This window comes from Rutidosis leptorrhynchoides, chromosome 2 (genome assembly GCF_046630445.1).
Source record: "Rutidosis leptorrhynchoides isolate AG116_Rl617_1_P2 chromosome 2, CSIRO_AGI_Rlap_v1, whole genome shotgun sequence".
NCBI classification, from domain to species: domain Eukaryota; kingdom Viridiplantae; phylum Streptophyta; class Magnoliopsida; order Asterales; family Asteraceae; genus Rutidosis; species Rutidosis leptorrhynchoides.
The window spans coordinates 427,125,839-427,270,017 of NC_092334.1; positions in this window are offsets into that span (position 1 = coordinate 427,125,839).

The following is a 144,179-nucleotide window of genomic DNA, read 5'->3' on the forward strand; positions in this document are numbered from 1 at the left end:
AATCATGATGTTTGACGTGTTGATTTTATTTTATTCCCATGGGTTAATTGTTCTTTGTCCTGGATTATTCAATATGTCCGTCTGGTTTTTGTCCATAACAGTCCATCAGTCATAAATATAAAGTGCGAGTGTCCTCGTCAAATTATCCTTATACCCGAAGTCAAATATTCCAACTAATTGGGGACTTAAACTGTAACAAGGTCTTAATACTTTGTTTAATAATTACACCAGGATATCGACTGCGTGTAACCCAAGGTTTTAATACTTTGTTATCAATTGCCAAGTGTCCTTGTACATAATTTCACCCATGTTTTAATAATTCCATAGACTATTAATCCATTCCCGTGTCCGGTTAAATGAACGATTATTCGTACATATAAATATCCCGCCCATAGTGTCCGATCGAGTGTATATGGTTATTTATAGGTATGTCCAATTGTAAATATTTATATTAAAATTAACAAACTATCATTTAGTTAAACAAATATAAAGCCCATTAATAGCCCATAGTCTAATTTCCACAAATGTCGTTCTTTTGTCCAAACCCCAATTATGGTAAAAAGCCCAATTACCCAATTTTAATTATTTTTAGTCCAACATCATGATTACTTCATCTTAAATAAGCATAATAATAACTTAAGTACGAGACATCAATTTAAAAAGGAGAACATAGCTTACATTGATTATTTATCGCGTAGTGTTACACGGACAGAGCTTCGACTTTAAAACCCGTAAAATAACCTTTACATAACCCAAACTAATCTAATATAAAACTACCCTATACTATAATATATATATATATATATATATATATATATATATATATATATATATATATATATTATTAGAGGAGTATTATTATTATTATTATGTTTAAAACTCGTCGAATAAGCTGGCTATTTATAGGACCTGACCAACTTTTTCGGGCCATGCGATCGCATGGGATATGTGCCTTCTGGCCATGCGATCGCATGGTGTCTGGCACCAGCTCACATTCATTTGTTTTTTAGTCTGCCGACACTATTTAATATAATATAAAATATATAAATAATTTATATAATTATTTAAATATTATATTATATTCTTGTGCATAGTAGACTTGTAATTTTTGGTCCGTTGCGTCGGGCGTTGATAGTTGGCTCAGGTTCCGGTTTCGGATTTTTGAACGTCCTTTCGTATAATTTAATATCTTGTACTTTGCGTTCCGCAACTTGTACTTTTGTCATTTTTAGACGTTTCTCATCAATAAATTGAACCACTTGGATTGTATCTTGTACATTTGAGCTTTTGGTCATTTGCGTCTTCAAATCGTTGTTTTTGCCTTTTGTCTTCGCACTTATTTAATATAAACGATTACAACTTAAAATAGGACAATTACAACTAAATAATTTACATATTGGGAGGATATTGCTACTAAATATATGTTCATTTGGAGCACTATCAATATCGCTCCAAATAAACATACTATATATCGCGATATCAGTTCCATATTGTTATTCATGAAGATTTAAAGACTTTTGCGGGTATTTGAGAGGAAATGAGGATTTGTGCTCAAGAAGTTGTTGGTTTAATGTTTTGGTTGGTTTCAATAAAGTTTTAGCTTCATAAAAGCTCAAGAAAAGATAAAACGCGAAGAAAATTGAAGATTTGCTGTTACTGGGTTAATCACGGTCGCAATGCCTTTAATTGCGGTCGCGATAAATAGATAAAAGGTAGAGTTTTTCGAAAACAGTTGATCGCGGTCGCAACTACCCTAATCCCGGTGGCGATTCAAGAAGCTCATCGCGGTAGCGATCCCCTAATTCCGGTCGCGATACGGGGTCGGTCAGACACCTAAATTTCCATATTTAAACTCCCCTATTTAAACCCAAGTTTAGGACAATTTTTGGGGACGAATTCTGGAGCAAAAAGAGGTCGTTTTGGAGGTTTGGAGGCCACTCTTCATTAATTTTAAAGATCTTAAACATTAAAGATCAAGGATTGATCATTTATAATCATTGGTACATTTGTTTTCTTGATTTGTAGTGATATTATCATGAACACTTTTGTTATCAATTATTTAATTGGTTTTTCTAGCATGTCAGGCTAAATCTTCTAGTGTTTGCTCAGATGTAATAACTTTTAATCGTTGGATTGTTCTTATTTTCATGGATTTAATGTTTGATTGATTTAGTTTTATTAGGTTTGGTCAAAGACCCATTGATATGCATGCTTTTTGCTTTAATTCAATTATATAAGTTATCAATTAGTTATTGTGAGATAAATGATGGTAGATAATGTGTACTTCAACACATTGAGTGGTCTAGACGATTACGGCTTTGATTTCAAGTGATTGTATTAAGGAACTAATAGGTAATTAAATGGTTTCTGGCATCATAATAGTGTGATTACATTGAGTGATCTTTGTAGTTAGGATTTTAAGTGATTTTAATCCGGACGAAATCTTAATAGCTGAATCTTATTGATTAATGATTATTGTGTTCAACTAAAAGATCCATTATTGTGTGAATCGATTACTTTACTTTAATTACATAATTTGTTACCTAGTTTACGTGAGTTTATTAGTGATAAACAGATTATGCTTCAGCTCTTAGGAGATCTAGACATTTACATGTGAGTGTGAATGGTGATTAATTGGTAATTTGATAGCACAGTCATGTAGTTGCTCTGAGTGATCGGTGTAATTAAGGTTTTATGTGAGTTTAACCTAGATTGAATCATAATAGTTTCATCCTTTATGATTTAATTATTTGAATGAGATTAAAGTGAGTTAGTCAAGTTTGAATAATTAAATTATAACTTATCAGACATTTAATCGGTTTTAATTGAAAGAACAATCCACGTCACTAGTGAATTATCTGAGTGAACTCTGCTTCATCCATCTGGTTATTTGTTTTATTTATTTTCTCATTATTAGTTTACTCAAACCCTCGTTTTACAACATAAATCTTCAGAATAATTATCAGTTTTAAAATCTTAAACGCTGCTCCCTGTGAACAAATTCATAATTTTATTACAATAAGATTAGGTGTGTCTCAAGCATATCAAATTTTTGACGCCGCTGCCGGGGAGCGGTGTGTCTTAGGATTTTAAAAGCTTTTAGTTATTCGATCCTTTCGTGGAAACTTGTTTTCATGAAAGTTACTTTTCTGTTATTTTATTTTCAGTTTTACGCGTTGGTTTTTGTTGTGGTGTGATCCCAGGTTAGGTACTAATTACTCTAGAACCGTTTAGAGTTTACCATACACGCAGCAAAGCTAAAGAAGAACAGGAAATCGCCAAGGTTTCTCTGAATTTTATATTCCGGATTTTGAGTATATTAAGGGAGAGGTTAAAATGGGTGAACCAGCGAGAGGTCAATCCATAGAGGCGATGATGGAAGCCACGAGGGCTGGTAATGGACATGTCATTACCCAACCGATAGTCGATAAAGATTTTGAGGTTAAGGGGCAGATTTTAAATATGATCACTCATCAGTGCCAGTTCAGGGGTACACCGAAAGAGTATGCATTCGAGCATCTTCGATCTTTCAAGAGTATATGTAATTTGTTCAAGATTGCCCAAGTTGTGGATACTGTTATCTATTTGAGGGTTTTCCTTGGTCTTTGAAAGACAATGCCAAGGACTGGTTAGAATTACTGTCCGAAGGTGAAATTGACAGTTGGACTACCATGGAGGATAGATTTTTGCAGCGTTTCTTTTCCGCTTCAAAGGCTGCGAAACTATAGAGTGACATTAATCACTTTGTTCAGAACTCAAATGAGACACTCTATGATGCTTGGACTCGTTTCGGTAAAATGCTTCAAAATTATCCTCAACACGGGATGAACAATTTTAATAAGGTCCACATTTTCTATAAGGGTGTTAATGTGCCGACAAGGAAAGAAATTGACATTGTTGCAGGTGGTTCTTTGATGAAAAAGACTCCGGATGAAGCTTACAACATCATCTCCGAAACAGCTATGCACTCATATGATTGGCATCAAGAGATGGATGTTTCTCAATCTTCTCATGTTGCTAGTACCGAAACTAGTGGTAAACTCGCTTCAGTTAAAGCACAACTAGCAACTGTTAAATGACAGATGTAATCTATGACTAAAGAGATGCATGCTATGAAATTTGGTTGTGAGTTATGTTAGGGACCACATCTTACAAAGAATTGTAATCAAGCAACTATGGAAGAGCAGGTGATCAACTTGGGTAATCAATAATAATCAGTATTCAGGAGGTAGTTCGGGTTATCAGAGGAACGGACCACCAGGGTTCATTAATCGAAATCAAAATCAGTCGTATGTGGATAAGGTTCCATCATTAGAGGAGCTATTATGGGGTTTCATAATAAAGACTGATGAAAGTATATCAGCTTTGAGGCAATATAGTGATTCAAAAAAACAGCAAATGAGAAGTCAACAGGCCTCGATACAGAATTTGGAACGGGATGTGGGGCGTATAGATCAATCGCTAATGGGGAGACCACCGAGGTCTCTCCTTTCGAGTACGCAAGCTAATCCAAATGTCAATGAGCCACCCCGAACAATCTTGACTAATAACAACCGAAGTGATGTGAAGAATAAAGATCTTCAGGTTTCTACTTATTCACATGTGAATGCTATTTCTAGCTTTGAGGGTTATGGTTTCGATGAGGTTATTCCGACTTATACTCATAATGGTGAAGACAGTTGGATTCGAGTTAGTGATATTACTACCGCTTATGGTAATTACTTGATGAGTTTGATGACGGGGAGTTCTTCTAGTTCGGGTAATCAAGAGTCGGAAGTGAAGAGTGTTGAGACTACCGAGTCTCCTGAGTTTAGCGTTGATGAAAGTGAAGTGGAAGAAGATGTGAAACCTTCACCTAAATTGAAATTATACAAGCCGCCTATTCCATATCCGAGAGCTATTCTATCCGAGCAACCAAGGGACTCTGTTTGTAAGTCTATTATTACTAACGATAATATTTGTGTGCATGTATCTTTGGTTGATGTTCTTGCAGGTATGCCCAATTATGGGAAATTTTTAAAAGAGTTAATGGCAAAGAAAGGTGAGCATGAGCAGGCATCCTCCTTGTTTCTTGAAGTGGAATGTGCTGCTATTTTGGAGAAGAGTGATATGCCACCAGAGTTAGGTGATCCCGGGCCATTCATAGTGCCCTGTAAGATTGATGACTCAGAACTTTTTAGATGTTTAACTGATTCAGATGCGAGTATCAATCTTATGCCTTCGTCTGTTTATTCATGTTTGGGTTTAAAAGAACTTAAGTCGACTAATACTGGAGTTAGATTGGTTAACCAGTCGATTAGTAAACCCATAGGGATTGCTGAAAATTTGGTGGTTAAGGTAGGTGAATTAGAGTTTCCAGCTGACTTTGTGGTTATTGATATGCCGGAGGATAAGGTTGTACCCATTATTTTAGGTAGACCCTTTTTAGCAACTGCAGGTGCATTAACTGACTGGAGAACTTATAAATTGATTTGAAGGGATGGAGGTAAAACCTTAAGCTTTCAGACTAAGTTTAGTGTTAAACCACCACCCACACCTATAGATTCTGTAAATGTAATTGCTAGTGTTGAAACTGAAGCTTGCAAACCGAATAAGTGTGGGGGAATGGTAGATGAAAAATTTGTTGATAAACCGCCCGAGAATAGTGTTATTGATAAATCCATGAGGAAGTTGTATAATCGGGTTAGGAATTCAATGTCTGAGAAAGATGAGCTTGTTAGGAACAGATTGGTGTCAAATCTTTCTAGAAAAGGAAGAGGAAAAGCTTAGGGAGTTGACCAAGGAGTCAAAGATGGAGGATGTTTGGTTATTAAATGCAATTAGGTATAGAGATTCAATTAAAGGTTCCGGTGGGTTGAAGGATGGAACCACATACCATCCGGGCATCCGTTGAGAAGGGGAAGGAGTCTAGTGCAAGACTCGTTAATAACCTTGCACAATGTAAAACTTGTATAATGCGTGTGTTTTAAAACTAAAATCCTAAAAATTTGAGAAACCTAAAAAAAAAAAAATCCAAATATATTTTTCTTTTTGTGTTTTATTCTTTTGTAATCACTGTAGGTGCTATAATGTGATGACAATCAAGGAATGGCCGACAGTTCAGAGCCGTCTGTCACTCCATTTCGCGATTATGTTGCTCTACATCCGGATATATTTTTCCCATTCTCTCTATTGTCCTCTCGAATTTATATTTATTTTATCTGATTTCATGTAAATGAGGGCATTACATGATCTTAAGTATGGGGGGAGAGATATAAATTCTCGCGGATGTATTATACTTGCCTTTATGTCTTGTTTTTGAGTCATTGTTTGGAAATTTGAGATTTTTTTTTTTTAATTTTTGAAGATTTCAAAAGCCAAGTGTAGTTGTTCTATTGAGCAAATTTTATCACTATTGTGAGTTAAATTGTGCAGGTACCTCAATGATTTTGTCGTTTTATATTTTCTTTGCATGTGTGTGTGTGTGTAATAAGGAAGCAAAGTCTTACAGGGTTCTAAAAAACTCAAATTGTAGGATGATTCAAGTCCTCTATAAAGGAAATTAAGTCTTCCAAATGCATGTCTTACTTGGTGTGGGAGACTTCCTAATCCGCATCATTTCATACTAACATTGGTTAATGCATCATTTCACGATGTATTATACCGATGTATCGTACTGAGGGAAGAGGAGCCTTGAGCTTCACAATGTGATGTCTTCTTTAGGAAGAGCAATGGCTTCGTGTTAGTGTTGCTTAGACAACACATGCCATGGTCAAAAGCCATGGTACCCTTTTCAAATACGGAAATGTAGTATCTGCTTCCTGCATTTTCTTAAAACTAGCATAAAACCTAGATGCATGAAAAATGGGGCCCAAGGACCTTAAATAAAATAAACTAACTGTTTAAACACTTTCGGGAGAATCGAGTCCTCCCATGTTGTTTTTAGGAAGTAAAGTCTTTCGAAGCTTGGAAGTAAAATCTTCCAAGTTAAGTCGAGATTCAAAGAGACCATTGCTTGAAAATAAAGTCTTTCAGGTGTCGTGCACTAGACCCCCCAAAAAATTTACACGCAAGTAGTTGCTTTCCCATCTCTATTGATACCGAATAGTATGTTTATGGGGGAAGTAACGACCCATGCGGTTATCCCAAAATCAGGATAGCTTTGAAAGCACATAGCTTTTAAACTTAAAAGTTTTGGAAAACTTGTTTTGTGTAAAACTTAACTAGTTTTCCCATTCTTAAAATGCAAAAATGGTTTTATTAAGATCTTGTTTTCCCTAAGGCAAAATTTTTCTTGGTTCCGCACGTGGTTTTCTTGATTCGGGGTATTGAAGCTTTTGGGTAATCACGAGTTTGTTTGTGGAAGATTGATCTTGGTTGAAGGCATGAACCTTGCACTTGTTTTTGAAGACTACACGATATGAATTTCTTGATTATGAAGATGATATCGGTATGTTTTGTTTCTCTGATTATTGAAGACTTGTTCGAGTATGTTTATCTCTACATTAGCTCATATTGAAGATAGACTTTCTTGAGGACAAGCAAGGTTCAAGTGTGGGGGATTTTGATATCGCTCCAATTATACATACTTTATATCGCGATAACGGTTCCTTATTGTTATTTATTCACAAAGATTTAAAGACTTTTGCGGGTATTTGAGAGGAAATGAGGATTTATGCTCAAGAAGTTGTTGGTTTAATGTTTTGGTTGGTTTCGGCAAAGTTTTAGCTTCATATAAGCTCAAGACAAGATAAAACGCGAAGAAAATTGAAATTTTGCTGTTACTGGGTTAATAGCGGTCGTGATGCCTTTGATTGCGGCCGTGATAAATAGACTTAAGGTGGAGTTTTTCGAAAACTGTTGATCACGGTCGCAACTATCCTAATCCCGGTCGCGATTCAAGAAGCTCATCGCGATCGCTATCTCCTAATTCTGGCCGCAATACGGGGTTGGTCAGACACCCAAATTTCCATATTTAAACTCCCCTATTTAATCCCAACTTTAGGGCAGTTATTGGGGACGAATTTTGGAGCAAAAAGAGGCCGTTTTGGAGGTTTGGAGGCCACTCTTCATCAATTTTGAAGATCTTAAACATCTAAGATCAAGGATTGATCATCTATAATCATTGGTACATTTTTTTTCTTGATTCTTAGTGATATTATCATGAACACTTTTGTTATCAATTATTTAATTGGTTTTTCTAGCATGTCAGGCTAAATCTTCTAGTGTTTGCTCAGATGTACTAACTTTGATCGTTGGATTGTTCTTATTTTCATGGATTTAATGTTTGATTGTTTTAGTTTTATTAAGTTTGGTCAAACACCAATTGTTATGCATGCTTTTTTACTTTAATTCAATTATATATGTTATCAGTTAGTTATTGTGAGATAATTAATAGTAGATAACGTATACTTCAACACATTGAGTGGTCTAGACGATTAGGGCTTTGATTTCAAGTGGTTGTATGGAACTAATCGGTAATTGAATGGTTTCTGGCATCATAATCGTGTAATTACATTGAGTGATCTTTGTAGTTAGGATTTTAAGTGATTTTAATCGGACCAAATCTTGATAGCTGAATCTTATTGATTAATGATTATTGTGTTCAACCAAAAGATCCATTATTGTGTGAATCGATTACTTTACTTTAATTACATAGTTTGTTACCTAGTTTATATGAGTTTATTAGTGATAAACGGATTATGCTTCAACTCTTAGGAGATCTAGACATTTACATGTGAGTGTGAATGGTGATTAATTGGTAATTTGATAGCACAGTCATGTAGTTGCTCCGAGTGATCGGTGTAATTAAAGTTGTATGTGAGTTTAACCTAGATTGAATCACAATAGTTAATCCTTTATAATTTGATTGTTTGAATGAGATTAATGTGAGTTAGTCAAGTTTGAATAATTAAATTATAACTTATCAGACATTTAATCGGTTTTAATTGAAAGAACAATTCACGTCACTAGTGAATCATCTGAGTGAACGCTACTTCGTCTATCTGGTTATTTTTTTATTTATTTCGCATTATTAGTTTACTCAAACCCTCGTTTTACAACATAAATCTTCAGAATAATTATCAGTTTTAAAATCTTAAACGCTGCTCCTTGTGAACGAATACATAAATTTATTACAATAAGATTAGGTGTGTCTCAAGCATATCAATTGTTAACTGTATTTATTAAAGCTTCAATATCGTTAATTCGGTTAGTAACAATAATTTTCTTGGTGGTATTGGATAACCTCTTGTTCATCGCCCATCCTTTGATTGCTGCTTTTATGTGCTTCATTTTCTCGTGAAAAGACAGCTCAGAATTAACCATAGCTTCGACCACTTTATCTTTAACTATAGCATCAAAATCATCATGTCTTAGCCAAGAATTAAAAAATTTAAAAGGTAACTGACCAATATCCCTCTTCTTATTGTGAAACAATAATGGTAAATGATCGAAAAAACCATAGGGTAGTCCAACCAGTTTGTGATCATCAAAATAATTCCCAGATTAGATGAAAACATTACACGATCTAACCAACTCATTTTTGTGATCGTTTTGTTAATCCATGCAAATCACCTCCCCTCAAGAGGAACATTAATTAACCCATGTTCACTAATAAAAGAATTAAAAAACAGTTCCCTCATCACGATTAAGATTTGAACCAACTCTCTCTGAATCGTCCCTTACCTCATTGAAATCTCTGAACAAAATAACACACCCACATGAGCTATCATAAACTGCCGATGTCTATGCCTCATCCTAGCTTTATCCAGCTATAAGTGAGGATCATAAACATTGATCATAAAAAATAATGCATTCGATTTCACCCATCTTTCTTTAGCAATCACAGAGTTCTCATCACACCATATATCATCTTTAATGGAATAATTCGGATCACATATAGATATTATACCACACGACATTCCTCTAGATAGACTACATGCATAATCAAGTGAATAATGACCCTACATGGTTTTAATATGAAAAAGTTCGAGTCGCCACAACTTAGATTCTTAGATACCCACAAATGAATCTTCTTGGCATTACACAACTCCTTTACCCAATTACTTTTCTTCCTTATCTTACTTCCTCTAATGTTTATAGAAAGTAATCTCATTGTTCCTTGGTCAAGACCCCAATTTGATCAATGAGTTTCGTAAGGAGTAATTTAACTTTGACCACGTCAAGTCCCATTTGAACTGCTGCATTGGCCACATCATTTATCCCATTTTCAAAACCAAAAGTGTAAACCAAAAATTTTTAGATCGAGGGCAATTGTTTACATTAACCTTGTCGACATCCTCATTGCATTTAACCCCCACAAAATCTCCGAGTTATCAACCTTTTCATTGTTTTGGTCAGTGACCACATGCGAACCACAAATATTTACTTCCTCGTTAGGTAGTTCGCCATCCTCTCTTTCCGACTCACATGGAATGGTTCAAATAAGGTCATCAGAGTTATAATCATCATCATCATCTTCCACATCAATCTTCGCATTCCATGTACCCAATTCGTTCACAAATACCTCATATTTCACCCCATTAATGTTAGGAATTCGGTAGTGGACCCTAACAAGAACATGTGATTTACAATAATTACATAACCCACATACAACAAACGAATAAGCGATACGATAAATAAAACATAGAAGACACGGGGATTTAACGTGGTTATATCCCAACTTCAAACACGGAGAAGAGTTTACTCCACGGGCGCAAACCAGAGATCTTTTTCTATATTTTTCGTGCAATAGGTTACAGATTACAATAGGTATATTTATAGTGCTAATCAAAATTAGGAAAAAAATCGAATAACTTGCTGGCTACGCACGCTGTCGTGTTTCGCGACACTTTATCGCGTTCCGCGACAGACTGAATCAAAACGTGACAAAGTGGTTCAGAACGTGACAACTTCTGACACCCACTTCTGCCATGTTTGTCTCGTTTCAGTGCAATCTATCACTTTCTAGTCTTGTCGCGTTTTGCGACAAACATCATCGTTTGTCGATAAACATCACCCGAACACGATAACTCAGCTCATTCGTTTTTGTGATGCCCCGTACAAAACCATCGTGTACGAATCATCAACAACAGGATCATTACAAGGTTAAGTACTATATGCTGTAATTAAAGATGTTGCATTCACGATAAAAAGGTGATGTCATAACCGACATCAAATGTTTTACATTTCAAAAGCATGCTTCACTAAGTAGAAGCAAATAATAAGTGTATGTGACCACAATGGTCGTTACAAGTCATAGTTCAAAAGTACGAATGTTTGAATGAAAAATAAAGTAGTTCTGTGATGACAACTCTAAGCAGCGGGTATCTACAGCACGACTAGTACACAGCGGAAGCTAACCTCAAGCACCTGAGAAAAACATGCTTAAAAACGTCAACACAAAGGTTGGTGAGCTATAGTTTAAGTATAACAGTAAGTAAGGTAGGCCACGAGATTTCAGTGCTACAAAGAGCGTTTCAAAACAGTATGATAAAGTATATGTTAACCGTGGGCACTTGGTAACTAACTTAACGTTTATACCCTCTGAAAGTACACTTGGCAAGTGCGTATGTCTATAAAGTATTAAACACTCGTTAAATGCTAGCGCTACTAGCCCGAGTGGGGATGTCAAACCCTATGGATCCATATCTAAGATTCGCGTTCATGGTTCAAAAACCAATGATTAAACGTTACCGATTTAAAGGGAATGTTTATGCCGTTGTATAACCCACACATATATAAGTTTAAGTACTCGTGCCAGTATGTAAAACATAAAATCCGCATGTATTCTCAGTTCCCAAAATAAGTTAAAGTAAAAAGGGAATGCTATAACTCACAATGATAATGTAGTCGTAAAGTCGGTTCGAAAAAGGTGTGCAAGTAATAGGTCCGAAAGTCCTCAACCTAAGTCAAATAGTACTAAGTCATTAAATCGTCTTAATAGGTTTAAAAGTATGTATTTAAGGTCATAAAGGTCATTATCATTCATCATCAAACAAAAGACGTAAAGTAGATTTCGTTTATGAAAGTAGTTTACAACAAAGGCTGACTTCAGTCAGTCACCACAGCCTCTACCCTTACTGAATTAAGGTGAGACCAGTGGCCATGGCTCCGTCTATGAGCCCTTTAAGTGTGGTAAAATTTACATAAGCAAACTCGTCTTCGTTTGACCGTGGCGACAGTCTAAGTGCGAGTAGGTCAGAAATTTCTGCACAACGTTAAAGGACATAGTAACCATCGGAGGGCCATAAATCCTAAACCGTAACTCGGATGAAGACGAGTCTTATATGAAAAATTATCTACTCGAAAAGTTCTATCTAAAAATCAAGGTTATAACAGTCCAGGTCTACTGGTATGTTCCAGAAACATCAGATCAGTAGGTATAGGACAGAAACAGTAAGTTTAAAGGGTTCCGGTGGTCTTGGTGTTTGATGTTCATCATGGTTCTCATCCTTGATGCATATAGCTTCAAGTGTACAACTCATGGATGTGTTTACATCATCTTAACCAAGTCTTGACCATCATAACACTAGTGCAAGTCTAAGACATGAAGCACAACTCACTTAAGAGTTGCATGTAGTTTGATGAACCAAAGTTACATCAAAGTCTTAGGTTTGACACTTACATGAACTATAAACTTGAAAATAAACTAACAACATGAAATAAAGTGCATAATATGAAGTAGTAAACTTAAATAAACAAGAAAAGGTTCATGGTTTGTTCATACTTTTAAAGATTCAACCAAGGTTTGATCTTTAAGTAAAGTAAACTTTAAGTTTACTTCAAGAACTACAAGTATGAGTTACAACACATGAACTTACAACTTTTGAAACAAGTATTAAGTATAGATCATAAACTAGAGAGTTTATGTCTTGTATGTTCTTGAAGATTCAAGATAAAAGAAGAATTAAACTAAGAAGTTTGATTCTTGAAATTAGTATGTAAGTAAAGAAAGATAACAACTAGTAACTACAAGTAATCAATCATTAAACAAGAACAAGTAACAAAGATGATGATGATTTTTGTGTTCTTGGTGGCGGTTTTAGAAAGAAAGAAAAGGAAGAACAAGTTAAAGTTACTTACAAAAAGATGAGAGAAATGTGAGAAAAGTTTGGAAGTAAAATGAGAAGTATGTGTGTGTGAGTTTGAATGAGAGAAACTAGTGAATGTAAGTAATGAAAAATGGAAAGCAAAACTCCCCATATGGGAGAGAGGGCCGATGGTTTGGAGGCCAAGTGAGGGAAGGGGAAAGTCCAAAAGATCAAGCAAGTAAAAGCCTACAAAAGTTGGTTAAAAGGGTGGTTTTCATGGGGATTAAGGCATAACTAGATTCCTTATGTAAATGACTAACTAGTTACACTATAATTTGATACTTACACTTTCAAGACATGGGCTAAAGGTCCATTAATAATGTAGGGTGGGCTTGTAAGCCCAAAGTCAAGTGTCCATTAACTTAAAACAAGCCCAAGTTCCAAAAATAACAAGTAAACCCAATTAAAGCCCAAGTAACTAACTAACAACCTTAGTTAATTAAAATGATTAATAAAACTAATCATGAATGTAAATAATACTTGAAAATATTATTCGTGCAAGTTCCGGGTGTCACAAAGACGTTTCGGGCAATTAAAGTCAAGTTCGGGCAATCATGGCAACATGTAAATGTAATAACGTACATCCGTTTTATCACACGTATTAATAATAATAATTATTAATAAATAAACGTTGGAAATTCCAGGGTCGTTACATTACCCACCTGTTAAAGAAAATTTCGTCCCGAAATTTAAGCTGAGGTAGATGGAGGAGTTGGGAAAAGGTGAGGATACTTCCGCATCATTTGATCCTCTCGCTCCCAAGTAAACTCAGGTCCTCGTTTGGAATTCCATCGCACTCGGACGATCGGAATCTTGTTGCGTTTCAAAGTTTTGATCTCACGATCCATAATTTCAACAGGTTCTTCCACAAAGTGAAGTTTGTCGTCAATCGTAAGTTCCTCAAGTGGTATGATAAGTTCCGGTGCAGCAAGACACTTCTTCAAGTTTGACACATGGAAGGTAGGATGAACTGAGCTCAATTGCGCTGGTAGATCCAAACGGTAAGCAACGGGTCCAACCCGTTCCAAGATTTCAAAAGGACCAATGTATCGTGGGTTCAACTTTCCAAATTTTCCAAAACGGATCACACCTTTCCAAGGTGCAACCTTTGACATTACATGATCACCAACGTTGAATTCAAAGTCCTTACGTTTAAGATCGGCATAACTCTTTTGATGATCACGGGCAGTTTTAAGTCTGGCTTGGATCTGAGCAATCTGCTCCGTGGTTTCGTGGACTACCTCGGGTCCGGTGATTTGCTTTTTGCCTACTTCGGCCCAACATATAGGAGATCAGTACTTACGGCCATACAATGCTTCAAAAGGTGCAGCATTAATGCTAGAGTGATAACAGTTGTTGTACGAGAATTCGGCGAGTGGCAAATGTTTTTCCCAGGCCTTTCCAAAATCAATGACACATGCACGCAGCATGTCCTCCAAGGTCTGAATCGTTCGTTCACTTTACCCGTCAGTCTGGGGATGATAAGCAGTGCTCATGTCGAGACGAGTTCCCATGGCTTCTTGCAAAGAACGCCAAAATCTAGAAGCAAAACGGGGATCGCGATCTGAGATGATCGATAAAGGTACACCATGACGAGATACAACCTCTTTGATGTATAACTGAGCAAGTCTCTCCAGTGTATCAGTTTCCTTCATCGCTAGAAAGTGTGCAGATTTGGTAAGGCGGTCAACAATAACCCAAATAGTATCGTATCCGCCCACCGTCTTTGGTAGCTTGGTGATGAAATCCATTGTTATCCGTTCCCACTTCCATTGTAGAATTTCTGGTTGTTGAAGTAAACCAGAAGGTCTCTGATGCTCGGCTTTAACCTTCGAGAAAGTCAAACACTTACCAACATAAGTCGCAACGTCCTTCTTAAGATTCCGCCACCAATACTGTTCTTTAAGGTCGTGGTACATTTTTCCCGCTCCAGGATGAATCGAATATCTCGATTTGTGTGCTTCATCAAGTATAAGGTTCCGTAGATCTCCATAAAGAGGTACCCAAATTCTTCCGGCATAACATCGGAGTCCAGACTCCCTAACCTCGAATCGAGAGACAAGTATGTTCAAATGTTCGTGAGATATATTCTCCTCCTTGAGAGCCTCAACTTGGGCTACTCTGATCTGGCTGTTGAGGTTCGAATGGATGGTGATGTTCACAACCCTAACACGAAGAGGTGCCGTCCTCTCCTTTCGGCTTAAAGCATCAGCTACAACATTGGCCTTGCCAGGGTGATAACGGAGTTCACAATCGTAGTCGTTGAGCATCTCGATCCATCGACGTTGTCTCATATTCAGTTGCTTCTGATCAAAGATGTGCTGGAGACTCTTGTGATCGGTAAAGATAGTGCTCTTAGTTCCATACAAATAGTGTCTCCACAATTTAAGCGCAAAGACAACGGCTCCAAGTTCAAGATCATGTGTAGTGTAGTTCCGCTCATGAATCTTCAATTAGCGGGAGGCATAGGCAATAACTTTTGATCGTTGCATCAGTACACAACCAAAACCACTCTTCGATGCATCACAATAAACAACAAAGTCGTCACTGCATTCAGGAAGTGATAGGATAGGTGCGGTGGTTAACTTCTTCTTCAAAGTTTGAAATGCTGATTCGTGTGCGGGTTCCCAAATGAACTTCTTGCCCTTGTGAGTCAGTGCGGTCAAAGGACGCGCAATCAGAGAAAATCCTTTGATGAATCTTCGGTAATAATCGGCGAGACCTAGGAATTGGCGAATATGAGTTGGAGTAGTGGGGGTCTCCCACTTGCTGATGGCTTCAATCTTGGCGGTATCAACTTTGATACCCTGGTCGCTTACAACATGACCCAAAAATTGTACTTCCTTCAACCAAAATTCACACTTGGAGAATTTGGCCTAAAGTTGCTCTTTTCTTAAGAGTTCAAGCACTAATCGGAGGTGTTGCTCATGTTCTTCTTCGCTCTTAGAGTAGATGAGGATATCATCTATGAAGACGATAACAAACTTGTCCAAGTAAGGCTTGCAGACACGATTCATGAGGTCCATGAACACGGCAGGTGCATTTGTCAATCCGAATGGCATCACGAGAAACTCATAATGACCATAACGGTTCCTGAATGCAGGTACATAACACTTTCCACGTCTCAAATTTGAAGAAATGTTTTGCTAAAGAAGATCTCACTATTCCGATAGATGAAATCTAAATCAACGAAAAACTTCAATTCATCGAAGAACCCGTCGAAATAATGGATCGTGAGGTTAAAAGACTTAAGCAAAACAAGATACCAATTGTTAAGGTTCGATGGAATGCTTGTAGAGGACCCGAGTTCACCTGGGAGCATGAAGATCAGATGAAGAAGAAATACCCGCATCTATTTCCAGAAGATTCGTCAACACCTTCAACAGCTTAAAATTTCGGGACGAAATTTATTTAACGGGTAGGTACTGTAGTGACCCGAACTTTTCCATGTTTATATATATTAATTGAGATTGATATTTACATGATTAAATGTTTCCAACATGTTAAGCAATCAAACTTGTTAAGACTTGATTAATTGAAATATGTTTCATATAGACGATTGACCACCCAAGTTGACCGGCGATTCACGAACGTTAAAACTTGTAAAAACGACATGACGATATATATATGGATATACATATGCTTAACATGAGATTATGATAAGTAAGTATCTCCATAAGTATATTAACAATGAGTTATATACATATAAACAAGACTACTAACTTAAGGATTTCGAAACGAGACATATATGTAACGATTATCGTTGTAACGATATTTAAATGTATATATATCATATTAAGATATATTAATATATCATAATATCATGATAATATAATAATTTAACATCTCATTTGTATTATAAACATTGGGTTAACAACATTTAACAATATCGTTAACCTAAAGGTTTCAAAACAACACTTACATGTAACGACTAACGATGACTTAACGACTCAGTTAAAATGTATATACATGTAGTGTTTTAATATATATTTATACACTTTTGAAAGACTTCAATACACTTATCAAAATACTTCTACTTAACAAAAATGCTTACAATTACATCCTCGTTCAGTTTCATCAACAATTCTACTCGTATGCACCCGTATTCGTACTCGTACAATACACAGCTTTTAGATGTATGTACCATTGGTATATACACTCCAATGATCAGCTCTTAGCAGCCCATGTGAGTCACCTAACACATGTGGGAACCATCATTTGGCAACTAGCATGAAATATCTCATAAAATTACAAAAATATGAGTAATCATTCATGACTTATTTACATGAAAACAAAATTACATATCCTTTATATCTAATCGATACACCAACGACCAAAAACACCTAAAAACACTTTCATTCTTCAATTTTATTCATCTAATTGATCTCTCTCAAGTTCTATCTTCAAGTTCTAAGTGTTCTTCATATATTCTACAAGTTCTAGTTACATAAAATCAAGAATACTTTCAAGTTTGCTAGCTCACTTCCAATCTTGTAAGGTGATCATCCAACCTCAAGAAATCTTTGTTTCTTAAAGTAGGTTATCATTCTAATACAAGGTAATAATCATATTCAAACTTTGGTTCAATTTCTATAACTATAACAATCTTATTTCAAGTGATGATCTTACTTGAACTTGTTTTCGTGTCATGATTCTGCTTCAAGAACTTCGAGCCATCCAAGGATCCGTTGAAGCTAGATCCACTTTTCACTTTTCCAGTAGGTTTATCCAAGGAACTTAAGGTAGTAATGATGTTCATAACATCATTCTATTCATACATATAAAGCTATCTTATTCGAAGGTTTAAACTTGTAATCACTAGAACATAGTTTAGTTAATTCTAAACTTGTTCGCAAACAAAAGTTAATCCTTCTAACTTGACTTTTAAAATCAACTAAACACATGTTCTATATCTATATGATATGCTAACTTAATGATTTAAAACCTGGAAACACGAAAAACACCGTAAAACCGGATTTACGCCGTCGTAGTAACACCGCGGGCTGTTTTGGGTTAGTTAATTAAAAACTATGATAAACTTTGATTTAAAAGTTGTTATTCTGAGAAAATGATTTTTATTATGAACATGAAACTATATCCAAAAATTATGGTTAAACTCAAAGTGGAAGTATGTTTTCTAAAATGGTCATCTAGACGTCGTTCTTTCGACTGAAATGACTACCTTTACAAAAATGACTTGTAACTTATTTTTCTGACTATAAACCTATAATTTTTCTGTTTAGATTCATAAAATAGAGTTCAATATGAAACCATAGCAATTTGATTCACTCAAAACGGATTTAAAATGAAGAAGTTATGGGTAAAACAAGATTGGATAATTTTTCTCATTTTAGCTACGTGAAAATTGGTAACAAATCTATTCCAACCATAACTTAATCAACTTGTATTGTATATTATGTAATCTTGAGATACCATAGACACGTATACAATGTTTTGACCTATCATGTCGACACATCTATATATATTTCGGAACAACCATAGACACTCTATATGTGAATGTTGGAGTTAGCTATAAAGGGTTGAGGTTGATTCCAAAATATATATAGTTTGAGTTGTGATCAATACTGAGATACGTATACACTGGGTCGTGGATTGATTCAAGATAATATTTATCAATTTATTTCTGTACATCTAACTGTGAACAACTAGTTGTAGGTTATTAACGAGGACAGCTGACTTAATAAACTTAAAACATCAAAATATATTAAAAGTGTTGTAAATATATTTTGAACATACTTTGATATATATGTATATATTGTTATAGGTTCGTGAATCAACCAGTGGCCAAGTCTTACTTCCCGACGAAGTAAAAATCTGTGAAAGTGAGTTATAGTCCCACTTTTAAAATCTAATATTTTTGGGATGAGAATACATGCAGGTTTTATAAATGATTTACAAAATAGACACAAGTACATGAAACTACATTCTATGGTTGAATTATCGAAATCGAATATGCCCCTTTTTATTAAGTCTGGTAATCTAAGAATTAGGGAACAGACACCCTAATTGACGCGAATCCTAAAGATAGATCTATTGGGCCTAACAAACCCCATCCAAAGTACCGGATGCTTTAGTACTTCAAAATTTATATCATATCCGAAGGGTGTCCCGGAATGATGGGGATATTCTTATATATATGCATCTTGTTAATGTCGGTTACCAGGTGTTCACCATATGAATGATTTTTATCTCTATGTATGGGATGTGTATTGAAATATGAAATCTTGTGGTCTATTGTTACGATTTGATATATATAGGTTAAACCTATAACTCACCAACATTTTTTTGACGTTTTAAGCATGTTTATTCTCAGGTGATTATTAAGAGCTTCCGCTGTCGCATACTTAAATAAGGACAGATTTGGAGTCCATGCTTGTATGATATTGTGTAAAAACTGCATTCAAGAAACTTATTTTGTTGTAACATATTTGTATTGTAAACCATTATGTAATGGTCGTGTGTAAACAGGATATTTTAGATTATCATTATTTGATAATCTACGTAAAGCTTTTTAAACCTTTATTGATGAAATAAAGGTTATGGTTTGTTTTAAAATGAATGCAGTCTTTGAAAAACGTCTCATATAGAGGTCAAAACCTCTCAACGAAATCAATTAATATGGAACGTTTTTAATCAATAAGAACGGGACATTTCAGTTGGTATCCGAGCGTTGGTCTTAGAGAACCAGAATTTTGCATTAGTGTGTCTTATAGAGTTTGTTAGGATGCATTAGTGAGTCTGGACTTCGACCGTGTTTACTTGAAAAATGATTGCTTAACAAATTTTGTTGGAAATTATATATTTTTAATATGTGAATATTATGTGATATATTAATCTCTTAACGCGTTTGATATTATGTGATAGATGTCTACCTCTAGAACAAGTCCCATTGACTCACCGAATAATAATGAAGAGTCAAATGTAAATTGGAATGATTCGTGGACTGATTCACAAGTTCCCGAAGAGGAACCGGAAGAAGAGTCGGAACCGGAAGAAGAATCAGAACCGGAAGAGGAGGAACCGGATGAAGAAATAGAACCGGTGGGGGAAATAATAAAACGGTTAAGTAAAAGAGAATCCTCAACCAACCGACCAAGGTTAATTATGGTCAATGGTGTTTCCGCCAAGGAAATAAAATATTGGGAGGATTACCAATTCTCCGATGAATCGGATTCCGACGAGAATTCCGATGATGTTATAGAAATTACCCCAACTGAATTTAAAAAGGCAAAAGAAAATAATAAGGGAAAGGGTATAAAAATAGAGAAATCTAATTCCAACCCCGATGAACTTTATATGTATCGTCAACCCCCGAAGTCCTTATGTTGTAATAATGACCCGGGAACCTCTAAACCACCAGGTTTTTCTAAACCAATGTGGATAACGACGGCTCGTATTAGGGGAACATCATATATCCCTAGAAACTTGGAAAAACGAACCAAAACCGAAGAAGAAGAAACGAGCGAGTCGGAATAAGATAGTTGTATTCGTGTGGTGTAATATATGTAATATAGTGTGCTTATGCTTTATGATATATGTAAAAATTGCTTGTATTAATAAGTATTTTTTTATGAATCTAACTCTTGTCTATTTTACAGTATAAAAACACAAAATGGATAGACAACCCAATATTTTAAGAGACCTACCCGGAGACATGATTGATGAAATCTTGTCTAGAGTCGGTCAGAATTCCTCGGCACAACTATTTAAGGCGAGATCAGTTTGTAAGACATTCGAAGAACGTTCCAAGAATGCCTTGGTTTATAAAAGGCTTTCGTTCGAAAGATGGGGTATATCACATTGGGAAATCCATAAGTTACGATGTGTTTACTTTGACGCATATATTGCGGGGAACCCAAATGCTATTTTACGCAATGGGTTAAGAAATTATTTTGACTCAATATATCCGAATATTGGACTTTGTGATTTAGAAAAAGCGGCTAACATGCAACATAAAGAAGCATGTTATGCTTACGGATTAGTAATGTTCGCTTCTCACCAAAGTGAGAACAAGAACATCGGGCTACAACTATTAAACAAAACGTTCCCACAAGTGACGGAGTCGGTAATTGGGGTAAGAAATGAGGTTTTTAGATTGTTACGGGACTGTTGGACATTACGTAACCCTCGTCCCTTTGACGACGTTACAACACGCTGTCTTATCAACGGCCATAACGCTTATGTTCCACAAGACCAAGGATGGGAAGTAATCCTAGTAAAACCAGAATGCATGACTTGTTTCTGGACGTATGAATTACGTGTCTTTATTGCCTTTGCTGAACGACTTGTGTACTAGCTAGAATTATCTTCACAACCATCTTGTATCAAATTTATTGTGTGCTATATTTCATGCTATATGTAAAATAAGCGGTATTGTAAGTTTGTAAAATATTGTGTAAAAGTTTGAACGCGAAATATTATTATAATCAGTTTTTCATATAGAATTGTAGTAGTTGAATTGTATATTAGCTACTAAGTATGAACTTAACGGGTAGGTACTACCCGAATTTAAACTTATAAAACGCTAATATGAAGAAAAAGCTTTTATAAATGAGTTCATATTATGCTACGAAATACTATTAACTACTCTTAATATTCTGTATGATTAACTTGTTCCATTTGACTATTTTGAAGGAAATGGCACCGACTACTCGACAAACCGTGAATATGAATGAAGAGGAATTCCGTACTTTTCTAGCTTCAAACATAGCCGCAGTACAGGCTGTGCTACATACCAACAATAACCTTGGATCTAGCAGTACAGGAAATCGTGTAGGATGCACCTACAAAGAATTCACTGCCTGCAAACCTTTGGAATTTGATGGAACCGAAGGACCGATCGGATTGAAACGGTGGACCGAGAAGGTCGAATCGGTGTTTGCCATAAGTAAGTGTACTGAAGAGGACAAAGTGAAGTACGCTACGCATACCTTCACAGGTTCTGCGTTAACATGGTGGAATACCTATCTAGAGCAAGTGGGACAAGATGATGCGTACGCACTACCGTGGTCAGCATTCAAGCACTTGATGAACGAGAAGTACCGTCCCAGAACCGAGGTCAATAAGCTCAAGACAGAACTTAGAGGGTTACGAACCCAAGGATTTGATATTACCACGTACGAAAGACGATTCACAGAATTGTGCCTATTGTGTCCGGGAGCATTTGAAGATGAGGAAGAGAAGATCGACGCGTTTGTGAAAGGATTACCGGAAAGAATCCAAGAAGATATAAGTTCACACGAGCCCGCCTCCATACAACAGGCATGTAGAATGGCTCACAAACTAGTGAACCAGATTGAAGAAAGAATTAAAGAACAGACTGTTGAAGAGGCCAATGTGAAGCAAGTCAAAAGAAAGTGGGAGGAAAACGGTTATAAGAATCACCAATACAACAACAACATCAATTACAACAATAATCGCAACAATTATCCCAACAATCGCAACATCAATCGCAACTACAACAAACGGCCCAACAACAACAACAACAACAACAACAACAACAACAACAACAACAACAACAACAACAACAACAACAACAACAACAACAACAACAACAACAACAACAACAACAACAACAACAACAAAAGCAACTACAACAATCATCCCAACAACAATAATAACCGCAACAACAACAACAATCAGAAGCAGCTATGCCAAAGGTGTGAAAAGTATCACTCGGGGTTCTGCACCAAATTTTGCAACAAGTGTAAAAGAAATGGTCATAGCGCGGCGAAGTGTGAGGTCTATGGACCAGGGGCTAATAGAACGAAAGGAACAAATGGTGTCGGAACGAGTAATGGCGGAGCAAGTAGTGTCGGAGCAAGTTATGCCAATGTTGTTTGTCATAAATGTGGAAAACTGGGCCACATTATTAGAAATTGCCCGAACCAAGAGAACACGAATGGACAAGGCCGCGGAAGAGTTTTCAATATTAATGCGGCAGAGGCACAGGAAGACCCGGAGCTTGTTACGGGTACGTTTCTTATTGACAATAAATCTGCTTACGTTTTATTTGATTCGGGTGCGGATAGAAGCTATATGAGTAGAGATTTTTGTGCTAAATTAAGTTGTCCATTGACGCCTTTGGATAGTAAATTTTTACTCGAATTAGCAAATGGTAAATTAATTTCAGCAGATAATATATGTCGGAATCGAGAAATTAAACTGGTTAGCGAAACATTTAAGATTGATTTGATACCAGTAGAGTTAGGGAGTTTTGATGTGATAATCGGTATGGACTGGTTGAAAGAAGTGAAAGCAGAGATCGTTTGTTACAAAAATGCAATTCGCATTATACGAGAAAAAGGAAAACCCTTAATGGTGTATGGAGAAAAGGGCAACACGAAGCTACATCTTATTAGTAATTTGAAGGCACAAAAACTAATAAGAAAAGGTTGCTATGCTGTTCTAGCACACGTCGAGAAAGTACAAACTGAAGAAAAGAACATCAATGATGTTCCCGTCGCAAAAGAATTTCCCGATGTATTTCCGAAAGAATTACCGGGATTACCCCCACATCGATCCGTTGAATTTCAAATAGATCTTGTACCAGGAGCTGCACCAATAGCTCGTGCTCCTTACAGACTCGCACCCAGCGAGATGAAAGAACTGCAAAGCCAATTACAAGAACTTTTAGAGCGTAGTTTCATTCGACCAAGCACATCACCGTGGGGAGCTCCTGTTTTGTTTGTCAAGAAGAAAGATGGTACATTCAGGTTGTGTATCGACTACCGAGAGTTGAACAAACTTACCATCAAGAACCGCTACCCACTACCGAGAATCGACGACTTATTTGATCAACTACAAGGCTCGTCTGTTTATTCAAAGATTGACTTACGTTCCGGGTATCATCAAATGCGGGTGAAAGAAGATGATATTCCAAAGACTGCTTTCAGAACACGTTACGGTCATTACGAGTTTATGGTCATGCCGTTTGGTTTAACTAATGCACCAGCTGTGTTCATGGACCTTATGAACCGAGTGTGTGGACCATACCTTGACAAGTTTGTCATTGTTTTCATTGATGACATACTTATTTACTCAAAGAATGACCAAGAACATGGTGAACATTTGAGAAAGGTGTTAGAATTATTTAGGAAGGAACAATTGTACGCTAAGTTTTCAAAGTGTGCATTTTGGTTGGAAGAAGTTCAATTTCTCGGTCACATAGTGAACAAAGAAGGTATTAAGGTGGATCCGGCAAAGATAGAAACTGTTGAAAAGTGGGAAACCCCAAAAACTCCGAAACACATACGCCAGTTTTTAGGACTAGCTGGTTACTACAGAAGGTTCATCCAAGACTTTTCCAGAATAGCAAAACCCTTGACTGCATTAACGCATAAAGGGAAGAAATTTGAATGGAATGATGAACAAGAGAAAGCGTTTCAGTTATTGAAGAAAAAGCTAACTACGGCACCAATACTGTTATTGCCTGAAGGGAATGATGATTTTGTGATTTATTGTGACGCATCAAAGCAAGGTCTCGGTTGTGTATTAATGCAAAGAACGAAGGTGATTGCTTATGCGTCTAGACACTTGAAGATTCACGAACAAAATTATACGACGCATGATTTGGAATTAGGAGCGGTTGTTTTTGCATTAAAGACTTGGAGGCACTACTTATATGGGGTCAAAAGTATTATATATACCGACCACAAAAGTCTTCAACACATATTTAATCAGAAACAACTGAATATGAGGCAGCGTAGGTGGATTGAATTATTGAATGATTACGACTTTGAGATTCGTTACCACCCGGGGAAGGCAAATGTGGTAGCCGATGCCTTGAGCAGGAAGGACAGAGAACCCATTCGAGTAAAATCTATGAATATAATGATTCATAATAACCTTACTACTCAAATAAAGGAGGCGCAACAAGGAGTTTTAAAAAAGGGAAATTTAAAGGATGAAATACCCAAAGGATCGGAGAAGCATCTTAATATTCGAGAAGACGGAACCCGGTATAGGGCTGAAAGGATTTGGGTACCAAAATTTGGAGATATGAGAGAAATGGTACTTAGAGAAGCTCATAAAACCAGATACTCAATACATCCTGAAACGGGGAAGATGTACAAGGATCTCAAGAAACATTTTTGGTGGCCGGGTATGAAAGCCGGTGTTGCTAAATACGTAGGAGAATGTTTGACGTGTTCTAAGGTCAAAGCTGAGCATCAGAAACCATCAGGTCTACTTCAACAACCCGAAATCCCGGAATGGAAATGGGAAAACATTACCATGGATTTCATCACTAAATTGCCAAGGACTGCAAGTGGTTTTGATACTATTTGGGTAATAGTTGATCGTCTCACCAAATCAGCACACTTCCTACCAATAAGAGAAGATGACAAGATGGAGAAGTTAGCATGACTGTATTTGAAGGAAGTCGTCTCCAGACATGGAATACCAATCTCTATTATCTCTGATAGGGATGGCAGATTTATTTCAAGATTTTGGCAGACATTACAGCAAGCATTAGGAACTCGTCTAGACATGAGTACTACCTATCATCCACAAACTGATGGGCAGAGCGAAAGGACGATACAAACGCTTGAAGACATGCTACGAGCATGTGTTATTGATTTCGGAAACAGTTGGGATCGACATCTACCGTTAACAGAATTTTCCTACAACAACAGCTACCATTCAAGCATTGAGATGGCGCCGTTTGAAGCACTTTATGGTAGAAAGTGCAGGTCTCCGATTTGTTGGAGTGAAGTGGGGGATAGACAGATTACGGGTCCGGAGATTATACAAGAAACTACCGAGAAGATCATCCAAATTCAACAACGGTTGAAAACCGCCCAAAGTCGACAAAAGAGCTACGCTGACATTAAAAGAAAAGATATAGAATTTGAAATTGGAGAGATGGTCATGCTTAAAGTTGCATCTTGGAAAGGCGTTGTTCGATTTGGTAAACGAGGGAAATTAAATCCAAGGTATATTGGACCATTCAAGATTATTGATCGTGTCGGACCAGTGAGTTACCTCAACAACTCGCGGCTGTACATAACACTTTCCACGTCTCAAATTTGAAGAAATGTTTTCCTAAAGAAGATCTCACTATTCCGATAGATGAAATCCAAATCAACGAAAAACTTCAATTCATCGAAGAACCCGTCGAAATAATGGATCGTGAGGTTAAAAGACTTAAGCAAAACAAGATACCAATTGTTAAGGTTTGATGGAATGCTCGTAGAGGACCCGAGTTCACCTGGGAGCATGAATATCAGATGAAGAAGAAATACCCGCATCTATTTCCAGAAGATTCGTCAACACCTTCAACAGCTTAAAATTTCGGGACGAAATTTATTTAACGGGTAGGTACTGTAGTGACCCGAACTTTTCCATGTTTATATATATTAATTGAGATTGATATTTACATGATTAAATGTTTCCAACATGTTAAGCAATCAAACTTGTTAAGACTTGATTAATAGAAATATGTTTCATATAGACGATTGACCACCCAAGTTGACCGGCGATTCACGAACGTTAAAACTTGTAAAAACGACATGACGATATATATATGGATATACATATGGTTAACATGAGATTATGATAAGTAAGTATCTCCATAAGTATATTAACAATGAGTTATATACATATAAACAAGACTACTAACTTAAGGATTTCGAAACGAGACATATATGTAACGATTATCGTTGTAACGACATTTAAATGTATATATATCATATTAAGATATATTAATATATCATAATATCATGATAATATAATAATTTAACATCTCATTTGATATTATAAACATTGGGTTAACAACATTTAACAATATCGTTAACCTAAAGGTTTCAAAACAACACTTACATGTAACGACTAATGATGACTTAACGACTCAGTTAAAATGTATATACATGTAGTGTTTTAATATGTATTTATACACTTTTGAAAGACTTCAATACACTTATCAAAATACTTCTACTTAACAAAAATGCTTACAATTACATCCTCGTTCAGTTTCATCAACAATTCTACTCGTATGCACCCGTATTCGTACTCGTACAATACACAGCTTTTAGATGTATGTACTATTGGTATATACACTCCAATTATCAGCTCTTAGCAGCCCATGTGAGTCACCTAACACATGTGGGAACCATAATTTGGCAACTAGCATGAAATATCTCATAAAATTACAAAAATATGAGTAATCATTCATGACTTATTTACATGAAAACAAAATTACATATCCTTTATATCTAATCCATACACCAACGACCAAAAACACCTAAAAACACTTTCATTCTTCAATTTTCTTCATCTAATTGATCTCTCTCAAGTTCTATCTTCAAGTTCTAAGTGTTCTTCATATATTCTACAAGTTCTAGTTACATAAAATCAAGAATACTTTCAAGTTTGCTAGCTCACTTCCAATCTTGTAAGGTGATCATCCACCCTCAAGAAATCTTTGTTTCTTAAAGTAGGTTATCATTCTAATACAAGGTAATAATCATATTCAAACTTTGGTTCAATTTCTATAACTATAACAATCTTATTTCAAGTGATGATCTTACTTGAACTTGTTTTCGTGTCATGATTCTGCTTCAAGAACTTCGAGCCATCCAAGGATCCGTTGAAGCTAGATCCATTTTTCACTTTTCCAGTAGGTTTATCCAAGGAACTTAAGGTAGTAATGATGTTCATAACATCATTCTATTCATACATATAAAGCTATCTTATTCGAAGGTTTAAACTTGTAATCACTAGAACATAGTTTAGTTAATTCTAAACTTGTTCGCAAACAAAAGTTAATCCTTCTAACTTGACTTTTAAAATCAACTAAACACATGTTCTATATCTATATGATATGCTAACTTAATGATTTAAAACCTGGAAACACGAAAAACACCGTAAAACCGGATTTACGCCGTCGTAGTAACACCGCGGGCTGTTTTGGGTTAGTTAATTAAAAACTATGATAAACTTTGATTTAAAAGTTGTTATTCTGAGAAAATGATTTTTATTATGAACATGAAACTATATCCAAAAATTATGGTTAAACTCAAAGTGGAAGTATGTTTTCTAAAATGGTCATCTAGACGTCGTTCTTTCGACTGAAATGACTACCTTTACAAAAATGACTTGTAACTTATTTTTCCGACTATAAACCTATAATTTTTCTATTTAGATTCATAAAATAGAGTTCAATATGAAACCATAGCAATTTGATTCACTCAAAACGGATTTAAAATGAAGAAGTTATGGGTAAAACAAGATTGGATAATTTCCAGAAGATTGAATATCAGATGAAGAAGAAATACCCGCATCTATTTCCAGAAGATTCGTCAACACCTTCAACAGCTTAAAATTTCGGGACGAAATTTATTTAACGGGTAGGTACTGTAGTGACCCGAACTTTTCCATGTTTATATATATTAATTGAGATTGATATTTACATGATTAAATGTTTCCAACATGTTAAGCAATCAAACTTGTTAAGACTTGATTAATAGAAATATGTTTCATATAGACGATTGACCACCCAAGTTGACCGGCGATTCACGAACGTTAAAACTTGTAAAAACGACATGACGATATATATATGGATATACATATGGTTAACATGAGATTATGATAAGTAAGTATCTCCATAAGTATATTAACAATGAGTTATATACATATAAACAAGACTACTAACTTAAGGATTTCGAAACGAGACATATATGTAACGATTATCGTTGTAACGACATTTAAATGTATATATATCATATTAAGATATATTAATATATCATAATATCATGATAATATAATAATTTAACATCTCATTTGATATTATAAACATTGGGTTAACAACATTTAACAATATCGTTAACCTAAAGGTTTCAAAACAACACTTACATGTAACGACTAATGATGACTTAACGACTCAGTTAAAATGTATATACATGTAGTGTTTTAATATGTATTTATACACTTTTGAAAGACTTCAATACACTTATCAAAATACTTCTACTTAACAAAAATGCTTACAATTACATCCTCGTTCAGTTTCATCAACAATTCTACTCGTATGCACCCGTATTCGTACTCGTACAATACACAGCTTTTAGATGTATGTACTATTGGTATATACACTCCAATTATCAGCTCTTAGCAGCCCATGTGAGTCACCTAACACATGTGGGAACCATAATTTGGTAACTAGCATGAAATATCTCATAAAATTACAAAAATATGAGTAATCATTCATGACTTATTTACATGAAAACAAAATTACATATCCTTTATATCTAATCCATACACCAACGACCAAAAACACCTAAAAACACTTTCATTCTTCAATTTTCTTCATCTAATTGATCTCTCTCAAGTTCTATCTTCAAGTTCTAAGTGTTCTTCATATATTCTACAAGTTCTAGTTACATAAAATCAAGAATACTTTCAAGTTTGCTAGCTCACTTCCAATCTTGTAAGGTGATCATCCACCCTCAAGAAATCTTTGTTTCTTAAAGTAGGTTATCATTCTAATACAAGGTAATAATCATATTCAAACTTTGGTTCAATTTCTATAACTATAACAATCTTATTTCAAGTGATGATCTTACTTGAACTTGTTTTCGTGTCATGATTCTGCTTCAAGAACTTCGAGCCATCCAAGGATCCGTTGAAGCTAGATCCATTTTTCACTTTTCCAGTAGGTTTATCCAAGGAACTTAAGGTAGTAATGATGTTCATAACATCATTCTATTCATACATATAAAGCTATCTTATTCGAAGGTTTAAACTTGTAATCACTAGAACATAGTTTAGTTAATTCTAAACTTGTTCGCAAACAAAAGTTAATCCTTCTAACTTGACTTTTAAAATCAACTAAACACATGTTCTATATCTATATGATATGCTAACTTAATGATTTAAAACCTGGAAACACGAAAAACACCGTAAAACCGGATTTACGCCGTCGTAGTAACACCGCGGGCTGTTTTGGGTTAGTTAATTAAAAACTATGATAAACTTTGATTTAAAAGTTGTTATTCTGAGAAAATGATTTTTATTATGAACATGAAACTATATCCAAAAATTATGGTTAAACTCAAAGTGGAAGTATGTTTTCTAAAATGGTCATCTAGACGTCGTTCTTTCGACTGAAATGACTACCTTTACAAAAATGACTTGTAACTTATTTTTCCGACTATAAACCTATAATTTTTCTATTTAGATTCATAAAATAGAGTTCAATATGAAACCATAGCAATTTGATTCACTCAAAACGGATTTAAAATGAAGAAGTTATGGGTAAAACAAGATTGGATAATTTTTCTCATTTTAGCTACGTGAAAATTGGTAACAAATCTATTCCAACCATAACTTAATCAACTTGTATTGTATATTATGTAATCTTGAGATACCATAGACACGTATACAATGTTTTGACCTATCATGTCGACACATCTATATATATTTCGGAACAACCATAGACACTCTATATGTGAATGTTGGAGCTAGCTATACAGGGTTGAGGTTGATTCCAAAATATATATAGTTTGAGTTGTGATCAATACTGAGATACGTATACACTGGGTCGTGGATTGATTCAAGATAATATTTATCAATTTATTTCTGTACATCTAACTGTGGACAACTAGTTGTAGGTTACTAACGAGGACAGCTGACTTAATAAACTTAAAACATCAAAATATATTAAAAGTGTTGTAAATATATTTTGAACATACTTTGATATATATGTATATATTGTTATAGGTTCGTGAATCAACCAGTGGCCAAGTCTTACTTCCCGACGAAGTAAAAATCTGTGAAAGTGAGTTATAGTCCCACTTTTAAAATCTAATATTTTTGGGATGAGAATACATGCAGGTTTTATAAATGATTTACAAAATAGACACAAGTACATGAAACTACATTCTATGGTTGAATTATCGAAATCGAATATGCCCCTTTTTATTAAGTCTGGTAATCTAAGAATTAGGGAACAGACACCCTAATTGACGCGAATCCTAAAGATAGATCTATTGGGCCTAACAAACCCCATCCAAAGTACCGGATGCTTTAGTACTTCGAAATTTATATCATATCCGAAGGGTGTCCCGGAATGATGGGGATATTCTTATATATATGCATCTTGTTAATGTCGGTTACCAGGTGTTCACCATATGAATGATTTTTATCTCTATGTATGGGATGTGTATTGAAATATGAAATCTTGTGGTCTATTGTTACGATTTGATATATATAGGTTAAACCTATAACTCACCAACATTTTTTTTGGCGTTTTAAGCATGTTTATTCTCAGGTGATTATTAAGAGCTTCCGCTGTCGCATACTTAAATAAGGACAGATTTGGAGTCTATGCTTGTATGATATTGTGTAAAAACTGCATTCAAGAAACTTATTTTGTTGTAACATATTTGTATTGTAAACCATTATGTAATGGTCGTGTGTAAACAGGATATTTTAGATTATCATTATTTGATAATCTACGTAAAGCTTTTTAAACATTTATTGATGAAATAAAGGTTATGGTTTGTTTTAAAATGAATGCAGTCTTTGAAAAACGTCTCATATAGAGGTCAAAACCTCGCAACGAAATCAATTAATATGGAACGTTTTTAATCAATAAGAACGGGACATTTCAGTGGTGGCGGTGGAACTTGAAGATTTCTTTCTGCTAGGGCTGCAGTGACCCGTTCGTTGATCATGTCCTCAATCTGGGCGGCGGTAGGTGTGGATCTTCCATTAGCCATGGTATTCTAAACAAAAATTTTGACTCAAGTCAAAATCCAGTATGCAAGTAGTAATAATACAGTATATAGTGACCAACATGGAATCAAAACATCACATGTTATTAAATAATGCATCTAGGTACAAATACCACAGAATCATCGTACAGCAATGTAAATAGAACATCGTGTAAGAATTAAATAATGCAAAGTTCCATTCATTAATAATAATAAGTTTCATACATCTGAATAAGTTCGTACAATACATATGAAATACATGAAACTATATCTAGATTACATCATGAAATCTAAATACAAGGTCCTACGGTGAAGGCGGGTGAACTGCTCCTCGAGCCAACTGCTCCTCGAGCTCAGTGACTCGAGCTCGGAGAGTCTCAATCTCCCTCATCAGTTCCTCGTTAGGGGGAGCTGGTGGAGCAGGCGGTGCAGGTGGGGCGGGTGGTGCGGGTGGTGCCGGTGGTGCTGATGTAGATGGTCCGGCTCCGGATGTAGACGGTACGTCCCTAGATGTAAGTGGTCCGTATCTAAATCTAGGTGGTACGGTTCCAGGAATAGTCAATACGTAACGGGGAACCTTACGTATCTGTGGGTCGGCAGGGTATGGCACAACTCGTTTACGAGAAGTAACCCTACGATGATGGCCAAATGCGTCAGTAAAAGCACGACCTCCATTCACCCCTGGAATGACGGTGCCGTCGAAACGGTGCCGCTTCTTCGGCGGGGTGCAGGGTGCCTGAATAGGTCTATCAGCAGGATACTCATCATCGCTGGAGTCGTCTGATGATGAAGAATCGGCGGATGATGAGTCATCTGAATCGTGTGGTGGTGACACTGGTGGCTGAGCTGGTAATCCGAAGCTTCCGAAGATGGCCAACATCTGTCTGTGTCTGCCTGGTGGAATCACGACTAAACGTCTGTCAGGAGTGCGTCGGCAAGGCGTGCGCATGTGGTTACGAAACGGCCCTTCCCCGAACTCCGCGGGGATCTCAATACCACCAATGCGGGGCTGTGACCTCGAGGGTCCGGGAGCAGACACTGGGGCAGGTGCACTAGTACCAGCTCCGGAAGTAGAAGCGCCGGGATCACTAGTGGGTGTCGGGGCCAGTGTATCGGCAGTAGCAGTAGCAGCAGCAGGTGTAGCAGTAGGTAGGGCGACGGGGTCTGAGTCTGTACTGCCCGAAATGCCAGTAGGTGGAACATCCGACATCTGAACAAGGAAAAATAAATTTTCCATGTCAGTATGTCATAAAGCATGCAATTAATAGGCCAACAGTTTAAATCATGTATAACAGTAACTAGCGTGGCAATAACAGCAATTCGTATGAAAGTAGCATGCAATCAAAAGCAAGTAGCATCATGCAGTAGTGATATCATGTAGTAGCATACGACATATAGCAGAAAAAGTAAGCATTAGCATGTAGTAAGCTCAGCGGAAACAAGTAAACTAGCAAGTTGTAGATTAGTCCTATTAGTGAATCCTACTCGGGTCGGTCTTAGACTCACTAATGCAACCTAATTCCCTACAACCAATGCTCTGATACAAATGTGATGCCCCGTACAAAACCATCGTGTACGAATCATCAACAACAGGATCATTACAAGGTTAAGTACTATATGCTGTAATTAAATATGTTGCATTCATGATAAAAAGGTGATGTCATAACCGACATCAAATGTTTTACATTTCAAAAGCATGCTTCACTAAGTAGAAGCAAATAATAAGTGTATGTGACCACAATGGTCGTTACAAGTCATAGTTCAAAAGTACGAATGTTTGAATGCAAAATAAAGTAGTTCATGTGATGACAACTCTAAGCAGCGGGTGTCTACAGCACGACTAGTACACAGCGGAAGCTAACCTCGAGCACCTTTGAAAAACATGCTTAAAAATGTCAACACAAAGGTTGGTGAGCTATAGTTTAAGTATAACAGTAAGTAAGGTAGGCCACGAGATTTCAGTGCTACAAAGAGCGTTTCAAAACAGTATGATAAAGTATATGTTAACCGTGAGCACTTGGTAACTAACTTAATGTTTATACCCCCTGAAAGTACACTTGGTAAGTGCGTATGGCTACGAAGTATTAAACACTCATTAAATGCTAGCGCTACTAGCCCGAGTGGAGATGTCAAACCCTATGGATCCATATCTAAGATTCGCGTTCATGGTTCAAAAACCAATGATTAAACGTTACCGAGCTAAAGGGAATGTTTATGCCGTTGTATAACCCACACATATATAAGTTTAAGTACTCGTGCCTAGTATGTAAAACATAAAATCCGCATGTATTCTCAGTTCCCAAAATAAGTTAAAGTAAAAAGGGAATGCTATAACTCACAATGATAATGTAGTCGTAAAGTCGGTTCGGAAAAGGTGTGCAAGTAATAGGTCCGAAAGTCCTCAACCTAAGTCAAATAGTACTAAGTCAGTAAATTGTCTTAATAGGTTTAAAAGTATGTATTTAAGGTCATAAATTTCATCATCATTCATCATCAAACAAAAGACGTAAAGTAGGTTTAATTTATGAAAGTAGTTTACAACAAAGGCTGATTTCAGTCAGTCACCACGGCCTCTACCCTTACTGAATAAAGGTAAGACCAGTGGCCATGGCTCCGTATATGAGTCCTTTAAGTGTGGTAAAATTTACAGAAGCAAACTCGTCTTCGTTTGACCGTGGCGACAGTCTAAGTGCGAGTAGGTCAGAAATTTCTGCACAACGTTAAAGGACATAGTAACCATCGGAGGGCCATAAATCCTAAACCGTAACTCGGATGAAGACGAGTCTTATATGAAAAATTATCTACTCAAAAATTTCTATCTAAAAATCAAGGTTAGAACAGTCCAGGTCTACTGGTATGTTCCAGAAACATCAGATCAGTAGGTATAGGACAGAAACAGTAAGTTTAAAGGGTTCCGGTGGTCTTGGTGCTTGATGTTCATCATGGTTCTCATCCTTGATGCATATAGCTTCAAGTGTACAACTCATGGATGTGTTTACATCATCTTAACCAAGTCTTGACCATCATAACACTAGTGCAAGTCTAAGACATGAAGCACAACTCACTTAAGAGTTGCATGTAGTTTGATGAACCAAAGTTACATCAAAGTCTTAGGTTTGACACTTACATGAACTATAAACTTGAAAATAAACTAACAACATGAAATAAAGTGCATAATATGAAGTAGTAAACTTAAATAAACAAGAAAAGGTTCATGGTTTGTTCATACTTTTAAAGATTCAACCAAGGTTTGATCTTTAAGTAAAGTAAACTTTAAGTTTACTTCAAGAACTACAAGTATGAGTTACAACACATGAACTTACAACTTTTGAAACAAGTATTAAGTATAGATCATAAACTAGAGAGTTTATGTCTTGTATGTTCTTGAAGATTCAAGATAAAAGAAGAATTAAACTAAGAAGTTTGATTCTTGAAATTAGTATGTAAGTAAAGAAAGATAACAACTAGTAACTACAAGTAATCAATCATTAAACAAGAACAAGTAACAAAGATAATGATGATTTTTGTGTTCTTGGTGGCGGTTTTAGAAAGAAAGAAAAGGAAGAACAAGTTAAAGTTACTTACAAAAAGATGAGAGAAATGAGAGAAAAGTTTGGAAGTAAAATGAGAAGTATGTGTGTGTGAGTTTGAATGAGAGAAACTAGTGAATGTAAGTAATGAAAAATGGAAAGCAAAACTCCCCATATGGGAGAGAGGGCCAACGGTTTGGAGGCCAAGAGAGGGAAGGGGAAAGTCCAAAAGATCAAGCAAGTAAAAGCCTACAAAAGTTGGTTAAAAGGGTGGTTTTCATGGAGATTAAGGCATAACTAGATTCCTTATGTAAATGACTAACTAGTTACACTATAATTTGATACTTACACTTTCAAGACATGGGCTAAAGGTCCATTAATAATGTAGGGTGGGCTTGTAAGCCCAAAGTCAAGTGTCCATTAACTTAAAACAAGCCCAAGTTCCAAAAATAACAAGTAAACCCAATTAAAGCCCAAGTAACTAACTAACAACCTTAGTTAATTAAAATGATTAATAAAACTAATCATGAATGTAAATAATACTTGAAAATATTATTCGTGCAAGTTCCGGGTGTCACAAAGACGTTTCGGGCAATTAAAGTCAAGTTCGGGCAATCATGGCAACATGTAAATGTAATAACGTACATCCGTTTTATCACACGTATTAATAATAATAATTATTAATAAATAAACGTTGGAAATTCCAGGGTCGTTACAGTTTTGATCTTCTTTGCACCCAACAATTAACGGTTACTGAACAACCTCAAAAATTAGAACTTTCTTATGTGTAACTATACATGAGTGCAGTGCCCAAGACTCATGGCATCCGATGAGTCAGAATCGAAAAAGGAAAATTTACCCATATTGGCAATCGCTTTCTTGAATGTTGATGGTTTCCAAGCACAAAGAGGCGCACCCGTTACCTCAACCCATACCATATTCTCATCCATAACGAAGTTTTTCGAAGTAGGTCTAATCACCGAGTATTAAGTTTTCAACATCTCGTTGATTATGATTGCCGAACAAGCATCTGTGACGACCCCGTCAAAACACTTAACGGATCCGTCAGTTGGTCCCACAGCTTGATCGGACTTAAATGAATTAAATAAACAAAGTTGCATTCTTTTATTTCAAAAGTTTCCCAAAAAGGAAACAAACCAAAATATGTAGTTTCAAAACAACCAACCATAGTAATAAACCAAAAGTTGACACAAAACCTTGCCAACAAACCCACAAGTTTAAATTATCCAAAAATAGAATGCAAGCTTAAGTTTCAAAAATTGTTTCATAAAATCTGCCCAAATGCATGCAGACTCTTCAAAACACAGCGGAAGCATCACAAAACTCAAGTACCTGTGAAAACATGCAAGTAAACTGTCAACACAAAGGTTGAGTGAATTATAGGTTTAAATAATAAGTAAACTTTAGACCACAAGATTTAAAAATGTTAGAAAACATTAAACATTATTCCATTATCAATGAGCCACCTGGTAACCACTTAACCCTTTATTTACCCTTGCCAAACACAATAAAAATATACACTTGGACAGTGTATCTACAACAAATTACGAAGTACTAAACATTCTGATTATAAATTGCTAGCGCGACTAGCTCGAAATGGGGTTGTCAAACCCGATAGATCTATCCGTAGGATTCGCGTTCACCGGTAGAAACCAATGATTACAGTTACCAGACTATGGAATATTTTTGTCCAACTCACAATGAATAATTAAATTTAACTGTTACTTGTGTCTAAACGTAAATAAAAATGCATGTAATCACATCCCAAAAATATACTTTGAAAAGTATGTAAAAACGGGACTATAACTCACCTTAAAAGCAACTGAAGAAACCACACAAACAAGCGAACAGGAAATAGAGTAAAGTGATCAGGAACGATCACAACGCCGACCTATAAATAAAGCAGGTCGATATAAATAACTAACTTAGGTCAAGTCTTAGTATGATAGCTATTGTACATGTTGTAAGTAGACATAGAACAATACTCGGCAAGCATTGGTTTGACTGGAACAGCGTACGGACACATACTTTCTATTTATAGAAAGTTTCTATTTTTAGCAGGTTTCCATTTTTGGAAAGTTTCTATTTTTGGAAAGTTTCTATTTTTGGAAAGTTTCTAAATTTAGAAAGTTCTATTTTTAGAAAGTTTTTAAGTTAGAAAAGTTTCTTTATTTTAGAAAGTCAACAAAAGTCAACTGAAAGTCAAAGTCAACCGAAAGTCAACTCGAAAGTCAACCTTGGTCAAACATAGTCAACATTAATTTGAAAAGTGTACATTATAATAATAACATAAGTTATAATGTTTATTAAAGTTAAAAGTGTATAATTAAGTCATAACATAAGTTTAATTAAATAAAATGAATTATTAAAGTTAATATAAGTTGAAGTGATATAATTAATATATCATAAGTATTTAATTAATTAATTAAATATTAATCATAATATAAGTATTATTAATTAATAATAAATTTTTAAATCATATCATAAGTATTATTAATTAATAATGAATTATTAACCATATCATAAGTTTCTAATTATAATTATTAACTCATAAGTATTTAATAATTAAATCCTAATTAAATAATAATTAAGTCTTATAATAATTAAATAATTATTTAATCTTTATTATAAGTCTTATAATAATATTCTCATAAAATAAATTTAATACTTATCATAAGTATTTTCCAATAATAATAAAAGTATTATTAATCGTAAGTTAAATTAAAATGTTAATTAAATCATAAATAATAATTAAATGATATAATAAATATTTATATCATAAGTCCTAAATAATAATAATTACTTCTTTTATCATAAGTAATTAATTAATAATGAAATTCATTATTTTTATCATAAGTTTTAGAATTAATCATAAGTTTTAATTCAAAAGTTCCTCGGGTCGTATCTTGAGCCCTGGGTGTCGATTTCTGGCGAGCCTTATATGCATCTCCGCCTATTCAAACCACCCGACACGATGGTGCACTCAAGAACACACCAAGAACAGTCCACAAGTCGTGGTAATCAGCCATGACACCACTTGGACCTTTAATTTACTCAAAACCGTGTTTTAGTCATAACGGGTGAACCGTGGCTCGGATTTAGGTGACCCGATCATGAAAGTTCGTCCCACCATCAGTCCTAACACACCATAAAGACTCCAAGAAAGGTCACAAAGTCGGACCAAACCTGGTTCATGTCAATATCACAATTCAATCTTAACAAAATAGTAATTTGATCATATCTAGGGCTCCGGGAATCGAAATGACATGAATCCGGAGTCTAAAATTAATGTCTTGATGAGAGGAACTCATCTAGATAGTTTATTTTAACTTTTATATCAGTCACAAACCCAGAATACACGAAATAGCTGCTGTCCAGAATTTTATAAACCGAAAACATGCAATTATGAGTACATCTATGCATATAAACATCATTACAATAATCCACAAACATCATACTACTAAATAATCATCAAAATACAGAAAATAAATGAAAAATTGAAAATTCTAGGGTTAGGGTTTATACCCTAGTCGAGAAACGTTTGATGTTATCGCGTAGAGAACGGAACGAGGAACGTGTTGGTGTTAATTAATTGATGATCCAAGCAAGCTTTTTGTTGAAGAATGATGATGATGGTGAGCTAGGCGACGGCCAAAGGAGAGGGGAGAGGGAGAGGAGAGCAAAAATAGAAGATTAGGTTTTGATAAATATTGGAATTGAAATAATGAACCAAAAATAAAAATCAAGGGAGTATTACTCCCTCCCCTTGGAGTTTTGGCCGAATAAGGGGTGGGGTGGGCCCCACTTGGCCCATCTCACTTAATTTTTAAGTTACTTATGGCCCGAAAGCCCGAACGAGTCCCGAAACGCGAAAACGCACTTACGCGATTAAAAATTCGGAAAGATAACAAACGCGCGACGAAAAATAAATATAAATACACTATATAATAATATGATCTTAAAATATCATATTTAAAATATTTAGGATTTAAATGTCCCAAAAACTCGACCGTTGGTTTAAAACCGAAAAGATTCGCCGAATGGAAATCCGCGAGACGTAGAAACGTATAAATTAAAATATGAATACAAATATTCGCATAACACATAATAATTAATATATATATTATTACAAAAATAATAATATAGGTCATAGAAATGACGTGGCACACTAACAGTTAACGGTCGTTAAATAATTAACTGAAAAAGATAACGGAAAAAGTAGGGTCGTGACAGTACCTTCCCGTTACGGAAATTTCGTCCCGAAATTTAAGCAGGCGCAGGGGTTGACTCGGCATCTGAGAACAAATGCGGGTATTTCTGCTTCATCTGGTCTTCACGCTCCCAAGTGAACTCGGGACTGCGTCTAGCGTTCCATCTGACCCGAACAATAGGAATTCTGCTCTGTTTAAGAGTCTTAACCTCTCGGTCCATGATTTCAACAGGCTCCTCAATAAAATGCAATTGCTTATCAACTTGAAGTTCCTCCAAAGTAATAGTCTAATCAAATTCAGCCAAGCACTTCTTTAAATTCGAAATATGGAAAACATCATGAACAACACTGAGTTCTTGTGGCAATTTCAAACGATAAGCCACCGATCCAACTCTTTCAGTGATCTCAAAAGGTCGAACGAAACGAGGACTTAACTTTCCCCTTTTACCAAAACAGATTACGCCTTTCCAAGGCGAAACCTTTAACATAACACGATCACCAACTTGAAATTCAACGTCTTTCCTTCCCTTATCGGCATAACTCTTTTGCCGACTTCTAGCAGTTCTGAACCTTTCTTTAATTTGTACAATCTTCTTAGTAGTCTCGTGAATAATCTCTGGACCTGTAAGTTGAGCATCCCCAACCTCATTCCAACAAATAGGAGACCTACATTTCCTACCTTACAAAGCTTCAAACGGTGCGGCTTTAATACTTGCGTGGTAACTGTTGTTATAAGAAAACTCAGCTAGCGGCAAATATTTATCCCACCCATTTCCAAAATCGATGACGCACGCTCGCAACATATCTTCTAATGTCTGAATGGTCCTTTCACTTTGATCATCCGTTTGAGGATGATAAGCGGTGCTCATATCTAACCTAGTACCCAAGGTTTCCTGTAAAGATCGCCAAAACCTCGACATAAATTGACTGTCTCGGTCGGAAATAATGGACACGGGGACACCATGCCTAGAAACAATCTCTTTCAAATAAAAACGGGTGAGTTTCTCCATCGAATCCGTTTCCCTAATCGGCAAAAAGTGAGCCGACTTAGTGAGTCGATCTACAATCACCCAAATCGCATCATAGCCACCCGAAACTCTTGGTAACTTAGTAATAAAATCTATAGTGATACCTTCCCACTTCCACTCGGGAATTTCTGGTTGCACCAAAAGTCCAGACGGTTTTTGATGTTCAGCTTTGACCTTAGCACAGGTCAAACACTTAGTCACATACTTAGCTACATCACCTTTCAAATTATGCCACCAATACAGCTCCTTAAGATCCTGATACATCTTTCCTGAACCAGGATGAATAGAGTATCTAGACTTATGAGCCTCATCCAAAACAAGTTGTCGAAGACCTCCAAATTTCGGAACCCATAGACATCCCGCTAAATACCTAGTACCATCAGCTCGTACTTCAAACTTCTTAGCTACCTTTTCTACATTCTCCTTCACGAAATTCTCCTCCTTTAAGGCTTCTTGTTGTGCCTCAAGAATCTGCCTAACGAGGTTTGATCTAACTGTCATATTCAAGGCCCTAAACCTGCGAGGTTCAGTCCTTTCTTTACGACTCAATGCATCAGCCACAACATTAGCCTTACCCGGGTGATACAAAAGGTCACAATTATAATCATTCAACGTCTCAATCCATCTTCGTTGTCTCATGTTCAACTGTTTCTGATCGAGGATATGTTGAAGACTCTTGTGATCGGTGTACACAGTACTCTTAACACCATAAAGATAGTGTCTCCAAATTTTAAGCGCAAAGACAACAGCCCCCAACTCTAAATCATGAGTTGTATAGTTCTGTTCGTGAATCTTCAACTGTCGTGACGCATACGCAATAACCTTCTTTCATTGCATCAAAACGCAACCATAGCCTTGTCGCGATGCATCACAATAAACAACAAAATCGTCATTACCCTCCGGTAGTGACAAAATCGGAGCGGTAGTCAACTTCTTCTTCAAAATCTGAAAAGCATCCTCTTGTTCATCCTTCCACTCATACTTCTTCCCCTTATGCGTTAAAGCAGTCAGAGGTTTCGCAATACGAGAGAAATCCTGAATGAACCTTCGATAGTAACCTGCCAACCCTAAGAACTGACGAATCTGAGTAGGAGTTTTCGGGGTTTCCCCCTTTTCAATCGCCTCAATTTTAGTAGGATCAACTTGTATTCCCTGTTTACTAACAGTATGACCAAGGAACTGAACTTCTCTTAACCAAAAAGCACACTTAGAGAACTTAGCGTACAACTCTTCTTTCTTTAACAAATCAAGCACTAACTTCAAGTGTTCTTCGTGCTCTTCATCACTCTTAGAATAGATAATGATGTCGTCGATGAAAACAATAACGAACTTGTCAAGATACGTTCTACACACACGGTTCATTAGGTCCATGAATACCGCAGGTGCATTTGTCAATCCGAACGGCATAACAAGAAATTCAAAGTGACCGTAACGGGTGCGAAAAGCAGTTTTTGAAACATCAGATTCTTTAACACGCAACTAATGATAGCCAGAACGAAGATCAATTTTTGAATAAACAGAAGAACCCTGAAGCTGATCGAACAGATCATCAATTCTCGGAAGAGGATAACGATTTTTAACAGTGAGCTTATTCAGTTCACGATAATCAATGCATAAACGAAAAGAACCATCCTTCTTCTTAACAAACAGAAAGGGAGCTCCCCAAGGGGACGAACTAGGACGAATAAAGCCTTTGTCTAACAACTCACGAAGTTGACTCGACAATTATTGAAGTTCGGAAGGCGCAAGACGATAAGGAGCACGTGCTACAGGAGCAGCGCCGGGAACAAGATCAATATGAAATTCTACCGCGCGTTGCGACGGAAGGCCAGGTAAGTCATCGGGAAACACCTCGGGAAAATCCCTAACAATGTGAATGTCATCAACGTTCTTCACTTCCTTACTAGGATCAACAACATGAGCAAGAATAGCATGACAGCCTTTGCGGAGATGTTTACGAACTTTCATACAGCTAATAAGATTTAACTGTGTGCATTTCTTATCTCCAAAGACCATCAGTGGCTCTCCAATCACATCAGTAATACAAATAGCCTTATCATAACACACGATCTCAGCACGGTTCGCAGATAACCAATCCATACCAATACCAATATCAAAACTACCAAGTTCAATCGGTATCAAGTCTATCTCAAAATCCCTACCACCCAGATTAATGTTACATTCACGATGTACAGTCTTAGCAGTAAGTTCTTTACCATTAGCTACTTCAACAACATAAGTATTGTCCAAGGGAGTTAACGGCGTTTTGATTCTCGGACTTAATTTACTCGACACGAAACTTAAATCAGCCCCTGAATCAAATAGTACATAAACTGATAAATCGTTGACTGAGAACGTACCAGTAACAAGCTTAGGATCTTCATCCGCATCCTTAGCATTAATGTTGAACGCTCGGCCGCGTGCAGTTTTAGCAGTCTTCTTGTTGGGACAAGCATCTCGGAAATGCCCCGGCTTCCCACACTCATAACAAACCCTTTGATTGCCTCCATTATTCGATTTCCCATTACCACTACCGTTACCACCTCTATTACCAACATTATTATTATTATCACCAGCCGCGGGAGTAGCAGAACCCGACAAAAGCACTGTACAATCTTTAGCAATGTGCCCTTGCTTGGAGCACCTCTTACAAGTAACTGTGCAGTAACCATCATGAGCTTTATAGCAACAAGGACACACACGCTGATTTCTGTTGTTAGCACCTGAGGTATCCTGTTTCTTCTACTGATTTTGGTTTTGATTGCGGTTGTTATCCCACTTTCGTTTCCCATTATCAGCCTTCTTGACAACCTCCTCACTAGTTTCAGCAACTGTAGTCTTGCTTCTTCTCAACACCTTGTCATTAAGTTTGTGGGCCATAGACATAGCCGCCTCAATAGTCTGGGGTTCACTAGACTCAACCCCGTGTTCAATCTTCTCGGACAAACCATCAATGTAAGCCTCAATTTTGCGGTCCTCATCTGCATAAACCCTAGGACACAGCAAAGTTAACTCGAAAAACCTTCGTTCATAGGCATCTAACTCGGTGCCATGCATTTTCAAATTCTTGAGCTCAACCTCTAGCTTCTTAAGCTCACCCCGAGGTCTATAGCGGGTGATCAATCTTTCCTTAAAATCATTCCAGGCCAAACCATAAGCTACATCTGAAAGGACCCGTCCTAATCCACCTGGACGAAGTCATCAACATTTGGTCCCATTGCAATGATCGGCTCCAAGTAATGTCCTTATATTGAGCAAATGCACAGCGGAAGACTTAATTCGTACCTGAGAATAAACATGCTTTAAAGTGTCAACCAAAAGGTTGGTGAGTTCATAGGTTTATCATAACAATTATTTCAATATGTTAATAGACCACAAGATTTCTTAATCATAAACATAATACACTCGCAAGTGTATGAAAAGCATTCTAAGTGGTTGAGCACTTGGTAACCATACTTAACATTTAATCAACATCGCATATTCCCTTTATTATGAAGTCTCACTACACCGTACCAAGTGTAGTCACCAAAATGAAGTACTGTGCAACCGTTGATTACTGGTCGTCCAGTCCGGTTGGGGTTGTCAGGCCCGATAGATCTATCAACAGGATTCGCATTTACAATACCCATGTAAATAGTAGTTACCAAGCTACAGGGAAATATGCCAGTGGTACAACTCAACGTAGAATATATTTTTAAGTACTTGTGTCTATTTTGTAAACATGTATAAAAGCAGCGCATGTATTCTCAGCCCAAAAATATATATTGCAAAAGCAATTAAAAAGGGAGCAAATGAAACTCACTTTTGCCTTGAAGGTATTTAATTCGACTTGGTCTCCCATAGATATCACGAACCTAACCATATATATAATATATCAACATATTTTCTTTTTAAGTAATCGTTACATATATATATACTTTTAATACTTTTAATATTTTCTTAGTCCGTAGTTAGCAGTCCGATGTTAGTGGTCCACAATTAGTTGCTTAAATAAAATAAATAAAGACCCCATCGTATTCGTATTGATCAGAATTAATCTCGACCCATGGTACCATGTTGTCAAATGACGTGTTGCGTACATAAAGTACCGTGTTGTCAAATGACGTGTTGCGTACAATCATGAGGTCTTATGATTAATCTTATCGTGTTGTTTACGGGTGGTCCTGAAATATATAAAATTAAATCATAAGTAATTATATATAAAATATCATATTAATTAGAAAAGATATGATTAATTTACTTTTTCTCCAAATATTTTCGTAGCTAAACTAGCTTCGGATACCCAATCGTGTTTTAGTCGTAGTTTCTTCATTACAACTCCGTTTTTGTTAGTTCAACTTGCCACTTCCTTGGATCGAGTCAAATTTTAAGAATATGAACTGAAAATAAATTAGTTTGTATTCAAAATCATAGGTTATAGGTCAAACTTTGGTGAAACTTATGAAAGTGATCATTTTCCATCATAAAAACAACATTTAATGATCATTTTTCTAAAAATACTTACACTTTGAGTTAAACCATGAAATTTTTATGTGTTAACATATTCATAAGAAATATCATTTTTCCAGAACATGAACTTCCAATTCAAAGTTCAAGATGGTTTTTAATTATCCAATCCAAAACAGCCCCCGGTTGCACTCCGATGACGTAGATTCAGTTTTTAAGATGTTCTTTGTAAAACCAAGTTATATCTTGTTAGGTTAGCATATCATTATGATATATTACAGGTCTTGAAGTGTTTTAAAAGTCAAGTTAGAAGGATCTATTTAGTTTACGAACAAGTTTGAAATCATTCAAACTATGTTCTTATTGTTAAAATTTTATACCACAAAATAAGATAGCTATATGAATATGAATTGAATAAGATTATGAACAAGGTTACTACCTCAAGTTACTTGGACAAATTTACTGCAAAAGATAAGAAATAATCTTGGAATCAAAGAGTGGTGGAGTTAGATCAAAAGGTTGGAAGTAAACTTCTTCAAATGGGTGGTTATTTTGATATGTTCTTGAAAGAGTTTTCTTATGGTGTTTAAGGCTTGTAATTGAAGCTAAATGATGGGAAAAATGCTTGGAGATGATCAAGTATGAAGTTAGGAGTATTTTAAGAGAGAAATGAGGGTGTAGGTATGAGAAAATGGAGTGAAGAAATGGTGTTCATTTATAAAAACGTTTTTAGTTTATAAAGAAAGAAAAGGATTCCTAATTTTGTTTTCTTACTAATAATTCATACTACTTGACAAATTCTAGTTACCTCATATCTAGGGCAGTAATAATGTTGATTAGGATGTTGATTTGATGTGTATATACCAATAGTAAATACGTATAGAAGCTGGGTATGATACGGGTACATATACCCTAGATATACGTATAGAAATCTTGAGGAAACGGAACGAGAATTCAAATATAGCTATCTTTTGTGAATATACTTATATTGTTTTATGTATTTAATTCCTTAAAAAGTGATTAAATACATTATATATACGATACATGTATAAGCATTATAGATTATAAGTATATATATCAAAGAATGTTACGTATAGTTATCGTTTTGAAAACTTAAGTTAGTAGTTTCAAAATATACTTATAACTCATTGTCATTAGTACACAATGAGATGTTAAACCATTCTTAGATCATGTTAAATATATATAAATACATATATATATATATACAAATGTATAATTATCGTATGTTATATAGTTCGTGATATCATCGGTCATATTGGACGGTCAAACGTTGTGTAAAACTCTTTTCAAAAACACAAGTCTCAACAATTTGGATTGCTTATCATGTTGGTATGGTTTAATTTATGTAAATATTAATCTCATAAGTATAATTTGGTCAAAAAATTCCGGGTCATTACAGTACCTACCCGTTAAAGAAATTTCGTCCCCGAAATTTGATAGAGGTTGTTATGGATAACAATAAGAAGGTTTTCATGACAAATATAAGGTGATAATGGAGTTTTATCATTATTGAGTAATGTAGATAAAACAATTTGATTATGCGAAGAATATAAATGAGACTATCGTAAAAGAGTGAGATGAGTAAAATATATTCGTCTTAACCGATGACGTAGTTATGATTGATTTCCGGGATTTAAGTGATTTAAAGAGAATCTTACATAATAAGATTTGGTTCTTTGGTGATTAAGGAAATCAGGATCTTCTTTGATTATATGCAATAATGTATTTCGATTGCTCTGTCGGATATTTCACTATAAATTCACCCCTTCGTTTCCTTATTTTCCATGACTCACACCTTCTATTCTTTCTCCCTTGATTCTTACATTAAAGCATTCATCAATATGCTCCATCCAGTCCTGATTCTTGATATACTCCTAACTTTTATATCTGTCATTCTTCTTTTTCATCTACCACCAGAAGAATCTATTTACTTCTACTATACTCTTGTGTTTATAGTGTTTCTAATTCTCCCGTGTCTCTATATGGCTATCTGCAACGATATACATGGTTTGTAATTTCAGGGTTATTATCGAAGTTTATATTCTTCATTATTTTTTGGAGCTTCATGCTTTCGTTTTCTCTTCCCGACTTCGAGTCAAGTGAGTAATGGTCCGAAATTCGTAGATATGAAATTCAGAATGAACATAGCTAATGCTCTAAGAAGAAAATGGTAATAGAACGATTTTGATATGTTAAATTACCAGAATACCCTAGAGAAGACCGAGTCATCCAGAAAAATATTCTCTTGATATGTTTAGAGATTAGATAGAATGTAAGAGTCGTGTAAATGGCACATGATGACGGTACTGTGAATCATCATGCTTCATTAGAAACTCAGCATGACTTATTGTAATATAATGACGTTGATCAAGTGTCATTATATTATACTAATCCATGCTTCAGTTCCCAACACTACTTCAAAACATTCATATTTTAAACTCGAAGGTTTCAGAATATAGAAACTAACACAGTTTCTTTTATGTTGCAGATATTACGGAGAGATAAATGATCTCAGATAAAAATAGTTGTGAAAATATCGCCAGAAATATGGAGGATATTTATAATAGAACATACGAGAATATCTTAGAATTTCTAATATCAATGGATGATGAAGAAGATTTGTCTGTGAAGGTTTAGAATGAGAAATAAGATGTTTGCTAACAATTTCAGCAGTCACAGAATCATTTGGATTCTTTGAAGGCAAACTTATTCTTTGTGATTTGTCCACGGCTTTCTTCATAGTTTCACATAATCCGCTTTTCAGTACTAAATTTTCTATCGAGCGTTCCTAACACTCCTTTCTTTATCATTAAACTTTTGGCCATTAAGATCATCTACAACATGCTGCTTCGTCAGCATTTTCAATGTTAACTGATCTGGGTCATCGGTTATCAAACCGAGGTAGTTTCAGGAGAATTGTGTTTTTAGAATGATTAATCGCTGATGGTAATATTGTGGAATATAAAAGGTTCCCCGGTAACAATAAAGAGTACGCATATATATCGCGGTTATAATAAAGTTGTTTCGGATGAAAAGTCGGAGTTGACTTGCTGGAGCTGTGACAAAATTAGCTACTTTGGAAAGGGATTGCAAAACGATCTTCGGTAATAACAATGTCAAAGGAACTAGAACAATACGTGTCAAACGTTTACTCAGTTTCTGAGGGTTTTTCAGGTGCATAACTATATGCATCAATCTTTTCTTTCGTAGATGAAGTGCGGTTGGTTTATCCTCTCGATTGAGATGTTTTTAAGAATCATGATAGATTTGAACGCTGATTGTAATCGTCGAGATACAATGAGGTTTAAGATGAAATCAAGTGGCAATCTTGAAGAAATGTTTAGTTTCATATGTTATAATCAATATTTTAATTCATTTTAATTGTCCAATGTCATTAGTCCACAGTGGATAGTCCACAGTAACCGTCCAATAATTCATATATAGTTTAATATATAATATACGAATTAATTAATACGTGTCGTGACCCGTATACCTCTCAGACTCGATCACAACTCAAACTATATATATTATTGTAGAATCAACCTCAACCCTGTATAGAGAACTCGATCATTACTGCATATAGAGTGTCTATGGTGATTCCAAATAATATATATAGATGCGTCGATATGATATGTCAAAACATTGTATACGTGTCCCGATATTTAAAGTGCATAAAATAATTACAGAAATTAAATGACGATAAATAAAAGTGCGATAATTAAATTGTGATAAATAAACTGCGATAAATAAAATGTAATCAGTTAGCTAGGAACAGTTAGCTGGAACAGTTAGCGTGGATTCTTAACAAAATTTTTCATAGTTAATTTGTTTGTTTCTAACAGATTTTATTTTGTCATATGTTTTCTTCATATGCCACTTGTTGGATTCTGGAAAGTCAAAATCCAAATATGAAATTGAATGAAAATGGTTATTCTGTGGTAAACAGATACGTATATCGGTGGTTGTAAGTAGGATAGTAAATGACTATTGAATCAGCTTCGACGAATGTACAATGTAACTTATTAAGATGAAATCTAATTATTCCTCGGGTATTACCTACCCGTTAGAAAAAAAAATTTCACCATTAATATTTTGTACAAAAGAACTTTTAATTACAATCTTTATGAAAACATATATACATATATATTTTCTTCAGATGAAATCATGAATTTAATGAGTTAATATGATATTAATCTCATTTGCTTTTCGGTTTGAGCTAGAATAAGAAATCTCTAAAACTTTTTGAAACCACATATTCTTAGCAGAATATCAATGAAGTTATGGATCAATACTTCATCGTTCATTATTGTTGGTACTCCTTGGTATCTATGGTGCGTATCATGTTGATGTTTGTGGGACAGATTATGATGTCGAGACGTGTGATGCGGATGTTGTTTGTTAGTGGTGATGATGGTATTGTTGATGTTATTGATGGTGGTGCTGATTATGCTGCTGGTGCTGCTGCTGGTGTTTACAACCTTCGCACCATGTTCTCCAAAGCCGTCACGCGAGCGCGAAGTTCGTTAACTTCTGCTAGTACACCGGGATGATTGGCGGTTGGAGCGAGCGAATGAACAAGATTTGTAATATGGGATAGTATATAATCGTGACGAGATACTCTAGAAATGAGAGAGAAAATGGTGTTTCGAATAGGTTCGCCGGTAAGTGCTTCAGGTTCATTGCCAAGAGGGCAATTTGGTGGATGGAATGGATCACCTTCTTCTTGTCTCCAGTGATTTAGTATATTACGAACCCATCCCCAATTCATCCAGAATAGATGATGAGAAATTGGTTGATCCATTCCGGTGATGCTGCTTTCGGAGCCTGAATGGAAATCCATATCGGCATAACTATCGGAATCTGAAGAATTCGAACTAGATGTGGAATCCATCTTGTATGATGGAGAAAATGAATTTTTGGTATGGAATAGATTATAGGAGTTAGATTTGGTACTCTTCAATACATAATTTACATATGTATATATAATACCAAAATCCCGTAAATTACAGAGAATCTTTGAAAAGATATAAGTCAAAGTTCGCAATAACAGATATGCTAAGATAAGAATTCGTCTATACACTATCAATGCAGTAAATGCAGTAAAACGTGTCTAGACTTATGAATGATAAGCAGGTAATTTCCTAAGGATGATAAGCAGATGATTTCCGACTAGAAATGATAAGCAAAACTTTTGACATGTAGACACGGTCGAAGTCCAGACTCATTAATGCATCCTAACACCTACGAGTTAGACACACTAATGCAAGACCTGGTTCGCTACGACCATCGCTCTGATACCAACTGAAAGGACCCGTCCTAATCCACCTGGACGAAGTCATCAACATTTGGTCCCATTGCGATGATCGTCTCCAAGTAATGTCCTTATATTGAGCAAATGCACAGCGGAAGACTTAATTCGTACCTGAGAAAAAACATGCTTTAAAGTGTCAACCAAAAGGTTGGTGAGTTCATAGGTTTATCATAACAATCATTTCAATATGTTAATAGACCACAAGATTTCTTAATCATAAACATAATACACTCGCAAGTGTATGTAAAGCATTCTAAGTGGTTGAGCACTTGGTAACCATACTTAACATTTAATCAACGTCGCATATTCCCTTTATTATGAAGTCTCACTACACCGTACCAAGTGTAGTCACCAAAACGAAGTACTGTGCAACCGTTGAATACTGGTCGTCCAGTCCGGTTGGGGTTGTCAGGCCCGATAGATCTATCAACAGGATTCGCGTTTACAATACCCATGTAAATAGTAGTTACCAAGCTACAGGGAAATATGCCAGTGGTACAACTCAACGTAGAATATATTTTTAAGTACTTGTGTCTATTTTGTAAACATGTATAAAAGCAGCGCATGTATTCTCAGCCTAAAAATATATATTGCAAAAGCAATTAAAAAGGGAGCAAATGAAACTCACTTTTGCCTTGAAGGTATTTAATTCGACTTGGTCTCCGATAGATATCACGAACCTAACCATATATATAATATATCAACATATTTTCTTTTTAAGTAATCATTACATATATATATATATATATATATATATATATATATATATATATATATACTTTTAATACTTTTAATATTTTCTTAGTCCGTAGTTAGCAGTCCGATGTTAGTGGTCCACAATTAGTTGCTTAAATAAAATAAATAAAGACCCCATCGTATTCGTATTGATCAGAATAAATCTCGACCCATGGTACCATGTTGTCAAATGACGTGTTGCATACATAAAGTACCGTGTTGTCAAATGACGTGTTCCGTACAATCATGAGGTCTTATGATTAATCTTATCGAGTTGTTTACGGGTGGTCCTGAAATATATAAAATCAAATCATAAGTAATTATATATAAAATATCATATTAATTAGAAAAGATATGATTAATTTACTTTTTCTCCAAATATTTTCGTAGCTAAACTAGCTTCGGATACCCAATCTTGTTTTAGTCGTAATTTTTTCATTACAACTCCGTTTTTGTTGGTTCAACTTGCCACTTCCTTGGATCGAGTCAAATTTTAAGAATATGAACTGAAAATACCTTAGTTTTGTCACGACCCGGAAATTTCCGACCAAATTTAAACTTAATCTTTATAAGCTTCCGACACGATAAGCAAAGTCTGTAATGTTGAAATCTTAAAAATTTTGAACTGTGTTTAATATAATCATTTGACTTCAACCATCTCCGACGATTCACGAACATTTGGTTGTAAATAAATATGCATGTGAATATATATATAAAAGTTATAGATATTACATGTTGAAATTTATATTCATAAAAGAAAATAACTGATCAGGTATATATATATATATATATATATATATATATATATATATATATATATATATATATATATATATATATATATATATATATATATATATATGCCGTTATATACAAATATATTTATTAGGAAATTAGTATTATTATCCTGGTTATATATTATTATTATTAATATAATTATTAATATTAATAATACATTTAATAATTATTAGAATTTATGTTATAAACCATAAATTAAACAAACATGTCCAAATCCAGTAGCTATCATACTGTGAATGATTTACCAAACTCGTACGAATCAAACTGTAAACATTGGAACCAGTCCAAAATCTGTTAGGGATCAACCTCAGATCAATTCTTTTTATTTATTTAAGTTCCAATCTGCTTTTTTTAATTTTTTTGTTTTCATCTCCCTGGATGGAATTTCTTATCGATGCTACCAAATTATATACAGAATCGATTAAGTTGTGTTGATAAGAAAATACATTCAACTCTCTATCACCTCCCTCTCTCTTATCCTCATTCATGAACTCACAAGCCACGAAACTGAACCCACCATCACTTGAACGATCCACCAACATCACTCCTGTGGTAATTTTCTGTTTTACAGCCACATCACACCACCATCATCCATCTCCAACCATTCAAGGACATCATCATTTGACTAAACTGATACCTTCTGCACCGGTTCTGTTCTACACCCAACCATCACTCAAAACCACCTACATCATGTAAAACCGCCACCTCTTCACTTTCTTTTTCTCCTTCATAACCCAAAATCACAACATCATCACAGACCCATCAAAACTACTACTATATCTTCCTGTTTTCTGTTTGATCACCATCCTGCAAACAACTATTTATATAAATCTATCTGTTACCTTTTGAAAAACACTCAACAATTTTACAACCCAATAATTCCCAGCTGCAAACATGACCACCTTGTACCACCGCAGCTACAAATATAAACATCAAAACCGTCACTGTTATACTGATGTCGTGAACCATCACCCTCGCGTTATTATTCTTCCTTGGACAGTCGAAAGCAACCACTTTGAAAACCACCATCACGTTAACTACTATCGAACTCCTTTTAAAGGAAATATGATTGATCACTTGTACTGCTATTATACAAGTTATTTTGGTGGCAGACAAGCTCACTTGATTAGGTGTAAACTACCACATGTTGGAATTAAAAAAAAAAAAAAAGAAAACAAGGTGGCCGACATAAGAAATTATTTTAAATAAAGCAAGATGTATGATTTCTTTTCCTTCTCCAGCGAATTGTGTAGAAAAGCAGTCGATCAATGGACTTCATTGTTGGACAACTATATTACACTTGGGCCAATATGTTATTCTCTTGTTGGGCCGAACACACTTAGTATTGTTGGGCTTAGTCGTGGGCTGTATCATATATAGGAAATTCGATGGCATGTGCTGATTAAGAAGGTGATGATGATAGCCATAGTATAACGATGATGAATATGGTTAGATGATAATTATAATCGTGACTATTTTTATTATGATGTTACTTTAATGATAATGGTGAAATTAACGTATGAATGATGAGGATTAGTATAGGAAAATAATAAAATGATAACAATATGTTAGTACAGCGATATATGATAATTGATAACTTAACCGATTATTATAGGATTTGGACCATAATCTTGTGTTAAGTGTTTACATTATTGGGCTGTGTTCCTTTAACTTGCGAGCCAAAGAATACATAGGTTAGTTATAAGCTTCATTACCATGTTAACTTCTATCGATTATTTTAGTGAATAATGATGATGATGATGGTTTAATGAAAATGATGAATGATGTTGATTAAAGTTCAAAGAATTAAGAACACAAGAGGAATGGAATTATATAAACTTAGTTTAGGATCTAAATTAGATAAGATAAAATGGAGGAATGGTTAAGGTGTTGGTGGACGAACAAGAAGTCTCGGGTTTGAGCCCGGGCATGGGCTGCTATTTCTTTTTAAGTCATTTCCCTTTAAGGTAGTATTTTATTTAATATTATTATTATTATTATTTTTATTGTTATTGTTATTATTATTATTGTTATTATTATTATTATTACTATTATTATTATTATTATTATTATTATTATTATTATTATTATTATTATTATTATTATTATTATTATTATTATTACAACTATATTAGTGTTAAAAGAATCATTTTTAAAAAAAAGTTATTATTTTTTATTAAAGTTATTATCTAAAATTATTATTTTAAAAACTGTCATTAGTAATATTATTAGAATTATCATAAATTTTATCATAGTTAGTATTATTTTTATCATTATTATTATTAGTATTATTTTTATATCAAATGAAGATTTTCTATATAAAATATATATATATATTTAAGACATAAAACCTACCCATATTATACTTTTGTAATAAGTGTTAATTATCTATATAAAAATAATTATATCTAATTAAATTATTAATAAAATCACTAATAATATATATATATTTGTTCGATTACCATTACATGTATTAATATACATGATTGAATATAGGTTCGTGAATCCGAGGCCAACCCTGCATAGTTCAGTTTTATCATATGTATTTTTACTACAAAATACAGTATGGTGAGTTTCATTTGCTCCCTTTTTATATATATATTTTGGGCTGAGAATACATGCGCTGATTTATAAATGTTTTACGAAATAGGCACAAGTACTAAAACTAATTCTATGTGGGTTTAAACCAGAAATATACCCTTAGCTTGGTAACATTAAACTACTTGTCTATGTACGGTAGGCGCGAATCTTAAAGATAGATCTATTGGGCCTGACAAACCCCATCCTGACTATGGGATGCTTTAGTACTTCGAGGTTATTTTAAACACACCTAATCTGGTGTACTTCAGAGGGTAAAACATGAACGTTAAGGCTTGTTACCGGGTGCCTACAACTTATAGAATACTTTTATACACTTGTGAGTGTACATATATTTATAAACGGAAATCTTGTGGTCTATTAATATATTGAAATGATTGTTATGATAAACCTATGAACTCACCAACCTTTTGGTTGACACTTTTAAGCATGTTTATTCTCAGGTACGAATTAAGTCTTCCGCTGTGCATTTGCTCATTTTAAAGATATTACATGAAGTCGTTCAAGACATATAGAGGTCTGTACCTCGCAATGGAACCAGTTGTTGAAGACTTCGTCCAGGTGGATTAGGACGGGTCATCACAAGTTTGTATTCGAAATCATAGGTTATAGGTCAAACTTTGGTGAAACTTATGAAAGTGATCATTTTCCATCATAAAAACAACATTTAATGATCATTTTTCTAAAAATACTTACACTTTGAGTTAAACAATGAAATTTTTATGTGTTAACATATTCATAAGAAATATCATTTTTCCAGAACATGAACTTCCAATTCAAAGTTCAAGATGGTTTTTAATTATCCAACCCAAAACAGCCCCTGGTTGCACTCCGACGACGTAGATTCAGTTTTTAAGATGTTCTTTGTAAAACCAAGTTATATCTTGTTAGGTTAGCATATCATTATGATATATTACAGGTCTTGAAGTGTTTTAAAAGTCAAGTTAGAAGGATCTATTTAGTTTGCGAACAAGTTTGAAATCATTCAAACTATGTTCTTGTTGTTAAAATTTTATACCACAAAATAAGATAGCTATATGAATATGAATTGAATAAGATTATGAACAAGGTTACTACCTCAAGTTACTTGGACAAAGTTACTGCAAAAGATAAGAAATAATCTTGGAATCAAAGAGTGGTGGAGTTAGATCAAAAGGTTGGAAGTAAACTTCTTCAAATGGGTGGTTATTTTGATATGTTCTTGAAAGAGTTTTCTTATGGTGTTTAAGGCTTGTAATTGAAGCTAAATAATGGGAAAAATTCTTGGAGATGATCAAGTATGAAGTTAGGATTATTTTGAGAGAGAAATGAGGGTGTAGGTATGAGAAAATGGAGTGAAGAAATGGTGTTCATTTATAAAAAAGTTTTTAGTTTATAAAGAAAGAAAAGGATTCCTAATTTTGTTTTCTTACTAATAATTCATACTACTTGACAAATTCTAGTTACCTCATATATAGGGCAGTAATAATGTTGATTAGGATGTTGATTTGATGTGTATATACCAATAGTAAATACGTATAGAAGCTGGGTATGATACGGGTACATATACCCAAGATATACGTATAGAAATCTTGAGGAAACGGAACGAGAATTCAAATATAGCTATCTTTTGTGAATATACTTATATTATTTTATGTATTTAAGTCCTTAAAAAGTGATTAAATACATTATATATACGATACATGTATAAGCATTATAGATTATAAGTATATATATCAAAGAATGTTACGTATAGTTATCGTTTTGAAAACTTAAGTTAGTAGTTTCAAAATATACTTATAACTCATTGTCATTAGTACACAATGAGATGTTAAACCATTCTTAGATCATGTTAAATATATATAAATACATATATATACACAAATGTATAATTATCGTATGTTATATAGTTCGTGATATCATCTGTCATATTGGACTGTCAAACGTTGTGTAAAACTCTTTTCAAAAACACAAGTCTCAACAATTTGGATTGCTTATCATGTTGGTATGGTTTAATTTATGTAAATATTAATCTCATAAGTATAATTTGGTCGAAAAATTCCGGGTCATTACAACATCGCTTCCCAAACTACTAACCAGATTGTTCCACCATGTCAAGGCACTATCCTTGAGAGTGCAACTAGCAAAACTAACTTTGTCCTCTTCACGGACCCGACTGACCCTGAAAATAGATTCGATCTTCTCGAACCAACGAGTAAGCCCTATTGGTCCTTCCGTATCACTGAATTCTTGGGGTCGACCAGCCATAAAAGTCTTGTGGGAGCATCCCACCTGGATGTTGTTCACATTGGCGTTAACATTAGCATTTGCTGCCATAGCAGCAGCAATTCCTTCATTGATCAGGCGTTGCATACGCGCTTCAGTGGACTCTCTTGGAGGCATGATCTTCAAAATAGAACAAAACATCCGTTAGTACCAAGAATAATACTAGTGTCATAAAGGAATAGATCAAAACACGAAAAGATTAACCATCCTAAATAATAGTTAACAAACACTATGAGTAATAACATGACAGTTATGATTGTTATAGAAATAACCATCACATGCATACATATTTTATGATAACATCATACAACATACATAGCACCTAACATACATGAACATATATTACGCATAATATAACATGCCAAGAGCCACAACATCAGAAATAAAACATGATAATGATAATAGATGTCATAAAAATAACCATCCATACATAATGTAAAATATCCCATAACAAAATCTTAATAAAATCCTCGGCAAAACGCCGTACATAACCCAAAATGTATGTATAAAAAGGACATTAAGTCTGATGAAATAGATAATCAATATGAATAATCATATCACATTCGCTTAGAGCGGGTGTGATAAGCTGGTCCAGCATGAGTCTCAGCAGGATCCTCATACTTACGCAACTTCCCTTTCACAACATCCAACTCTTCCTTCAACCCACGGACAGTGCTCTCGAGAGCCTCGAACTTAGCATTAACTTCTCGATCACGCTTACGGTTCGCATCCTCAACCCTATGCTTGAAAGTGATAAAGTTACCCATGTCGGCACGGATCTCGTCCATAACTTCATTATGTGGCAAAGTGCGCAAACAATCACTAAGGGCGTTAATACGTGTCACCTCATTATAAGCCCGGTTCATATGAGTAATGGTAGAAAAATAGTAATGAACAGGATCATCGATCTCTGGTTGATTAGCATGACGTCTAGCCGGAGACGGTGGAGCAGGAGCAGCAACAGAGTTATCGCTTGAAGTAGACATCTACAAACAGCAAAACCGCAAACCACATACCAAAAAGATATGAAAGCTAATAATATAACTTATACGAAATGAAATGCATAATAATGCTATAGCAAAAAGGTCGGGCTGTAGACTAGACTCTAATGCACCCTAATAACCACGGGTTGACCACATTAAGACCGCCTAGTTCCCTACAACCAACGCTCTGATACCACATGTGACGACCCCATCAAAACACTTAACGGATCCGTCAGTTGGTCCCACAGCTTGATCGAACTTAAATGAATTAAATAAACAAAGTTGCATTCTTTTATTTCAAAAGTTTCTCAAAAAGGAAACAAACCAAAATATGTAGTTTCAAAACAACCAACCATAGTAATAAACCAAAAGTTGACACAAAACCTTGCCAACAAACCCACAAGTTTAAATTATCCAAAAATAGAATGCAAGCTTAAGTTTCATAAATTGTTTCATAAAATCTGCCCAAATGCATGCAGACTCTTCTAAACACAGCGGAAGCATCACAAAAATCAAGTACCTGTGAAAACATGCAAGTAAACTGTCAACACACAGGTTGAGTGAATTATAGGTTTAAATAATAAGTAAACTTTAGACCACAAGATTTAAAAATGTTAGAAAACATTAAACATTATTCCATTATCAATGAGCCACCTGGTAACCACTTAACCCTTTATTTACCCTTGCCAAACACAATAAAAATATACACTTGGACAGTGTATCTACAACAAATTACGAAGTACTAAACATTCCGATTATAAATTGCTAGCGCGACTAGCTCGAAATGGGGTTGTCAAACCCGATAGATCTATCCGTAGGATTCGCGTTCACCGGTAGAAACCAATAATTACAGTTACCAGACTAGGGAATATTTTTGTCCAACTCACAATGAATAATTAAATTTAACTGTTACTTGTGTCTAAACGTAAATAAAAATGCATATAATCACATCCCAAAAATATACTTTGAAAAGTATGTAAAAACGGGACTATAACTCACCTTAAAAGCAACTGAAGAAACCACACAAACAAGCGAACAGCAAATAGAGTAAAGTGATCAGGAACGATCACAACGCCGACCTATAAATAAAGCAGGTCGATATAAATAACTAACTTAGGTCAAGTCTTAGTATGATAGCTATTGTACATGTTGCAAGTAGACATAGAACAATACTCGGCAAGCATCGGTTTGACTGGAACAGCGTACGGACACATACTTTCTATTTATAGAAAGTTTCTATTTTTAGCAGGTTTCCATTTTTGGAAAGTTTCTATTTTTGAAAAGTTTCTATTTTTGAAAAGTTTCTAAATTTAGAAAGTTCTATTTTTAGAAAGTTTTTAAGTTAGGAAAGTTTCCTTATTTTAGAAAGTCAACAAAAGTCAACTGAAAGTCAAAGTCAATCGAAAGTCAACTTAAAAGTCAACCTTGGTCAAACATAGTCAACATTAATTTGAAAAGTGTACATTATAATAATAACATAAGTTATAATGTTTATTAAAGTTAAAAGTGTATAATTAAGTCATAACATAAGTTTAATTAAATAAAATGAATTATTAAAGTTAATATAAGTTGAAGTGATATAATTAATATATCATAAGTATTTAATTAATTAATTAAATATTAATCATAATATAAGTATTATTAATTAATAATAAATTTTTAAATCATATCATAAGTATTATTAATTAATAATGAATTATTAACCATATCATAAGTTTCTAATTATAATTATTAAATCATAAGTATTTAATAATTAAATTGTAATTAAATAATAATTAAGTCTTATAATAATTAAATAATTATTTAATCTTTATTATAAGTCTTATAATAATATTCTCATAAAATAAATTTAATACTTATCATAAGTATTTTCCAATAATAATAAAAGTATTATTAATCGTAAGTTAAATTAAAATGTTCATTAAATCATAAATAATAATTAAATGATATAATAAATATTTATATCATAAGTCTTAAATAATAATAATTACTTCTTTTATCATAAGTAATTAATTAATAATGAAATTCATTATTTTTATCATAAGTTTTAGAATTAATCATAAGTTTTAATTCAAAAGTTCCTCGGGTCGTATCTTGAGCCCCGGGTGTCGATTTCTGGCGAGCCTTATATGCATCTCCGCCTATTAAAACCACCCGACACGATGGTGCACTCAAGAACACACCAAGAACAGTCTACAAGTCGTGGTAATCAGCCATGACACCACTTGGACCTTCAATTTACTCAAAACCGTGTTTTAGTCATAACGGGTGAACCGTGGCTCGGATTTAGGTGACCCGAACATGAAAGTTCGTCCCACCATCAGTCCTAACACACTAACACACCCTAAAGACTCCAAGAAAGGTCACAAAGTCGGACCAAACCTGGTTCATGTCAATATCACAATTCAATCTTAACAAAATAGTAATTTGATCATATATAGGGCTCCGGGAATCGAAACGACATGAATCCGGAGTCTAAAATTAATGTCTTGATGAGAGGAACTCATCTAGATAGTTTATTTTAACTTTTATATCAGTCACAAACCCAGAATACACGAAATAGCTGTTGTACAGAATTTTATAAACTGAAAACATGCAATTATGAGTACATCTATGCATACAAACATCATTATAATAATCCACAAACATCATACTACTAAATAATCATCAAAATACAGAAAATAAATGAAAAATTGAAAATTCTAGGGTTAGGGTTTATACCCTAATCGAGAAACGTTTGATGTTATCGCGTAGAGAACGGAACGAGGAACGCGTTGGTGTTAATTAATTGATGATCCAAGCAAGCTTTTTGTTGAAGAATGATGATGATGGTGGTGAGCTAGGCGACGGCCAAAGGAGAGGGGAGAGGGAGAGGAGAGCAAAAATAGAAGATTAGGTTTTGATAAATATTGGAATTGAAATAATGAACCAAAAATAAAAATCAAGGGAGTATTACTCCCTCCCCTTGGAGTTTCGGCCGAATGAGGGGTGGGGTGGGCCCCACTTGGCCCATCTCACTTAATTGTTAAGTTACTTATGGCCCGAAAGCCCGAACGAGTCCCGAAATGCGAAAACGCACTTACGCGATTAAAAATTCGGAAAGATAACAAACGCGCGACGAAAAATAAATATAAATACACTATATAATAATATGATCTTAAAATATCATATTTAAAATATTTAGGATTTAAATGTCCCAAAAACTCGACCGTTGGTTTAAAACCAAAAAGATTCGCCGAATGGAAATCCGCGAGACGTAGAAACGTATAAATTAAAATATGAATACAAATATTCACATAACACATAATAATTAATATATATATATATATATATATATATATATATATATATATATATATATATATATATATATATATATATATATATATTATTACAAAAATAATAATATAGGTCATAGAAATGACGTGGCACACTAACAGTTAACGGTCGTTAAATAATTAACTGAAAAAGATAACGGAAAAAGTAGGGTCGTGACAGCATCAACCGAAGGAAGGATAAACCATGGCCACATAACTCCGAAATAACGAATAGTAATATCCTCGAACCTTTCTTCCTTACAAATAGTGCGAATACTACTCAATGTATCAACATTTTTGAGTTTAATAAGCACCTTATCCAATTGAGTTACTAACTGAATAAGATCAAATTCAGAAAGCTCGACCTTAGGACATACATTTTAAGCTTCTAAACCACTCTCGAAATTCTTGGAAGAAGAAGAGTTAACAGCCGCAAAAAAATGTTTAACCCTGTTTGACGTATGATTCTTCCGTTTTTGTAACATATTTCAAAGGAACGTTGATATCAGCAGACTGAGATTTCAAAGAAGCACCATAATGCGAATATGATATGTTATAAACATGTTTATTATCTTTCTCGAATCTAGAAACACATGTGTAAAGCTTGTTATTATCTACTGTGATAGTGGACGATAGTTTTGCAAAGCAATTAGCATCCGTGACGTATACGAACTGCACAAAACCAATCTTCTGCCCAGGTTTTGATCGTTTTAAAGCAACATGAGAGTTCACAACATGCCCATAGGTTTCGCAAAGTAACCATATACCTTTCATATCCACCTATTATGAAGATTTGTGATGAGAAAATTCGTAGACAAAACCCTAGGCCCAATCGACTCGTGTGGATTGTCGATCTTTTTTTGATATCCTCGTCGTTGTTTCTGATCTTATAATACCACCCATCTTCTTGTTTAAAATAAAAAGGTCTACCTCCCATTGATTGATGATGATCACCGGTACTGGAAATTCTCCGATCATATTCGAAATTCAAAATGCCGCGAAAGTCACGGAGCGTCAGTATCTTTCTCTCTCTCAATTTTATTAGATGATAGAGTTTAAAAATATTTATATTACAATGCACTTTTGTTAACATTTTGTCTTTGTTGTAGGTTTAGGCTCGTTGCCTTCTTTATTGTTCGAGTATCGACTTCTTGAGGTCATCGGCATCGATTGTTTTGCCAGTATGTTGATGGCAAACATTTGGTGGGTTAGGTCTTTTTACAAATCTTGAGTTGCTTCAGGTTGCATCTGATTATCACGAGTTCACGGCTTAAAATTCGAGTTGACGACTTAACTTATGTTGGCTTCCTCGATCTATCTTAAGCGAATTCGCGAGTTTAGATTGTCACAATTGTTTGTTTCAAATGGTTGGTTGTCAATTGTGTTTGGTGATTGTTTAGTTTGTTCAATGTAGAGTTGTTAACGTGATAGTTGAAATAGATCGGTAAAATCTAGTAGACATTTTAGGCCGAGTTATTTGTAAGCCCATTAGATTGTTTGATCTAGGGAAATTGATCAAAATACACTTTTTTAAAAAGTTTCAAACAAAATACACTTTTTTTTTTTAAAATGTCTTTTTACACCATTCAGTAGACGAGAATTCTGTCTACCACCTTTATCTGTCGTCGATACTATTTTTACAAAGTAGTCGACGGTTTTTTCGTCGACTACTCAATACAGGTGGTCTACTATATAGTCGACGAAGTTATAAGGCAGTAGACGTAACCCTGGTAGACTACCTAAAAAATATTTAAATGTTAACTTTTGTTGCTTAAATCAATAACACACATTTATTTAATATAAATTATAAAAAAAGAAACACATGTTTTCTTAAACCATAACAAGATTGTGACACATAATATCTCTAATACACATATATTAGAGTTACATAAACAATTAATCTGGATAATAACCGTCCGCATCTGTCTTTTTACGATAAATTCCCATTTTGTCAATACTTTCTTCATCGATGTATGTAAGATACAATACAATTCTCTGGCCCGTTACCTTGTGCATTTGTTTTATATTATTCCAATCTTTCTCACACATAAGAAGCCTTGCTTGGTTGTCTCTAACAGTGTCTACCTCCAAATAAAAATTGTCATTGTGCTTCCAATCAATTTTTTTTCTAAAAAATGCAAACAACTCCTTTAGACCAAAGTCACCAACATCAACATCTTCAAATGATTTTATCGACCCACCTTTGTATGATTTCCAGTCATGAGTAACAGTGCCACCGTAATAGACGTCAAATGAAACGATGCAAGGAGCCATGAAAACTAGTGATATGTGATAGAATTTGATAAATTGGAGAGAGAAAAAAATAATATATGATGTGTGTGGTAGTGAGTACAAAATGGATACGTATGGACAAGATATAAATGCTGCTCCTTTTTTAGATAAGATGATATATGGATAATATTTTTAGATATTTTAGATAAGATTTTCAGATATTTTCAGATAAGATTTTGTCACTTAGTGTAGTAGAGCAAAGTTATGCTCGACCACTATTATGGACGTGTCGAGCTATGGTCTTTGGTTACGAATGCTTTTAACGAAAGTGATCCATGTGTCAATCAAACAATGGACCAGTTAATGCCCAAATGGTCCCAAATAATGCAACCATGTGATAAATGGAATGCAATTTGGCAAAAATTAAGTCGTAGAAATAAGAGACTTGAAGGGTCACATGAATTCAAAGGTCGAGTTGAAAGACAGTACGAGCTTGAATATGGTGAAATGTTTGATTATTTTTATGTTTGGGATTATGTGAAGAAGTATACTACTTTTGAGTAGTTATTTTAATGGTTTAATTTACATTTGGTCGTTGGTTGCGATTAGTTTTGGTCGTTTGACTTTTTGTTTTGTATATTAGAAGTGTGTTTTGTATTTCCATTGCAGTCGACCATCTAATTCATTTAAATAAAACTGTATTCGAACAATAAATAACAGAAAATACAACATTTATTACACAACAAATAACACACAAGTAACACACCATTTATCCACAAAACTGCCTGCCGGGCAATCCAAGAACACCCGCCTCGAGACCGCAACCAGAATACCGAAAGAAACTCTCGTTAGCCAGAAAACCAAGCGAACCCAAAAAGAACCACCTAGAAACCCAAGCCAGTTGCAAACCAACCTACGGACAATGGAAAAACAACCGAGAGAAACCCCCAATACCCCAATTTTTTGGCGCTTAACGACCGAAGTCGCTAAGGCGGCAACAACGCAAGGATCGAACCGTACCGAACCCAACGACGAGGAAGATGGAACGAGCAGCAGTAAAAACAATGAAGTAGACACTAACAAGGCAGTAGACAGCGACAACAAGGCAGTAGACAGCGACAACAAGGCAGTAGACAGTAACAACAAGGCAGTAGACAGTCGACTACTTTGTAAATATCTGTCTACTGCTTTGTAAGGTAGTGTACCAGGGTTACGTCTACTACCTTATAACTTCGTCGACTTTATAGTAGACCACCTGTATTGAGTAGTCGACGAAAAAACCGTCGACTACTTTGTAAAAATGGTAGTCAACGACAGATAAAGGTGGTAGACAGAATTCTTGTCTACTGAATGGTGTAAAAAGACAATTTTTTTTTTAAAAAAAATGTATTTTGTTTGAAGCCTTTAAAAAAAGTGTATTTCAATCAATTTCCCTTTGATCTATTATAATACATATATGTTTATTTGAAAATAAAAGGTTACAATTAAGTTAAAATAAAAAATTGAACATAAAACAATAATATGACAACAAATTTGGATGGTGTATTGTATAGATGATGCTTCCTCCGTCTCAAATTTATATCTATTATCTTTTTTTTTTAATATCCCAAATTACAAATATATATAAAAATATTATGATAAAGTCCTTTTATGCATTTATTTTATACATGTAAGATAAAAATATAGGTAAAAAGTAAGAGATAAGATTGAAAAGTAAATAAAAATTATAAGCGATAATCATTTTTTGTTAAAGTGTTTATTTTTTTGTCTACATTTTAGAGAGAAGGAGGGAGTATTATTTAAGAAAAGTCAAATAAACAGAAAAAAAAACAAAAAAAAAAACAAAAAAATACTCGAAGAAAAAGTCATAGTGAAAAGAGAATAAAATTTGCATGAGATACTACTCGGTAGTATGGTAGTAGTACTAGTCTATAATCCACGGATGTTTCATGTTGGTACTAGACTTAACTTGTGACTAGTGACAATCTCCAGCATTAATTTGCACAACTTGTTTCCTTTTTCTATTTAAAGTCTTGAACCATATTTTCCATTTTTGGTCCAATCCAACCAAACTAGTTTCATCCTAACTATTTTCATACCCTTTTAACCTACCTCATACTCGACCACATGTTTTCTGTTTAAGTACCCGCTACTCCGTACTACTTTTCACCGCAGTAGCATTTTACCTCAAAACTATTCGTATACGAAGTATTTTTTAGACATGCTTTCTGCAGGAGAGTCAAATCTACCATAAAAAATACCGGAGAATTTAGAATTAATATTTGAAAATGATCTCATACTACTCAATTATAGTGGCGATTTTTTTTTTTCTTTCCCCAAAGAACTTAGATATTTGTATAATCGAAAAGAAACTTCATCAAAAAATCATAAAGAGTTGAACACAATACAAACTAAAAAGTAAAAACCGACGTACTAGAAACAAAACCAAAAGCAAACACTAAGCAACCATGACAGCTGCCAAAGGAGCGACCTTGATGTTGGTTTAGTGTGCACGTCATAACACAAATCTATACTACCGATTATGTATAGGCCTATGAGGTCACACACTTTAGCATTTAGACACCAATTATTATATATTGTTGATATATAATTATAACCTATCGTTCAAAAAGTATAATTTAATTAAATATGATTTAATAAAATATAAAATGCTCAATGTACCGTTGAACCACCAAATATTAAATGAGCTATTTTTTAGTTTTAAAATGATTATAAATGAATGGGCCTAATCCTTTTATAATTTTATCCATCGACAATTATGGTCACATAAATATAAATTAAGGGTTGTTGGTCATTTCATACAGTTGGCAAAAGAAAAAAGAAAAAAAACAACAATAACAATTGTTTTTTGTTAAGGGGAGTTGGAGGTGAACAAAAGGAAGGGTAAAAATGTCTAAATAATTGTTTTGGTGGTGTATAGCAAAAAGTAAAGTGGTGTACGGATCACCTCCCATAACAATTACTCCGTACAAGGGTTTCATGTTTCTTTTTGTAATATACGACATAACAAAAAAGTTTTTTGTTGTTGCTACTCTTAGCCGCAAGAAATAGAAACGAAGATTGGTTTTCGGTTACGATTTTACGGAAAAACAAACTAGAAACGAAATCAAATGGTTTTGATAAGTAAACAAAGGGACTAGCTGTCAATTTTAGTTTTCTACTTTTGATTTGTGAATAAACAACATCAAGTCAAAACTTAAGAAAAAGAAAAGGAATCCCATTGAACTTATTTGTGGTGGTTGGCAACGTTGAATTACAGAGAATAAGTTTATTACTCCTGTTATTTTATTAAGTAATACAGTACATGGTATTACTTTTTGGTTATTTACGGACTAGCATTCGATTGGTGTTGCTCGACGTGCTCTGTGGATCAACCATAAAGATATTCATACACTTTGAATATATGTTTCAACCTAGACATAGACAATTGTTTCTACCGTTCTTGCATCGCTCGCTAAAAGTACATCTAAACTCCACTTTCTGATTTATTATATTGACAATTATTAGTGGTGTAATTGGATCTTGTTGGGAACCGTTAATCGTGTGAAAGTTCTTATATTAATAAAAGATGTTTATTAATAAAATAAAAGTTGTTTATTTTCATATTCCGCTGCGTTTATAAAATTCAAAAGTACACACGGTTTTCCATCACATGAATCTTATTGACTCATATTAAAGTGGTTTTATAAATGTATTTAATGGTGTTGCTCTAGGCAATTCGAATAATATAGCTTCCATTATCGGTGACCATACATTGAAATGGTCGGCAGGTTGTGGTTCTTGTTAGAAAACGGGTTGTAACTTGATAATCTCTGATTGTTTTTTGAATCGTGAATCAATTTTCTAATTAAGTATTTTAACTATGACAAACTTTGAGTTGCACGAAATTTTAAATGAGATATGACAAAAATCAATTTAATTGTAGCTAAGAACAAATCAAATCAGAGTATCATTGAGAATGTGAAATGTCTGTTTTTCGTATCAAAGCATGATTTATTTTCATGGATGGAAAACAGCATAATTCGTTTGAAAGCGAAAGTTTACAACCCTTCATTTTGGTGGGAAACTCTGTTGACGAAAAGTCACACGTTTTAGCGGAAAAAATCGTCTGTACGGGAAACTTTTCATTAAACGTGTAGAGTAATATACCGTTTGAATTGGGCCGCTGCCCCATTGAACCCCGCAAAGGGGGCGTTGTGCCCCTTGACCCCCACAATATCCACGACAGAATCAGGTTATCTCTTACGGACGTGTATTCCACACTCTCCTAACTCATTCTTAAGTATAACTTGATTACGCATGCTTTCTAGTACATCACATTTTCCTAAAACGATTGTTGGATGGCACCAAAATTATCAGCAATTCTTTCATAGAGTTTTTGGATGTGGTTTGGTACTTGTCGTCCTTTCTGAGTGTGCAATTGGTATTCGGACATAGGGACTTTCACGGCTAAATTTTGGAGGCTTCTAGGCCTTGCTTCAATATGGAGCATTTGGCTCGCTAGATATAATTATTATTTTTTAATGACGAATTCACGTGTTGATCGAGTGTGGTAAAGAAGATAAAGTTTATGTCGTTTGAGCGGGTCGTTGATGCAATATTATGTTATCCTCATCAACTTTACGTGTGGGATTCAACCCGTGAATTTTGTTGAACGTTGCGCTTCATCACATAAGGGATTCTAATGATTCTGTGTACGTTTCTTAATGTATATATCCCTTATTGTTATTGAATTTGTGCCTATAAGTCTGAAGTATAAAGTGGTATGGTCTTGTGTTGCTGTTGTTCCGCTGCCGTCACTTCCGGCGACGGTGTTCGGATTCCGGTGGTTTCTGGATTTCTGTCTGCTTGGTGGTTAGAGTAGGATGGGTCTCACGGTTGTCTTTGTGGCTTTGTTCATCCCTCACTGTTATCGTTCCGGTTCGGGATGGGATGGCGTAGTTGCCAACGTTGTCGGCTTAGTCGACACCAGTGTTGTAAAAGTCGTCCGACTTGACCGACGCGTCGGCCGATGCGTCGTTTTTTTGGGTTCTCCGTCCCGTTTTTTCTAAAAACGACTCGAAAGACGGTCAAAGCTAAAAGTTCGGTCAAAGTTGGTCAAAAACTGTCAAAATCAGTCAAATTTTCATCAAGATCTGATATGTTTTTAGAAATTAGGTTTTGTTTTATTTTTTAGGCCACTCTTTTCTTAATGTCCTTACTGATTATGTACTCGGTAACATTAATTAAGTTTAAAGTTCGATTGTTTTTAAATTTAAGTTCTTATTTAAGAAATTTATGGTACATAATCAACTATTTTATATGTATATAAATATATATTTAAGAAATTATTAATAAAGTCAACGTTGGTCAACGACCGATGCGTCACCGACGCGTCACCGACTCGGCCGACGCGTCCTTTTTAGGTCTAGACCGATGCGTCCCCGACTCGTGACTTTTACAACCTTGGTCGACACCGAAAAATGAGGTTTTCTGTTTGACGTCTCTGAGGACTTTTCGACCGCCCGGAAGGTGGCTTTGTCTTTTGTTTGGGGATTGATTCGGTTTACCGGTCTCAGTGGGGGTTTTCTTGGGTTGTCCGGTGGATGGAGTTGCTTGGTTAGTTATGGGTCGTGTGCTGCTCTTCGGGTCGGGGTGGTGTGATGGTTGGACAGGGGCTTTCCTGGGGTTTGCCGGGCTCGGGAAGTGTATTTTGATAGTTTTGGAGTCTTGCAGCGGTACAGGGACGCGGGGCAGCTGGTTGGTTCTTATAGCTGCTTTCGCTTCTTCAAGATGTTGGGACCTTCGGTTCTCAATTATATTTTCAATTGTAATTGTCAATGTATGTATGTAGTCAATGTTCGATCACGAACAACAGATCATCAGATCTGTTTAATTTGTACCTATAACTATGCTGCTTGTTTCGATCTATTAATATATATATATATATATATATATATATATATATATATATATATATATATATTTTCGCCGAAAAAAAATAAATAAATAAATATTTTGTAGGTGTCTTGAGTTGTAAATGGGCATAGTTACCGTTTTGTTGGTTGAATTTCCTTTTATTTTGTATAGTCTGTTTATTGCAAAAAATAAATAAATAAATAAATAAAATGGTGTAATATACATACTTGGTAGTAATTTTGTAATTTCTTTAATTTACTTAGTTGTGTTACAATACAATATTCGGACATACATAGAGTCGTCGCTCCTCAAACAAACTCGGTTTAAGTAAAGTTACCCTGTTAGTGAGTTTAATGCAATTTTGAAACTACATTCGTTAAGCAAGTTAATTTAACTTCGACTCCCACACAAGGTTAGATGCTATTCGACCCTACAACTAATCATTCATGTCTAAATAACATGTATAATGGACTTAAGGAATGCTTTCACCAGGAGAAATGAAGAAGAATGTAGGACATTTGAAGAAGAAGCAATGGTTTATGGTATTTATATTAATTTATTATTATTATTTTTATTATTATTTTTTTTTTTTTTGCTTTGGGCAATTTTTTAAGACGCTGGACCACTTTTTTGGGTGATTTCTAAACCCTGGCATAAACTTTTTTTAAAATAATAAAATTTTACAGTAGTAATTATTTAGGTAAATTAGTTATTTAGTTGTTTAATTATTTATTTATTTAATCATTAAAAACAAACTTACTAATACCATGATTTATCTACTTCTCATTCCCTCTCATTTTTTTTTTTTAACATCAAGAACTTTTATTAAGGTTTCTAGCAAGTAATTAGAAGCAAAACAAACAACACTATTATAATTGCTTAATTAGCCAATTGTTCTAAGATAATTGATCTTTACATCTACTAGATAACCAATTGTAAGAAAAGTATCTAATAGAATAGAATAAATCTTCCTTTTTCGCCCGATTCTCCGTAAAACCACTCCATTTCGAAAATTCCAAATGACCCAAAACATTGAAGCCACAATGGAATGCAATCGATTCTTGACCACTCCATTCCCTCTCAATTTACTATGTTAGACACTGAAGATTGACGGGTGATCTAGATTTTTTTATTTTTTTTTTAACCTTCAAAATCGATTATGTATATATAACATATATTAACAAATAAGCATTTTTATCTATATAGAACAAAAATATAAGATAAAAATTATGTTACTCTCAAATTCAAGTCAAAACCATATAATTACTACCATGTAATTACTGAGTTATTATTGATTAAAATTTATGAATTATTAATTAAAATCTATGAATAAATATGGCGAAAATATTAAACTCACTGTAAAAGTAAGACTCTTGTTAACCATGCATGTGACGTCATAGACAGATGATGTACTTTTTGATCAGAAAGTGAAATCTTCGTGTAATGTGGCAAAGTTAGTTTTTGACCTTCATTAATTCTTGTGTTAGATTTTTGTGTCAAATTTTTGTAGGGTGCACCGATTTTTGGTTATATTTTTTTCTTTTAAACAAATATAATTAAAAAATACATTACATAAAATAAAAATATATATTAAATATAAAAAAAAGACATAAATTATTTTTTATTAAAATTCAACAATAAATAAAATTTAAAGATTGCATAAAATTTAACGATTACGTAATTTTATAAATACGTATAAAATAAACTAAATATATTAAAATAGAGATTACATAACAATAACTAATACATAGTTCGAAATGGCGAAGGGATGTTTCAAATATGCTCTCGGAATGTAACCTCGAACTCTTGAAATACAAGGGTCGGACTCGGCGTCGAACTCTTCTTCTAATTGTTGAATAATACGGATACTTTCTAATCGAATTCGGAATTAAGTAAATATGATCCCTTATATGAATATTGAAACTAAAATTAGAATGTATAAAAAAAAGAGAAAATAAATATTTTGGTGTGTAAAAATGAGAAGTGATAAGATGTATAAATAGTTAAAAGAAAAATTAGAAAATAGGGTCAGGTATAAAGATGTGGTTAAACGGTTAGATTGCAAGGACCAATCAAAACGTGCCACGTCCCCTGGCCTATTTTTCCGTTAATCCCTCAACTGTCGCTTCTTTCTCGTCACCTCTAACGCTCCGTTAATGACGTCAGGAAGCGTCAAATTTTGCCAACTCAGTTGACGCTTGCCATCTAACGCCACGTGAATAAGAGTCCAATTGTGATAGCTTCATAACGATGCACTACATGCAGGGGCGGATCTATCATACGTTGAGTGGTAGCACAGGACACCAGTGAAATACACGAAGTAGTGGGGAAAAAACTAGGTTTTTAACTAGTGACACCAGTGAACATCGACGGATCTAGCTTAGGGCAACCGGAGTGAGTGCCCCTAACGGTTAAATTTTTATTTATATGAAATTTTATGCATTTTTATAGAAGAAATTGGTTAAAAGATGTATGAGTTTGAAGGTACATGGTGAAAGATGCAGGAGTTTGAAGGAAGGAACATTTGAAGAAGATGATAACATGTGGTAATGAAAAAGCCACGTGATGCAAGATAAATAAGTATGTGAGTGATTGACCCATTAGTACTATACAGAGTTTATTACTCCTATTTTCTTTTTAATTTTATTTCTCACTTAGAGTCTTAGAAACCCGACATGACCTTTAATTTAATTTAATCAGTCACATACTTCCTCCGTTATTGTTCAGTATTTTTTTTACTATGTTTCAAATTAATGGTTTAATACTAAAAATGAAATAAAATAACGTGATAAATTTCTTATGTGCCCCTACTTTATACATGTAAGACAAAAAAAAAATAGATAAAAAGTAAAAGGTAAAACTGGAAAGTTAACAAAAAAATTCACTGTGTAAGTACTTTTTCTTAGACTTTGTATTTTTTGTACGGAGTAGTAATAAAGGAGTATATGTTCATTCATTTTACAGAGTATATCATATAAGAAAAACGATTTTACTAATGTGTTACTCCCTCATTAGTCAATCCCATGAAAAATGATTTTACTAATGTGTTACTCCCTAATTAGTCAATCCCATGTATGTTGAAAGTGGAAAATTAATTTGGAAAATCTCAAAAAGGTATACTAAACAGTAATTTAGGGACAAAAAAACGTAATATTTTTATGTAATTATTTAAAAAAAGTATAGTAAAATTTTGGCTCCCATAAAAAAAATAAAACAAATCTGGATCCGTTATTAAAATAAGTCATCTAGTAAAAAATTTCTAAATTTTTAACCGGTGACACCAGTGACTACCATTCCTAGATCCGCCACTGACTACATGATCAAGATACTTTATTGTGAAATTAATTATACACGATTCAAAAATTCATTAAGAGTATGATTACACCTGTTGCCATATCAACTAACCACAAAAGACTGATGTGACCTCAAAATCGTTTGTACTAAGTGAACTCAAAAATTTTAACCTATCAAATCTTATACTCCCTAAGAAAATACTACTGTACACTATATGTAAGGTAGAACACGTAATAGTAAAATGATACGTTAGATAGTAGTCACGGACTTTGGTGTTTGTGTGAAGCGAAAATGAAAGGTGTATGTTGATTGAGGTACACTACGACTGCTAAAATGCATGAGTGTGACATACCAGTAGCTTTTTAGTAAAGTACATAGTACCCTAACCTAATGCCTATTTTCTACTTTTCCAATGTTCTTGGTGTATGTATTTACGTATGGTGACGATATGTACACAACCTAAAATTATTATGTACACAACTATGATGTTTTACAGTGTTGTACAGTACAACACTGTAAAGCAATAAGGTTGTGTACATGACAATTTTGAGTTGTGTACATATCACTTCCCATTTACGTATGACTTTGTTTAAACCATTTTTAACCGTAACCTTTTATTTATTTATCTATTTTTAAGGCGAAAAATTGATTTGTATTAACTGGAAAGATCTTCATCAAAACAATGAAGATACGATACAAGTTACAATGACGGAGTCAAGCTCGATCGCCAAAAACAATACAAAATGATGATACGAATGGAAGAGAAGCATAGCTTAAAAACATAATAGGTGTGGATTGTGTTCCCATACGTGCGAGTGAACGCCGTTGCAAAGTTTAAGATTGGTAGCCCAAAGGAAAGTCGTTAACTTGATATTGCAGCGGACCAAGACCGAACGGCACGTTAACTTTTCGTTGAAAATAAAGTCATTTCTTGCCAACAAAATTGCCCAAATTGTAGCGGGACCGATCAATTTTCAAAATTTTGAGGCCTTAATACCCATTCCGAAAAACCATTCAAAAGAAAAATCTTCAATTGAGCCCGGAATAATCCAATTTAGATTTCACCATCTAAATAACTCCGCCCAAACTTTAAACGACCACTTACAATGAAGCAAAATATGGTTGACACATTCGATTTCATCTAAGCACCAAACACACAAATTCAATTGGGATGAAGGTAAGATGTGTCTTCTAAAGAGAATGTCTTTAACGGGAATACTATTGCGAAGTGCAAGCCAATGGAACAACATAACTTTAAACAGCACATTGTTACCCCAAACAATGAGGTGTAGTAATTAAAAGTGCATTATATTGTTTTACTCTGATGGGTCAAATGTCATCTTGTGACTAGACATGCTAATCGATCAGATATGGATCGGGTGACGCCGTATCTATATTTATTTAGTTTTTTATTCATCTATATCCATATCCGTTTAAATTCAATTCATCCATCTATATCCATATCTAGTAGATTATACGAGTTAATGGACGGACATTCATTGAATGTTCAAAAAATGTTATAATATTTTTTTCTTGTGTGATAAAAATAAAACGTAATATAACTAAAATACATTTAATGTGACTTAATTAGAATATATCAAAAATAAAGTGTATTTTTTTGTTGAAGATATAACATAATTTGTGAAATATACTATTACAGTATTTAAGCATAAATAATGACAATATATGTGTATTTCATATGTTTATTTTATGAAATATACGTGTGTTGGAAAGTTATCCCATATCGGCCATGCCGCCATGGACAAAACATATGTGTGCTTATAAGTCTAAGGGGAAGTCCCTCTATCACCAATTAGTTTTAGAAAAGGATGGACTCTTGGACTTATGTGTTGTGCATGTTGTTGGGATATACGATTTATCAATTCTGTCATGGTATCAGAGCTTAGGTAAGCGGTTTTACAAAGCGAGTCTGAGTCAGACTCCTATGTGTGTGCCGCCGTCGCTACAAAGAGATTGAGCCATGCCTCTATCATGTTGCCATCTGTACAACCGTTCCACGCCTCGATGTGAGGGGGCGTGTTGGGAAGTTATCCCGCATCGGCCATGAGACAAAACATATGTGCGCTTATAAGTCTAAGGGGAAGTTCCTCTATCACCAATTGGTTTTAGAAAATGATGGACTCTTGGACTTATGTGTTGTGCATGTTGTTTGGATATACGATTTATTAATTCTGTCAACGTGTTTATTATAATATATCATTAAGTTAATTCATTATATGATTGTAAACACAATGTATATGTAATGGTAAATGAAATTGTAATAATAAATGTGTTTGTAAATATCTATATGTAAGTATTTATATATGTATTTCGGGTGATAATAGATATATTCATGGATGAAACTTTTCATCCATATCCATATCCATTTAGTATCATCCATGTCCGTATTCATATCCATTTATATAATCCATATCCATCATGAATCGAGTGGATCGGATGAATATTCACTAGATCGGGTGCTCATTGACATCCCTACCTATGACCTTGTTTAATGGAAAATATCAAGTTTTGATGTCAAGCTCAAACGTTTTGTTTTTTTTCTTCTCTTAGTTAAATTTTATATTTACTTAATATAGTCTCTCCTCGCCCAATTCTAATGTCCACTATTTTTTTCGTCGTTTAAAATTATTTGTACATTTTCATAAATACCTCAGAATAATGTTGTATAGTTCTTTAGTGCACCTATTTTATACATAAAAGACAAAATGATAAGTAAAAAGTAAAAGGAAAAACTGAAAAATTAACAAATATTATTTAATCCGTTTTTCTTAAATTGAGTATTTTTTATCTTGAGACAATAGATTTATATTATATAATTAAATTAAAAACACATAAATCAAAATTTATAAAGTAGAATGACAAAAATTTTATTGCTAGTTACTCTCTAAATATATTACAATTATATCAATAGAATATATAGTTTTACTATTCACAACCTTTTTTATTCTAAAAAGGACATTTTCGTAATTTAACACCACCCCTATTTACTTAGTGCCTGTTCTCCAGATTTACCAGAAGCTTCTGGCACCTATACGTTTCTACCTTCTTCACCACAATCGCTATTCGATGCGTCCCATTTCTCACACAGCCACCAACGACCCAGCTTCATCACCGCCATCCTCGTCGGCCGAACCACCGGCATCTTCATCGCCTATTATCCACTCCGTCATAACCGCCATCATCATCACCGTACCACTCCATCACAACCACCATCTTCGTTTCAGCCGTGAGTATCACGCTTTTGTTACGATTTTGTGAAAGCTAGGGTTTCAAGATTTGCCGATGATAACGATCGGCGAATGATTTGATACTTTCAAGATTTTTCACGCCGCCCATACGACATCAATTTTGTTAGTCCAGCACCAACATCTTCGCTTTGGTAATAATTCTGATTTTCTTGATTTTGATTAATATATTGTTTTGTGTTTCCTTAAATTGATGAATTTTATTGTTTTGCTAAATTGTTGGTGTATGTATTATGAAATTATTGGTGATCTGGATTTTTTATAAGTATCTTTTCGATTTGTTGCACATCGATTATCTTTGTATTTATAAATTTTTGGTTTATGTGTGTATTTTTAGCCTTTTCAATCGAATCTGTTAATATTATTTGAAACCAACAAAAAATTGGACACCTCTGCTAAATAAAGTTCATAAATGATGGAATATTGCTTGGTTTGGTGATGGAGGTTGGTTTCCAAGACGTTATAAAAAAATTGGGGACAACTGCAAAATCAAGTTCATGACTGATGGAAATTTGCTTCGACAATTGCAGGTTTTTGTTACCGAAATTGTTTTTCTCTTATTGTAGTAATGAGTTGAAAGATCTTGCTTCGAGAAATAAAGATTTTTGTTGCCTCCAGCTCCTTGGGATAGTAAGGTACAAATTAAAAGACACGTGTTACCTGCTTTCGTTATTGTTATTTGGTGGTGGTGTTGTCTATTTCTTCATATGTAGCCTGATGTTTCTTATTCGTTTTTCATATTGCAGGTTTCCCATCGTCATTGTTAAGTAAGTTTTCCTTATGCTTATAGTTTTCTCTCTTATTTTATTATGTTGTTTTTTACGATATTGCTTTCTTGGTTATGTGATATACGAAAGTTTAAGTGACAGGTTTAAAATTAGTTATTCTATGTGTGTTAGTGGTATTTAGCATATATTAGTACTGATCATGCATATTTTTACCATTGGGTTTAACATGCCTGCTCAATGCGTTAGTGGGGTTTAAGGATCTTAGAACAAGGCTCTCTGGTCCGGCTACCGTGAATAACCCTGGCCGACATGATGATGTCGGCGGGGTGACCAAGTGATTAAGTCCACCTTCGATAGCGGTTGCTGATCGGAAGGCCCCAAATAAGGTTGTAGGTGCTAGCTTAATGAAGAACTAACCTGTTAACCTTGAAGAGACGAAGAATGATGCTCAATTACGTAAGGTGTGTGGCAGATGGTAGTTACGTAATGTGACGACGTTTAGAATGATAGTTAGGGTTTGTATATATAGGCAAACCCTAATTCTAGAACCATCCGAGATAATGGCAATCCTTTCCATAACAAACTCCCCCGAATCACGGATGTAATTATGGAAAAGATATTTACTTGATAGCCAAGTAATCGATGTTCCGGGAACAAAGGCATTAGATACGAATCCGTATACCGCATAATGCACATGAGCACACGTATACGCACCCTAGAGGGTGCCCGCATAGATTTGCAGGTGCGCATGCGGATTACAGTATCATTATGTCCCCCCAGTTTGATGTTATATGGCGCAAGACATATGACATCAAACTATTAAGCGGAAAAAACAAGAAAACGGCTAGCATTCAATGTTCCGCGTGCGTTTCGAGGTCATTTAATGCCTGTCACTATCGCAGAAGACCATTCGGCTGATAAGACGTAAAGTGGCAGTTGGCAGGCGCGTATCAGCCACGCGCTCATAGGTAACCATACCCAACTGACATCCACGCGCGCATTTAAAATGTCACCCGTTGATCGCGTAACACGTGTACAGCCATGATCAACGCATTCCACCCCATGACTCCAAATCGTCACGATAAATAGCCCCAATTCACACACATTTCCATTTTTCTGCTCCAAGCTTCCCCAATACGCTGCTGTATTCAATTTCGATCAAATCCTAAATATTCCGGCCACCGTCTAAAGGTTAGTAATTCTCCAACCACTCTATAGAAAATGACTAAAGCTAACGAGACCTATGTAGATAGTGTTAGATCGGTTATAGAGCAGAAACACATTGATTACTTAGTCAAACAATACCCACCGTTAGCAAAGTACAATCCGGTGCCACCCCTGTCTAATCAGCGTGCTCACGAGCCACCGGAGAAGAAGGTGGCCATCTACGAACATGCGTTCAAGCTCGGCAACTTTAGGGTTCCCCCCTTTGACTTCTTCCTAGGCGTACTAGACCACTTCAGGGTGGGATTAGGGCAGTTACACCCGTATGCCATAGGTAAAATAGTACTGTTTGAGATGTGGTGCATCGCACTCAACAAGGTACCGCTGGTTAAAGTTTTCTGTCATCTATACCGCTTAGCCAATCACCACAAATCCTGGTTAACCTTCTTCGCCCGACAAAATTTCACAAAAACCCCAAAGTCGAATGAGGGTAACTGGAAAGAAACTTTCTTTTACATTGACCAAACTGTAGTTGGTACCAATTTTTCGCAAACGCTTATATGGTGCGAGAAGGTGGAGAAGGATGTGAACAAAACCCCGGTCCTTGATGATGAGGAAACAAAACTATTGGCGGAGTGCGCTAACGCACAGCTGGTGCACCGGTCATACGGGAACGTAATGTTGCGGTTAGGGAAGATCTTCGCACACTGGCCATGGGAAGATGTGCGTCCAGCCATAGTCGGACCGGATGGAAAGGGTAGGAATAGTATAATCACGTACTAATATAACAGAGTGCTATTTTATATGTGCTAACACATGCGTGCATGTTTTGCAGAGATGAAGATGAAGAAAGTACTGACTGCGGAGGAGATTTCAGGCATCGCCTTCCACAAGCAGAATGTGAACCAGCAGATAGAGTAGGAGAAAACTGGCGAGAATGCACCTGCCACCTCCGGTAACAAGCGCAAGGCCGCTGAAGCCTCCCAATCCCAACAGAAGAAGAAGAAACTCACTCCCAAACAGAGGGAGGATAAGCGGAACGACAACTTCGTTCCCATCGAACCCCGTTCTGCGGATCTACCTCCCCCATCTGGTAAGAGTTCTCCTTTCGCGCATACCGCATACTTAAGTTTGCATTTATCTAACCATACTGATAGTGCTCCAAATGATCATATATTTAGTCGCAATATCCTTCCAATATGTAATATTTTTAGTTGTAATTATTCTATTTTTAAGTTGTAATCGTTTAAATAAATAAATGCGAAGACGAAGCACGAAGATTAAAGAATTGAAGAAAAAGCGTCCTAAAAATGGAAAAGGGTCCTTAAAGCCATAGTGCACTCAAAAGCGTCCCAAAAATTGAGTTAAAAGACTTGCGCGGATTTTGGGAGTTAAGGAAAATAATTTTTTGTGCAAATTACAAATTGCAAAACGCAAAGTACAAGATATTAAATAGTACGAAAGGACGTTCGAAAATCCGGAACCGGGACCTGAGCCAACTATCAACGCCCGACTCAACGGACCAAAAATTACAAGTCTACTATGCATAAGAATATAATATAATATTTAAATAATTATATAAATTATTTATATATTATATATATTTAAATAATACGTCGACAAAGAAGAAAACAAAGCAATGTGGCTGGATCCAGCTGGCCATGCGATCGCATGGCCTGCGATCGCATGGGGCCAAAACTCAGGCCACATCTATAAATACCAGACTTCTGATCGAGTAAAAAAACACCAAAAATATATATTACTCCCTCTGTTTAAGTATATTATATATATATATATATATATATATATATATATATATATATATATATATATATATATATATATATATATATATATATATATAATATATAGTATTGGTTAGTTTTATATTAGATTAGTTTGGGTAATGTAAATGTTATTTTACGGGTTTTGAAGTCGAAGCTCTGTCCATGTAACACTACGCAATAAATAATCAATGTAAGCTATGTTCTCCTTTTTAAATTAATGTCTCGTACTTAAGTTATTATTATGCTTATTTGAGCCGAAGTAATTGTGATGTTGGGCTAAATATTAAGATGGGGTAATTGGGCTTTGGACCATAATTGGGGTTTGGACAAAAGAACGACACTTGTGGAAATTAGACTATGGGCTATTAATGAGCTTTATATTAAATTAACGATATCTCATTAATTTAATATAAAGGTTACAATTTGACGTATCTATATATAACCACATACGCTTAATTGGATACGATGGGCGGGATATTTATAAATACAAATTATTGTTCATTTAACCGGACATGGGAATGAATTAATAGTTAATAGACTTATTAAAACAGGGGTGAATTATGTACAAGGACACTTGGCATAATTGTTAACAAAGTATTAAAACATTGGGTTACACGCAGTCGATATCCTGGTGTAATTATTAAACAAAGTATTAAGACCTTGTTACAGTTCGAATCCCCAATTAGTTGGAATATTTGACTTCGGGTATAAGGTTAAATTTGAGGAGCATTTTATAATTATGACCGATGAACTATTATGGACAAAAACCAGATAGGTTTCAAATACATCCAGGACAAAGGACAATTAACCCAGGATAATAAATTATAATTAAAACGTCAAACATCATGATTACAGAAGTTTAAATAAGCATAATACTTTTATCTTATTTCTTATCGCATTTTATTTTACGCACTTAGATTATCGTCATTTATATTTTGCATTAGGTTTTAATTGTGACTTAAAATATAAAATCGACAAACCGGTCATTAAACGGTAAACCCCCTTTTATATATTATTAATATATATAATATATTTTGTACAAATATAATTGTTTAAAAATATAGTGTAAAATAAGCCAGCTCCCTGTGAAACGAACCAGACTTACTAAAAACTATACTACTCGACGATTAGGTACACTGCCTATAGTGTTGTAGCAAGGTTTAGGTATATCCCATTTATAAATAAATAATTAAAACTTGTGTAAATTGTAACGTATTTCGTAGTAAAAAATAATAATAGTATTTTCGTATACACTTCGCACGACATCACATACGGTATAATACGCAGAGCATGCTGAAGAGACGCATCACACCCCACCACGGGTCAATCCGGACCTTGAAGCTACCGCCGAGTCAAAGGACAAGACGATACACCTGGACTCCGAGTCTACACCAACCCCGCCACACGGTAGCTTCCGATTGGTGAATCTGGCACAGCTCACCCATCCGTCGGCGGAAAACGCCACAGAGCAATCCGCCTTCCTCCAACAAATCCTCCCGGCTGAGTTTCACAATTAACTAGCCGCACTGCCTTTTAATCAGGCGCTCAACGCCTTCGTTCAAAACGGCCTCGTCTTTTTTGGCATGGTTGCGGATCAAGCCCGCCGTTCCACTAACTTGTATCAAGTGGCCGTGCGGAAAGAGACATAATTAGGGCTGCTGCAAGCGGGAGTTGAGCAGGTTAAGAAAGACAGGGACGCCGCAGAAGAAGCGCACAAGGCGGTAGAGTTAACTGCGGCGGAAACCAAAACCGCATTGATTGAAGAGAGAAAGAAAAACCGCGAGCTGGTTGGGGCGGTTGACCTGTCCAAAGGGGAGACTGAGCGTCTGCGGGTTTAGCTGGAAAAGGTTACTAGGGAGAAGGATGACGCGGTGACTGGCCGCGAGCTAGCGGAGGCGGACTTGACAAAACTTCGCACCGCACTTCCTACCATTGCTCAGAAGGTGATGGATTCCGGGCCCGTGTCCGACAAGTTCAACGCCTATGTTGACGCGGTTAAAGACCACGAAATCAACAAGGCAGTGCTAGAGGTGATCCAAGCCTGCGGGCTCACACCGCCGTACCCCGACGTCGTGCAGAAAAAGTTGAAGGAGGGTACGGCTGCGGTGCTCATGGAAGCAGAAGAAGCCATCACTGCCATACCAATCCCCCTAATTAATGCGTTTGCGGCAGACCCGAACATGTCGATTGACGGGTTCCTCAAAGAGTATTATTAGGTTGTTGTAATAGTTTGCGCCGTAAGTCCTATGCTTAGACAGGCAATTGTAAATACAATTTTTGAGCCTTAAGTCCCGTGATGGGCAGGCGCTTTAAACAATTACCATTTGTAATAACTTTATGTATATATTATCGTGTCATGCGTAGTGTATTAATTTGTTTATATATCGCGAATCAAAACAAAGAATTAACCGCATGCCCATGCGCAAAGTTAACCAAAACTTATGCGTATGATCAGGTACTGCGTAAAATAAACCAATACTTTAGCAATTTTACCTTGAACAACTTAGTATCAGATTCATGTGCAACGTTTTCTGGATCAGCTTGAACACTTGACATTATGAAAATAACTGCAAAAACAATTCAAATTAGCACAGAGTATCCAAGACTTATTAGACACCACATGGTGGTCCTAACAAAATATATTACATCATTCAGTCTATGAGATCAAGATCACAATTACATGTCCGAAGTATGATTATTACAGACATAGAATAGTGTATCAATGCTAACAGACTAACATCATCAAATTACATATAGTAAGCAACGCAACTAAAAACAAACCAATGCTTTTATGCTTAAGAGTTCCACACGTAAACCAATGCGATAGTAATTACGCACAAGCAAACCAATGCTTGTATTTTTAAGTCGACTTGGCAGCCATCTAGTCTGCGTGGCACTTGGCTAGGGGAAAACCAATTCCCTTCGCCTGCCGTTAATGTCTAGCCTTGTAACCAAACAGGCTTCTGCCGCACGGGGGCTAGAGGACACCCCTTAAGTAGGCAGGAACCGCATACAAAAAGAAATAAACAATAAAAGTATGCGCGAGTAAATATTCAATTGGCATTAATCATGAATACAACCGCAACACATCCAAACAGACGGAAAATACATAGAAAAAATAATGCGCTAAAATAAATTGGAGTGATCAAGTCCATCCAGCTACATATAACATTTTTTCAATAATGTCGCGTGTCAAGTGCGTTTCACCGGTTTTCCATCTAATGTCTCGAGATGGTATGCCCCGGTGTTGCTTGCTTTTGCTACCCTATACGGACCTTCCCAGCAGGGGTCCAATTTCCCAGTATCCTCCGCATGACTTGCGTCATTCTGACGCCAAACTAAGTCCCCGCACTTATAAGAGCGTGAACGCACACGCTGATTGTAGTACTTTGCAATTTCTGCTTGTTATTGGCTTCGCATACCACCGCAGAGAGTTTGCGTTCTTCAAGCAGATTAAGATTTCCCCACAAAGCTTCTGAGTTATTTTGTTCGTCAAAATTCCGTATGCGGAACGTTGGTACCTCAATCTCTGAGGGCACAATAGCTTCTGACCCGTAAACCAAACTGAACGGAGTTTCGCCAGTGCTTGCTTTCGGTGTTGTTCTATGTGCCCACAAAACTTTTGGTAGTTCATCCACCCAACCAACTCTGCCATGGCCCAATCTAGCTTTGATTTCGGCTACTATATCCCGGTTGGTGACTTCGCACTGGCCATTCGCCTGCGGATGCGCAACAGAAGTAAAAGTTTGCTTAATATTAAGCTCTGCGCACCAACTACGAAAAGGATTCCCCGCAAACTATGTACTGTTATCACTAACGATTTCGTTTGGTATGCCGAATCGACAAACAATGTCTTCCCATACAAAGTTTCGCACCCTTTTTCCCGAAATTGTTGCCAGCGGTCGCGCTTCAACCCACTTCGTGAAATAATCGATTGCAACAATCAAGAATTTGATGTTTCCTGCGTGTGCAGAGTATGCGTAAGATACTGACGTAAATAGCATATGGTATAAAATAAATGATAATATTACCTCGGCCTTTTGGAAATGGTCCGACTATGTCAATTGCCCATTTGCAGAATGGCCATGGTGAGGAGACTGGTATCATTGGATGCGCAGGTGCCCTGCTGATAGGTGCATGTATTTGGCAGGATTCGCATTGCTTAACTATTCGCGTAGTATCTGCGTACATTGTGGGCCAATAATAACCTAGCCGCATAATTTTTGACACAATAGACCTGTGCCCCGAATGAAGAGCACATGCACCCTCATGCACCACGCGTATAACCTCCTCTGCCTCTTTCAGACCAATACATCTTAAGTGCGGCCCTAAATAATTTTTTCGATATAGGACATCACCCTCAAGGGCATACAATGGTGCCTTGATGCGGACATTCTTCGCATCAACGGAATCCGCAGGTGATGTGCCGTCCCGCAGGAAAGTAATAATAGGTGTCATCCATGTTGAGCTGGATTCCTCAACAGGTGCTACCAAAGGCATCATAACAATGGATTTCGCAAGCAGTTCTTCTATAAGAACTTTCTTCCCCAGATGATCAAAAGCCAAAGCAGCCAATTTGCTAAGCGCATCCGCTTTCTTATTTTGCCCCCGTATCACGTGGGAGATTTGAAAAGCTTCGAATTAGTCAGCGAGGTTATGAACAAGCGATAAATATTGCTACATGGCAATGTCGTGCGCTTCAAAGTCCCCGCTGACTTGACTACATACCAGCTTTGAATCCACATAAGCGTGCAGGATTTTAACATTCAACTTATGCGCAATGCGCATACCCCCTAACAGAGCCTCATATTCTGCTTCGTTGTTCGTAACGGCGAAATTAAACCGTAGCGCATATGTATGCTCTTCGCCTTTTGGACCAGTTAAAATTACACCCGCACCCGCGCCAGCTGCGCTGCAGGCACCATCGGTATATAACTCCCATGGTGACAGAGTTGGTGCATGCGTATCTTGATGTTCTGCTGATGCCTCAACATCCGCAGGTAACTCTGCGAGGTAATCCGCAAGTATTTGACCCTTAACCGCGCTTCGCGAAGAAAAAATTATTTCATGCTCCCCTAACTCAACAGCCCATTTAGCCATTCGGCCAGAGATTTCAGGTTTATAAAGTACCTGAAACATAATATGATTGTGTTAGTCAATGCAGTATTCCCGGTCATTGCCGCAAATTAGGTTTTTACCAACCTGCTTGATTGGCTGATCAGTTAGAACCACAACTGGGTGTGCTTGAAAATATCGGCGCAAACGCCGCGCCGTGTGGACTAGCGCATACACTAGATTTTCTATTGGTGCATAGTTTACTTCGCTTGCTATCAGCGTCTTGCTTACAAAGTAGACCGGCATTTACGTCTGAGAAAACCTCAGCATTAATTGTATACGAAATAAATAATTCACTAGTAAAAGGGAATGGATTACCTTTCCGCGATCTGCGATAAGAACCGAGCTGATTGCTTCTTTTGATGCCGCAAGGTACAGCGTAAGCGTTTCTCCTGTTACTGGCACGGTGAGTGTTGGTAATTCAGCGAGCACCTTCTTCATCTCCTGAAAGGCTGATTCCGCCTCCTGAGTCCATACAAAGTCTTTTTTCTTTAAGCAATTCTTCAAAGTATTGAAGAATGGCAATTGTCACTCTGCGGCCTTCGACAAAAACCGTGTGATCGCCGCAAGCTTCCCGGTTAGACTCTGCACGTCTTTCTTTGTTTTCGGAGATGGCAAACTATCAATGGCTTCAATCTTTTTGGGATTTGCCTTGATTCCCCGCGCTGTCACCACATGCCCTAGAAACTTGCCTTCCTCTTCCCCAAAACTACATTTGAGCGGGTTAAGCTTCATGTTTATTCTGCGTAGAGACGCAAACGTTTCTAGGATGTCCGCGAGCATTTCTTCTTCAGTGTTGCTCTTAATTACCAAGTCGTCAATGTACGCTTCAAGATTCCTACCAATTTGGTGTTTGAATGCCGCATCAATTACGCGCTGATAGGTTGCGCCTGCGTTTTTTAATCCGAAGGGCATCTTCTTATAACAGTAGATACCTTGCGGCGTATCAAAGGCAGTTTTGTCCTCATCTTCCGCAGCCATTAAGATTTGGTGATAACCCTTGTATGCATCTGGAAAACACTTGTACCGAAAACCTGACAGTGATTCCACCTTGAAATCTATCTTCGGGAGAGGATAGTTGTCCTTGGGACATGCTTTATTAATATCCTTAAAATCAACACACATCCGCCAGTTACCGTCAACCTTTTTCACCAACACAGGATTAGCAACCCATGTCTGATAGCGCACTTCCCGCAGAATGTTTGCTTTGACTAGGTTATCTACTTCTGCGCACAACCAATCACTGCGTTCAAGAGCCATATGCCGCTTCTTTTGCCTAACGGGCGTGAGTGATGGATTAACATTCAATTTATGTTCCGCAATATCTCGTGGAACCCCAGTCATGTCTGATTCGCGCCACGCGAAAACATCTGCGTTTGCGGATAATATTCCATGTAGCTTAGCCTTGGTTTCAGCTGACAAACCTGCGCCGATTTTAATTCGCTTATCCGGATGTAAACGATTCGCTATGACCGCACAGTTTGCGAGTTGTTCCCCCACGCTGGGAGTGCTTATAGGCACAACTAAGCCACACAACTCGGTTGTTTGATGTGACGCAATCGTGGCAACGCCTCCCACTGTAGGAAACCTAATCAAGCCATGCACCACGGATGGTATAATGTTAAAACGCCATATGAAGTTTCTTCCTAGCAGCGCGTTATAACGCGAAGTCGATCGGACCACATAAAAATCAACCATCTCATGTCTGACCATCTGTGGATTCCTGTCATCCGCAAGCTCTACCATCAGCTCTATCCACTCTATCGGCCATGAGCTTTCTCTGGAGAACCCAGATAACGTAACATCAGACTGGCGTAGCTGCGTCCTAACTTTTGCAGGAAGGAAACGATAGCAATGTTCATACATAATGTCGACGCCACTCCCGGTGTCAACATGCATGCGTTTAATTTGTACTCCGCAAGTAGGGATACGACACTTGATGATAATGGGCTCGTTAACTGTGTCGATTGACATTACAGGAGGAAACGTGATTGGGAGAAGTTCCCAGTCATGATGATCATTGTACTTTCTCTGCTGGCAAACTTTCTATGCGTCAACCATATTGATGGTTAAGTCAGCGTTTTTTGCTTTATCAACTTTTTGCCATGCGAAAGTTTTAGCCTTCGAACCTTCCTCTGTGGATTTTTCCTTGTCCTTCTTAGGTGGTTTTAAGTGATCCAATTTACCTGCGCGTAGTGCCTCGAGCACTCGTTCCATCAAGTTTTTTCATCGATTAGTGTCATGCCCGTAATCGTCATGGAATTCGCAATACTTTGTTTTATCCCGCTTACCAAATTCTGTAAGCGGAGTTGGAACCGCAAAGGTTGCGCATACCGGTTCGGTTGCCAAAATTTCTTTTGGCGTTTTAGACAAACTTTTAAGCGGCGCATAGTTCTGATTATTGATGCCGCGCTGATTATTGTTTCGATTATTGCCACTTGATTTCCCTTTATCATTCCTGATAGGACCACCGCTAGGATACCTTCCGCGAGAGTTGTTACCACGATTTTGATCACGCGAACGATCATCGTTGTCCTTCCTCTCGTTGTGTGAGCTAGCTGTTGGGATATCATTATCTTCGCCACTCCGCATATAGTCGTGGCATTCATTAAGCGCCTCAGCATAAGTTGTTGGGACTGTATGGCGCAGACGCCTTACCAGTGTTGGATGACGTTCTGAGTTTATACCATATATGAGTCCAGAAATCTGTTGCTCTGGTTTGAGATCTGGTATGCGCAGACACTCATTAGTATATCTTGTGAGAAATTCACCCAAAGATTCCTTGGATTTCTACACAATATCATGACATTCAATATGAGTGCATTTGCGTGGCCTCTGATTCTGATATTGCAGCAAGAATTTCGTCCGCAGATCCATAAACCCGGCTATACTACCCGCCGGCAGTTTATTAAACCATTCACGAGCAATACCCTACAGTGTCATTGGAAATATCTGACACGCAACCGGATCCACCCAACCTTGAGTGCGCATTGCGCCTTCAAAACGCTGTAAGAAGTCATCTGGATCAGTTAAGCCATTGTAAGTACCTAACGTATGAGGTATCTTTGGCGCAGATGGAAACGGATATGTAGCTATATGCGGAGGAAACTTATCAAAAGTTGTTGGTAGCTCAAAAGGTGGTTTAACAGGGTATCCTTTGAGCCCTGCGAAGAAACTCCTCATCATATCCTGAACAAAATCAGGTTGTGAAAACATGTCCATGTCGGGAGGTGCCGCCTGCATAAATTGGCCTACGAGATTCACTTGCCCCTGAATATTTTGCCAGGGCTGCCCTGGCATCTGCGGATACAACCAAGGCTGATTTGGAAAAGAAGACAGGCTTGCCGGTGCAGAGTATACGGGTATCTGAAAAGGTATCAAAACCTGTGGCGCAGATGCCTGCGAGACCTGAGGATATGCCACTATAAGCCCAACCGTATGCGCAGTGCTTTGCTGTTCTGCGGTTATCGGCGTCCAATGAGAATTGGCATCCGGAATGACACCGAACCCCCAACTATTAAGTAATGCCTGCGCATCCGTAGGAGTCAAAAACTGCGAAATTGGAAGCGGTGGTTGCCAAGGTTGCGACGGTGTAAACGATGAATTCTGCTGAACACTCTGCGTCTGCAGAGGGATTGAAACCGTGGTACTATAAATAGGTACCTGGCCACAGCATACTACGTGCGGGCCTACTGTTTCACCGCTAGTGCCTGCCAAGATGACCCTTGGATCCACTGCGGAAAAATCCAACCGCGTAGTGGTAACTGGCGAGTTTGCCCTTGGCGGTGTAATCCCATCTGGATATATCGGCTTATACCTCTGAAAAGGCTCGCCGGATACAGGTGGAAGATATGGCGCGTATCCCGCCCCCGTAGTCATAGCCTGCGTATGCTGACTGCCAGATGGTGTGTTTTGATTATCCGTTTGAGTACGTTCCGACGAGTCCCCGGAAGTCATGATACTGTTAAAAGAAAAAATTCAAAAAATTTCGTGAACAATAAGCCTTATAATTCAAAACCTTTTAAAAGAGAAAGCAATTAAATAGTCTTGAACTAGTTCGACTCTCAATGAAAGCACCACTTGATCATGCATATTTTTACCATTGGGTTTAACATGCCTGCTCAATGCGTTAGTGGGGTTTAAGGATCTTAGAACAAGGCTCTCCGGTCCGGCTATCGTGAATAACCCTGGCCGACATGATGATGTCGGCGGGGTGGCCAAGTGATTAAGTCCACCTTCGATAGCGGTTGCTGATCGGAAGGCCCCAAATAAGGTTGTAGGTGCTAGCTTAATGAAGAACTAACCTGTTAACCTTGAAGAGACGAAGAATGATGCTCAATTACGTAAGGCATGTGGCAGATGGTAGTTACGTAATGTGACGACGTTTAGAATGATAGTTAGGGTTTGTATATATAGGCAAACCCTAATTCTAGAACCATCCGAGATAATGGCAATCCTTTCCATAACAAACTCCCCCGAATCACGGATGTAATTATGGAAAAGATATTTACTTGATAGCCAAGTAATCGCTGTTCTGGGAACAAAGGCATTAGATACGAATCCGCATACCGCATAACGCACATGAGCACACGCATACGCACCCTAGAGGGTGCCCGCATAGATTTGCAGGTGCGCATGCGGATTGCGGTATCATTAAGTACGCTGTTTAAGGCAACCTTAATTGCTGTTTTGTTTACAACCTATAATAGTATCATGCATTAATGCCGCCTGAAAAACGACAAAAAGGCCATATGTTAATGTTGATGCTTCGACTGAGAGTGTTAACCATGTTGCGAATACTTCTTCTGTGTGTTCGAGACAAAATGCGGTTATATACATGCTGAGTTACGTAATCATATGGCAACTTCATCTTCTTATCAGTCGTCTTTTGTTATTTATTCTATTGGAACTTCTGCAAGTGGTTTACAAGGTGCTCAGTTGTCTTTTGTAGGTACATCAGCTATCCCTAATCAAGTTGCTTTGAATGGTTAATTTCATTTTGTGTAATATTTTGTGGTGTTTTGTAGCTATTACTTTTACATTTGTGCTGCATATTAAACTGCTTTTGGTAATCATTCTTTTAAATGGCAGCGATTAATAATGAATGCCCCACACGATCATTCATTTTAGCGACAATATACAACGACTGCCTATTGATAATCTTCATGGAGTCTTCAACTCTGAAGGTACGATGTGTTTGAGATTTTATTATTGCATGATTATATAATTATAATTATTCTTCTTGATTTTGTTGGTTTGTTGATCAGGTGGTTTTTGAAACTGCACGGCTGAAATAACACCAATTGCTGATCTATAGCCCCATGATAAATTGAAGATCATAAGAGCTAAGGCTACCTAATATGGATTGCTACGCTCAATACAACTCCAGCGGCCTACTGCTGCATGTTACTTGACGTAATGGTAAGATAAAAACAGATTACCTTCTTATCAATTGACATTATAATCTAAAACCGGATACTGAATATAGGAACATCTTTTAGTATAGTCTAATAATTTTCAGGTAAATTTAACCATCAGTCCATTACAAAAAAATTTACAAATTTTGACTCATTACCCAATCGACCCAAGTGCCCATTTCGCCAGCTCTACTTCACATCATGTAGCATTCTCGAGTGTAATAGATATCTACTTTAAGCTGGTATATGTATGATTCAAAATACAACTGATTGTATATCCATGTTAAACGGATTTGTTATGCCTATATTGTAAGCATACTTACTGTACTATAATTGTTATACACTATGTGGATGTAACAATATGCTTAGAAAGATAACAACTTGAATGTTGATAGCTTTTAGTATTTTTATATGGTTAGATGACTATTACTGATATTTGATATGTTTGATGCAAGCTAATTCAGGCGAACTTGAGCACTTCAGACGTTCGATACATGAACTTGAAATTTGATATTGGGAAAGCATACAGAATCGGTGATTTTATCTGTGAACCCAAAAATCCACACCAACGAACAGTAGCATATTCAACATCCTTGAAGTTCGGCCACATAACCAAATTCGAACTTATACCTACAACTACATGTCCTGATCAACGATCTCCAAATTTTCAAGTGCCATATGTCATAACCCGACCTTAGCCATAAGGACGAATACAATAACATATGATTTCATCGCGAGGTATTGACCTCTATATGCGACATTTTTCAAAAACTGCATTCGTTTTTACAATACAAACCATAGCTTTTATTACAAATACAAGGTTTAAACAACTTAATAATGATTATCGTTTATCGATAATCTTAGACTTACAAACTTTACATGTGATAATAACAATACGACTTCCAACATATTTTACATTACAAATCCTCCGATATGCAGTTTTATTTTTGACACAAATATGCATACTCAAGATCTTGCTTAAATTCAACATGTTGCAGCGGAAGCTTTTAGTTATCATCTGAGAATAAATATGCTTAAAACGTCAACATAAAGTTGGTGAGATATAGGTTTAATGCCGGCAGCGTTATAAATATAGACCACAAGATTTCATATATAAACGTTTTAATAAAAATATTCTAAGTTGTTGAGCACTTGATAATCATACTTAACATTTAATCAACGTCGCATATTCCCTTTATTATGAAATCATACTACACCGTACCAAGTGTAGTTACCGAAACGAAGTACTATGCAATCGTTGAATACTGGTAGTCCAGTCCGGTTGGGGTTGTCAGGCCCGATAGATCTATCAACAGGATTCGCGTTTACAATACCTCATGTAAATAATAGTTACCAATTTACAGGGAAGTATGCCAGTGGTACAACTCAAAGTAGAATATATATTTTTAATCACTTGTGTCCATAACGTAAATCATAAAATGCATGTATTCTCATCCAGAAATATTTAGAGTTTAAAAGTGAGACTATATACTCACTTTTGTCTTGAAGGTATTTAACTCGACTTGGTCTCCGATAGATATCACGAACCTAACCATATATATAATATATCAACATATTTTCTTTTTAAGTAATCGTTATATATATATATATATATATATATATATATATATATATATATATATATATATATATATATATATATATATATATATATACTTTTAATACTTTTAATATTTTTTTAGTCCGTAGTTAGCAGTTCGATGTTAGTGGTCCACAATTAGTTGCTTAAATAAAATAAATAAAGACCCCATCGTATTCGTATTGATCAGAATTAATCTCGACCCATGGTACCATGTTGTCAAGTGACGTGTTGCGTACATAAAGTACCGTGTTGTCAAATGACGTGTTGCGTACAATCATGAGGTCTTATGATTAATCTTCTCGTGTTGTTTACGGGTGGTCCTGAAATATATAAAATCAAATCATAAGTAAATATATATTAAATATTATGTTAATTAGCCAAGATATGATTAATCCGATTTTGTCATAATATGATATATTACAGGTCTTGAAGTGTTTTTAAAAATCAAATTAGAAGGATCTATTTAGTTTGCGAACAAGTTTGAAATCACTCAAACTATGTTCTTGTTGTTAAAATTTTACAACACAAAATAAGATAGCTATATAAATATGAATCGAATAAGGTTATGAATAAGGTTACTACCTCAAGTTACTTGGACAAAGCTACTGGAAAAGGTAAGAAAAATCTTGGAATCAAAAGAGTGGTGGAGTGGGATTGAAAGATTGGAAGTAATCTCCTTGAAATCGGATGACTATATTGATACGTTATTGAGTAGGTAAATGAAGAGAGATTAGGGAGTGAATTAACTTGAAAGAAAATTGGAAATGAAATTGTATGTGTGTGTGTGCAAAATAGCATGATTATGGGATGGATATATAGGAGATTTAGTTTGTTTTCTTGCACAAAAGTCACACATGAGGTTAAATGGCTGGTTCCCACATGTAACATCATGTCTAGTGGCTGATCATTGAAGTTTATTGTTGGTATATACCAATAGTAAATACGTATAGAAGTTGGGTATGATACGGTTACATATACCCTAGATATACTTGTAGAAATTTTGAGGAATCGGAACGAGAATTCAAATATGGACGGGTTTATAACTGTAAAAGAGGCTCAAAACTGGGCTTTTATTTTTGAGTCAAACCGGGCCAAAATAAAATTTTAAGACATTTTTAATAAAGCAATGTTAGCCCAAAAAAAAATTTTCAAGCTGACCTGACAGCTCGACCCCAGCCAGGGGCTCTGCCCCTTGAACCCCGCCAGGGGTTGCCACCCCTTGGACCCCGCTTATCGGGGGCGCTGCCCCCGAACCCTCGTCATAATCAAAATAAGTTCAAACAAGTGTGCACTCCACACTTCCCCAAACTTGTTCGATATTTATCAAGATTATTTTGGTTACAAATTAATCCCATTATACTTAAATCATATTGGTGACATAGATCACCAACACATTATAGATTGTAAGTATATATGTCAAAGAACGTTACATATAGTTATCGTTTTGAAAACTTAAGTTAGTGGTCTCAAAGTATATTTATAACTCATTGTTGTTAGTTCACAATGAAATGTTAAACCATCCTTAAATCATGTTAAATATGTATAGATATGTACATATACATAATCGTATAATTATCGTGTGTTATATAGTTCGTGATATCATCGGTCAAATTGGACGGTCAAACGTTGTGTGAAACTCTTTTCAGAAACATAAGTCTCAACAGTTTGGATTACTTATCATGTTGGTAAGGTTTAATTTATGTAAATATTAATCTCATAGGTATAAAATGATCGAAAAAATCCGGATCGTTACACCATAGCTAATTATACTGGCGTCCCCGTTCGTGATTTAAACCAACAAAAGTTTCAGCCGAAAAGGTTAGTTGCAGTTCGTCATCCACAACACCTATTCAGAACACATCAACAAAGAGGCACCTCCCATTCCAGCCAGGTATACACTGAAAATATACTGCATAAACTAACTTCAATGAAATATTGACACCACTAAAAAGTAACAACAAATTGCATATGACAGGTACACCCGCAAAAGACCCAAAAAGAAACAATGAGAGATCTATGAATAAACGACAAGACAAAATAGCATGTAATTTTGGCTATAAAATAAAGGTTACCATATAACACACGCTGTAAAAACAATGAAGTCAGCTACGAAAAAGACCAGGAAGATGGAACCTTTTTGAAACTACTCTAGCCGCAATCAACTAGAAGTGTAACTCTTTTGTTACTAAACAGCGAACTGCCAAAAATGATGTTATGCTCTTTTGTAACTAAAGAGCAGTACCTCTCATGTGAATAACCTACCATGTTATTGTACATATCTAAACTATGTGTGCTTAACATATCATGCTACTTATTATTTGGACATAACCAACAACAATACTTACAAGGTCAATCGCTCTTGGACCGCAGCGAAGCGCGGTTGACCACAAAGCTTGTTATAGGTAATTTTAAGCCGCCCAATACCTTTCATTATTATAATTTACATTTTTATCCCTAAAATTAAAGAACCGCAAACTTATTTGTTGCTCTACCGGCCTTATTCTTCTTCTTGGTTCTCTTTTATTCTTCAACGCACCTGCAACCATCACCATTATCTATTTTATGAATACATAAAATAATATAAATAATACAAATACAAAATCAGACATGAGTAAATCCAGTCAATCATTCCACCAATAAAAAGCCTCCACACCGTCAAAATCCATGGGTGACGTCGTCATTTTTCTCTGTTTCCTTTATTGACAAATGTCGCGTAAAAGGTACTGGTGACGCCGCATTACTGACGTCAGTCGACGTCGCCGACATCACCGTCAGAAAGGTCTTCCAACACCGCGATAAAGATGGTATTACCAAAAGTTATACACTAACTCCATCTCAATAACTTTGTTAACAAAATGTCCTTGGTCTTGCGGAGTTAAGGTGAATCACGAACTTAAGAGGTTGTGACCTGGGGTGGATTTTAAATAGCACAAGGATGGACAACTGCCCCAATTAAATTTTGACTATTCAATGGACTTTGTAGTGCTTTAAGTTACAAAATTTTTTGACTTTTAGATAAATTAACTGTAACAACCCAAACCAAACCACGAACAACCCGCGTAAAAATGTGAGAAAAAAAAAATTTTATGCTGTTCAGATGGTGGCGCGGCGCGCCAGGTATTCGCGCGGCGCGCAGAATCACCTGGACAGCCCGCTGTCCCCGGAAGTCAATTACACGAAAATGTTTGACCTTTTCCCGGCATAATCAGACAAAACGCTTTCAACCACATACTCATACATGTAAAACTAACACGTTCCATTAATAAAATTAATTTTACGAAGCGAGGCCCACACGACCCAAATTACAAGTTTAATACATAACGCGAGTTTCGACCACAAAAAGTTTACATGCCAAACGACACATCGAGCATGGTGTTTGGGGTTAAACTGCCCAAGTCTCGGTCGAACTTCCAAAAAGCTATAATCCCCGAGCCACTAATCCAAGCGAATACCTTTGCCCTTATCCAAGCCGGATCCTAAAAAGGTAAACAACGAGAGGGTAAGCTAACGCTTAGTAAATGCAATAATTATACATATACATATATAATACACCTACTTGCAAGCACTTATACAAATACCTCATACACGCTAGCAATTTACATAGCATACCATCGCAAGTATAACTCTAAACCCTCCAAGATCACAAGCTAGCGCAACAATAGCATATATATAACCCGAATAATTTAACATGCTACACTACAACGCGTAATCATGGTTAACCAATAACACAAGGGAATGGTACTTCGAATTTTCCATCGGTGTTCGTAACAACCGTTAGTGTACAACGAAATATATCACTAACCCCTAGGCGACTCGGACAACGAAATATCCGTTCAAGCAATCGTTAGTGTACAACGAACTATATCACTAACTCTTGGGCAATTTGGACAACGAAATATCCATCGTTAGTGTACAACGAAATATATCACTAACTCTTGGACAATTTGGACAACGAAATATCCATCGTTAGTGTACAACGAAATATATCACTAACTCTTGGTGGTATAGACACGTATACCCGGCCCCATCCCCCGCCCTACAAATAGATACATTATATACACACATGTATAATCATTCCACTCACCTTACGCCTTTGGTGAATCGATAAACCAAGCTTGAAACTTCAAGGTAACACACCTATTACAATGTACACATAATCAACACCCATTCAAGTTGGTCAAACTCGCAACACTCACCATCACTAGGTCATTTTGACCTATTTGGACACTTAACCCTAAAATTGGGTCAACTCACACCCAAAACCCTAACATTAGTCAAGATAGGTTTAAAACACATTTCAATACTAGGTTTATGCATTAATCACAAACATTAACTAACTTAGGTCCATTTTGACCCATTTGAACAATTAAAGTCAACATACCCATTTCGGGTCATCTACTAACCCACACAACGCCTATTTACATATATATATAGGTGTGCTAGCAATTTACTAACTAATTTAAGTTCATAAACATCAATTTAACACTTTGAAAACCCTAGTTAGTCATCTTTGAGTCTACTTGACCCAATTTCACCCAAAACCCCCAATTCATCCACAAATAGGTTTTAAGTTCATCATCTACCCCAAACCCTAACCCTTAATCAAAATAAAATTAAGAAATCAAGATTAGAGCATACCACTACCACCAAAACGTAGCTAGAGGGAAGATGAACGACTTTAGAACTCGCACTAAGACCCGATTCAACCTCCTTCTTCCTTTAATAGAGCTCTCTCACTCTAGAACTTCCTCTCTCTCTAGGATTTAATGGAAAGTGATAAGGTAGATGGAAATGGAGTAAATGAGACTCCAACAACTGATCCCAAGCCTTAAAGTCGGGTCCCATGTGAATTTACCAAAAAGCCCTTAAAATATCTCATTTAAAAGAAAGAGATGAGCTGTCAGCCCGTAATGGCGCGGCGCGCCATAATTCGGCGCGGCGCGCAGATAGCCTGGGCAGAATTCTTTTCTCTTTTTAAAATATACAAAGAAAACCCCACAACTTGAATAACTTAATTTCACATATGTACAATGAAATATTTGGGTCTTACAACTCTCCCCCACTTATTCGGATTGCGTCCTCGCAATCCAAGCCGCATGACAAGAAGGAAGATAAACCAACACGAACTCTTCGGGTTCCCATGTAAACTCGGATCCTTTACTACGATGCCATTGAACCTTAAAGGTCCTTACCTCCTTGTTACGCAACATTTTCACTTTCTCATCAAGTATAGCAATCGGCTCTTCAACATATTCTAACTTGTTGTTTAGTTCAATTTCGTCTAATGGCATCCTTGACGAATCATCCGCAAGACACTTACGAAGATGGGAAACATGAAATGTGTTATGGATCCCCGCAAGTTCTTCGGGCAATTCCAATCGATATGCAACTTCACCAACACGAGCTAAAATCTTAAATGGCCTAATAAACCGAGGAGCTAACTTTCCCCGTTTTTGAAATCGAATAATACCCTTCCATGGCGAAACCTTAAGCATCACCATATCACCTTCTTGAAACTCGATCGGTTGCCTACGTTTATCGACATAAGATTTTTGTCTATCTTGCGCCGCCTTTAAACGAGCCCGAATCATATCGATTTTACTATTTGTCTCCAATACCAAGTCGGTGCTCCCGACTTCCCTTTAACCCACTTCGCCTCAACAAATCAGGGTCCGACACCTTCTACCATATAACATCTCATATGGCGGCATTCTAATACTAGTGTGAAAACTTTTATTGTACGAGAATTCCACCAAAGGTAAATGTTCATCCCAACTACCACCGAAATCAATAATACACGCACGTAACGTATCTTCCAATGTTTGATTCGTACATTCGGTTTGACCGTCCGTTTGAGGATGGTACGCCGTGCTCATATTCACCCTCGTACCCATATCTTCATGAAACTTCTTCCAAAATCGAGAAGTAAAACGCGTGTCTCGATCCGAAACAATTGACGCGGGAACGCCGTGTCTCGATATCACCTCCTTAATGAACATCTTCGCAAGTGTCTCCGACGTAATTGCTTCTTTAATAGGAAGAAACAATGCACTTTTCATCAATCTATCGACAATCACCCAAATAGTTTCAAATTGGGGTACTTGCCGTTTTTGGCAACTTGGTAATAAAATCCATGGTAATATGATCCCACTTCCACATCGGAATTTCTAGCGGTTGAAACTTACCATACGGCTTTTGGTGTTCAGATTTAACTTGCAAACACGTGACGCATTGCTCAACATACTTAACAACGTCGCGTTTCATGCCCGGCCACCAATAATCTTTCCTCAAATCATGGTACATCTTCGTCGCACCCGGATGTATGGAATACTTAGACTTGTGCGCCTCATCAAGAAGCACCTTTCAGAAATCACCCATCTTAGGCACCCACACTCTTTCTTGAAAAGACAACAAACCACACGAACCCATAGTAATGAATTTCGATTGCCCCACAATTCGTTCCGTATGCTTGTTGTGAACGTAAGCCTCTATTTGAATCACACCTAGTTTTTCAAGAATATCGTTAGTAATAATCATACGTAACAATCCCAATCGTAACGCCGGATGTTGACTCTTTCGACTTAACGCATCCGCGACTACATTCGCCTTGCCCGGATGGTAAAGTATTTCACAATCATAATCTTTCACCACGTCCATCCACCTACGTTGACGATAATTCAAATCCCGTTGATCAAAAAGATGTTTCAAACTCTTGTGATCCGAAAAAATCGTACACTTGACACCATACAAGTAGTGGCACCAAATTTTCAAAGCATGAACCACCGCCGCTAATTCAAGATCATGAGTCGGGTATCTCTTTTCATGTTCCTTTAATTGACGAGAGGCGTAAGCAATGACTTTACCTTGTTGCATTAGAACACACCCGAGCCCATTCAAAGAAGCATCACAAAAAACCGTCATATCATCTACACCTTCCGGCAACACTAAGACCGGAGCTTGACACAATTTCTCTTTCAACAATTGAAAAGCGATTTCTTGCTCGTTCTCCCAATTGAACCTCGTATTCTTCCTTGTCAACTTAGTTAATGGAGAAGCAATCTTTGAAAAGTCTTGGATAAACCGACGATAATAACCAGCTAATCCGAGAAAACTTCAGATTTCCGTAGGCGTAGTCGGTTGTCCCCAACTCTTCACCGTCTCTATCTTCCCCGGATCTACTTGAATACCATCCTTGTTCATAATATGGCCAAGGAATTGAATTTTCCTTAGCCAAAATTCACATTTCGTGAACTTAGCATATAACTTCTCTTTTCTCAAAGTCTTCAACACCTCGCGTAAATGATGTTCGTGTTCCTTCATACCCTTAGAGTAGACAAGAATATCGTCAATGAACACAATTACCGACTTGTCCAACATAGGTTGGCACACTCGGTTCATAAGTTCCATGAATGCCGCCGGTGCATTCGTAAGACCAAAAGGCATAACTACAAACTCAAAATGCCCGTTACACGTACAAAAAGCCGTTTTCTCAATATCTTCCTCACGGACCCGCATTTGGTGATAGCCGGACCGTAGGTCAATTTTAGAGAAATACATCGCACCTTGGAGTTGATCAAATAAATCGTCAATCCTAGGCAATGGATAACGGTTCTTGATTGTCACTTTGTTCAACTCCCGATAATCAATGCACATACGCATACTTTCGTCTTTCTTTTTCACGAATAAAACCGGAGTGCCCCAAGGCGAAGCACTCGGTCGAATAAAACCCTTCTCAAGTAACTCTTGGGTTTGATTTAACAATTCTTGCATTTCCGTCGGCGCTAAACGATAAGGAGTTTTAGCACTGGGAGTAGCTCCCGGAACCAACTCAATGCGAAATTCAACTTGTCTTTCCGCCGGAACACCCGGTAACTCATCCGGAAAAACGTCTTCAAATTCACTTACCACCGGAATTTCACGAATAGGTGGTGGCTCATCACGAATATCGACAACATGGGCAAGAAAAGCCATGCCACCACTAACGAGGAAACGACATGCCCGTGCAAAAGTGCATACCGGTACAGGTCTTCTACATTTATCGCCATGAATAATTAACTCTCCCCCACTTGGGGTCTTCACACGAATAGACTTTTCATGGCACGCAATATCGGCTCTGTTACGATCGAGCCAATCCATACCAACCACGATATCAAAATCACCCAAAGTCATCAGGATGAGATCAATTTTAAAGTTCTCGGAACCAAACACAACATTACAATCCTTACACACATCAACCACTAGCACCGTCTTGCCATCCACTATTTCGACTTCTACCGGACGACTTAACTAAGCTAACGGTTTATTAAGTTTAGGCACAAATTTTGGAGACACAAACGATAAATTTGCACCGCTATCAAATAGAATCCTTGCCAGACTAGAGTTAACCATGAAAGTACCTGAGACGACTTCATTGGATTGCTTAGCTTCGTCATTGGTCATCAAATAATTACGCCCCCTAGCTGACCCCACCGCCTTCTCTATCCTCTTAACTTGATCATTTCGGAGTTCGGGACACTCTGACTTTCGGTGCCCTTCTTGTTGACAATTAAAACATGTGATCACATTAACACGCGGTTTCGGGCAATCACGAGAGTAGTGACCTTTTTTCCCACAATTGTAGCATGTGGTCACGTGGACATTAGAAGCACCTTTATTTACACTGCCAACACTTTCGGATACTCCCTTACTCTTCTTGTTCGAAAAACTAGAAGCTTCAAACTTTCTTTTACTTGGCGCATAACTAACCGGACTCGGAGCTTGCGCTTCAAACCCTTTTGCCACCGCCAAGAGCTTAGCAAAAGTCTCAACATGACCAATACTAATTTTACCCTTCAAATCATCTCTAAGGGTCGTATGAAAGTCTTCCATTAACAATTGATCATTCCCCACATACTCGGGGCAAAAACGCGCCTTGGCGAGAAAATTGGTTTTGAGAGTGTATAGGTCCATAGACCCTTGAAGCATGTTCCTTAACTCGTTGCGCAATTTGAAAAGATCCGCTTGCGTACGATATTCAAGGAAAAACTCCTTCTTTAACTCCGCCCAAGATAACCCTACGAAAGCCGCATCACACACCATATCAATCTTACCATCGAGCCAATCTTTAGCATGGCCACTTAGCAAACTAGTAGCAAGCCTTGTCTTTTTCTCAGGAGGGCACTCGATCGTGCGAAAACAACCTTCAACATCGAAAATCCAAGCCGCAGTTTTCATGGGGTGGGGATCCCCGTGAAAGTGAGGAGGCTTAGTCGCCAAGAAGTTCTTATAGCTAAACTCCAACTCGCCCATAATTTGAGGTCTAGGAAACCTCCTTTCAACTTCTTCTTTAACGGCATTGGTCATTCGTTCTTGAATCATATCGACAATTTGTTTCGAAACCGACTCTTCGAGAATTTGCTTAACCTTTCGAGAGAAAACCGAAACATAGTTTTCTAGAGCGGCCTCTATTTTGGTGGTCATCTCGTCCGTTTCATCCACATGAGAAGTGAAATGTCCCGTTCTTATTGATTAAAAACGTTCCATATTAATTGATTTCGTTGCGAGGTTTTGACCTCTATATGAGATGTTTTTTCAAAGACTGCATTCATTTTTAAAACAAACCATAACCTTTATTTCATAAATAAAGGTTTAAAAAGCTTTACGTAGATTATCAAATAATGATAATCTAAAATATTCCGTTTACACACGACCATTACATAATGGTTTACAATACAAATATGTTACATCGAAATCAGTTTCTTGAATGCAGTTTTTACACAATATCATACAAACATGGACTCCAAATCTTGTCCTTATTTTAGTATGCAACAGCGGAAGCTCTTAGTATTCACCTGAGAATAAACATGCTTTAAACGTCAACAAAAATGTTGGTGAGTTATAGGTTTAACCTATATATATCAAATCGTAACAATAGACCACAAGATTTCATATTTCAATACACATCCGATACATAGAGATAAAAATCATTCAAATGGTGAACACCTGGTAACTGAAATTAACAAGATGCATATATAAGAATATCCCCATCATTCCGGGACACCCTTCGGATATGATATAAATTTTGAAGTACTAAAGCATCCGGTACTTTGGATGGGGTTTGTTAGGCCCAATAGATCTATCTTTAGGATTCGCGTCAATTTGGGTGTCTGTTCCCTAATTCTTAGATTACCAGACTTAATAAAAAGGGGCATATTCGATTTCGATAATTCAACCATAGAATTTAGTTTCACGTACTTGTGTCTATTTTGTAAATCATTTATAAAACCTGCATGTATTCTCATCCCAAAAATATTAGATTTTAAAAGTGGGACTATAACTCACTTTCACAGATTTTTACTTCGTCGGAAAGTAAGACTTGGCCACTGGTTGATTCACGAACCTATAACAATATATACATATATATCAAAGTATGTTCAAAATATATTTACAATACTTTTAATACATTTTGAAGTTTTAAGTTTATTAAGTCAGCTGTCCTCGTTAGTAACCTACAACTAGTTGTCCACAGTTAGATGTACAGAAATAAATCGATAAATATTATCTTGAATCAATCCACAACCCAGTGTATACGTATCTCAGTATTGATCACAACTCAAACTATATATATATATATATTTTGGAATCAACCTCAACACTGTATAGCTAACTCCAACATTCACATATAGAGTGTCTATGGTTGTTCCGCAATATATATATAGATGGGTCAACATGATAGGTCGAAACATTGTATACGTGTCTATGGTATCTCAAGATTACATAATATACAATATAAGTTGATTAGGTTATGGTTGGAATAGATTTATTACTAACTTTCACGTAGGTAAAATGAGTAGTTTTTATCAATCTTGTTTTACTCGCCATTTCTTCGTTTCTAATCCGTTTTGAGTGATTCCAGTGGCCACGGTTTCGTATTGAACTTATCTTTATGAATCAAAATAGAAAAAGTATAAGTTTATAGTCGGAAATACAAGTTACAAGTCGTTTTTGAAAGAGGTAGTCATTTCCGTCGAAAGAACGACATCTTGATGACCATTTTGAAAAACATACTTTCACTTTGAGTTTAACCATGATTTTTGGATATAGTTTCATGTTCATAAGAAAAATCATTTTTCCAGAAGTATAGCTTTTAAATCAAAGTTCTTCTTATCTTTTAATTATCCCAACCAAAACAGCCCCCGGTTTTACTACGACGGCGTATATCCAGTTTTATGGTGTTTATCGTGTTTCCGGGTTTTAAATCATTAAGTTAGCATATCATATAGATATAGAACATGTGTTTAGTTAATTTTAAAAGTCTAGTTAGAAGGATTAACTTTATTTGCGAACAAGTTTAGAATTAACTAAACTATGTTCTAGTGATTACAAGTTTATAACGTTGAATAAGATAGCTTTTTATGTATGAATCGAATGATGTTATGAACATCATTACTACCTCAAGTTCCTTGGATAAACCTACTGGAAATGAGAAAAATGGATCTAGCTTCAAAGGATCTTTGGATGGCTTGAAAGTTCTTGAAGCAGAATCATGACACGAAAACAATTTCAAGTAAGATTTCCACTCGAAATAAGATTGTTATAGTTATAGAAATTGAATTAAAGTTTGAATATGATTATTACCTTGTATTAGAAAGATAACCTACTATAAGTAACAAATGTTTCTTGATCTTGGATGATTACTTGGAATGGATTTAGAAAACTTGGAAGTAAACTTGCAATCTTGGAAGTATTCTTGATTTTATGAAACTAGAACTTTTGGAATTTATGAAGAACACTTAGAACTTGAAGATAGAACTTGAGAGAGATCAATTAGATGAAGAAAATTGAATAATGAAAGTGTTTGTAGGTGTTTTTGGTCGTTGGTGTATGGATTAGATATAAAGGATATGTAATTTTGTTTTCATGTAAATAAGTCATGAATGATTACTCATATTTTTGTAATTTTATGAGATATTTCATGCTAGTTGCCAAATGATGGTTCCCACATGTGTTAGGTGACTCACATGGGCTGCTAAGAGCTGATCATTAGAGTATATATAAAAATAGTACATACATCTAAAAGCTGTATATTGTACGAGTACGAATACGGGTGCATACGAGTAGATTTGTTGATGAAACTGAACGAGGATGTAATTGTAAGAATTTTTGTTAAGTAGAAGTATTTTGATAAGTGTCTTGAAGTCTTTCAAAAGTGTATGAATACATATTAAAACACTACATGTATATACATTTTAACTGAGTCGTTAAGTCATCGTTAGTCGTTACATGTAAATGTTGTTTTGAAACCTTTAGGTTAACGATCTTGTTAAATATTGTTAACCCAGTGTTTATAACATCAAATGAGATTTTAAATTATTATATTATCATGATATTATGATTTACGAATATCTCTTAATATGATCTATATACATTAAATGTCGTTACAACGATAATCGTTACATATATGTCTCGTTTCAAAATCATTAAGTTAGTAGTCTTATTTTTACATATGTAGTTCATTGTTAATACACTTAATGATATATTTACTTATCATTTAACATAATTAACCAAGTGTATCAATATCTTAATATGATTCATATGTACCTAGTAAGACGTTATAACGATAATCGTTATATATATCGTTTTCGAGTTTCTTAATTTAATAGTCTCATTTTTATGTATATAACTCATTGTTAAAATACCTAATGAGATACATACTTATAATAAAATCATGTTAACTATATATATAACCATATATATGTCATCGTATAGTTTTTACAAGTTTTAACGTTCGTGAATCACCGGTCAACTTGGGTGGTCATTTGTCTATATGAAACCTATTCCAATTAATCAAGTCTTAATAAGTTTGATTGCTTAACATGTTGGAAACACTTAATCATGTAAATATCAATTTCATTTAATATATATAAACATGGAAAAGTTGGGGTCACTACATTACCTACCCGTTAAATAAATTTCGTCCCGAAATTTTAAGCTGTTGAAAGTGTTGACGAATCTTCTAGAAATAGATGCGGGTATTTCTTCTTCATCTGATCTTCATGCTCCCAGGTGAACTCGGGCCCTCTACGAGCATTCCATCGAACCTTAACAATCGGTATCTTGTTTTGTTTAAGTCTCTTAACCTCACGATCCATTATTTCGACGGGTTCTTCAATGAATTGAAGTTTTTCATTGATTTGGATTTCGTCCAATGGAATAGTGAGATCTTCTTTAGCAAAACATTTCTTCAAATTTGAGACGTGGAAAGTGTTATGTACAGCTGCGAGTTGTTGAGGTAGCTCCAGTTGGTAAGCCACTGGTCCGACACGATCTATAATCTTGAATGGTCCAATGTACCTTGGATTTAGTTTCCCCCGTTTACCAAATCGAACAACGCCTTTCCAAGGTGAAACCTTAAGCATGACTATTTCTCCAATTTCAAACTTTATATCTTTTCTTTTACTATCCGCGTAGCTCTTTTGTCGACTCTGGGCGGTTTTCAATCTTTGTTGAATTTGGATGATTTTCTCGGTAGTTTCTTGTATTATCTCCGGACCCGTAATCTGTCTATCCCCCACTTCATTCCAAAAAATCGGAGACCTGCACTTTCTATCATAAAGTGCCTCAAACGGCACCATCTCAATACTAGAATGATAACTATTGTTGTAGGAAAATTCTGCTAACGGTAGGTGTCGATCCCAACTGTTTCCGAAATCAATAACACATGCTCGTAGCATGTCTTCAAGCGTTTGTATCATCCTTTCGCTCTGCCCATCAGTTTATGGATGATAGGCAGTACTCATATCTAGACGAGTTCCTAATGCTTGCTGTAATGTCTGCCAGAATCTTGAAATAAATCTGCCATCCCTATCAGAGATAATATAGATTGGTATTCCATGTCTGGAGATGACTTCCTTCAAATACAGTCGTGCTAACTTATCCATCTTGTCATCTTCTCTTATTGGCAGGAAGTGTGCTGATTTGGTGAGACGATCAACTATTACCCAAATAGTATCAAAACCACTTGCAGTCCTTGGCAATTTAGTGATGAAATCCATGGTAATGTTTTCCCATTTCCATTTCGGGATTTCGGGTTGTTGAAGTAGACCTGATGGTTTCTGATGCTCAGCTTTGACCTTAGAACACGTCAAACATTCTCCTACGTATTTAGCAACATCGGCTTTCATACCCGGCCACCAAAAATGTTTCTTAAGATCCTTGTACATCTTCCCCGTTCCAGGATGTATTGAGTATCTGGTTTTATGAGCTTCTCTAAGTACCATTTCTCTCATATCTCTAAATTTTGGTACCCAAATCCTTTCAGCCCTATACTGGGTTCCGTCTTCCCGAATATTAAGATGTTGCGCCTCCTTTGTTTGAGTAGTAAGGTTATTGTGAATCATTATATTCATAGATTTTACTCGAATGGGTTCTCTGTCCTTCCTGCTCAAGGCGTCGGCTACCACATTTGCCTTCCCCGGGTGGTAACGAATCTCAAAGTCGTAATCATTCAACAATTTAATCCACCTACGCTGCCTCATATTCAGTTGTTTCTGATTAAATATGTGTTGAAGACTTTTGTGGTCGGTATATATAATACTTTTGACCCCATATAAGTAGTGCCACCAAGTCTTTAATGCAAAAACAACCGCGCCTAATTCCAAATCATGCGTCGTATAATTTTGTTCGTGAATCTTCAATTGTCTAGACGCATAAGCAATCACCTTCGTTCGTTGCATTAATACACAACCGAGACCTTGCTTTGATGCGTCACAATAAATCACAAAATCATCGTTCCCTTCAGGAAATGACAATATAGGTGCCGTAGTTAGCTTTTTATTCAATAACTGAAACGCTTTCTCTTGTTCATCCTTCCATTCAAATTTCTTCCCTTTATGCGTTAATGCAGTCAAGGGTTTTGCGATTCTGGAAAAGTCTTGGATGAACCTTCTGTAGTAACCAGCTAGTCCTAAAAACTGGCGTATGTGTTTCGGAGTTTTCGGGGTTTCTCACTTTTCAACTGTTTCTATCTTTGCCGGATCCACCTTAATACCTTCTTTGTTCACTATGTGACCGAGGAATTGAACTTCTTCCAACCAAAATGCACACTTTGAAAATTTAGCGTACAATTCTTCCTTCCTCAATACTTCTAACACCTTTCTCAAATGTTCACCGTGTTCTTGGTCATTCTTTGAGTAAATAAGTATGTCATCAATGAAAACAATGACAAACTTGTCAAGGTATGGTCCACACACTCGGTTCATAAGGTCCATGAACACAGCTGGTGCATTAGTTAAACCAAACGGCATGACCTTAACTCGTAATGACCGTAACGTGTTCTGAAAGCCGTCTTTGGAATATCATCTTCTTTCACCCGCATTTGATGATACCCGGAACGTAAGTCAATCTTTGAATAAACAGACGAGCCTTGTAGTTGATCAAATAAGTCGTCGATTCTAGGTAGTGGGTAGCGGTTCTTGATGGTAAGTTTGTTCAACTCTCGGTAGTCGATACACAACCTGAATGTACCATCTTTCTTCTTGACAAACAAAACAGGAGCTCCCCACGGCGATGTGCTTGGTCGAATGAAACCACGCGCTAAAAGTTCTTGTAATTGGCTTTGCAGTTCTTTCATCTCGCTGGGAGCGAGTCTGTAAGGAGCACGAGCTATTGGTGCAGCTCCTGGTACAAGATCTATTTGAAATTCAACGGATCGATGTGGGGGAATCCCGGTAATTCTTTCGAAAATACATCGGGAAATTCTTTTGCGACGGGAACATCATTGATGCTCTTTTCTTCAGTTTGTACTTTCTCGACGTGTGCTAGAACAGCATAGCAACCTTTTCTTATTAGTTTTTGTGCCTTCAAATTACTAATAAGATGTAGCTTCGTGTTGCCCTTTTCTCCGTACACCATTAAGGGTTTTCCTTTTTCTCGTATAATGCGAATTGCATTTTTGTAACAAACGATCTCTGCTTTCACTTCTTTCAACCAGTCCATACCGATTATCACATCAAAACTCCCTAACTCTACTGGTATCAAGTCAATCTTAAATGTTACACTAACCAGTTAAATTTCTCGATTCCGACATATATTATCTGCTGAAATTAATTTACCATTTGCTAATTCGAGTAAAAATTTACTATCCAAAGGCGTCAATGGACAACTTAATTTAGCACAAAAATCTCTACTCATATAGCTTCTATCCGCACCCGAATCAAATAAAACGTAAGCAGATTTATTGTTAATAAGAAACGTACCCGTAACAAGCTCCGGGTCTTTCTGTGCCTCTGCCGCATTAATTTTGAAAACTCTTCCGCTGCCTTGTCCATTCGTGTTCTCCTGGTTCGGGCAATTTCTAATAATGTGGCCCAGTTTTCCACATTTATAACAAACTACATTGGCATAACTTGCTCCGACACTACTTGCTCTGCCATTACTTGTTCCGACACCATTTGTTCCTTTCGTTCTGTTAACCCCTAGTCCGTAGACCTCACACTTCGCCGCGCTATGACCATATCTTTTACACTTGTTGCAAAATTTGGTACAGAACCCCGAGTGATACTTTTCACACCTTTGGCATAGCTGCTTCTGATTGTTGTTGTTTTTGTTGTTGTTGCGGTTATTATTGTTTTTAAGATGATTGTTGTAGTTGTTGTTGTTGTTGTTGTTGTTGTTGTTGTTGTTGTTGTTGTTGTTGTTGTTGTTGTTGTTGTTGTTGTTGTTGTTGTTGTTGTCGTTGTCGTTGTCGTCGTCGTCGTCATCGTCGTCATCGTCGTCGTCGTTGTTGTTCTTGTTGTTGTTGTTGTTGTTGGGCCATTTGTTGTAGTTGCGATTGATGTTGCGATTGTTAGGATAGTTGTTGCGATTATTGTTGTAATTACTGTTGTTGTTGTATTGGTGATTCTTATCACCATTTTCCTCCCACTTTCTTTTGACTTGCTTCACATTGGCCTCTTCAGCAGTCTGTTCTTTAATTCTTTCTTCAATATGGTTCACTAGTTTGTGAGCCATTCTACATGCCTATTGTATGGAGGCGGGCTCGTGTGAACTTATATCTTCTTGGATTCTTTCCGGTAATCCTTTCACAAACGCGTCGATCTTCTCTTCATCATCTTCGAACGCTCCAGGACACAATAGGCATAATTCTGTGAATCATCTTTCGTACGTGGTAATATCAAATCCTTGGGTTCGTAACCCTCTAAGTTCTGTCTTGAGCTTATTGACCTCGGTTCTGGGACGGTACTTCTCGTTCATCAAGTGCTTGAATGCTGACCACGGTAGTGCGTAAGCATCATCTTGTCCCACTTGCTCTAGATAGGTATTCAACCATGTTAACGCATAACCTGTGAAGGTATGCGTAGCGTACTTCACTTTGTCCTCTTTAGTACACTTACTTATGGCAAACACCGATTCGACCTTCTCGGTCCACCGTTTCAATCCGATCGGTCCTTCGGTTCCATCAAATTCCAAAGGTTTGCAGGCAGTGAATTCTTTGTAGGTGCATCCTACACGATTTCCTGTACTGCTAGATCCAAGGTTATTGTTGGTATGTAGCGCGGCCTGTACCGCGGCTATGTTTGAAGCAAGAAAGGCACGAAATTCCTCTTCACTCATATTCAAGGTGTGTCGAGTAGTCGGTGCCATTTCCTTCAAAATAGTCAAATGAAACGAGTTAATCATATAGAATATCAAGAGTAGTCAATAGTATTTCGTAGCGTAATATGAACTTATTTATAAAAGCTCTTTCTTCATATTAGCGTTTTATACTCTTTAATTCGGGTAGTACCTACCCGTGAAGTTCATACTTAGCAGCTAACATACCATTTCAACTACTACAATTCTATATGAAAAACTAATCACAAAAAAATATATATCATATTCAAACCTTTATACAATAACTTGCAAACTTACAATATCGCTATTTTACATATAGCATGAAATATAGCACATAAAACTTTGATACAAAGTAGTTGCGAAGATAATTCTAGTTAATAAATAAGGCGTTCAGCAAAGGCAACAAAGACACGTAATTCATACGTCCAGAAACAAGTCATGCATTCTGGTTTTACTAATACCATTTCCCATCCTTGGTCTTGTGGAACGTAACTGTTGTGACCGATAGTATGACAACGTGTTGTAACGTCGTCAAAAGGACGAAGGTTACGTAATGACCAACAGTCTCGTAATAACCTAAAAACCTCATTTCTTACCCCAATTACCGACTCCGTCACTTGTGGGAACGTTTTGTTTAATAGTTGTAGCCCGATGTTCTTTTTCTCACTTTGGTGAGAAGCGAACATTACTAACCTGTAAGCATAACATGCTTCTTTATGTTGCATGTTAGCCGCTTTTTCTAAATCATGAAGTCCTATATTCGGATACATTGAGTCAAAATAATTTCTTAACCCGTTGCGTAAAATAGCATTTGGGTTCCCCGCAATATATGCGTCAAAGTAAACACATCGTAACTTATGGGTTTCCCAATGTGATATCCCCAATCTTTCAAACGAAAGCCTTTTATAAACCAAGGCATTCTTGGAACGTTCTTCGAATGTCTTACAAACTGATTTTGCCATAAATAGTTGTGCCGAGGAATTCTGACCGACTCTAGACAAGATTTCATCAATCATGTCTCCGGGTAAGTCTTCTAAAATATTGGGTTAGCTATCCATTTTGTGTTTTTATACTGTAAAATAGACAAGAGTTAGATTCATAAAAGATACTTATTAATACAAGCAATTTTTACATATATCGTAAATCATAAGCACACTATATTACATATATTACACCGCACAAATACAACTATCTTATTCCGACTCACTCGTTTCTTCTTTTTCGAACTTGGTTCTTTTTGCTAAGTTTTTAGGGATATATGATGTTCCCCTAATACGAGCCGTCGTTTTCCACATTGGTCTAGAAAAACCTGGTGGTTTAGAGGTTCCCGGGTTATTGTTACAACTTAAGAAATACGGGTGTTGACGATACATATAAAGTTCATCGGGGTTGGAATCAGATTTCTCTATTTTTATGCCCTTTCCCTTATTGTTCTCTTTTTCCTTTTTAAATTCAGTTGGGGTAATTTCTATAACATCATCGGAATCCTCGTCGGGATCCGATTCATCGGAGAATTGGTAATCCTCCCAATACTTTGCTTCCTTGGCGGAAGCACCATTGACCATAATTAACTTTGGTCGGTTGGTTGAGGATTTTCTTCTACTTAACCGTTTTATTATTTCCCCCACTGGTTCTATTTCTTCTTCCGGTTCCGATTCTTCTTCCAGTTCCGATTCTTCTTCCGGTTCCGACTCTTCTTCCGGTTCCTCTTCGGGAACTTGTGAATCAGTCCACGAATCATTCCAATTTACATTTGACTCTTCATTATTATTAGGTGAGTCAATGAGACTTGTTCTAGAGGTAGACATCTATCACATAATATCAAACACGTTAAGAGATTAATATATCACATAATATTCACATGTTAAAAATATATAGTTTCCAACAAAATTTGTTAAGCAATCATTTTTCAAGTAAACACGGTCGAAGTCCAGACTCACTAATACATCCTAACAAACTCGATAAGACACACTAATACAAAATTATAGTTCTCTAAGACCAACGCTCTGATACCAATCTTATTGATTAAAAACGTTCCATATTAATTGCTTTCGTTGCGAGGTTTTGACCTCTATATGAGATGTTTTTTCAAAGACTGCATTCATTTTTAAAACAAACCATAACCTTTATTTCATAAATAAAGGTTTAAAAAGCTTTACATAGATTATCAAATAATGATAATCTAAAATATCCTGTTTACACACGACCATTACATAATGGTTTACAATACAAATATGTTACATCGAAATCAGTTTCTTGAATGCAGTTTTTACACAATATCATACAAACATGGACTCCAAATCTTGTCCTTATTTTAGTATGCAACAGCGGAAGCTCTTAGTATTCACCTGAGAATAAACATGCTTTAAACGTCACCAAAAATGTTGGTGAGTTATAGGTTTAACCTATATATATCAAATCGTAACAACAGACCACAAGATTTCATATTTCAATACACATCCCATACATAGAGATAAAAATCATTCATATGGTGAACACCTGGTAACCGACATTAACAAGATGCATATATAAGAATATCCCCATCATTCTGGGACACCCTTCGGATATGATATAAATTTCGAAGTACTAAAGCATCTGGTACTTTGGATGGGGTTTGTTAGGCCCAATAGATCTATCTGTAGGATTCGCGTCAATTAGGGTGTCTGTTCCCTAATTCTTAGATTACCAGAATTAATAAAAAGGGGCTTATTCGATTTCGATAATTCAACCATAGAATGTAGTTTCACGTATTTGTGTCTATTTTGTAAATCATTTATAAAACCTGCATGTATTCTCATCCCAAAAATATTAGATTATAAAAGTGGGACTATAACTCACTTTCACAGATTTTTACTTCGTCGGGAAGTAAGACTTGGCCACTGGTTGATTCACGAACCTATAACAATATATACATATATATCAAAGTATGTTCAAAATATATTTACAATACTTTTAATACATTTTGATGTTTTAAGTTTATTAATTCAGCTGTCCTCGTTAGTAACCTACAACTAGTTGTCCACAGTTAGATGTACAGAAATAAATTGATAAATATTATCTTGAATCAATCCACGACCCAGTGTACACGTATCTCTGTATTGATCACAACTCAAACTATATATATGTTTTGGAATCAACCTCAACCCTGTATAGCTAACTCCAACATTCACATATAGAGTGTCTATGGTTGTTCCGCAATATATATATAGATGGGTCGACATGATAGGTCGAAACATTGTATACGTGTCTATGGTATCTCAAGATTACATAATATACAATATAAGTTGATTAGGTTATGGTTGGAATAGATTTATTACTAACTTTCACGTAGGTAAAATGAGTAGTTTTTATCAATCTTGTTTTACTCGCCATTTCTTCGTTTCTAATCCGTTTTGAGTGATTCCAGTAGCCACGGTTTCGTATTGAACTTAAATTTATGAATCTAAATAGAAAAATTATAAGTTTATAGTCCGAAATACAAGTTACAAGTCATTTTTGAAAGATGTAGTCATTTCCGTCGAAAGAACGACATCTTGATGACCATTTTGAAAAACATACTTTCACTTTGAGTTTAACCATGATTTTTGGATATAATTTCATGTTCATAAGAAAAATCATTTTTCCAGAAGTATAGCTTTTAAATCAAAGTTCTTCTTAGCTTTTAATTATCCCAATCAAAACAGCCCCGAATTTTACTACGACGGCGTATATCAAGTTTTATGGTGTTTATCGTGTTTCCGGGTTTTAAATCATTAAGTTAGCATATCATATAGATATATAACATGTGTTTAGTTAATTTTAAAAGTCTAGTTAGAAGGATTAACTTTATTTGCGAACAAGTTTAGAACTAACTAAACTATGTTCTAGTGATTACAAGTTTATAACGTTGAATAAGACAGCTTTTTATGTATGAATCGAATGATGTTATGAACATCATTACTACCTAAAGTTCCTTGGATAAACCTACTGGAAATGAGAAAAATGGATCTAGCTTCAAAGGATTTTTGGATGGCTTGAAAGTTCTTGAAGCAGAATCATGACACGAAAATAATTTCAAGTAAGATTTCCACTCGAAATAAGATTGTTATAGTTATAGAAATTGAATTAAAGTTTGAATATGATTATTACCTTGTATTAGAAATATAACCTACTGTAAGAAACAAAGGTTTCTTGATCTTGGATGATTACTTGGAATGGATTTAGAAAACTTGGAAGTAAACTTGCAATCTTGGAAGTATTCTTGATTTTATGAAACTAAACTTTTAGAATTTATGAAGAACACTTAGAACTTGAAGATAGAACTTGAGAGAGATCAATTAGATGAAGAAAATTAAAGAATGAAAGTGTTTTTAGGTGTTTTTGGTCGTTGGTGTATGGATTAGATATAAAGGATATGTAATTTTGTTTTCATGTAAATAAGTCATGAATGATTACTCATATTTTTGTAATTTTATGAGATATTTCATGCTAGTTGCCAAATAATGGTTCCCACATGTGTTAGGTGACTCACATGGGCTGCTAAGAGCTGATCATTGGAGTGTATATACCAATAGTACATACATCTAAAAGCTGTGTATTGTATGAGTACGAATACGGGTGCATACGAGTAGAATTGTTGATGAAATTGAACGAGGATGTAATTGTAAGGATTTTTGTTAAGTAGAAGTCTTTTGATAAGTGTCTTGAAATCTTTCAAAAGTGTATGAATACATATTAAAACACTACATGTATATACATTTTAACTGAGTCGTTAAGTCATCGTTAGTCGTTACATGTAAATGTTGTTTTGAAACCTTTAGGTTAACGATCTTGTTAAATGTTGTTAACCCAATGTTTATTGAAATGACCCGTCCTAATCCATCTGGACGAAGTCTTCAACAGCTGATTCCATTGCGATGATCGACTCCAAATAATATCTTTAAAATGAGCAAATGCACATCGGAAGGTTTCTTTCATACCTGAGAATAAACATGCTTTAAAGTGTCAACCAAAAGGTTGGTGAGTTCATAGGTTTATCATAAAACAATAAAATTCATCATTTGGATAGACCACAAAATTTAAATCCTGCATAGTACAAATGGGCCCGAATCCTATACCCACCTGTAATGTAAATGCGATATCTTTTAAATATAGTACACCTTTCTCGTGTACAAAATCATCTTTCATAAATCTTAGTAACCGTACACATATCTCGTGCAAAAAAAAATAACATACACACAACCTGTGTATAAAATCATTCTCTCGATACATAACATTCATATCAATTGGTGGCAATTATCATGTCCACATAATTCAATGGTGGCAATTATCATGTCCACATAATTCAACGGTGGCAATTATCATGTCCACATAATTCAATAATAATCCGCAGAACTTCTGTCTGCATTATAATTCATTCGAGGAATGTTTTGCTTGTGTCTATCTCGTTAAACATTTATAAAAGCATTTCATGTATTCGCAGTTCAAAATATATTTCAAAAGCATTTAATAAAGCAGTTGTAAAAAACAGCGCATCTATTCTCAGTCCCAAAAATGTAAAGAGTAAAAGGGAATCAAATGAACTCACCTAATTGATTTTGTAGTAAAAATACATATAACGATATTGAACAAGTATAGGGTTAGCCTCGGATTCACGAACCTATATCATGTATATATATTAATACATAAAATGGTAATTGAACAATTTATATATTATATTTTATATCTTATATATTTAATTTGTATATATATATATTTAAAATAATTAATATTTATATAGTTTTATATGTATATATATGTATATGATTGATGTTATATTGAAAATTAATAATTTGTTATATTAATTTTAATATATATAATTATATGTAATATTATGGTAGTCGTAATAAATATATTGTTATATAGAAAATATTTATTTGTAATAATAATATTGTTAATATGAAAATAATAATAATAATAATAATAATAATGATAATAATAATAATAATAATAATAATAATAATAATAATATTGATTGTAATAATAATAATCTAAATGATAGTTTTAGTAATAATGATAACTTTAATAAAATGATAATCCTTAATATTAATGATACTTTTAATAAAAATGATAATGATAATAATAATAGTAATAATAATAATAGCTAATACATTTATATTAATACTTTTTACTAATAATGATATGTAAGGATGATATTAATAATAATAATACTTATATTAATAATAATGATAATAATATAAATTTTATTAATGATATTGATAACATAACAATAATAGTAATAATAATAACAATAATAATAATATTAATAATAATAAGACTACCTTTAAAAGAAGCTTTAAAAGAAATAAATGCCATGGCTAGGGCTCGAACCCATGACCCCTCGTTCACTCAAACACTCCCAAACCACCTGTTCTACTCATTTTTCTGAATTAATCCCGGGTTTATATTATATAATCTATATAATCGTCAGTCCCTCTTCTTTTTCTTTTTCTAAAAAAAAAAATGATCCCAGTCAGGATTGAACCTGTGACCTCTTATTTCCCAATAACACTCTTAAACCATCGTGCTATCAGTTTCTTTCGGTTTTAATTATAGCCTAAACACTATTTAACCCGTACATTCTTGTTTCCTAACCATCATATTAATATGAACATAACATCATTTAAATCACATCATTTTCATCCTCTCGGTCAATTATCATCATCATAACAAACGAGTATCATCACTAACATGAAATCACAACATCTCGTTATCATTATTTCTTTATCATTATCGTGATCAATTATCATCGTCATCATCAATACCTACGATCACGATCGTAATTATACTTGTTATATTATCATAACCCGTCACCATCCTCTCTTGTTATCATCGTCAAACATCGATCATTATCAATGAATTAACATTATCATCATGCTTCTCGTCATTAGCATTGTGCACATTCTCATCATCATCAACACATCGAATAATCAAAACAGGAAAGAAACTTAGCTGAACTCATTTTATACGATGGGTTTTGTGACACAGGCCCAATAATAAAACTGATAGTACTCGGCCCAAATATGAAAAGGAATTATGGTAGTCCAACAGTGGCCCGATTTATAACTCAAGAATGCTCAGCCCACTTCATTTATATTTATATTATGCCTCGTGATATTTAGAAAGCAGATGGAAGTTTAAACTTTTTGGGTGGGGTTCGGTTTTGACATCATCATCACCCATTATTCCTAATCACCATCATTTCTATGTATTTTTATCATCAAAAAGAAATAAAATAAATTGGCGGTAGGTGGTGTTAATTCGAAACTGAAAAAGAAAACAGTTGTAGCAACACCAAAATAGTAGTTTTCCATGATCGTTTAAATGGTGGTTGCAGACCCCACTGTTTGCAGTACATCACGATGAAGTTGGGTGGAATTTTGTGATGATGAAAGGTGGTTGTTCAAGGGTGGAAGAGGGTGGTTAAATAGTTTAGAGAATAGAAGATAGATTGTAATTGTAGTAGCAGTTGTATTTCAGTAGCATTGTTAACTCGATAACATAGAACAAAAATGGAAAATGTATACATCATCATACCTGGTGGCAGTTTATGGGTTCGTGACTCCAACAGAAAAATGAAGAAAGAAAATGGAGAGAGTGAGAGGAGAGAGAGGGAGATGGTTGTAGGTGTTGGTGGCGATTTTGAAAACACAAATAACCTCGGCTGTAATGATTTTCGAAGATGGTGGTGATGGTTGTTTACATGTAATCTTTTATGTATGTATAAAGATAAAGAGAAAGAGGTGGTTCAAAGTGGGGTTTTCATGGGTGGTGTTACGGTTGGGACTTCGGCCAGAAACAAAAGCACTAGAGTAGTAGTAGATTGGCATTTAAGGTGATGAAGATGATGGTTTGAAAGGTGATAGGGATGATCGATGGTTCACAAGACAGGAAAAATAATAATAATAACGATGATGATGGTGGAGGATGCCGGTGGTAGTGATGAAGGTGGGTTGGCGGTTCCCGGTGATGGTGATCTCATGGTGTGCGTGTAAGGTTGAGATATGAATGATGAATGTATAATATGCATATGTAATTATGAATATATATGATGATATAGGATTCCTATAATAGAACTAACAATAGTACTCATTCACGGGATTCAATTATTATATTGCCTGCCGACACTTTTGATGGGTATTATTTCGTACCCCGTTGTTAATCAGAGGCAGATAAAATTCTTCAGAAAATTTTTATATTTTTAAATATATTTATTTATTTTGGTTATTATGGTATAAAATTCGATCCTTAATTTGTTAAATAAAAATTACATCAACTGTCCCTCTCATTAATGGGTAAAATATAAAAAGTGTTATAACTTAACAAATAGTTCCTAAATACCTTTTTAATAAGCCTAAAATTTATAGAGCTCATTTTCGTATCACCGTTTAATTTCAAATCATATAAGTTCGATTTTAACTTGTTTAATATTGATAGAATAATAAATGAGTGTTACCGTCGTTCATTAAGTAAATTTGAATTCACATATATATAGTATACTTTATATATAATAAATTTTCATTATATCTTATATTAATTTACTTATTATTTATAACAACAATTTCATATAAGAGTTTCTTATATATAATTATTTATATTTACCTATTTATATATATACCTATCTATTTACAAATAATGGTTTGTGAATCATCGAGAGCAGTCGAATGTCAAATGAATAGATGAATCAGTTCAAAGTTTTTAATACTAAACCTAACAAGCTTTGCTTATCGTGTCCGAAATATATAAAGATTAAGTTTAAATTTGGTCGGAAATTTTCGGTTCGTCACAGTACCTACCCGTTAAAGAAATTTCGTCCCGAAATTTGAGTGAGGTGGTCATGGCTAACCATAAAAATGTTTTCATGACTTATATGAGCTGATAAATAGAGTTTTATTACCATTGAATAATATGGATAGAATTATTCAATTGATCGAAGCGTACAAGTGAAGCTATCACTAAATAGTGAATGAGAAAAGCAAAGATTTGACTTAACTTTTGACATAGTCACGTTTGAATTTAGAAAATAAGGTGTGTCTTAGCTTTTGACTTGTCTTGGTGGAATTCCGGAATTTAAGTGATTTAAAGAAAATCGTCGAAATCTAAAAGATTTGATTCTTTGGCGAGTAAGGAAATTAAGATCTCTATAATTAAATACGGTGATCTGCCTCGATTAATCTGTCTGATATTTCCACTATAAATGAACTCCTTCCGTTCCATTATTCTCACTACTCCTATACTTTCTTCCTTAATTCATACTTTCCAAGATCAGGGAAATGCTCAATCCAGTTCTAATCCTTGATATTTTCCTTATTATCGTATCAATCATTCTTCTTTTTCAACTACCACCGGAGGAATTCTGCTCACTTTTACTTTACTCTTGAGGTTATTGTGTTTATCATACTCTCGTGTCTTTATATTGCTATTCGTATTAATGTACACGGTTTGTGATTTCTGTATTGTTGTCAGTTTTATATCTTCCCTTATGTTTCAGAGCTCTTTGCCTTTTTATTCTCTTCTCGACCTCTAGTAAAGTGAGTAACGGTCCAGAATTCATAAGTATGGAGTTTCGGATGAACTTAATGTTCTAATCAAGAAAGAACGTAATAGCACGATTTGATTTGTCAAATTACCAGAATCACTGAGAATAGAATTATCAAGAATATATTTTCTTGATATGTTCAGAGGTTAATTAGAATGAAAGAGTTATGTAACATGGCACATGATGATGGTATGATCTACTGTGAACCATCAACATGTTTCATTAGAAACTCAGCATGACATACTGTAATATAATCACGTTGGTCAAGCGTCATTATATTATACTAACCCATGCTTCAATTCCCAACACTTCTCCACAATTCATTCATAATTTATACTTATATTTTACCGAAGTTTCCAATATAATGGAATACAGAAAACACGAAGAGGTAGATAATTTTGGACAAGAATATTTATGAAAATATCCTCAGAAATATCGAAGATATTTATGATGATATTTTGGAATTTCTAAGTTTGAAAGTTGATGAAGAAAAATTTTCCGCAAGATTTTAACATGACTTCGGAGCAAGATATTCTCTAAAGATTTCATCGGATCCTGGATTATTTGAATATAGGGTTTGGTCCTTGTATTTGTCCTTGGTCTCCTTTCATGGTTAGCTCAATCTGTTTTTCAGTACCATTCTTTTTTTTATAGAGCGTTCCCAACACTCCATTCTTTATCATCAACCTCTTGGCCATTTAGACCATCTATAATTTTATTGTTTCCTCTGCATTTAATGCTACCATATCTGAATCATCGGTTATCAATCCGAGGTGGTTTCAAGAGAATTGTTTTTTTAAATGATTAAACGCTGATGGTAGTATGGTGGAATATAAAAGGTTCTCTGGTAACAATAAATGAACACGCATATATATCAAGGTTATAATAAGGTTGTTTTGAATGAAAAGTCGAAGTTGATTTGCTGGAGCTATGATAAAATTGGCTAATTTGGAAAGGGATTGTACGGCTATTGTCGGTAATAACAACGTCAAAGAAGCTAGAATAGATACGTGTTAAACGTTTACTCAGGTTCCAAGTGTTTTTCAGGTGCATAACTATATGCATACATCTTTTCTTCCGTAGATGAAGTGTGGTTGGTTCATCCTCTCGATTGAGGTGTTTTCAAGAATCATGAAAGGTTTGAACGCAGATTGTAATTGTCAAGATACGAATGAGGTTTAAGATGAAATCAAGTGGCAAACTTGAAGAGATGTTTAGTTTCATATGTTATAATTAATATTTTAATTCATTTTAATTGTCCAAATATTATTAGTCCACAGTCGATAGACCACAGTTAATAGTCCAATAATTTATATATAGTTTAATATATAATATTCGAATTAATTAATACGTGTCGTGACCCGTATACGTCTCAGACTCGATCACAAGTCAACCTATATATATTATTGTAAAATCAACCTCAACCCTGTATAGAGAACTCGATCATTACTGCATATGGAGTGTCTATGGTTATTCCAAATAATATATATAGATGCGTCGATATGATATGTCAAAACCTTGTATACGTGTCCCGATATTTATAGTGCGTAAAATAAATAACAGAAATTAAATAACGATAAATTAAATTACGAGAAATAAAATTGCGATAAATAAAATGCGATAAATAAATTGCGATAAATAAATTGCGATAAATAAAATGTAATACGGAATTAACAGTTAGCTAGGAACAGTTAGCTAGGATTTTGTTAGCGTGGATTCTTAGCAAAATTTCTCATAGTTAATTTGTAGTGACCCGAACTTTTCCATGTTTATATATATTAATTGAGATTGATATTTACATGATTAAATGTTTCCAACATGTTAAGCAATCAAACTTGTTAAGACTTGATTAATTGAAATAGGTTTCATATAGACAATTGACCACCCAAGTTGACCGGTGATTCACGAACGTTAAAACTTGTAAAAAAAACTATATGATGACATATATATGGTTATATATATAGTTAACATGATATTATGATAAGTAAACATATCATTAATTATATTAACAATGAACTACATATGTAAAAACAAGACTACTAACTTAATGATTTTGAAACGAGACATATATGTAACGTTTATCGTTGTAACGACATTTAATGTATATATATCATATTAAGAGATATTCGTACATCATAATATCATGATAATATAATAATTTAAAATCTATTTTGTTATTATAAACATTGGGTTAACAACATTTAACAAGATCGTTAACCTAAAGGTTTCAAAACAACACTTACATGTAACGACTAACGATGACTTAACGACTCAGTTAAAATGTATATACATGTAGTGTTTTAATATGTATTTATACACTTTTGAAATACTTCAATACACTTATCAAAATACTTCTACTTAACAAAAATGCTTACAATTACATTCTCGTTCAGTTTCATCAACAATTCTACTCGTATGCACCCGTATTCGTACTCGTACAATACACAGCTTTTAGATGTATGTACTATTGGTATATACACTCCAATGATCAGCTCTTAGCAGCCCATGTGAGTCACCTAACACATGTGGGAACCATCATTTGGCAACTAGCATGAAATATCTCATAAGATTACAAAAATATGAGTAATCATTCATGACTTATTTACATGAAAACAAAATTACATATCCTTTATATCTAATCCATACACCAACGACCAAAAACACCTACAAACACTTTCATTCTTCAATTTTCTTCATCTAATTGAACTCTCTCAAGTTCTATCTTCAAGTTCTAAGTGTTCTTCATAAATTCCAAAAGTTCTAGTTTCATAAAATCAAGAATACTTTCAAGTTTGCTAGCTCACTTCCAATCTTGTAAGGTGATCATCCAACCTCAAGAAATCTTTGTTTCTTACAGTAGGTTATCATTCTAATACAAGGTAATAATCATATTCAAACTTTGGTTCAATTTCTATAACTATAACAATCTTATTTCAAGTGATGATCTTACTTGAACTTGTTTTCGTGTCATGATTTTGCTTCAAGAACTTTGAGCCATCCAAGGATCCATTGAAGCTAGATCCATTTTTCTCTTTTCCAGTAGGTTCATCCAAGGAACTTAAGGTAGTAATGATGTTCATAACATCATTCGATTCATACATATAAAGCTATCTTATTCGAAGGTTTAAACTTGTAATCACTAGAACATAGTTTAGTTAATTCTAAACTTGTTCGCAAACAAAAGTTAATCCTTCTAACTTGACTTTTAAAATCAACTAAACACATGTTCTATATCTATATGATATGCTAACTTAATGATTTAAAACCTGGAAACACGAAAAACACCGTAAAACCGGATTTACGCCGTCGTAGTAACACCGCGGGCTGTTTTGGGTTAGTTAATTAAAAACTATGATAAACTTTGATTTAAAAGTTGTTATTCTGAGAAAATGATTTTTATTATGAACATGAAACTATATCCAAAAATTATGGTTAAACTCAAAGTGGAAATATGTTTTCTAAAATGGTCATCTAGACGTCGTTCTTTCGACTGAAATGACTACCTTTACAAAAACGACTTGTAACTTATTTTTCCGACTAGAAACCTATACTTTTTTTGTTTAGATTCATAAAATAGAGTTCAATATGAAACCATAGCAATTTGATTCACTCAAAACGGATTTAAAATGAAGAAGTTATGGGTAAAACAAGATTGGATAATTTTTCTCATTTTAGCTACGTGAAAATTGGTAACAAATCTATTCCAACCATAACTTAATCAACTTGTATTATATATTATGTAATCTTGAGATACCATAGACACGTATACAATGTTTCGACCTATCATGTCGACACATCTATATATATTTCGGAACAACCATAGACACTCTATATGTGAATGTTGGAGTTAGCTATACAGGGTTGAGGTTGATTCCAAAATATATATAGTTTGAGTTGTGATCAATACTGAGATACGTATACACTGGGTCGTGGATTGATTCAAGATAATATTTATCTATTTATTTCTGTACATCTAACTGTGGACAACTAGTTGTAGGTTACTAACGAGGACAGCTGACTTAATAAACTTAAAACATCAAAATATATTAAAAGTGTTGTAAATATATTTTGAACATACTTTGATATATATGTATATATTGTTATAGGTTCGTGAATCAACCAGTGGCCAAGTCTTACTTCCCGACGAAGTAAAAATCTGTGAAAGTGAGTTATAGTCCCACTTTTAAAATCTAATATTTTTGGGATGAGAATACATGCAGGTTTTATAAATGATTTACAAAATAGACACAAGTACGTGAAACTACATTCTATGGTTGAATTATTGAAATCGAATATGCCCCTTTTTATTAAGTCTGGTAATCTAAGAATTAGGGAACAGACACCCTAATTGACGCGAATCCTAAAGATAGATCTATTGGGCCTAACAAACCCCATCCAAAGTACCGGATGCTTTAGTACTTCGAAATTTATATCATATCCGAAGGGTGTCCCGGAATGATGGGGATATTCTTATATATGCATCTTGTTATTGTCGGTTACCAGGTGTTCACCATATGAATGATTTTTATCTCTATGTATGGGATGTGTATTGAAATATGAAATCTTGTGGTCTATTGTTACGATTTGATATATATAGGTTAAACCTATAACTCACCAACATTTTTGTTGACGTTTTAAGCATGTTTATTCTCAGGTGATTATTAAGAGCTTCCGCTGTCGCATACTTAAATAAGGACAAGATTTGGAGTCCATGCTTGTATGATATTGTGTAAAAACTGCATTCAAGAAACTTATTTTGTTGTAACATATTTGTATTGTAAACCATTATGTAATGGTCATGTGTAAACAGGATATATTAGATTATCATTATTTGATAATCTACGTAAAGCTTTTTAAACCTTTATTGATGAAATAAAGGTTATGGTTTGTTTAAAAATGAATGCAGTCTTTGAAAAACGTCTCATATAGAGGTCAAAACCTCGCAACGAAATCAATTAATATGGAACGTTTTTAATCAATAAGAACGGGACATTTCAGTTGGTATCCGAGCGTTGGTCTTAGAGAACCAGAAAATTTGCATTAGTGTGTCTTATCGAGTTTGTTAGGATGCATTAGTGAGTCTGGACTTCGACCGTGTTTTCTTTAAAAATGATTGCTTAACATTTTTGTTGGAAACTATATATTTTTAACATATGAATATTATGTGATATATTAATCTCTTAACGTGTTTGATATTATGTGATAGATGTCTACCTCTAGAACAAGTCCCATTGACTCACCTAATAATAATGAAGAGTCAAATGTAAATTGGAATAATTTGTGGACTGATTCACAAGTTCCCGAAAAGGAACCGGAAGAAGAGTCGGAACCGGAAGAAGAATCGGAACCGGAAGAAGAATCGGAACCGGATGAAGAAATAGAACCGGTGGGGGAAATAATAAAACGGTTAAGTAAAAGAAAATCCTCAACCAACCGACCAAAGTTAATTATGGTCAATGGTGTTTCCGCCAAGGAAGCAAAATATTGGGAGGATTACCAATTCTCCGATGAATCGGATTCCGACGAGAATTCCGATGATGTTATAGAAATTACCCCAACTGAATTTAAAAAGGCAAAAGAAAATAATAAGGGAAAGGGCATAAAAATAGAGAAATCTAATTCCAACCCCGATGAACTTTATATGTATCGTCAACCCCCGAAGTCCTTAAGTTGTAACAATGACCCGGGAACCTCTAAACCACCAGGTTTTTCTAAACCAATGTGGACAACGACGGTTCGTATTAGGGGAACATCATATATCCCTAGAAACTTGGCAAAACGAACCAAAACCGAAGAAGAAGAAACGAGCGAGTCGGAATAAGATAGTTGTATTCGTGTGGTGTAATATATGGAATATAGTGTTCTTATGCTTTATGATATATGTAAAAATTGCTTGTATTAATAAGTATTTTTTTTTATGAATCTAACTCTTGTCTATTTTACAGTTTAAAAATACAAAATGGATAGACAACCCAATATTTTAAGAGACCTACCCGGAGACATGATTGATGAAATCTTGTCTAGAGTCGGCCAGAATTCTTCGGCACAACTATTTAAGGCGAGATCAGTTTGTAAGACATTCGAAGAACGTTCCAAGAATGTCTTGGTTTATAAGAGACTTTCGTTTGAAAGATGGGGGATATCACATTGGGAAACCCATAAGTTACGATGTGTTTACTTTGACGCATATATTGCGGGGAACCCAAATGCTATTTTACGCAACGGGTTAAGAAATTATTTTGACTCAATATATCCGAATATTGGACTTCGTGATTTAGAAAAAGCGGCTAACATGCAACATAAAGAAGCATGTTATGCTTACGGATTAGTAATGTTCGCTTCTCACCAAAGTGAGAACAAGAACATCGGGCTACAACTATTAAACAAAACGTTTCCACAAGTGACGGAGTCGGTAATTGGGGTAAGAAATGAGGTTTTTAGATTATTACGGGACTGTTGGACATTACGTAACCCTCGTCCCTTTGATGACGTTACAACACGCTGTCTTATCAACGGCCATAACGGTTATGTTGCACAAGACCAAGGATGGGAAGTAGTCCTAGTAAAACCAGAATGCATGACTTGTTTCTGGACGTATGAATTACGTGTATTTATTGCCTTTGCTGAACGACTTGTGTACTAGCTAGAATTGTCTTCACAACTATCTTGTATCAAAGTTATTGTGTGCTATATTTCATGCTTTATGTAAAATAAGCGGTATTGTAAGTTTGTAAAATATTGTATAAAAGTTTGAACGCGAAATATTATTATAATCAGTTTTTCATATAGAATTGTAGTAGTTGAATTGTATATTAGCTACTAAGTATGAACTTAACGGGTAGGTACTACCCGAATTTAAACTTATAAAACGCTAATATGAAGAAAAAGCTTTTATAAATGAGTTCATATTATGCTACGAAATACTATTAACTACTCTTAATATTCTGTATGATTAACTTGTTCTATTTAACTATTTTGAAGGAAATGGCACCGACTACTCGACACACCGTGAATATGAATGAAGAGGAATTCCGTACTTTTCTAGCTTCAAACATAGCCGCAGTACAGGCTGCGCTACATACCAACAATAACCTTGGATCTAGCAGTACAGGAAATCGTGTAGGATGCACCTACAAAGAATTCACTGCCTGCAAACCTTTGGAATTTGATGGAACCGAAGGACCGATCGGATTGAAACGGTGGACCGAGAAGGTTGAATCGGTGTTTGCCATAAGTAAGTGTACTGAAGAGGACAAAGTGAAGTACGCTACGCATACCTTCACAGGTTCTGCGTTAACATGGTGGAATACCTATCTAGAGCAAGTGGGACAAGATGATGCGTACGCACTACCGTGGTCAGCATTCAAGCACTTGATGAACGAGAAGTACCGTCCCAGAACCGAGGTCAATAAGCTCAAGACAGAACTTAGAGGGTTACGAACCCAAGGATTTGATATTACCACGTACGAAAGACGATTCACAGAATTGTGCCTATTGTGTCCGGGAGCATTCGAAGATGAGGAAGAGAAGATCGACGCGTTTGTGAAAGGATTACCGGAAAGAATCCAAGAAGATATAAGTTCACACGAGCCCGCCTCCATACAACAGGCATGTAGAATGGCTCACAAACTAGTGAACCAGATTGAAGAAAGAATTAAAGAACAGACTGCTGAAGAGGCCAATGTGAAGCAAGTCAAAAGAAAGTGGGAGGAAAACGGTGATAAGAATCACCAATACAACAACAACAGCAATTACAACAATAATCGCAACAATTATCCCAACAATCGCAACATCAATCGCAACTACAACAAACGGCCCAACAACAACAACAACAACAACAACAGCAACTACAACAATCATCCCAACAACAATAATAACCGCAACAACAACAACAATCAGAAGCAACTATGCCAAAGGTGTGAAAAGAATCACTCGGGGTTCTGCACCAAATTTTGCAACAAGTGTAAAAGAAATGGTCATAGCGCGGCGAAGTGTGAGGTCTACGGACCAGGGGTTAATAGAACGAAAGGAACAAATGGTGTCGGAACGAGTAATGGCGGGGCAAGTAGTGTCGGAGCAAGTTATGCCAATGTAGTTTGTTATAAATGTGGAAAACCAGGCCACATTATTAGAAATTGCCCGAACCAGGAGAACACGAATGGACAAGGCCGTGGAAGAGTTTTCAATATTAATGCGGTAGAGGCACAGGAAGACCCGGAGCTTGTTACGGGTACGTTTCTTATTGACAATAAATCTGCTTACGTTTTATTTGATTCGGGTGCGGATAGAAGCTATATGAGTAGAGATTTTTGTGCTAAATTAAGTTGTCCATTGACGCCTTTGGATAGTAAATTTTTACTCGAATTAGCAAATGGTAAATTAATTTCAGCAGATAATATATGTCGGAATCGAGAAATTAAACTGGTTAGCGAAACATTTAAGATTGATTTGATACCAGTAGAGTTAGGGAGTTTTGATGTGATAATCGGTATGGACTGGTTGAAAGAAGTGAAAGCGGAGATCGTTTGTTACAAAAATGCAATTCGCATTATACGAGAAAAAGGAAAACCCTTAATGGTGTACGGAGAAAAGGGCAACACGAAGCTACATCTTATTAGTAATTTGAAGGCACAAAAACTAATAAGAAAAGGTTGCTATGCTGTTCTAGCACACGTCGAGAAAGTACAAACTGAAGAAAAGAGCATCAATGATGTTCCCATTGCAAAAGAATTTCCCGATGTATTTTCGAAAGAATTACCGGGATTACCCCCACATCGATCCGTTGAATTTCAAATAGATCTTGTACCAGGAGCTGCACCAATAGCTCGTGCTCCTTACAGACTCGCACCCAGCGAGATGAAAGAACTGCAAAGCCAATTACAAGAACTTTTAGAGCGTGGTTTCATTCGACCAAGCACATCACCGTGGGGAGCTCCTGTTTTGTTTGTCAAGAAGAAAGATGGTACATTCAGGTTGTGTATCGACTACCGAGAGTTGAACAAACTTACCATCAAGAACCGCTACCCACTACCGAGAATCGACGACTTATTTGATCAACTACAAGGCTCGTCTGTTTATTCAAAGATTGACTTACGTTCCGGGTATCATCAAATGCGGGTGAAAGAAGATGATATTCCAAAGACTGCTTTCAGAACACGTTACGGTCATTACGAGTTTATGGTCATGCCGTTTGGTTTAACTAATGCACCAGCTGTGTTCATGGACCTTATGAACTGAGTGTGTGGACCATACCTTGACAAGTTTGTCATTGTTTTCATTGATGACATACTTATTTACTCAAAGAATGACCAAGAACACGGTGAACATTTGAGAAAAGTGTTAGAAGTATTGAGGAAGGAAGAATTGTACGCTAAGTTTTCAAAGTGTGCATTTTGGTTGGAAGAAGTTCAATTCCTCGGTCACATAGTGAACAAAGAAGGTATTAAGGTGGATCCGGCAAAGATAGAAACTGTTGAAAAGTGGGAAACCCCGAAAACTCCGAAACACATATGCCAGTTTTTAGGACTAGCTGGTTACTACAGAAGGTTCATCCAAGACTTTTCCAGAATAGCAAAACCCTTGACTGCATTAACGCATAAAGGGAAGAAATTTGAATGGAATGATGAACAAGAGAAAGCGTTTCAGTTATTGAAGAAAAAGCTAACTACGGCACCTATATTGTCATTGCCTGAAGGGAATGATGATTTTGTGATTTATTGTGACGCATCAAAGCAAGGTCTCGGTTGTGTATTAATGCAGCGAACGAAGGTGATTGCTTATGCGTCTAGACAATTGAAGATTCACGAACAAAATTATACGACGCATGATTTGGAATTAGGCGCGGTTGTTTTTGCATTAAAGACTTGGAGGCACTACTTATATGGGGTCAAAAGTATTATATATACCGACCACAAAAGTCTTCAACACATATTTAATCAGAAACAACTGAATATGAGGCAGCGTAGGTGGATTGAATTATTGAATGATTACGACTTTGAGATTCGTTACCACCCGGGGAAGGCAAATGTGGTAGCCGATGCCTTGAGCAGGAAGGACAGAGAACCCATTCGAGTAAAATCTATGAATATAATGATTCATAATAACATTACTACTCAAATAAAGGAGGCGCAACAAGGAGTTTTAAAAGAGGGAAATTTAAAGGATGAAATACCCAAAGGATCGGAGAAACATCTTAATATTCGGGAAGACGGAACCCGGTATAGGGCTGAAAGGATTTGGGTACCAAAATTTGGAGATATGAGAGAAATGGTACTTAGAGAAGCTCATAAAACCAGATACTCAATACATCCTGGAACGGGGAAGATGTACAAGGATCTCAAGAAACATTTTTGGTGGCCGGGTATGAAAGCCGATGTTGCTAAATACGTAGGAGAATGTTTGACGTGTTCTAAGGTCAAAGCTGAGCATCAGAAACCATCAGGTCTACTTCAACAACCCGAAATCCCGGAATGGAAATGGGAAAACATTACCATGGATTTCATCACTAAATTGCCAAGGACTGCAAGTGGTTTTGATACTATTTGGGTAATAGTTGATCGTCTCACCAAATCAGCACACTTCCTACCAATAAGAGAAGATGACAAGATGGAGAAGTTAGCACGACTGTATTTGAAGGAAGTCGTCTCCAGACATGGAATACCAATCTCTATTATCTCTGATAGGGATGGCAGATTTATTTCAAGATTCTGGCAGACATTACAGCAAGCATTAGGAACTCGTCTAGACATGAGTACTGCCTATCATCCACAAACTGATGGGCAGAGCGAAAGGACGATACAAACGCTTGAAGACATGCTACGAGCATGTGTTATTGATTTCGGAAACAGTTGGGATCGACATCTACCGTTAGCAGAATTTTCCTACAACAACAGCTACCATTCAAGCATTGAGATGGCGCCGTTTGAAGCACTTTATGGTAGAAAGTGCAGGTCTCCGATTTGTTGGAGTGAGGTGGGGGATAGACAGATTACGGGTCCGGAGATTATACAAGAAACTACCGAGAAGATCATCCAAATTCAACAACGGTTGAAAACCGCCCAAAGTCGACAAAAGAGCTACGCTGACATTAAAAGAAAAGATATAGAATTTGAAATTGGAGAGATGGTCATGCTTAAAGTTTCACCTTGGAAAGGCGTTGTTCGATTTGGTAAACGAGGGAAATTAAATCCAAGGTATATTGGACCATTCAAGATTATTGATCGTGTCGGACCAGTAGCTTACCGACTTGAGTTACCTCAACAACTCGCGGCTGTACATAACACTTTCCACGTCTCGAATTTAAAGAAATGTTTTGCTAAAGAAGATCTCACTATTCCGTTAGATGAAATCCAAATCAACGAAAAACTTCAATTCATCGAAGAACCCGTCGAAATAATGGATCGTGAGGTTAAAAGACTTAAGCAAAACAAGATACCAATTGTTAAGGTTCGATGGAATGCTCGTAGAGGACCCGAGTTCACCTGGGAGCGTGAAGATCAGATGAAGAAGAAATACCCGCATCTATTTCCAGAAGATTCGTCAACACCTTCAACAGCTTAAAATTTCGGGACGAAATTTATTTAACGAGTAGGTACTGTAGTGACCCGAACTTTTCCATGTTTATATATATTAATTGAGATTGATATTTACATGATTAAATGTTTCCAACATGTTAAGCAATCAAACTTGTTAAGACTTGATTAATTGAAATAGGTTTCATATAGACAATTGACCACCCAAGTTGACCGGTGATTCACGAACGTTAAAACTTGTAAAAAAAACTATATGATGACATATATATGGTTATATATATAGTTAACATGATATTATGATAAGTAAACATATCATTAATTATATTAACAATGAACTACATATGTAAAAACAAGACTACTAACTTAATGATTTTGAAACGAGACATATATGTAACGTTTATCGTTGTAACGACATTTAATGTATATATATCATATTAAGAGATATTCGTACATCATAATATCATGATAATATAATAATTTAAAATCTATTTTGTTATTATAAACATTGGGTTAACAACATTTAACAAGATCGTTAACCTAAAGGTTTCAAAACAACACTTACATGTAACGACTAACGATGACTTAACGACTCAGTTAAAATGTATATACATGTAGTGTTTTAATATGTATTTATACACTTTTGAAATACTTCAATACACTTATCAAAATACTTCTACTTAACAAAAATGCTTACAATTACATTCTCGTTCAGTTTCATCAACAATTCTACTCGTATGCACCCGTATTCGTACTCGTACAATACACAGCTTTTAGATGTATGTACTATTGGTATATACACTCCAATGATCAGCTCTTAGCAGCCCATGTGAGTCACCTAACACATGTGGGAACCATCATTTGGCAACTAGCATGAAATATCTCATAAGATTACAAAAATATGAGTAATCATTCATGACTTATTTACATGAAAACAAAATTACATATCCTTTATATCTAATCCATACACCAACGACCAAAAACACCTACAAACACTTTCATTCTTCAATTTTCTTCATCTAATTGAACTCTCTCAAGTTCTATCTTCAAGTTCTAAGTGTTCTTCATAAATTCCAAAAGTTCTAGTTTCATAAAATCAAGAATACTTTCAAGTTTGCTAGCTCACTTCCAATCTTGTAAGGTGATCATCCAACCTCAAGAAATCTTTGTTTCTTACAGTAGGTTATCATTCTAATACAAGGTAATAATCATATTCAAACTTTGGTTCAATTTCTATAACTATAACAATCTTATTTCAAGTGATGATCTTACTTGAACTTGTTTTCGTGTCATGATTTTGCTTCAAGAACTTTGAGCCATCCAAGGATCCATTGAAGCTAGATCCATTTTTCTCTTTTCCAGTAGGTTCATCCAAGGAACTTAAGGTAGTAATGATGTTCATAACATCATTCGATTCATACATATAAAGCTATCTTATTCGAAGGTTTAAACTTGTAATCACTAGAACATAGTTTAGTTAATTCTAAACTTGTTCGCAAACAAAAGTTAATCCTTCTAACTTGACTTTTAAAATCAACTAAACACATGTTCTATATCTATATGATATGCTAACTTAATGATTTAAAACCTGGAAACACGAAAAACACCGTAAAACCGGATTTACGCCGTCGTAGTAACACCGCGGGCTGTTTTGGGTTAGTTAATTAAAAACTATGATAAACTTTGATTTAAAAGTTGTTATTCTGAGAAAATGATTTTTATTATGAACATGAAACTATATCCAAAAATTATGGTTAAACTCAAAGTGGAAATATGTTTTCTAAAATGGTCATCTAGACGTCGTTCTTTCGACTGAAATGACTACCTTTACAAAAACGACTTGTAACTTATTTTTCCGACTAGAAACCTATACTTTTTTTGTTTAGATTCATAAAATAGAGTTCAATATGAAACCATAGCAATTTGATTCACTCAAAACGGATTTAAAATGAAGAAGTTATGGGTAAAACAAGATTGGATAATTTTTCTCATTTTAGCTACGTGAAAATTGGTAACAAATCTATTCCAACCATAACTTAATCAACTTGTATTATATATTATGTAATCTTGAGATACCATAGACACGTATACAATGTTTCGACCTATCATGTCGACACATCTATATATATTTCGGAACAACCATAGACACTCTATATGTGAATGTTGGAGTTAGCTATACAGGGTTGAGGTTGATTCCAAAATATATATAGTTTGAGTTGTGATCAATACTGAGATACGTATACACTAGGTCGTGGATTGATTCAAGATAATATTTATCGATTTATTTCTGTACATCTAACTGTGGACAACTAGTTGTAGGTTACTAACGAGGACAGCTGACTTAATAAACTTAAAACATCAAAATATATTAAAAGTGTTGTAAATATATTTTGAACATACTTTGATATATATGTATATATTGTTATAGGTTCGTGAATCAACCAGTGGCCAAGTCTTACTTCCCGACGAAGTAAAAATCTGTGAAAGTGAGTTATAGTCCCACTTTTAAAATCTAATATTTTTGGGATGAGAATACATGCAGGTTTTATAAATGATTTACAAAATAGACACAAGTACGTGAAACTACATTCTATGGTTGAATTATTGAAATCGAATATGCCCCTTTTTATTAAGTCTGGTAATCTAAGAATTAGGGAACAGACACCCTAATTGACGCGAATCCTAAAGATAGATCTATTGGGCCTAACAAACCCCATCCAAAGTACCGGATGCTTTAGTACTTCGAAATTTATATCATATCCGAAGGGTGTCCCGGAATGATGGGGATATTCTTATATATGCATCTTGTTATTGTCGGTTACCAGGTGTTCACCATATGAATGATTTTTATCTCTATGTATGGGATGTGTATTGAAATATGAAATCTTGTGGTCTATTGTTACGATTTGATATATATAGGTTAAACCTATAACTCACCAACATTTTTGTTGACGTTTTAAGCATGTTTATTCTCAGGTGATTATTAAGAGCTTCCGCTGTCGCATACTTAAATAAGGACAAGATTTGGAGTCCATGCTTGTATGATATTGTGTAAAAACTGCATTCAAGAAACTTATTTTGTTGTAACATATTTGTATTGTAAACCATTATGTAATGGTCATGTGTAAACAGGATATATTAGATTATCATTATTTGATAATCTACGTAAAGCTTTTTAAACCTTTATTGATGAAATAAAGGTTATGGTTTGTTTAAAAATGAATGCAGTCTTTGAAAAACGTCTCATATAGAGGTCAAAACCTCGCAACGAAATCAATTAATATGGAACGTTTTTAATCAATAAGAACGGGACATTTCATAATTAGTCTGTTTCTAACAAATTTTATTTTATCAAATGTTTTTCTTCATTATGCCACTTGTTGGATTCTGATAGGTCAAAATCCAAATTTAAAATTGAATGAAATGTCTATTCTGCGGTGAACGGATACGGATACCGGTGGATGTAAGTAGGATAGTGAATAACTGTTGCATCAGATTCAAAGAATGTATAATGTAACTTATTAATATGAAATATAAATATTCCTCGGGTATTACTTACCCGTTAAAACATTTTCACCATTAACAGTTTGTGCGAAAGAATTTTTAATTACAATCTTTATGAAAATATACTTACATATATATTTTCTTCAGATGTAATAATAGATTCAATGAGTTAATATAATATTAATCTCATTTGATTTACCGTTATAACTATAATACATAATCTCTAAAATATTAGAGATTACATAATCGCCATGAAGAACGAAGATAATTGATGTAGAACGATACGTAGAACGATGATTGTACTCGAGGTACTGAATGGGATGTTGAGGCATGGATTGTTGATGGTACTGGTGCTGTTACTGATGGTACTGTTGGTGCCGGTGATGTTGTTGAAGCTGGTAAATTTTGCACCATATTCTCCAGATTGATTACTCGTGCGCGAAGTTTGTTGACTTCTTCTATTATTCCGGGATGATTGTCGGTCGGAACGAGTGGATGAATAAGGTTTAGAATTGTGGATAGAATATAATCGTGTAGAACTACTCTGGAAATGAGGCTGAAAATGGTGTTTCGGATAGATTCACCGGTAGGTGCTTCAGGTTCTCCGCCAAGAGGGAAATTTGGTGGATTGAAAGGGTCGCCTTCTTCGCGTCTTCATTGATTAAGTCGACTACGAACTCATCAGATGAATTGGGGATGGATGATTGGTTGATTCATTATGGTGACGCTGCTTTCGGAGCTTAGGTGAAACTCCATATCGGAATAGCTGTCGGAATCCGAGGAATTCGAACTGGTTGAGGGATCCATCTCGTACGATCAGATAAAGGATTTTCGATATGAATTAGATTATAAGATGTAGATTAGTATCGTGCAATACATAATTTACATATGCATATATAATACTAAAATCCCATAAGTTACGGAGGAATCTACGGAATACGACAGGCAAAGTTTACAGTAACAGGTACGCTAAGATATGGATTAACAGATACGCTATGATATAAATTTATCTATACACTGTCTATGCAATAGAGGCAGTAAGACGTGTCTAGACTTTAAGGATGATAAGCTAATAATTTTTGACACTAAATGATAAGCAAAACTTTTGACATGCAGACACGGTCAAAGTTCAGACTCACTAATGCATCTAAACAACTACTAGTTAGACACACTAATGCAAGACCTGGTTCGCTAAGACCACCGCTCTGATACCAACTGAAATGACCCGTCCTAATCCATCTGGACGAAGTCTTCAACAGCTGATTCCATTGCGATGATCGACTCCAAATAATATCTTTAAAATGAGCAATTGCACAGCGGAAGGTTTCTTTCATACCTGAGAATAAACATGCTTTAAAGTGTCAACCAAAAGGTTGGTGAGTTCATAGGTTTATCATAAAACAATAAAATTCATCATTTTGATAGACCACAAAATTTAAATCCTGCATGGTACAAATGGGCCCGAATCCTATACCCACCTGTAATGTACATGCGATATCTTTTAAATATAGTACACCTTTCTCGTGTACGAAATCATCTTTCATAAATCTTAGTAACCGTACACATATCTCGTGCAAAAAAAAATAACATACACATAACCTGTGTATAAAATCATTCTCTCGATACATAACATTCATATCAATTGGTGGCAATTATCATGTTCACATAATTCAATGGTGGCAATTATCATGTCCACATAATTCAACGGTGGCAATTATCATGTCCACATAATTCAATAATAATCCGCAGAACTTCTGTCTGCATTATAATTCATTCGAGGAATGTTTTGCTTGTGTCTATCTCGTCAAACATTTATAAAAGCATTTCATGTATTCGCAGTTCAAAATATATTTCAAAAGCATTTAATAAAGCAGTTGTAAAAAACAGCGCATCTATTCTCAGTCCCAAAAATGTAAAGAGTAAAAGGGAATCAAATGAACTCACCTAATGTATTTTGTAGTAAAAATACATATAACGATATTGAACAAGTATAGGGTTGGCCTCGGATTCACGAACCTATATCATGTATATATATTAATACATAAAATGGTAATTGAACAATTTATATATATTATATTTTATATCTTATATATTTAATTTGTATATATATATATTTAAAATAATTAATATTTATATAGTTTTATATATATATGTATATGATTGATGTTATATTGAAAATTAATAATTTGTTATATTAATTTTAATATATATAATTATATGTAATATTATGGTAGTCGTAATAAATATATTGTTATATAGAAAATATTTATTTGTAATAATAATATTGTTAATATGAAAATAATAATAATAATAATGATAATAATAATAATAATAATAATAATGATAGTAATAATAATAATCTAAATGATAGTTTTAGTAATAATGATAACTTTAATAAAATGATAATCCTTAATATTAATGATACTTTTAATAAAAATGATAATGATAATAATAATAGTAATAATAATAATAGCTAATACATTTATATTAATACTTTTTACTAATAATGATATGTAAGGATGGGATTAATAATAATAATACTTATATTAATAATAATGATAATAATATAAATTTTATTAATGATATTGATAACATAACAATAATAGTAATAATAATAACAATAATAATAATATTAATAATAATAAGACTACCTTTAAAAGAAGCTTTAAAAGAAATAAATGCCATGGCTAGGGCTCGAACCCATGACCCCTCTTTCACTCAAACACTCCCAAACCACCTGTTCTACTCATTTTTCTGAATTAATCCCGGGTTTATATTATATAATCTATATAATCGTCAGTCCCTCTTCTTCTTATTTTTCTAAAAAAAAAATGATCCCAGTCAGGATTGAACCTGTGACCTCTTGTTTCCCAATAACACTCTTAAACCATCGTGCTATCAGTTTCTTTCGGTTTTAATTATAGCCTAAACACTATTTAACCCGTACATTCTTGTTTCCTAACCATCATATTAATATGAACATAACATCATTTAAATCACATCATTTTCATTCCTCTCGGTCAATTATCATCATCATAACAAACGAGTATCATCACTAACATGAAATCACAACATCTCGTTATCATTATTTCTTTATCATTATCGTGATCAATTATCATCGTCATCATCAATACCTACGATCACGATCGTAATTATACTTGTTATATTATCATAACCCGTCACCATCCTCTCTTGTTATCATCGTCAAACATCGATCATTATCAACGAATTAACATTATCATCATGCTTCTCGTCATTAGCATTGTGCACATTCTCATCATCATCAACACATCGAATAATCAAAACAAGAAAGAAACTTAGCTGAACTCATTTTATACGATGGGTTTTGTGACACAGGCCCAATAATAAAACTGATAGTACTCGGCCCAAATATGAAAAGGAATTATGGTAGTCCAACAGTGGCCCGATTTATAACTCAAGAATGCTCAACCCACTTCATTTAGATTTATATTATGCCTCGTGATATTTAGAAAGCAGATGGAAGTTTAAACTTTTTGGGTGGGGTTCGGTTTTGACATCATCATCACCCATTATTCTAATCACCATCATTTCTATGTCTTTTTATCATCAAAAAGAAATAAAATAAATTGGCGGTAGGTGGTGTTAATTTGAAACTGAAAAAGAAAACAGTTGTAGCAACACCAAAATAGTAGTTTTCCATGATCGTTTAAATGGTGGTTGCAGACCCCACTGTTTGCAGTACATCACGATGAAGTTGGGTGGCATTTTGTGATGATGAAAGGTGGTTGTTCAAGGGTGGAAGAGGGTGGTTAAATAGTTTAGAGAATAGAAGATTGATTGTAATTGTAGTAGCAGTAGTATTTCAGTAGCATTGTTAACTCGATAACATAGAACAGAAATGGAAAATGTATACAACATCATACCTGGTGGCAGTTTATGGGTTCGTGACTCCAACAGAAAAATGAAGAAAGAAAATGGAGAGAGTGAGAGGAGAGAGAGGGAGATGGTTGTAGGTGTTGGTGGCGATTTTGAAAATACAAATAACCTCGGCTGTAATGATTTCCGGAGATGGTGGTGATGGTTGTTTACATGTAATCTTTTATGTATGTATAAAGATAAAGAGAAAGAGGTGGTTCAAAGTGGGGTTTTCATGGGTGGTGTTACGGTTGGGACTTCGGACAGAAACAAAAGCACTAGAGTAGTAGTAGATTGGCGTTTAAGGTGATAAAGATGATGGTTTGAAAGGTGATAGGGATGATCGATGGTTCACAAGACAGGAAAAATAATAATAATAACGATGATGATGGTGGAGGATGCCGGTGGTAGTGATGAAGGTGGGTTGGCGGTTCCCGGTGATGGTGATCTCATGGTGTGGGTGTAAGGTTGAGATATGAATGATGAATGTATAATATGCATATGTAATTATTAATATATATGATGATATAGGATTCCTATAATAGAACCAACAATAGTACTCATTCACGGGATTCAATTATTATATTGCCTGCCGACACTTTTGATGGGTATTATTTCGTACCCCGTTGTTAATCAGAGGCAGATAAAATTCTTCAGAAAATTTTTATATTTTTAAATATATTTATTTATTTTGGTTATTATGGTATAAAATTCGATCCTTAATTTATTAAATAAAAATTACATCAACTGTCACTCTCATTAATGGGTAAAATATAAAAAGTGTTATAACTTAACAAATAGTTCCTAAATACATTTTTAATAAGTCTAAAATCTATAGAGCTCATTTTCGTATCACTGTTTATTTTAAAATCATATAAGTTCGATTTTAACTTGTTTAATATTGATAGAATAATAAATGAGTGTCACCGTCGTTCATTAAGTAAATTCGAATTCACATATATATAGTATACTTTATATATAATAAATTTTCATTATATCTTATATTAATTTACTTATTATTTATAACAACAATTTCATATAACAGTTTCTTATATATAATTATTTATATTTACCTATTTATATATATACCTATCTATTTACATATAATGGTTCGTGAATCATCGAGAGCAGTCGAATGTCAAATGAATAGATGAATTAGTTCAAAGTTTTTGAGACTAAACCTAACAAGCTTTGCTTATCGTGTCCGAAATATATAAAGATTAAGTTTAAATTTGGTCAGAAATTTTCGGTTCGTCACATTTATAATATCAAATGAGATTTTAAATTATTATATTATCATGATATTACGATGTACGAATATCTCTTAATATGATCTATATACATTAAATGTCGTTACAATGATAATCGTTACATATATGTCTCGTTTCAAAATCATTAAGTTAGTAGTCTTATTTTTACATATGTAGTTCATTGTTAATACACTTAATGATATATTTACTTATCATTTAACATAATTAACTAAGTGTATCAATATCTTAATATGATTCATATGTACCTAGTAAGATGTTATAACGATAATCGTTATATATATCGTTTTCGAGTTTCTTAATTTAATAGTCTCATTTTTATGTATATAACTCATTGTTAAAATACCTAATGAGATACATACTTATAATAAAATCATGTTAACTATATATATATATAACCATATATATGTCATCGTATAGTTTTTATAAGTTTTAACGTTCGTGAATCACCGGTCAACTTGGGTGGTCATTTGTCTATATTAAACATATTTCAATTAATCAAGTCTTAATAAGTTTGATTGCTTAACATGTTGGAAACACTTAATCATGTAAATATCAATTTCATTTAATATATATAAACATGGAAAAGTTCGAGTCACTACAAGAAGGACCACCATTGCCATTCGTATCCGTTCCGTTTCTCGTCTTCATTCTAAAGATTAAAGAATGGATTAGACATCACCAATGAATTAATACACATAAATACCTATGCATATGACAGTACACACCCTACATCTAGCTCAATGCTTGTCGCATGTCCTTGCTTGACTTGACTTGCAACCGTGATAGTGGTCGCGACTCACTATTACGCTCACATGCCATGCCACGCTCAAACGTATCACAACCATCTCGCTCGATGTTCAAAACAATAACACATGATTAGTAACATCAATATATATAGCATAGTTAGTCCACCTGTGCATAAAAGAACTAATCAAAACCCGCACCGACCAGTAATCCTACAAGTCTCGCATATAGTTCAACGACTCAAATGTCTAAGTCTAGGCGCCTATCTCAAGTCACCTAAATCCCTTAGACCATGCTCTGATACCACTTGTAACAACTCAAACCAAACCATGAACAACCCGCGTAAAAATGTGAAATAAAAAAAAAATTATGCTGTTCAGATGGTGGCGCGGCGCGCCAGGTATTCGCGCGGCGCGCAGAATCACCTGGACAGCCCGCTGTCCCCGGAAGTCAATTACACGAAAATGTTTGACCTTTTCCCGGCATAATCAGACAAAACGCTTTCAACCACATATTCATACATGTAAAACTAACACGTTCCATTAATAAAATTAGTTTTACGAAGCGAGGCCCACACGACCCAAATTACAAGTTTAATACATAACGCGAGTTTCGACCACAAAAAGTTTAAATGCCAAACGACACATCGAGCATGGTGTTTGGGGTTAAACTACCCAAGTCTCGGTCGAACTTCCAAAAGCTATAACCCCCGAGCCACTAATCCAAGCGAATACCTTTGCCCTTATCTAAGCCAGATCCTTAAAAGGTAAACAACGAGAGGGTAAGCTAACGCTTAGTGAATGCAATAATTATACATATACATATATAATACACCTACTTGCAAGCACTTATACAAATACCTCATACACGCTAGCAATTTACATAGCATACCATCGCAAGTATAACTCTAAACCCTCCAAGATCACAAGCTAGCACAACAATAGCATATATATAACCCGAATAATTTAACATGCTACACTACAACGCGTAATCATGGTTAACCAATAACACAAGGGAATGGTACTTCGAATTTCCCATCGGTGTTCGTAACAACCGTTAGTGTACAACGAAATATATCACTAACCCCTAGGCGACACGGATAACGACATATCCATTCAAGCAATCGTTAGTGTACAACGAAATATATCACTAACTCTTGGGCAATTTGGACAACGAAATATCCATCATTAGTGTACAACGAAATATATCACTAACTCTTGGGCAATTTGGACAATGAAATATCCATCGTTAGTGTACAACAAAATATATCACTAACTCTTGGTGGTATAGACACGTATACCCGGCCCCATCCCCCGCCCTACAAATAGATACATTATATACACACATGTATAATCATTCCACTCACCTTACGCCTTCGGTGAATCGATAAACCAAGCTTGAAACTTTAAGGTAACACACCTATTACAATGTACACATAATCAACACCCATTCAAGTTGGTCAAACTTGCAACACTCACCATCACTAGGTCCTTTTGACCCATTTGGACACTTAACCCTAAAATTGGGTCAACTCACACCCAAAACCCTAACATTAGCCAAGATAGGTTTAAAACACATTTCAACACTAGGTTTATGCATTAATCACAAACATTAACTAACTTAGGTCCATTTTGACCCATTTGACCAATTAAAGTCAACATACCCATTTCGGGTCATCCACTAACCCACACAATGCCCATTTACATATATATTGGTGTGCTAGCAATTTACTAACTAATTTAAGTTCATAAACATCAATTTAACACTTTGAAAACCCTAGTTAGTCATCTTTGAGTCTACTCCACCCAATTTCACCCAAAACCCCCAATTCACCCACAAATGGGTTTTAAGTTCATCATCTACCCCAAACCCTAACCCTTAATCAAAATAAAATCACGAAATCAAGATTAGAGCATACCACTACCACCAAAACGTAGCTAGAGGGAAGATGAACGACTTTAGAACTCGCACTAAGACCCGATTCAACCTCCTTCTTCCTTTAATAGAGCTCTCTCACTCTAGAACTTCCTCTCTCTCTAGGATTTAATGGAAAGTGATAAGGTAGATGGAAATGGAGTAAATGAGACTCCAACAACTGATCCCAAGATTTAAAGTCGGGTCCCATGTGAATTTACCAAAAAGCCCTTAAAATATCTCATTTAAAAGCAAGAGATGAGCTGTCAGCCCGTAATGGCGCGGCGCGCCATAATTCGGTGCGGCCCGCAGATAGCCTGGGCATAATTATTTTCTCTTTTTAAAATATACAAAGAAAACCCCACAACTTGAATAACTTAATTTCACATATGTACAATGAAATATTTGGGTCTTACATTAACTCAGAGATTTTTTTGGTAAAAAGATTTTATCCGGTAAATATTATTTAAAGAAAAATGATAACCACAACCTTAAAAGATGTGATTAAGTATTGACTGCAACGTGAATACTTCTGATTAAACTACGTATTTTCATAAATAAATTGACCCCCTAAATTACGTATGAAAAACTTTTACAATAAATGCTTAAACGTAGCGTTTAGGGCAATAGCACTTTGAAAGCACTCCCTTGCTTGTAGTTATTCATTTATTTAAAAGGGACTGACCACTCGGGACAACAACTTAATATATATTTATAACGGTAAGATCCACGCTCTGGACACCGTCTATGCTCCGGACACTGTTTAGATTTCCATTCATCTATATTCGCTAGTGGCTCCACTCCACGGTCCGCACTCGCTTTGCCTGCTTTGCGTTATAGCAATAGAAGTAATACACTCTATCTATTAATCTCAGCTTTCAGATTATCTTAAGTGATCAGTGAACCTTTCTACTAGGTAGCTCTAAACGGATTCCATGCTAGGAATCCACAGATGCTACAACTCAAGAAAGACGAGGTTGAAGGGAGATAGTGCATCAAGCTGTTCGCAAGGGCCAACTTGATCCTCTTCCCCAGGAATCCCCGATAAGGGAACCCTAGGAGAGCTGCCGACTCCAACTACCGTCCATGTACGATCCATACTAGATCTGACCAACTGCCCATCCTACCTCCTCTACATTCTTGACAGCTCATCTTGGTCTCAGTAGAGTCTTTCAGTGGCATGTTTCGGTCCTCTTCCCCATTACTTAGAAAAAGTGAGCCTCCGGTTCAGGTACAAATAAGAGCAACGATCGCAATTACGTCTTGCGGCCTCACAAACAACCGTACACCAAGCAAGAACCTACAAATCGACAGAAGTAGCAAAACCAAAAACCAACTACCCAATTAGACAAAGCCATGAAGCTTCAAAGATCTTTCAACTAAGAGATCTTAACCGGATTATTTCCTTAGTAGCATTTTTCTCAGCCATAAACTTGGTCATTTCCTTTTCATCAGATTTTATATCACTAAGTTCATCTACCAGGTTAAACTACTCACTATTAAGAGCTCCAAATGAATTACGTGTCTTCACTTGCTTACCCTTACTCATACCTATAACACTGTACATTTTTTTTATTCACAATAGAAGTATTTTAAAACATAATATATATTAAGTCACACGTAATATAAATTTACATTTAACCACTCTTGTTAAATATTACAAAACATGTTCTATTATATATTAAACACAAATATCATAGTTTCCGGTAGTGTCAAACATAGCATCATGTCCCTTAATCCCAAGCCCTAACTGAACATGTTGCACCTAACCAGCAGGGGAGATAATGTGAGAGATTATCGCACCGCTAAGTAAATGGAATATCCAAATGAACATTACTATAAGCATCAAGCACAACTTCTATAGCACTGGACACTATACACATAAAAAAACAAGAGGACCAGCGGCATGGCCGGGCCTTCAACCCATGGCTGATCGTGCTAGAGTTTATCAATAGTCCTTGGTACTCAATCACTTGTATAGTTTTCCTGATGCAACACATGCGTCATTTGACCTATATTACCACTACAGTACCATTTAAATCCAACACATTCTCGTCTGAAATCACCAAGACAGAGAGAGTTGACCTCTTACGTCTGAAAACACCAAGACATTAACACTAGGTGCTAATTTTCACATTTAAGAACTTACACACTGGTAACAGTCTCATGCTATCATGGCACTGGTCACTACACTTATCACCTTATAACAACATCCATAAGGTCATAAGGATAGTCCCACTCACCTTATAACACAAGAACTCATAGATCTTATTAATCTGAACTTTCACGTTTTTCTTTATTATCTGAGAATATCATATTTCAAGTTAGTACACTTTTCCAAATGGTATTTAAGCATCTTAAGAGTTAACTACAGAAACACGGCAAATGCGTTAAAATTATGCTTAACCTATTTATCAAACACGGTCATTCGCACGATTGACCCCTCAATCGTACGGATGAGTGTTCATTTGTACGGATCACATTTAAGGTCAAACCATTTTGTCACAATATCGTTGATATTGCGCCAATTACTAATATTTTTATACGCAATATTGGGTTCTAAATGCTTATTTCCAAGTTG